The sequence below is a fragment of the Phocoena sinus genome, chromosome 12, assembly GCF_008692025.1.
Source record: "Phocoena sinus isolate mPhoSin1 chromosome 12, mPhoSin1.pri, whole genome shotgun sequence".
NCBI classification, from domain to species: domain Eukaryota; kingdom Metazoa; phylum Chordata; class Mammalia; order Artiodactyla; family Phocoenidae; genus Phocoena; species Phocoena sinus.
In genome coordinates this window covers 35,005,696-35,149,874 of record NC_045774.1, presented here as the reverse complement: position 1 = coordinate 35,149,874, position 144,179 = coordinate 35,005,696, and the positions used below count along the sequence as shown (strand labels likewise).

Genomic DNA, 144,179 nt, shown 5'->3' with positions numbered 1-144,179 from the left:
GAAAGGCAACGTGTCATAGGAAAGTTCCCTAATTCTGGCTTTGATCCACTTGATTTAAAGTGCCACTATTTAAAATCTTGATTTCTCAACAGAAGTTGTTATTCCCATCTTCCCTTTTTGTAGAAGGCTTCTTTGAGGACATTTGATCCCCATCATCATCCGACATCTAAAAGAACAATTATTTCTTTGCTCCACCTTGAATCTATCTCTGTCATAACATTATTACCTATTATCACATATTAACAACCAACAAACAACACTTGTAACAGACGGGGAGCTCCTTGGGAACAATGTTCATTATATCACTATTGCCTCACACAGTGCCTGGCATCTACTAGGGATGTAAAAAACTGTTAATAAAGAAAAGTAGAAGTTAAAATTTTCCTTAAAACTAATATTAGCTGTTTGGATAGAGTTTATTATCTTCCTTTGTAGCATTTTGAACTTTTTCTTCTTATCCCTTAAAACATTTGTCATAAAATAATTACCAATGCAAACAATTTTTAATGACTGCCGTCCCCATATATTAAGATGCATGGGAGCAGCGATGTGATCTGTCACATCCATTGTTGTGAATCTCTAGTTTCTAGGACAACTTAATAGGAGCACAATAAATGTGGGAAATTATGAATAAAGGTATGAATGAAGAGGTGAATTCATATAATTTTTTTAACTACCTGCTGGTTTCTCTTAATTAACTCTGATAGATTTACATATATAAAAATTACATTATGTAGCCTGAGCCAATGAAATAATTTGTAGGGCTCAGCACAAAATGTCAATGTGGAGTCCTTTGTTCATAAAGCAGGAAAAAATTCCCATAAAATTAGTCAAATATAAAACTTTTTCCTTTCTTTTGAAGTTTCTCTCTTAAATTGTCATGGCATTTTTATTTCCTATTTAATGCCATTCTAAGTAAAGAAAAATTTGAAATTAAATTATTATCATGTGTTACTGTTAATTTTATATTGTTCAATGCCAGTATTAAAGGCAAATATAAAAAATCTAACTCTTGCAGAATCATTGAAATTACACAGTTCCTATTTTGTAGCTTGTACATGCATATGTATTTTGATGTTGTTAGCACAAAAGATGCTCTGCTCAAAACTAATTCAACTGTTTCATTTCACTTCTTATACATTCTCTACCCACACTATTTGTGGCTTACCGATGAGTAAGGGAGGACTGAAAGGAAAAGGAACTATGGGTTGCCCTACCTTTCCTTTTCCTTCTATAATACAAGAGCTTCCATAACATGCTTGTCTTGTATTTGCTTTGAATCTTTCTGAACTCCAACACATTGCGAATCCAGTGGAATTCTGCATGGATGGGACATCACGAAGGCTACAGGCAAATGGGATGGCGAGGAACGGTGGACATACATACTGCTTGTATCTTCTCTACTCATGTGCATGCTCTATTTTCCCATCAAACTCCACTTACAAACACAAGTCCTAAGATAAAAGTAGTAGGAATTGAAGGCGCACAAGAGGGCATTAAACCAAACACAGGGCATTTCTGAGGGCAAAGCCTCATGTGACCTGCACAGGTCATAAGCCCATGAGGCCAGCCCTATCTGGGGCCCTTCTTGCCCTTTAGACAACTCAACCATCAGAATTGGCCTATAAATGTCACTAGCATCAGAAGGCAAGTGATTGAAGTTTTGCTGTAAGTTGGAAATTTAAGATTTGGATAGTTGATTAGTTTGCGTCAAAAAATAATGTTATCTTTTAGACTGAGGAAAGCTAATAAGGTGATTGCCAAAAATCTCATGAAATTTAAACTTATATAGATGCTATTTGTGGGAGTACAATCAGACAAAGGCTCTGTTACAGAGATGCTTCATATCTGAAGTAAAAAATGGGATGGCACTCCATCAGTGGATCTTAAGATCAAATTACTAGGTTATAACCACTATTTCTTAAAATAGTGAAATAGACTAGACAGGAGTAGAAAAGAGTAGACGGCTGCACATATGGCAAATATATGTATAATTTTATGAAACTGTTTCATATATACATGTAAGTATAATACATATTATATATATATGAATGAAAGTATAGGTTGCAAAATAAGATTATTTCTTACTGTGGGTCATCATTAAAAAAGCCACTGTCCTAAAAATCTGTGTCCTCAGATAAAGTCTATGGTTTTTAAACTCGCAAACCATCTTTCTATATTATAATTAACTTAATATCAGAAAAGGAAGAGCAAGTTCATATAAGACAACCTGAAAATTACTTCCTACAAAATGTTGCCTTTCCAAGCTTAGATTTTTGTAGATGATTATGTTCTCGAAGATTCATAGACAATGTACCCAGCAATTCTAACATTTGCAGCATCCATCGAAGACTGGGCATTTGGAAGTAAAGAAAGAAAAAACACATTTATTCATTTTAATTATGTGATTTAATCGTCACAGTAATCTCTCAAGGGAATATTACGTCTGTCTTTTATAAGTGGGGAAGGTGAAACTCTGAGCATTTAAGTAATTTTCCCAGTCACATACCTTATTAGTGGCAAAATGAGACTTGGGACTAGGCTGTCTGTGTCAAAGTCCAGCATTTAAGTCTCCTGAGGTGTTATAATCTTATAAAAATGCTGAAAAATTCAAATTAAAAAGGGAAACAATATAACTGATGCACAGTTATAACACAATCAAGGTTTGATTGTGTTACAGTCTAGTGAAATATAATTTAATTTTGGACTCCATTTTCCCACTGAATCATACCATAACTAATAGGTAATATTCTTTTGTGAATCAGAGCCTCAGCATTTGCGTTTTCTTGTGGTTACATTATAAGAAATAATGTGCAGTGCTTTGATTTCTTTGTACCCACAATCTAAGCCATTCAAAAACAACAAAATTCCGCAACGGAGGAGGAAAAAATAAATCTTAGAGAATTTCAGAAAGAACAGTATCAACTTTTTATAGCAATCATAAGAAAATCATCTACATTCATATCAATATCAGGTTTCCAGCACAGGAAAAGAAAACTGCAGTACCTGCCATTTTAAATTACTCCCTGTCATGTTTTTATTCCTCCTCCTCCCCTGGGATGTTAACGTCTTGAAGAAGTATGTGTACACTCTGAAAATATTTCCTGAAGTCAGTGGATTCCATATGTTCCTAGGGAAACAAATTATTCACTCCATGGGTCATTCCTGGTGACATTTAGATCATCTAATCAGTAGATGTAGGCCCTACGTACTTTGTATTTTCAGAGCTCTCTTATGTGGACCTACATAGAACTCAAGAAATATTCTTGACTCAAACCCTCACTTAACCTAAAAGAACACACATGAGCATATACATATGCTCTCTTTCGTACATACTTACACATACAAGCACATATACAAAGCTACACAAATATATATTCTTTATAGTGTAACTATATTCGATATTGGTTTTGGAAAATTAAAACAGCTATTTTGAACTAAGTAAATGACAGTCCCAAATGCAAAGAAAAAGTTAGAAATGTACATGAAAATATACTCAATACCTTTAGTTCATAAATAAAATTGATCATAGAGAAGAAGGCAAAAATAATAAATTATAAGAGACTACTTCTGTTTGATTTGTGGGTTTTTTCATTTTTTGTTTTGTTTTGTTTCTTTACAAAACAAAGAGCAAGAATTGGAGTGTGACTTTTGCTTTCCTTTGAACAGCAAAAACAAAAGGTGTTGTTCTTGAAATACATTCCACATTTGGTTTCAGGACCCTGCTCTCTTGCTGTTCTCAAAAATCTATAACGATTCTTCTCTTTTCTAACTCTGATGTTAGAACTTCCCCAGATTATTTTATTGGTCCTCTTCTTTGCTGTCCTTAGCAATTTCAATACTATCTCAGGATTCAATTGTCATTAATATGCTCTAAACTCCCAAATATATATCTTATTCATTTATGGTACATATATTTGTTGATTGCTTATATATCCCAGAAAGTCGTGTTATTTAGTTGGGACAAAATAGTCATCACCATCTTGCAACTTAAAGTAAAGTACAGGAGCAATTTATTAAATATGTAAATAACCACCAAAATGTGATCAAATAACAATAATACCAGGAAGGAAAAAAACAGGACAAAAAGTAAGAGAATAAGGTAGGAGGAGGGAAAGTCATAAGGAAGTCACAATTAAGTTGAGATCTATAGAATAAGAATATCCAGTCTAGCAAAGATCAAGGAGGAAACTATTCCTGAGTTTCTGGCATGGAACCCCTCATATCCTGATTCTGTCTGAGCTCTGAACATGTTCCAAAAATTACCCAATAGACAAACATTGGAATATATAACTTCTTTGATTTTAAGATGTATGTAAATGAACTCTCTAATTTCCACATAAATCCAGTTGCTTCTCCTCCAGGCTGTTTCTGTCTTGGTTAATGGCACCACCATTCACCCAAGCTAAATACTTCAGAAGAGACTTGCAAGAATCTTCCTTGTACCTCACTTTTTATATAATCACTCATCAAATTCTATGAATTCCACTCCACATAGAAGGTGCCTAACAAATGTTTTTCGTAAATGAATGAGTCAATAAACCAACGAGCGAAAATCTTTGGGCTTCTGCCTACTGATGAGAAGTTTTTAAGTGTTATCACTAAATCTGTCTTAATAACAAAGTACCTGAATCTTCTTCATTTAGAATGTATACTCTGCCTTTCAAAGGAACTTTGAAACTACTTTTTGTTGAACATATCACATTATTGCAAAACGGGGGAGAAAAATTAATTCTTATCTTGCCACTGATCTCACTCAGTCTAAAATCAGTTCTTGATAAAGGGGATTTGGTAGAGGCCACATCTTTATATTTGGAAGTATTGTTCTTGGGGAAGAGCATCAAAAAAGGGGAAAATAATGCTCATCTTTCCTCATCTTTTACTATTTATACAGACAGCTCACCGATTTGTATTTCTGCGCATGACTCTTCTCTGAATTACTCATCTATAGATTTATATATCCAACTGCCTACTTGGAATTTCCACTTAGATGTCCAATTAACTTCCTGAACATATATATCCAAAATGAACCCCTGATATTCTCCCTCAAACCCTGCTCCTCCAACAGCCTTCATTATCTGTGGTAATAACAACTCCATCCATCCAGTTGCTCAAGACAAAATGTTCTTGACCCTCCATTCTTAACACTTCTCTTTTCTTATATCCCACATCCAATCTTTCAGAAAATCTTGTTGGCTCTGCCTTCTAAGTAGATCCAGAATCTGAAGAGTTATCACCACCCTCACCCCTACACCTTGTCCTAAGTCAACATTGTCTTTCTTGGATTATTGTAAAATCTTCCCAAAGCATTTCTGTTTTTACACTTGCTCCCCTACAGTCCTTTCTCAAAAGAGCAATCAGAATAATACTTTTTGCTCAGCACTCTTCAATGGCACCATCATCTCACTTGGAATAAAATACCCTAATGAGCCCCATGTGACCTGCCCAGTTGCTGTTCACCTCTGATATCTTCTCATCTCTGAGGACTGTCCCCCCACTCCCTCTCTTCTTACCACACCAACCTATATATCCTTTCTCCGTTGTGTGTTCTTGGCACGCTTGTCCAAGATTTAGTTGACTGTGTATATGCGTGGATTTATTTCTGATTCTCTGTTCTATTCTGTTGTGCCTATTGTTATGCCAGTACCATGCTCTTGGCTACTATAGCTTTGTAATATAGTTTGAAGTGAGGAACTGGTGCCTCTAGCTTTGTTGTTCTTTCTCAAGATCGTTGTGGATATTTGGAGTCTTTTGTGGTTCCATACGAATTTCAAATACTTTTTGTTTCTGTTTCTGTGAAAAATGCCATTAGAATTTTGATCGGAATTTCATTGAATCTGTAGGCTGATTAGGGTAGTATCAGACCTTTAATTTTCTCATACAGCACATTCTCATAATTCATAGTGTATTTGTAAATTTGCCTACTCACTAACATTTATTTGTAACCCCAAAATCAATATCTACATTGCTTTCCCTGTCATTCACATACATATACAGAACAGCGAAAAATTTGAGTCCCTGTCTGGCATGTTTCCCAGCTACAGTGGAATAAGGAGATGCTCTGCCTTCTTGTTTCAGCTCTCAGAGTGTAAACAAGTGTCTTTTTCACAGTCTATTTGATACCAAATTTGTTGCATTTTTGTTTGGTTGGTGATTCTGCTATTCAAAAGGCCACCAAATATAGTGTTGACGTGCTGTATGGTCTCCCTAAGTGCAAGAGACTGGGATGTGCATTATAAAGAAAATATGTGCACTGGATAGCCTCATCCCAGGCATGAGTTATCATAAGTTAGAGTGCTGTTGGGTGTGAATTCAATGTTATTCATCAATAATATATATTAAATAAGGTGCCTTTAAACAGAAACATGCATAAATCAAGATTATGTATTGATCAATTGTCAGAAATATTGTGACCAGAGGAACTTAACTAGTGTTAGGAGCAATATTTTTAGGAGCATTTCTTTTAGGGGCAATGTTCAGTATTCACTAAATCAGTGTTTGCAGTAACCTTCTAGAACATAACTACCACAAATAATAAGAATCAACTATGTATAGTCAAAGTGTGCAATACAAGCTTTGGAAGAGACTTTCGAATGTAAAGCTTATGCTATTCCACAGAGCTGACTTGCTAGATATAGTCGATCTAAAAGATCACATAAAATAGCTACATGTCTCCATGCTGCTAATCACTGATTCATTTTGGATATATATGTTCAGGAAGTTTCTAAGGAATCAAAGAGAACATGTATATAACTCCTCCTGTGCTTCTGGACACTCCCCTTTATTGGACAGCATGACAGAGGGGATCTTTCTAAGCAAAAGTTGGAGCCCATTTTCACCAAGAACTTTATTGAACAACGTATTCACCGTTTCGTTCCACTACCTTCTGCCATTTTTCAGGCAACTTCATAATTCCATCTCCCCAAAACTTCTTACTTTTTTGAGCAAAGAACTGTTCCAGGTGCCTTTTACACTCTTGCAGGCAATTGAATTTTTCCATTAAGAGAATTTGGGTTTTTTTGTTTCTTTTCACACCTTTATTGGAGTATAAATGCTTTACAATGTGGTGTTAGTTTCTGCTGTACAACAAAGTGAATCAGCTATATGTATACATATATCCCCATATGCCCTCCCTCTTGAGTCTCCCTCCCACCCTCCCTGTCCCATCCCTCTAGGTCGTCACAAAGTACCGAGCTGATCTCCCTGTGCTATGCAGCAGCTTCCCATTAGCCATCCATTTTACATTTGGTAGTATACATACATCAATGCTACTCTCTCACTTCATCCCAGCTTCCCCTTCCCCACTCTGTGCCCTCAAGTCTGTTCTCTATGTCTGCATCTTTATTCCAGCCCTGCCACTAGGTTCATCAGTACCGCTTTTTAAAATTCTATATATATATGAGTTAGCATATGGTATTCGTTTTTCTCTTTCTGACTTACTTCCTTCTGTATGACAGATTCTAGGTCCATCCACCTCACTACAAATAACTCAATTTCGTTCCTTTTTATGGCTGAGTAATATTCCATTGTATATATGTGCCACAACTTCTTTATGCAGTCATCTGTTGATGGACATTTATGTTGCTTCCATGTCCTGGCTATTGTAAATGGTGCTGCAATGAATATTGTGGTACATGTCTCTTTTTGAATTATGGTTTTCTCAGAATATATGCCCAGTAGTGGGATTGCTGCATCATATGGTAGTTCTATGTTTAGTTTTTAAAGGAATCTCCATAGTAGCTGAATCAATTTACATTCCCACCAACAGGGCAGGAGGGTTCCCTTTTCTCCACACCCTCTCCAGTGTTTATTGTTTGTAGATTTTTTGATGATGGCCATTCTGACTGGTGTGAGGCGATACCTCATTGTGGTTTTGATTGGCATTTCTCTAATGATTAGTGATGTTGAGCATATTTTCATGCATTTGTTGCCCATCTATATGTCTTCTTTGGAGAAATGTCTATTTAGGTCTTCCACCCATTTTGGGACTGGGTTGTTTGTTTTTTGTTTGTTTTTGTTTTCTGCTTTAATTTCCACAACTGTTTCTTTATTTTACTTTTTTTTTTTTTTTTTTTTTTTTTTTTTTGCAGTACACGGGCCTCTCACTGTTGTGGCCTCTCCCGTTACGGAACACAGGCTCCAGACACACAGGCTCAGCAGCAGCCCTGGCTCACGGGCCCAGCCGCTCTGTGGCATGTGGGATCCTCCCAGACCAGGGCACGAACCCGTGTCCCCTGCATCGGCAGGTGGACTCTCAACCACTGCGCCACCAGGGAAGCCCCTATTTTACTTTTTTAACATCTTTATTGGAGTATAATTGCTTTACAATTTTTTACAATGCTGTGTTAGTTTCTGGATTGTTTGTTTTTGTGATATTGAGCTGCATGAGCTGTTTGTATATTTTGGAGATTAATCCTTTGTCAGTTGCTTCATTTGCAAATATTTTCTCCTATTCTGAGGGTTGTATTTTCGTCTTGTTTAGGGTTTCCTTTGCTGTGCAAAAGCTTTGAAGTTTCATTAGGCTCCATTTGTTTTTATTTCCCTTACTCTAGGATGTAGGTCAAAAAGGGTCTTGCTGTGATTTATGTCATAGAGTGTTCTGCCTATGTTTTCCTCTAAGAGTTTTATAGTGTCTGGCCTTACATTGAAGTCTTTAATCAATTTTGAGTTTATTTTTGTGTATGGTGTTGGGGTCTGTTCTAGTTTCATTCTTTTGCATGTAGCTGTCCATTTTTCCCAGCACCACTTATTGAAGAGGCTGTCTTTTCTCCATTGTATATTCTTGCCTCCTTTATCAAAGATAAGGTGACCATTATGTACGTGAGTTTATCTCTGGGCTTTCTGTCCTGTTCCATTGATCTACATTTCTGTTTTTGTGCCAGTACCATACTGTCTTGATTACTGTAGCTTTGTAGTATAGTCTGAAGTCAGGGAGTCTGATTCCTCCAGCTCTGTTTTTCTTTCTCAAGATTGCTTTGGCTCTTTGGGGTCTTTTGTGTTTCCATACAAATTGTAAAATTTCTTGTTCTAGTTCTGTGAAAAATGCCACTGGTAGTTTGACAGGGATTGCATTGAATCTGTAGATTGCTTTGGGTAGTATAGTCATTTTCACAATATTGATTCTTCCAATCCAGGAGCATGGTATATCTCTCCATCTGTTTATGTTATCTTTGATGTCTTTCATCAGTGTTTTATAGTTTTCTGAGTACAGGTCTTTTGTCTCCTTAGGTAGGCTGATTCCCAGGTATTTTATTCTTTTTGTTGCAATGGCAAATGGGAGTGTTTCTTTAATTTCTATTTCAGGTTTTTCATCATTAGTGTATAGGAATGCAAGAGATTTCTGTACATTAATTTTGTATCTTGCAACCTTACCAAATTCACTGATTAGTCCTTGCAGTTTTCTGGTGGCATCTTTAGGATTTTCTATATTACCATGTCATTGGCAAACAGTGACAGTTTTACTTCTTCTTTTCCAATTTGTATTCCTTTTATTTCTTTTTTTCTCTGATTGCTGTGGCTAAAACTTCCAATACTGTGTTGAATAATAGTGGTGAGAGTGGACATTCTTGTCTTGTTCCTGATCTTAGAGGAAATGCTTTCAGTTTTTCACCATTGATAATGATGTTTGCTGTGGGTTTGTTGTATATGGCTTTTATTATGTTGAGGTAGGTTCCCTCTCTGCCCACTTTCTGGAGGGTTTTTATCATAAATGGGTGTTGAATTTTGTCAAAAGCTTTTTCTGCATCTATTGAGATGATCATATGGTTTTTATTCTTCAATGTGTTAATATGGTGTATCACATTGATTGTTTTGCATATATTGAAGAATCTTTGCATCCCTGGGATAAATCCCACTTGATCACGGTGTATGATCCTTTTAATGTGTTGTTGGATTCTGTTTACTAGTATTTTGTTGAGGATTTTTGCGTCCATGTTCATCAGTGATAGTGGTATATTATTTTCTTTTTTTGTGATATCTTTGTCTGGTTTTGGTATCAGGGTGATGGTGGCCTCACAGAACGAGTTTGGGAGTGCTCCTCCCTCTGCAATTGTTTGGAAGAGTTTGAGAAGGATGGGTGTTAATTCTTCTCTAAATGTTTGATAGAATTCGCCTGTGAAGCCAATGTGGTCCTGGGTTTTTGTTTGTTGGAAGATTTTTAATTACAGTTTCAATTTCATTACCTGTGATTGATCTGTTTATATCTTCTAATTCTTCCTGGTTCAGTCTTGGAAGGTTGTACTTTTCCAAGAATTTTTCCATTTCTTTCAGGTTGTCCTTTTTATTGGCCTATAGTTGCTTGTAGTAGTCTCTTATGATCTTTTGTATTTCTGCGGTGTCAGTTGTAATCTCTCCTTTTTCATTTCTAATTTTATTGACTTGCGTCCTCTCCCTTTTTTTCTTGATAAGTCTGGCTAAAGGTTTACCAATTTTATCTTCTCAAAGAACCAGCGTTTAGTTTTATTGATCTTTGCTGTTTTCTTTGTTTCTATTTCATTTATTTCTGCTCTGATCTTTATGATTTCTTTCCTTCTACTAATTTTGGATTTACTTTGTTCTTCTTTTTCTAGTTGCTTTAGGTGTAAGGTTAGATTGTTTATTTGAGATTTTTCTTGTTTCTTGAGGTGAGTTTGAATTAAGAGAATTTGTAAAGAGAAAAATATATGGAAACCCGAAGGTGCAATGTCTGGTGAATCAGAACTTCCCAGCCAAGCTGTAACAGTTTTTGCCTTGTCATCAAAGAAACATGCGGTCCTGTGTTATTCTGATGGAAGATCGTGTTTTCTGTTGACTAATTCAGGATGCTTTTCATCTACTGCTGTTTCAGTTGGTCTAATAGGGATCAGTACTTGTTGGAATTAATCGTTTGGTTTTCCAGAAGGAGATCACAATAGAGGACTCCTTTCCAGTCCCACCATATACACAACATCACCTTCTTTGGATGAAGACCCGCCTTTGGTGTGGTCAGTGGTGGTTCATTTCACTTGCCCCATGATCTCTTCCATTCCACATTATTTTACAGTATCCACTTTTCATCGCCCATCACAATTTGTTTTAAAACGGAACGTTTTTGTTACTTTTAAGTAGAGAATCACATGCAGAAATACAGTCAAGAAAGTTTTTTTCACTTAACTTATGAGGAGCCCAAACATCAAAGCAATGAATATAACCAAGCTGGTGCAAATGATTTTCAGTGCTTGATTTGGATATTTTGAGTATGTCAGCTACCTTCCACGTGGTATACCATTGATTGTTCTCAATTAATGTCTCAATTTGATCACTATCAACTTCAACTGGTCTACCTGACCTTGGAGCATTGGCCAGTGAGAAAGTTCCAGCATGAAACTTAACGAACCACTTTTGATATGTTTGATCAGTCACAGCACCTTCTCCATACACTGCACAAATCTTTTTTTGCGTTTCAGTTGCATTTTTACTTTTCTTAAAGTAATAAAGTAATATAATATTACTTAAAATAATAAGTAAAATAAAAAGTATAATAAAAAATGTTGCTTTTTTCTTGCATCTCAATATTAAAATGGCTACACAAAAATTCACCAATTTTGATGTTTTTTTTTAAATGCATGCTGATATGACAGCTGTCACAATACAATCTAGCAAAATCGTTTCGAATGAAGTTAAAGACAACTAAGCATTACTAGAGTCATCTTATGGAAAAAACCCCGACTAAGTTTTTGGCCAACCCAATATTACATGGGATTCTGCAGGCATTAGATCTGCTAGTATAACTGAAATCTTGAAAGATTTTTCTTTATTTGTTTTTATTTTCAGGGATTTTGGAAAGGGAACAGGACTTGAATTCAGAAGACATGTTTGGAAGCCTTGCTCTACCACTTTCTAGCTGTAGTTATTCTATGAATCTGAGTTTCCTCATGCAAGATAGAGAAATATCTTCTTCACAAGCCTGTTATTAACATAAGAGGATATCATATAGAGAGCACTCTGCAGTCTGTAAGGGTTATACAATCCTGCTATATCTGATCTAATCTAGTCTAATGAAACACATCATAGTTAAATGGAAAGGTTTTTCCTTTGTCTTCATTATTCTTGATTTGGCTGAAACATTTTACTCTGTTGATCAACTTCTTCCTGACACAACCTCCTGCGTTTTTTAAAAGAATGCATCATCTCATTTCTACTTCTTTCCTTCATCATGGTACTTTCTTGATCTCCTCTGAAAGGATCATGATTTGAAGGAGGAGAGAGGGGGAGAAGGGGAAGGAAGAGGGAAGAAAAAGTATCTGAATCAGAAAACCCACTTTCAAATAAGACTCCACTGCTTGGTACAAGGCCTTATACCAGTTATCACTTTGTTTTTAATTTTCTTCATCTGTATATTTATACTAAAAATATGTATCTGATAGAATTCTTGTGAGTGTTAAATAGGTAATACAACTGATTATCTACATCCCCTATGACATGACTAGGTTGAAAATCACCATGCCCTACATTCTAGTTTAACTCAATATCACCACTCCGTGTGCATCAACTAGACTTATCTCCCAATTTAGATCTTTATATCCTTTAGTCTAACTCAAGCTTCCACATCTTGTCAACATCTTGCACTGTGCCCCCTGGAACTCACGGTTTGTCATCATCAATAAACCCAATATTCTCAACCTCTTCTCCACCAGATCTCTTCATCATCAGATTCACTGTACCTTGCATATCCCTCAGTTGATGGTTTTTTCTTCCACACCCAGGGATGAGGCAGATATTCTCTCTGCCTTTTATTGCCACTTCCAACTTCCAAAAAAAGTTCTGGTTACTTCCAAGTACATGCTATCAGACTCTGATATGTGATAACCCTTCCTTATTGCTGATGCCTATCATCATCCAGGTTGCTCCCTCTCCTTCACTGAATATTTTATCACCTTTCTCTTTACCACCAGCTCTGTATTATGGGGATTTCAATATCTATCCAACACTTGGTGACTTGGTTCATTGACCTCCCACTCATTCTATGCTGTTCTTATATCATAACCTTGAAACAAGCTAAACTATGTAATGTTTCCCAAATATACACTGTGTTTTCCAGCCTCAGAATATTTTCTTAAGCTCTTCTTTTTGTTATAGAGCACCATCCTTTTTCATTTCTACCTAACAAATTTCTACTCCTCATTCATTGCCTACCCTTAATAACATTTTCTTCATGCAGCTTCTCTTGATCATTTAATTTGGCTCTGAATTCTCCTTTCTTAAAATCTTGTGTCACTTTTATTAAAGTTAGTTTTTAATTATACCCTTTTGCATGCTTGCCTTATCTGTCTAGTCTTACACAGGTGTTTATTTTATGGTAAGCCCTTAGATAGCAGGAACTACTTCTTACCAATGGTGGCATTACTTGATGGATCTAATACAGACATTTTCCTAAATATATACTAAAGAATCCTTGTTTAATTGGAGAATTATTGCTTCTTAATTATAGTTAATAATTAAAAAAATTTTTTTCATCTCAATAGACTGCTGGTTCCCATAAAGAATATGGAGTCAGGCAAAGGGCTAAAGTAGCATCTTTTTCAGATTCTGATTGCCTAAAACAGTGTTTTTATATTCAAATAATTTTTGTTGAATGAATGAATTGTTCTGTTTTTTTAGGTCAGGGTTTCCTATGCCCAATATATCTGAAGCAAGACAGACCCTTGCAAGAGGCAAACAACCTGCAAAAGTCTTGCAAGAAAAAAACAATCCTGAGTAAAAGTGGTGACAATTCTCTAAAACTGTAATTCAAAAACTTGATCAGTCGTAAGAATCATCTGCAGAATATTATAAAAAATGTAAATACCTAAGCCCCATCCCGACATACTAATTAAAATCTCAGCAAGTGAAACCAACCATCCAAATAACTTAACGATCTGGGGATGAGACAATTTTGGAAACACCTCTTGTAGGAAACATGGCTGAGAGCTGGTTCCATTTCCTACCAGTAAATATAACTTCTGTACTCCATCCAAAGTAATTATATATAACATATTTTTTAAAATATGAGTGTTTGTAATCTGTGCATTGAATAGGCATTTAGGAAATATAATTGAGGCAGAATAATTGAATAAATCTGCAGGTCAGTGATAATTACAAGTAAACACTTTAAATGTGGAAAATTTAATGTGGCTCTACTTCATTTAAAATAGATTTATATAATATTCATAACCCATTTTTGGCATATGAAAAAGGAATTTCCAACTTAGTGTTTTTCTGGAGATTTGCTGAATACAAAAAGACTAGGCACTGTTAGCATGTATTTGATATTGTCTGTTCTTGGCTTGTCATGTATAATTGTGTCATATGGACAGGTCCAAGCCAAGTAGACATAATTTAGCAATGTAACAGTAACATGACAGCTAGGAAAGATTATTTATGATTACTTAAGATAGCCAATTGTAATTTCTGTTTGTGATTCATGGGGTTAATCACAGTGGGATAACACTAACTTTTACTTAGCTAATCAACATCTCCTCTATTTTCAGAGAAAACTGAGCACCACACCTTGTTCTCAGAAAAGATTTAATAACTGAGAACTGAAGTGAGATTGAAATGTCAAGTTGTATTTCTCATATTAAAATTAAAAGCATTAGACTAGGAGCAGAAACACTGGACGTTGTTGAGTCAACTAATCTAAGTTCTTCTGCTAATTCTACTTACTGAATTGCTGTGGGGAAAAGGATAGCTGTTTTAAATACTGAAACTATATTTTTATTTAAATAGCAATGAATAGGGACTTCCCTGGAGGTCCAGTGGTTCAGAATCCGCCTTCCAATGCAGGGGACATGGGTTCGATCCCTGGTCAGGGAACTAAGATCTCACATGCCGCGGGGCAACTAAGCCTGTGTACCACAACTACTGAGCCTGCACACTCTAGAGCCCATGCACCACAACTAGACAGCCTGCCTGCCACAACTACTGAGCCCGTGCGCCACAACTAGAGAAGAGCCCACGTGCTGCAATGAAGATCCCGTGTGCTGCAACTAAGACCCGATGCGGCCAAATAAATAGCAATTAATAATAATAATAAAGACAAGAGAAAAACCTTGCTCCATTTGTGCTAAACACAGGAAACTCTGACCTATAAAGATAGAAGTCATAAAAAAAAAAAAGATAGAAGTCATTCATTCAACAAAAATAATTTGAGCATCAAACGATTGTAGTAGACACTCAGAAGCCAAAAAAAAGAAAGAAAGAAAAAGCAGCCACTCCAGCCCTTTGGATTCATGGTCTAACAGAGAAGCCAAAAATATTAAGAGATAAACAATGAACATATTTATTAAGCATCTATTGCATAGTCATCTAATATGGGATGAGTTCTCCATGGGCTTTTCTAACCATAGGAAACTTTAAGGAAGAGAGAAAATTTAGTTGGGCTTGAATAATAAATGAAAAGATAATCAGGCATCAGAAAGCATTATAAGCAGTGTTCTGAAGTAATAAACACCATATTTGCAATCACAAGACTTTGGTTCCATTGAGAGTCATGTAATTTTTGAAAGCCAGTTAACCTTTCCGAAACTCAGGTTTCTCACCTGAGAAATGGGGAAAATAATAATATCTACCTACCTCTTATCATATAGGAAGGATCAAATAAAATAGTACCTGCAGAAGTGCTCTGGAAGATGCGAAGAGCCCTGAATACGCTTCGGATGCTTTGAGCTGGGGAAATGATGTGACTGGAAGATCCAGAGGCCCAGTGAGCCTGGTGTGTAGAAGAAGGAACGTCGACAGTAAGAAAGCCAACTTAGCTGAAGTGGAAGACTTACTGGGAATAATGTAAAGTCAAGTTAAATAGACATAATTAGGGTCAAAAGATTTTGTTTGCAATCTTGAGAAGCTGTTTGGAGTCATTTTAGTAATCAATATAAAAGCACTCTAAGCTCTTGCAGTTGAGGGGAAAGGGGGCAAGTCAAAGCTGACTTATTTTCTGCCAAAGATATGTAGATGGCTCAAAAGAGGGAGAACATATCAAATAGTGAAAAACTGTAGCATTTTAGAAATGACTTCCTAGCAATCTGTGCTAGAATATTGTCTATGATAATGGAAAGGAAGGGCTGTGTAATGACAGAAACAACTTGTCAGAGTAGCTGACTTGTTGCTAATGTGAGATATTCCAAAAGGATACCCAAGATTTATATTGTTGTTGGGCCATGAATAGAAATGGAATACAGGAAAATAAAATCAGTTTAAATGTTTATGGGAGTAGAGAACCAGAGAGGCAGGGAACTGCCAAAATAACAAAGTTTGTTTTAATCACGTTGAGATACTTTGAAAAAAATGAATGGAAAATTTGGGTAAAATACTGAAGTCATGAGTATAGAGTTGATAATGGAAATGTTAAGAAATTTGATTTATACGTATGAGGGAGAGGGGTGTAGGATATGCCCATAAATAAGGGAGTTGGTAAAAATGAGAATGCTTAAGAAATAAATGAAGGATGAGAAACAAGGGACAACAAGTAAAGATTACTACTCTTTTAGTTATTTTAGCAATTAAAATTTTTTAATATTAAAATTATTAAAATATTAATAATTAATTAAAAAGAAGCCCTTGAGTGAATCTTTAAAGGTATTGGGACAACAAATTGTAACGGTGTTGGATGTGTTTGTAGACAAAGGGAAAACAGGAAATTTAAGAAAGAAGTTCCAGAGGGACTGAAAGATGAGATCAATTCTTTTTTCATTTTGTTTATGATATAAATATTTCCTTTTCCTTTCTCTCTTTCTTGCTAAGTAATGCTTATTTTTTCACAATGGCACCTCGAGCTACAGTGTGCTATTCACATTCTTTGAATAGGCTCACAGGAGTTAATTTGCCAAAAGTCAAATATCTAGCAAGTGACAATCACAGGGATTTAAATGTAGATATTTCTGACTACAAAACTTGTGATCTTTCTTTATCCGACTCTTTCCATATCTGTAAAATGAAATTATCAGACTAGATACTCTCTAACTCTTCCAATTCTAACATTCTCTCCCAATTCTAACATTCTCTGCATCTCTATGGTATAACCACTTCACTGGACAACTCACCTTATTCTTTCATTGCTGGCAAAGCAGGGTTTTAAAATGAGCCCTTGGACTGGTACTATGACTGCCTGATCTTCCCCAAGTTGCATTTCTTTCATTTAAAAAATGCATCCTTAATTTAGTAAATATGTCATATTTAATTTTGAAAAAAAGAAAATCCCTGTCTGAATCTTGGCCTATTCTTTGAAAAGTACTAGTAGAAGTTAGACATTAAATGGGAAATGAACCAGATGGTAATGAATATATGTTCAGGTGATATTACTTCCTCTTTTATTTACTCCAGAGGTGTAGAATACTCCAAGTGTGCTTTAATAATTCTGTATTCTGCAACCAAATTTTAAAAATATCTACAAAATGATGGAGTTTGAATAAAATTGATAAGACTCTACCCTAATCCTTTCACTTCGTAGATGAAATAACCCAGGCACAGAAACATGAAGGCAACGGAGTATTCAGTAAACACACGGGCTTTGGAATGAGACTGCCAAGACTAAATCTTGGCTCAAGAGCAATGGTTTCTAGGAATCATTCTTGGTCTGATTCTCAGATAATTATCTGTAAAATGAGGATAATTATAGTATCTACATGATAGAGTAGTTGAGATGATTAAATAATTTAATCTACATAAAGCACTTACCATAGTGCCTGACCCAGAATAACTGCTCAATAAAAAGTTATTGTTAAAAACATACTGTATAGCTCATTTATTTTCATTCAAAAAAAAGCAAAAATAACCCATGGTTGTAAGTCAGGAAAGCTATTTCCTTTGGAGAGGAAAAAGTGAGTAGAAATTAAAAATGGGATGTGACGGAAAAAGGTAGAGATGGAGAGATACCGGAAACATTCTGGTTTTAGACTTGTGCGGTGATTACACGTGTGTCACTCTGATAATTCACTCAGCTGTATACTTAAAGTTATATCGTTTTCTGCATGTATTATTTTGATTAAAATGTTTACAGTAAAAAACAGTTATTGTTATTACTACTATCATTTTCATCATCAACAGCATAGTCAATATCAGCAACATCAGCCTTGTTATTCAGCATCAGTCAGAGGCAAAACTCGAACCCAGGTCTCATGAGTCCTACTCAGTATTCTTTCACTTTAGTTTCAAAGTTCTCCACAGAATTTTAAGTTAATAATACTGCACAAAATTCTTTAAAAAGCACCTTCTTCTTGGGTACCTCTCTCAACACTGGTAACTCTGTTTCAGTAAACATCACTACATATGTAGTTTCCACAACCCGACCCAGACCACAGTCAATTAGGATGAATGTCCCGATAAAAAGCAATACTAACTCTTCATCACAAGTGCAAATAGCAATATTACAGAGCGGAGATAATTCAATACACAATCACTTGAAGACAAATTGAAGTTGACATTTTTCATCAGTCTGGCTGTTTGTGGCGCAACTGTTCTCTAATCCTCCCACATTCTTCAGATAGTAGTAATGATAACTCCCATTTGCATAGAGCTATACAGTTTTTGGAAAAGTTTTCAACTCACATCTTCCTGTTTGATTCTCATTATCTCGTTTTATAGGTGAGGAGAGTGAAGCTAAGGAGTGACTTGCTTAAGGCGACCCAGTTGGCAAGCAGCTGAGTCTGCACTGAAACCCAGAAATTCTGCCCCCAAGTATAAATGTGCCCTTCCAGCTAGAAAGCACTCTCCCCTTAGCTTGACTTCTTACGTATACAGACAATTATTTACAAGACTGTCAAAACGAGATTTTTATTTCCAGACCAGGTTCAAGTACAAAGGAGTTGCCAAGTGAGTTCTTAGAGTAACTGCAAGGCACTAGCATCTTACAAAATAAGTTAGTCTTATTCAGACAGAAATATTAATCTGGTTTTCTGGAGCATTACTAGTTGTACTCCTGCCAGAGAGAATTAGATACCTGTGAAGATAAAACTCAGAATCTTTCTTTAAAGCCTGGAAGCATACACAGTAAACTTTCCAGTGGAAAAAAGAAACCTAACAGAACAAGCAAGCAAGCAACGGTCATCTTTCTAAGTTGTTATCAAGACTTCTGTGCAACATTTGATTCTGTAATCTGTCATTGCCCAAAGCCAAGAAATAAAGAGACAGTGGGAGTCAAGTCCTTTGTAGAAAGCAGTGGAGCTGTTGGGGGCTTTGTTCCCTTCCTTCTGCCAAATGGGACGGGACTCTGGCAGCAAAATTTTGAATAAATCGTGAAAACAGTTTTAAGGGCCAAGAAATTACTTCATATGGGAGAGGGAAGGAGATAGAGAAGGAGGTGCTGGATCCCTGGAGCAATCAATTTATGTGCTGTGATATGAGCACATAAATTATCTTTATCTTTATAAAAATATAAAATATCTTTATCTGATTTTTATAACTTCAAATGCTATTGGTCACCAAATACCCTGCATTTTTAAGATCTCTGACTCATTTTTTAACCTGGTGACCTGTCTCTACATACTGGTTATTAGTTCCATTTTTCCCAAGTAATTCAGTATGCATCACCTCCACATTCCCTGAGGGTATTATCTTGTCTTTTGTTAACTAGCATTGGTTTTCATTTTTCATTCTTCAATTCCAATTCATTTTTCAATATCGAGCTAAAATAATCACAGCAAGTTATAGTGAAAAAAATGTTGAATTTAATATAGGGAGACTTGAATTGAGGTCCTGGCTTCGTCATTGATTGTATGACTGTATCAAGCTTAATTGTATCAAGCCATTTTTACCCCTGAGGAGCTCAGTTTTCTCCTTCATTCAGAAAAAAAAAATGTTTATTTCTAATTTCTAAGGCTTTAATATCTTCTATAGTTCTACAAATTTCTGACTTCCAAACAATCCACAGGAATTCCTATGTTGCCAAACACTGAGGTAGTATTTCTAAGTAAAATACACTCTCCTCGCACTCTGGTAGGAGAGTAAAAGAATCTATAGGCTACAGCACATATAGCTAAGGTCACATTTTATTCCAAAGTATTTCCGTCCAGGTGAATTAAATGAGCAGATACAAAAGCAGTTAAGATGTTATGTATTTGTTCATATCTTGCTTTAATGTGTAATTTTAAATATATATAAAATAATATGGAAAAATTAATATATCAAAAATTAAAATAAGGAAATTGCGAGTCAAATAGAAGACCAAGACCATAAAGGTAGACAGAACAAAGACTTGTTTAGATTGACAAGGTTCTTTACTGTTATTAACGTTGATCTTCATGTCAGTCCTCACATTATGTTTTCCCCATGCTTAAAGATCACAAAATTTTGTATGGGGCAGTGAAGTTATGTTTATTATTTTCAAAGTCAAATATTTTTAAATATTTGTGGTCTTTTCTTACAAAATATCTGCCTTATTCAGGAAAAGCCCTGTCTCACACCAGATTTCCTAAGTCCCAGATCATATCTGAAGCACTCAGAATTGGGCAATTCTACATGTCTTCTGAAAATAATGTATTCTCTATGCTTTTTAATGCATATATATCTGATCCATACTTAAATAGGTTTTAAATCCAAGGTCTGGATCTTTATTGAAATGGTTTTCAAGACATATCTCCCAGTTATATACTACTTTTTGATTCTTTTGACCCCACTGTCAACCCAGAAAACACAAATCGAGTAAAAGCTTGATGGCCGTCTTGTGGGGATCTTACAGAGGGTGTTCATGTTTTGGGCAGAGTCTGGCTTTTTTTTTCATAAAAGCTGGTGAAAACTGGGTGTGGACTTCAACCTTATGGACCAGTTCTCAGGAATGAGACAGAATCCCAGAGGCCTGGTTAGATCAACTTTGTTTTGCAGAGCACTAGACAGCAGATATAAACCAAGGAGCAAGCACTAGTTTTATCACAGGGATTACCAGTCACTATCTGAAGAGTATTATTAAACAGAAGATCCAAGAGAAAAATGTAAAGACGTAGACAGGAAATAAGGCAAAAACTCAGGAGCTACAGAGATCATGAGCAGGTCAGAAATCAGTGTGGATGGTGGCATGTAGTGAAATGTTTATGATATTGCTATCTGGTCCATGAATGAGTGAGGCAACGCTGCCAGGACCTTTTTTTCAGGGGTGGGGAGGGGATGTTGAATGGTACATAGATTAGTGAGCTTAAACGAGCATTAGGTTGGATATATACCACCACAGCTATCCAGTAGAAAAGACAAAAGTGTCAAACCCTCTTTAGATGTTCTGTATCCTCTGAGGCCACCTTAGCCCCATTGCTTTGGCAAAGTAATCACAATAGGCCTCTCAGATCACTCAATAATTTAAGTGTAGAATATCGAGAGGAGAAGCATGTTTTTGTCAAATTTTGTTTTAGGAGACAATTCTCCATGAGCCTCTTCCATTTTTCCACATCTTATGAGCTGAGGCACTTTCTATTATTGTTCCAGACTGTCTTTTCAAGGATATTTGTAAAACAAAGAGGCTTTGGAAGATAAAGACAGGTTACACACCAGAGCAAAGGTCAGGTTTGCCTATTGTCTCCTGTAACAAAAATTGTGTCCATTTTCAGAGTAAAAGGCAGGAATGGTTACTGTCCATTATAAAAGATTTGGGTCTCCTCATTTCAGGACATCTCTCCTTTAATACAGCCCACTGCATGGACAGGTATTACCTAATATTTGCACTGTCTTATGAGAATGGGGTGTGGGGAACCACTGCAAGTAAATGCTCGATACTCTGGCTGTTGCTGTTACTGCCAATAAGGTCCTTTGTCTCTGAAGCAGGAGTCCTGTATCTTCTGCCAGCATCTATGAAACTGTGACAGGTTAACTTAGCTTGCAAGGAGTATAAAATCTCAAACAGAATAAAGATTAATTTAAAATAACTTGCTTGTAAAAGAAGTATCTTAAGAGAGACTCATCTCTGTTAACTGCTTCCATGTGAAAAGTGATACTTTACCATAGGCTCTGAAGAATTTAAAAGCTTGAATTTCATGTGATGCTTATCTATTATATTTTATACCCCAAAAATATTGGCTTTATATAACCTTACTTCAGAAGCACAGGCATACCTACTGAAAAGAAACCCATTCATACCTATAGATACATTGAATACATTATCTCTACCCTAAATGAGATTTCCTCTTAACTGATAAAACTTGGATTTAGAAATCTCATAAACTTTCCCCTTTGGCTTTCAGTTTCACCACAGTTATCCTTGATCTCTACTCCAATTTGCAATGAATTTTTATTTATGTCCTTAAGATATTCAGTACATTTGCAAGTCTCAAATGGTAACCATTTATAATTGAAGCATACCAACCTATTGTTTTTCAGTTATCACATCTACAGCACTTACTTGTCCGAGTCAGTACTGTAAGCCTTTCATTAAAAACTGGAGGAAACATGAGCCACATCTACATGGTACTCTTTACAGAGGTCCCTTGTAATTTGTTAAATTCATTTTTTTAATGTTATTGGCATTATAGCTGGATTGGGGATGTCATCCTGGAATACAGTTTGAGAAAGATGCAGAAGGGGAGGAAGAAGGATCATAAAATACAGACATGAAAGAAGAAACAAAATGTAGGGTCTTACATTTAATTTTAAGCAAAGAGGTCAGTAAATTCAAGAGGAGTCCATGATGGGAGGAAATAGAAGGAGCAGAGGTGACAGGGCAGGTGGTGGCCTGAGGCAGACATGCTAGTACACCCCAAACTTAGGTTATTCTATTTTATCATTTTACTGTCCCAAACAACTCCATCAATACAAATGCACTACCCTATTCACTTCAGCAAATCTTGCCAACACTCAGTAAGTTTTAGTTTAAACACATCACACAGATGTTTCCATTCAGCAGAGAAATTTGAGAATTTTCATCAGGATATACAAAAATTGAGTCTGGAAGTTTGTGGTCTAACAAGCCCTCCCACTCAAAAGCAAAGGCATTATCGCTGAAAAGGCTGTTGACGAGGGGACAGAAGGACTGAGAGGTTTCCTAGATGATGGGAAATATCACACCCACCCAACTAATCTGTGTTATGAATCAAGTCATCTTTCTGGCCACACCAAATTGTCCAAAACCAGATTTTTGTGCTTCCTCGACTTGGTGTCACAAAAAAGAGGAACTGTTTATTTCAATAACAGCACATTGGAATTCATGGTTTTGGTTTTTTCTAGGAATGCATGACAGGGCCCCGAGTAAGCAGGGCTCTTATTTCTATCAATGGAAGTTTTCCCCTGGAATATACATTTTAAACTATGATTTTTCTTTTAGTTTCTAATTTTTCACTTTCTGCTATTTATGCAATAAAAGTCATTGATCACCTACTATATTTAAAGCATTTTACACAGCACAGAGTACCAAATGATGAATAAAACAAAATCTTTGCCTTAAAGGAACTTAAAGGGGGCAGTTATCTTTGGAAACAGACCATCATAGAAACAGACACATATTGCCACGCCAACAAAAATATTTAGGTTGTTAGTTGGTTTAACTTGCCGCATTTATTAAGTGATTTCACCTACCAGAATGAAAGACATTTTATAACTATTACATATATATACATATATAAAAAATTGTTACTATGCTTTTGCAAAGTTGAAAGTGATATAGAATCACAAGTGGCCAGGCTCATTCTTGTCATTCATTTTTATTAAACTAGAAATATAAAGGTACTATAAATACAAAAACTAGCTTGGATTAAACAAATAATAACAATAATAGCTTGTGGTTTTTCTATAACCACTATAAACCCCATTCTCCAGTCATGCATTCAGCACTTGGTCACTCTTTTCTGCCTGTATAAAGGAGCAGCTAAGTCATTCTTATCTTATTGTGAATTCACTGCCATCATGAGGTTTGCATTTTTGAAAAAGTGAATCCAAGGAAAGTAATCCAAGGAAGGCTTCAGACGGCTTGGCCAGGATAGAGATAATATAGGTGCTGAAGACCCATCCTACAGCCATCAAACAGCATTACACAGCCATCTAATAAATGTATCCTTTCGACAGCCACCCTCTGTTGTTGCCCACGGGATAATTATTACAGTGGCATTGCAGGCTGCAGACAAACTGCAATTGAGAAATCTGTATCAGATCTGTTAGGGGACACGGACAAAAATTCAAAGATCATATCCTCGAATGTACCTCTATCCTATCACCCTCTGCTTCAGACAGTAAAGCCACCTCACGTTCATTCATATATGGTCTGCACTTAATATCTGGAGCAGCCCTAGAGGAGAAGAGAATCAGTACATGAAATCTAAATCCAAGCCTCTAATTCTCACCAGTCATTGTGACTCTTACCTCCTCTACACTTATTTTACAAAAGCGAAGATACCTCATCTTCAACCGGTCTTCAACCGGTCTCATCTTCAAATTCGGTCTCTGTTCCCTTTACCCATCTTTTCTCTCCTAGAATATTAACTCCCTCTCCCTACCTCCAGCGTGAGCATTATTTCAGTTGCTTCTGAACACAACCTATGCACCCATGGCCTCACCCTTCTGTTTTCGCCCATTCATGGTCCCTAGTCCTCCTGTGGTTCTTAGCTGGAAAACCTCCAAACTTGTATCAAGGCAACAAATCCCCCTTCTTATTTCTTGGCAACAAATACACCTTCTTATTTCTTAACACCCAGGAAATAAGAAGAAAGTCACTTACTGTGAAAGCTGTGGCCTCTACCTATTTCTGGTTTCTGCCCTCATCTGCGATGTTTCACTTGACCCTGGCCTTTGCCTCTCCCTCCTGGTTGCTCGTGTTAGGCATCCAAATTTTCACATCTTTCCTTAGCCTTTATGCTTCATCCCACTCGCCCCAGCCCCAGCACATGGTTTCTTCCTAACTACCGCCCCACCTTATTCTTAACTGCACATTCATGGTGAGCTTCCTTTCCTTCCTTTTACTTTGTTGCTATTCTGAAGAAATCAGTGATCATTTCTTTCCTGGACTAATGCAACTTTCTAACTGCTCTCCCTGCCCGCAGTCTTGCCTTTCCCTAGCATCTGCCCCCTTATATACAAGATATTTTCACTCGAATCCTATTTCCATATGCTGGTAACTCCCAAACCCATATATCCTGTCCTGAATGATCTTCTAAACTGCAGATCCATAGTCACAACTACCTTCTGAATATCTCCAAGGGGACACTCAGCAGATTTCACATGCTTAACATGTCAAAAACAAACTTTTAAATTCCCACCCTGTAACCTACTCTCCCCTGCACTAAGGTATTGAAACACTAGTGCAAGTTAGAATCTGTTACTCATTGTAGGCCCCTTCCTCTCATTTACTAGTCTCCCCTAGACATCACATATAATCTACTGCTAAGCATTGTTACTAAACCTCTCAATACTTTTTGAATCTATTCTCTTCTCTGTAATCCTCTTACTAATGTTCAAGTTTTGTCATTTTGGGTCAGAATCATGAAAGTATCCAACTAACAACTCTTGCTTCCTCAACCCCACTCCCCATCAATGCACCTGCCATGGTGATGCCAGAGCAATATTTCTAAAACATACATGGGTAATTCAGTATGAAAAGGCTGGAAGTCTCTGACAAATCTTCCCACCCTTCACCACCTAAAAGAAATGAAAAGATGACATACACTGGAACTTAAGACCAACAGCGAACTAACACCAGAATTTAGGAAGCATTTGAGAAGAATCCTCACTAAAAGGAAAGTCAGTGGCACTGCCCACCATAAGGAGGAGGAAAGAATATACATTTGTTGAGTACCTACCATGTGTCAAGTCATCTAGTGGGGGCTTTAGACAGGAATCCAATTCATCGCAACTCACCGGATCCAATGTGTACTATCCAGAGGGAACACCTATATATCCCTGGTGGTAGGTGCACGTTTTCGAAGCAGGCAGGGGGCTTCTTTCCACTTCTACTGCCCAATCAACCATTGGGACTTCCCTTTCTACATCTGGTCTAATCCTGAAAATCTAGGAAACTGGGTAGGAAATAGAGTGTGAGCACGGTGGTGACAGCACATTTATTTCTAGAACGGATACTTCTTACAAGTGAGTCATTATAGACATAGGTAGAGACAAGATTTGTGGAAGCAGAGTATATTGAAGATTGTAGTTTTTAATGTACTTATGTGCTCAAAATGACATGTAGCAGACAGTGGAATGTAAAGGTAGATTAGATCTTAGATAATGACACTAGATAAACAGTTGCATAGTGAAAACTAGGCAAGAACTCTCTGTACCAACCAGACATTATGGCCAGAAGTCTAAGAAGTAGACTTAACCATCACTAAAGTAAACATACTCTGAAGTACAAGGGGAATGCACATACCCAGTGTGTTAGCAAACACCAAGAGTAAATAGACAGAAAACTAAAACAAAAATAAAGAAAGCTGGACTTCAGGAAAAAACAATAAAAAGTAATGGTAACCTGAGAGAAGTTACATCAAATTTAACGCCCAATGAAAGAAAGAGAACTTTGAAAGAATAAATTTAAAATGTGTATATTGGGAATTTTAACTTAAGATACAAGAAATTAGAACATTTATGAAATAGAGGAGAAAGCCATAAGAGTGAGATGAAAACCAGCAGAGTAAGAATCACAAAAACAAAGATATAGGTAAGATAAGAGAGGATTGCTTTCTTAAGCTAAAATGCAAAAAACAGAATTAAAATTTGCATTGGAAGACACAAATTATGATATTAACACTGTGAGAAATAAAACCAGTAATGTAGTGGACATCCTTGAAGCAGTCTTCCAAAATACTATGAAAAAAGAAAAAACCTAAATGGTGGGTATGTAAGCAAGGTAACAAACATCTAAACAACCAACAAAAGTTAACACTTACAGAGCAGCTTTCAAAGCACTTTACATGCATTCCATTCACTCAGTTCTCTCAACAATCCATCCCCATATTTACAGATTTCGAAATTGAGAGGAAATGACTAGCCCATGGTCACAAAGCTAGTAAGGAGAGACTTACAACTAAGGACATCTGGCATCAAAGTCTGCTGTTTATTCATTGCTATGCTATAATATCCAGGGAAAAAAACAGTCACAGAAAAAAGAGAATTTAACTGATAAGGGATTTAAAAAGTTACATTATGGATTTATTATCCATAATGATAAACATAACCTAGACAAGAAATTTACATGATGACTACAAAGAAAAAGAATAGCTGACATAGATCTTTTCTGTAATAATAACTGGCAAAAAGAGTTGAGGGAAAACTTTTTGTCCCAATAATTTAATATTCAGCCAAGTTAGTATTCATCTGTGAAGGTAACTGAAGATAGGCAAAGGTTCAGAAACATACTTTCCTTACAACACTTATTAAAAAAAAATATAAAGATGCTTAAGAAATATTTGCATCATACAGTTAAGTGAGAAAAGTAGATTATAAAACAACAGGTATCATGTGTCTTGTTTTGAAAAAATGTATATCATTACAAACATATTCACAGAAAATATTTTAAAAGTTATATAGCAAAATGTAACATGTATGAAAGGGTTTTTTTTCATGTGAATTTCCTGTTTGTATTATGTAATTGCTTGTGTCATAAAAGAATAATAAAAGGTAAAATTAAAAAAGGTTTCTGGAAACTAAGAGCTGAGTCAAAACTTCATAGGTAATCATATTATTTAAAAAGATGGTTAAGTGCTAAACTCTATTAAGCATAGAATCAAATTGAAATACTCACTTGATAATAAAACATGAGAAACCACATGAAAAAATAATTATTTGCTAATAAAAATCTTATATAAAAGTCAATATTTTTTAAAACATCAGTACCTCAGTAGCAGGAAGAGTTAAAGAGTAAAATATTCGCATAGTTCATAACACATGCGGGTCCAAAAGCTATCATGAGGAAAGAATAAAAGCAAGCACTTTTAGAAGAAGAAATTTTAGTGGCTGGGAAACATGGAAAGCTAATTGTCTTCTTCAATTAAGGAAAAATAAATTAAAACAGCAATGAAATATTTTTTCACACATGGGCTTGGCATAAAATAGATTTATACTATCCAGTGCTGTTGAGCTTAAAATTGTTGAAACTGATCACAGTAAAAATGGGTGCAGAAGGGGCTTCCCTGGTGGCACAGTGGTTGAGAGTCTGCCTGCCAGTGCAGGGGACATGGGTTCGAGTCCTGGTCTGGGAGGATCCCACGTGCCACGGAGGAACTGGGCCCGTGAGCCACAACTGCTGAGCCTGCGCGTCTGGAGCTTGTGCTCTGCAACAAGAGAGTCCGCGGCAGTGAGAGGCCCATGCACCATGATGAAGAGTGGCCCCCGCTCGCCGCAACTGGAGAAAGCCCTCGCACAGAAACGAAGACCCAACACAGCCATAAATTAATTAATTAATTAATTAATTTTTAAAAAATGTGTGCGGATGATGGGAGATGTAGGATTTGGGAGTAACCAGGAAAATTTACAGTGTGCATAACATTCACCTCCAGCAATCTCACTCAGTACTTCTGTATCGCAGAGAAATATTTGAACATGAGCACACAGCACATAGAAGCACCTGCAAAATATTTATTGCAGCATTATTTGTAATAGCAAAAAATTGGAAGCATGTAAATGTAAGTTAAAAGGGAATGGGTTACAGCAATCCCACCCCTGGGCATATACCCTGAGAAAACCATAATTCAAAAAGAGTCATATACCACAGTGTTCATTGCAGCACTATTTACAATAGCCAGGACATGGAAGCAACCTAAGTGTCCATCGACAGATGAATGGATAAAGAAGATGTGGCACATATATACAATGGAATATTACTCAGCCATAAAAAGAAATGAAATTGAGTTATTTGTAGTGAGGTATGGACTTAGAGACTGTCATACAGAGTGAGGTAAGTCAGAAAGAGAAAATCAAATACCATATGCTAACACATATATACGGAATCTTAAAAAATAAAAAGGTTCTGAAGAACCTAGGGGCAAGACAGGAATACAGACGCAGATGTAGAGAATGGACTTGAGGACACAGGGAGGGGGACGGGTAAGCTGGGACGAAGTGAGAGAGTGGCATGGACATATATACACTACCAAATGTAAAATAGATAGCTAGTGGGAAGCAGCCACATAGCACAGGGAGATCAGCTCAGTGCTTTGTGTCCACCTAGAGGGGTGGGATAGGGAGGGTGGGAGGGAGACACAAGAGGGAGGAGAAATGGGGATATATGTATATGTATAGCTGAGTCACTTTGTTATAAAGCAGAAACTAACACACCATTGTAAAGCAATTATACTCCAATAAAAAATTTTTTTAGAAAAAGGGAATGGGTTAGATCTTTATGGTACATCCATACTCTGGAGTACTGTGTTTGAAAGAATGACATAGAACACTGTGTACTGGCATACAACAATGTCCAAAAATCATAGTTTATGAAGAGATCAAAACTCAGAAAAATGTACACAAGCTTAATTCATTTATTACAAAACTCCACAGAGCAAAATATGTGTGTGTGTATATATACATATATGTTCATCTGTCCTAAATGTATGAAAATGTCTATTAAAAATCTGGAAAAAGGAAAAAAAATGTGAATTTTTAAAAATTCCTACATTTTTATAGTTCTATATGGGATTTATTTTAAAATAAATAAATAAATTATATATATATATATATATATATATATGTCAAAACCAAGGTTTCCTATAAAACAGAGGCTATGTTAAAGATTAAATCTTTGGGACTTCCCTGGTGGCACAGTGGTTAAGAATCCTCCTGCCAACGCAGGGGACACGGGTTCGAGCCCTGGTCCAGGAACATCTCACACACAGCGGAGCAACTAAGCTGGTGCACCACAACTACTGAAGCCTGCGCGCCTAGAGCCCATGCTCTGCAGCAGGAGAAGCCACCACAATGAGAAGCCCGTGCACTGCAACAAAGAGTAGCCCGTGCTCACCGCAACTAGAGAAAGCACAGGCACAGCAACGAAGACCCAATGCAGCCAAAAATAAAATTAATTAATTAATTAATAAAAATAATCTTAATGCTTCACTTGGGAAAGACTGCAATCAATGACTGCAAGAGTGAATGAGAGAAACCAGAAAATGAAGCAAGGAAGCAGGGAAAGCAAAGACAACATGGGCCTGTATGGAGCTGGCACAGTTTCACAGGAAAGGATAGCCAGGGACATGTCCTGGCAGGCCACATGGAACATCCATCCCACATCGGAACAGCTGGGGGTGGGACGAGGAATGAACTAGAGAATCAGCTCTCTCTCATCTCCTATTCCTCATTGGTCAACTTTTCCCTCACAAGTTAACTCTGTACTTCTGGGTTGTATTAGTCATGACATCTGACGAGTCTTTGGGAAAGGCAAATCTCATGCCCAATGCTCAGTGCTCAACTGAACACAAAACCAGTGGGGGGGAAAAAAAACCAGTGGGAAGAGATAAAATTGTCATGCATTTAGTTGAGTTGAGCCTGGTTTAGATGCTGCTGTAGTTCTGCCTTCATCAGGTGCAGTAAAATCTGACATCTTGCCAGGGGAACCTGAGACAGTAAGGGATATTTGGGGATGAGGTGACTCCACAGTATAATGGTCAAAGATCTCCACTGAGCAAGTAGCCAAGACCCCAGGAAGTACATGACATCAGATGAATGTGGGAAGATGCATGTATGTTTAATTCTACCACAGATATATTAAATTATGTAAGTATACTAATTACAGAAATAAAAATAAATAACAAAACAAACAAAAAAGTTACTAATACATTTTTACCTTCAATATAAGGGAAACTAAGAAACTAAAGCATATTTGGAAGTGTTTTAATTCTACTAGTTAACCAGGAGTAAAATTTAAAATGGGATGCTTACTTTCCAAATTCCTGGACAAGTAAAAACCAAAATATAGTTCATCACTAATAAAAGGAGACTCCCCGGAAGCACAAAAATCAGAAAATATAAAACAAAATACTAAAAAGGAAAAATCATACATTTAAATTATGCTAAATGGTCAACTTCCCTATTAGAAGACAAGGATACATAATATTAAAGCAAGCAAACAACCAACCAGTATCCAAATATTTATTGGAAAAACCTTCCTCATCAGTTCTGAGACCTCTCAGAGCACAAACTAAGATATTAACTTCATTTCATGCAAAACATCTCCAACTGTCAATAGAAGAAGAGCCCCCAAATGAGTAGATGAATATAGATGAATAGTCTTAGAGTCTGTGCATGAAATCTGACAGCCAAAACTGAGTAATTTGGAAGTTTGAATATAAAAGCTTCATTTAATTATTTTAATGGAATTTATCTTATCTATAGTTATAGAAATATGATTCTATTTCCTTGTTTTCTAGTATGAAAAAATTATTTTATAAATCATGGAAACGACAGTGCATTGAGATTTTTTTGGTGGGGTGAGGAGAGAAAAAGTGAAGGAAGAGTGTGAATCCTTATGCTTATGGAGAAGATTCTTTGAGAGCTTTACTTCTCTATGTGTTTTGCATTTTTTAAAATCTTGGCACAAAATTGAACAGAAGTATAAAGGCAACAAGAGAAATATACCAGTAATATTTCAGATAAGACTTTTGAGAGAGTTCATTATGATTAAGATAAGTTCCTTATTTCTGTGCCTCTGCCCCAACATAGCTTTTTTCCCTACAAACGTTTTATATATTTTTCTGCATTATTGTAAATAAAACTTAATCTTTTTTTTCCTCTCTAGTTCAAAGATCTTTAGTGGGTTTTCCAAAGCCATATCTAAATGTTTGAGATAATTATTGCACTACAGAAATTTACATATGCCATCAAAGTCTTTACCATTTATCCTCAGGAAATATTACAGTTAAAAGAAAAGATACTTTTTTCTGTTCCATTATTTCTATCCTTGATATAAACTGCACCCCAAAACATACAAAATATGAAGAATTAAAACCATATATCCAGCATAAAGGCAACAGAGACTCATGACTATAAGTAGTGTATAGGTTACTATGAAGACTACTCTTCTGGCCCTAATTTTTTCCCAAGGAATGGTCTTGGCACTGGCTTTATAAGTCTTTATAGATAAACACATTCGCTATGATGTGTTCAGTTCTAGATTCTGAACATTTTTATGGTATTAGTGTCTTTATTCCAAGATATTCAAGCACTAGCTTTATCAGCCATTCATTTTAAGAGCTTCCAAAAAGATTTGAGTTCAGTACACATAAACACATCCATTTGTCAGTTAATCCATACTTTTCAGACATTAAAAGAAAAAGAAATGAAGAAAGAAGAGAAGAAAGAAGGAAAGAAGATGAGGACACAATCTAAAATCCTGAAATACTGAAAGTAGATCAATTCTATGACAACATCATAACATTTATGTTCACTTTATCAATATTGGCCATAAATATGTTATACTTTACCACCTATATTATTATCAATAGCGTAAAGTACCAGCCTGAAATCCAAGTCAGCTCTGAAGCCAAGAGAAAAGAATGATACCAACCACATCATGAGGGCAGAGAGCCAGCTGCTCCTTAGTAGGGTCACAATGGCTTTTTAATATTTAAAATATTCCTCTATCATTTAAAGGTACACCTCAAACTGTGAAAGGAATCATCAAAGAAGATACAGAAACTGAGACTCTAAAATCATAAATGATACTAATTATCTCTATTATGAAATTCTGTTCAGAGTTTTAAGGTAAGGGATAAAAATGTTTTTTTGTTTTCTACCATATCAATAGTTTGATTTCATAAATGAAAACATCTTCATTCTACAATGAAGACCTAGCAATTGCACAGGGAGATCAGCTCGGTGCTTAGAGGGCTGGGATAGGGAGGGTGGGAGCGAGATGCAAAGAAGGAGGAGATATGGAGATATATGTATACATAGAGCTGATTCACTTTGTTATACAGCAGCAACTAACACAACATTGTAAAGCAACCATACTCCAATAAAGATGTTAAAAAAAAAAGACTTAGAAATTAACCTGGAAGGTAAGTCATCACAAAGCCTCTGCAGTCTACGTGAGACATTGCACACTCCACACTGCTCAGCCTTACAGAACTCCAAAAAAGAGCAGCTGAACAAAACGTAAATCCAAAGGACAAAACTAAAATACAGAGTGCCGTGAAATCCTACCAGAGCTCATCCTTGCAAATGGCATTTATCCCTCTTTAATACTGTGTTTCAATCTGGCCTTTAACATCAATCTTTTTGACACTACTGACTCTAGTCTACTATATTACCATTAATATAACAATTTTCAGATATATTTTTAAATGGAGATAAAGTTTTCTTACCCTAGTCATCACATCAGTCCAGAGGAGGCAAAAAGAATTGGGGGGGAGGGGGCAATGGAGGGATTGGAATTAAGCAACTTGGATAAGAACTCTGCCTTCCGCCCCGAGCTGAGCTGAGAGGTGAGGAGGCCACCCCTACGTGAAAGAGATTCAATATCGGAGTATAAGGAAGAACACTCTGCCCACGCCCATTGGTAAAGCCATATATGTTCATGGCATGATAATATGAAGGACATGATGATGCACAAGGCCCTCATGTCCAGAAATCTCAACCCCACCACTTAATATTTTATCATCAGGGATTTATGCCTTTGCAATTACCAAGGGAAGGGATCCCACAGCGTAAGCTGACACCCAAGAGGAAAGAAATGGCAGCCACTTGAAGAAAGAAATCCAGAAAAGCTAAAATACAAGATGAAAGGTTTGTGATGAAAAAGGCCACTGAGAGAGCAGGTAATTGTAAGTTACAAAAAAAAAAAGACAAATTCCACATGTGTCACTCTTTTCCCTGGATAAAATTCCATTTCCTAGTAGAGGAGAAGGACCAGTAAGAATCAAAGCAAATAAAATACGTATTGAACACCTAGCATATAAATGTCTTGTTGTAGCTGTGGGCTCTAAGGAAGAAACAAAATGTAGAAATCAAAGTAGGAAGATAAGAAGGAGACATAATAATAGAAATCAAGGTTACAATAATTAAGAAACTGTGAAGCAAAATTCTAATACACATTTTGGGCTAAATGTGAGAATTTCTAATTCCACGTTCAGCTCTATTTAGAGATGTGATCCTGTTGTGATATGGAAATAAATTGGTACCTGATGAGAAAAATGCTGGCAACTCCTCATCTCCAAGAGCTACATCTACAGGAAATTAACTATGTGGAAACGTTATGCAGATCTTAAAAAGCATTCACTCAAAATCTGCTTTGAGTAGATACCAATTTATAGTTGCCAGAGAATAAAATCAAAGCTGTGTGATTTCTTAGAAATAAATATGTAAAGGACAAAGAAATACAAAAAATTTTTCCTCCCTCAATCCCTAAAGAGGAAATTTCCTAAAACTATTTCCTTACAGATACAAGAGCTGTCTCATCATTCAAGCATGAAGCCTGAAGAATTTCAATTAGTGATACTAAAACATGTCTTCTTAAATAAGTTTTTAAAACTAGGTGTTTTTTATTCAATAGCATTCTTTTTTTCATGTTTAAATAAATGTTTGTTGAGCATGTCCCATGAGCAAGCCATGTTGCTTAAAATGAAGAATATAACCAGATCACTTGATCCCTACACTTAGAGAGCTTTAATGTGTGTTGAGGTAAGACATGTCAAAGAAACAACTCTAAGGCAAGGTAGAAGATGATAATGCCGAAAGAAAAATGAAAGCAAAATGCCAGGAAAGTTCAGAGGAAGCAGAAATCATTCCCGTAATGTTGGAAGGTACAAGACGTTTTTCATGGAGCACACACCAGCTGAGTAGGACCTTGAAGAACATGTAGGATTTTTATAGTTGTAGAGAGCACTGGAGGAATTCCAAATGAACGAAATAGTGCAATAAAAGGAGCAAATGTGAAAAAACCCAAGAAGTGTTTAAGGGAAGAATATGTAGTCCAGTTGTGTATGTTTAATGATGGTACAAGTATTGTAAGAACAAAACTCTAGACTTAACAATTCTTCTAGAAGTTCCTGGCTCATACTCAGATTTTCAAGGCATGCTTTTATACAAACAATAAACTATCTTCTATTGAAATAACATCATAAAATTTAGATCTGGGCCTTTCTAACTCAACCCTCTATTTTAGCAGAATTGAAAAACTGACTTTCAAAGAAGATAAGTGGCATTTCCAAGTTCATACAGATAATTAATGGCAGCGCTGAGACTCATAGTGGAGCTTATATTCTGGTCTGGAAGGAAAGATTTTTCCTGGTCCATAAATACTCTCTTACTCCACACCTTCCCTCTCCATTCATGCCAAAATATGCACTGGTTCACAGGCTGACCCATGCAGTCTGTAAGGGAGGGACAGGGTATTTTCTCTGTAAGATGCTAATTGGCTCACACAAGGAGTCATTCCCTACCTTGGCCTCATTAGCTCCAGCTTCTCACCAACTCCTGGACGGGACCCTTATTAACAAAGAGGGTCAAACAACGATGTCAGCAAGAAAAGGAATTTCTAAAATGAACCAATAGCAGTTGAAATGCATGAAATATAACTTTCTTAGATTTGACTCCCTCTAGAGTATGTTGGAGGGAAAGACTTGATCCAGGGAATTCTTTTTCAATACACATTTTAAAACATGGAAAGTTCTTGATACAATACTCCCCCTCCTCCACAAAATCTACAAGTTTTCTTTAAAAAGAAAAGCCAAAACAATTCAGTCATTCTTAATGGAGAGAGCTAAAATGTTTCCGGCTGAGTAAACTCCTGATTTATATCTCTAACTCATCACCTGCTGATACCAGGACCAGAGACCTCTAAAGTCAAGTCATTAAATACTGGCTCTGTGATTTAAAGTATTAAAATTCCAAATTCACAGTAATAGCTTTACTGTGAGGCAGCTAGTGATTTTTTCTAATGGGCTAGCATTTAATAAATGCTATCAAGTAAACTATCATGAAGCCTTTATTTCTACAACTTAAAGTTCACTAACCAAATTCAAATGATATTCAGCTTTTTCACATGTATAACGAACATACATTCATTTGTAAAATGTGTAAATGCTATGTGTTGTTTTATGGCAAGATATATATGTATGGTTTCCATACTGCAAAAAGGAAAATCCGGGACTTGCTTAATTCTCCTAAAATCATAATATCTGAATACATTTAAGAGATTCTTTCACCCGTTTTGCATTCTCAATCTCAGGTAGGCTTATTCAACATAGAAGTTTTCTCAAGGTCACTGAATCATTAAGTATCACACATCAATAACAATGGAGGTATTTATGGAATCCCTCAAGGGAATGATACTTATGCTAGGATAATCAAATTACATCTAATCATTTTTGTTCTTTCTAGCAGGAAACCTACATAAAGTACATATATATATATGTACATATATATGTATACAGATATAGATGTATTGTAGTTATGGATATAGATAGATATTTTAGTGACCTGTTTAATGAGCTTCTGCTATTCTAGGTTGGTAGACCCTATTAAAGTGTTATTTTAGTATCTACCACCCCAAAATTTAAATAGCATATTTTTGGGAGAGGCATATGCTATGCAGCTTGTGGGATCTTAGCTCCTGGACCAGGGATCGAACCTGGGCCCCAGCAGTGAAAGCACCGAGTCCCAACCACTGGACTGCCAGGGAATTCCCTAAAAAGAGTATTTAAAGAAACTTGAAAATAACATGAGAGAAGAAACCATAAAATCTTAATTTGAAAATACCTTAACAGTCACCCGAATTTATGTAGGAATTCTACTCTGCAGGAAAACACATTCCACTTCAGGCTGCTCTCATGGTCCAAAATGGCCCTTATGTCCTTCCCTCTCAAAAATGCTCCTCTCGGTGAAGAAATTTCTCATTAGGCCTTGGGTCCCCAGCTATTAGTTGATTAGTAAAGTACTTTGGCTTGTCTACTAATATTAATAATTAACTTGATTGATTAATATACATTAAAGGTGCAGAGGAAAGTCATGCTGGTAGGAACCTGTAACGAACTGGTTATTTATTTGGACACTCTGGTACATTGAGAGTTCATTTTGACTTCATTGAATACTGCAAAGCAGATAATTTCTCACTTTCTGCAGGAGTGAGAGAGAACTCCTTTTTCCACAAGTTGCAAAATGTAGTGACTAATCTTTATTATATTGTATTACACAGTTATGTGATGACTCCTGACGTCCACAGACCATTTTCCGTTGCACAGACTGGACTCACTTGACTTTCTGTTTATTTAAGTGACACTTTTGTTTGAAATTCTGGGTGCTTCTTATCCCTTTGAGTCACACACTGTGTCTGGGAGCCTCTGCTCTGGCACTTTTAGCACCTCATTAATTACTAACTGTAGCAAAGTCCTGCTGTTTTGCAACTCCTCTGCCTTTGTTGGGAAAATCACAACCCCTTGTTAGAATGAGAAGGCAGGACAATAGTTACCTGCCAAATGTCCAGTTTGGAAGCATATTACAAAGGCTAATTATCTTAAGGTCTTGTAATTTCCCTAGATATTCAAACTTGGTAAGATAACTCATTGTGTCTCTGAAGTACGTTTAAGTTTAGCAACAGGAGAAATCCAGGGAGCTTTTGCATTCAGCTAACTAAGATTAAGAGAAGTTAAATGATTGTTAAAGCTATAAGTGAGAAAAAGTGATGAAATAGAATATAGTCTCCTCGTTCACATAGGCATCTTTTAGCGGGAGAGGCCCAAAGCTCAATACCCACAGGCATAATAGCACTCCCAACTTCTTTAGCACTTATTGTCTGAATCTCCAGTTTGGCTTTCAGTATGTGCTCCGCTTCAATGTTGTTTATTTTCTTGTGCATACAAGTTCTGACCATCCGCCCACCTCCCTCAGAGGCAGGGGCTGTATCCTTTAATATTCTTTTTTTTTTTTAATCTGTAGCACATAGCAGAGCACTCCACACATTTCTCTATGTAGGTATTTAAAATACACGGTATTTTCCTACTACAAAACTATAACAAATAAAAATCTAAATAATTATATAAATCAATGCAAGGTCTTAGAAAGAACAAGGTCTTAAACGACAGCTAACAATTTTATGAAGAATTAATCTGTCAGACCAATTTGGTGTTCTATGTCAAGAGGGCCGATATATTGAACAGATGCAATGAGCATACTCCACACCAGTATTAGAAATGTGTTGTTGCCCTTTGCGTCACATATACCAATAAAAAGACTACATATTCTTGAAATCAGTATTCCTCACTTTGGGGGTTAAATAAAAGAAATCCAAAGGACAGCTTTCCACAGTACTGAAGAACACCTACTCATTCCCTTCACGTTGAACCCTAAGACTCTCAGTCATGTTAACCATTCTGATTTGCTCTCTGTCTTCCCCGAAATACTCTGGTTATCTTCTCTGAAATGTTCCCTTTCAGCACCACCCCTTTCCCAAACAAAGAGATTTAGAGTTGTTGAAAATTATTCACTGATCTAGGTGCAGCAGGGGCTCTTGATAAAGTTAAGGGGACACAGACTGATTTGAGCTCTACCCACCTCCACCTCTGCTTAGACCCTATCAGATATTTTGGAACGTATATCTCATCCCACATTCTCTCCTTTCCATGTTTACCTCCCTGCTTTGTGGGTCTATTCCCTCTCGTCATCTGGTAAAAGGATATAGGGGCACTGACTAGAACCTCCTGGGAAATGTTGAAATCATACAGATGCCCAACAACCAGAGATTCTGCTTTAATTGTGTTGAAATAGAGCTCGTTCATCAGGACTTTGAAAAGCTCCCTCAAATGATTACATTGTGAAGCAGCTTCTCAAACCTTAATATACATGCAAATCACCCAGGAACATGGTTGAAATGATTCAGCAGATTGATCCAGCAGGTCTAGAGTGGGTCCTGAGATTCTGCATTTCTAGCAAGGTAATCTCTGGGGTGCTGCTCTGTGGACCACATGTGAGCAGCAAGGCTTATTAAACTGACATCTTTGGGAACGGAGCCAGAGCTAGAGCTAGCACTTACTCACCCGCCTTCCCTTCCGCTCTCCTTCTCCCCCACATACATTACTTATATATTTTAGATTCCAGTGGTGAGTAAGACTAATAGCATGGAGGGGAAGATTGAGAATAACCTGGCAACCTGCCTCGTTGGAAAAACAATTAGGTGAACAAATGTGACAACACGCCATAGCGCCTGGTGTGGACACTGGAACGTGAGCTCTCAGGAATTGCTGCTGAAAGGGAATCTGAATGTTCTGAAGGGGCAGATGCACAGACTGGGTCATTCAATTGGTCTCAAAGGAGAGAGAGAAAAATTCAAGCGTAAGTCTTTCTTTTGAACAGGAAGAACTTCAACACCTGAACTACCCTTTCCCTACATCTTCAACAGATTTGCTTCAGAATCTGGCTTAACACCCAAGTCTTTAAAGACTGATACCTTGACTGCACTGACCTAGTTCTGCTCATTTCTCTGTAGTCTAAAGAGGAACCTTTGTAACCTTTTTATGTCCTCCTCGTAACTAAATTATGAGCCCCTGGAGACCTGTGTCCATCATTTCTTTGGTATAATTTTCACAAAAGTTAATACATTTATGTTTATTGTCCACATAGCAGACATTCATCATTCTCACTAATCGTTAGTCTGGAAGCAGAATCCAAGTGATTTTCATACATTGAAGTAATTTGAAAATAAGTGACAATTTCAGCAGTACAAGTATAGGGTATTACATGGAATAAACACATTGCCTTATTTAATTGAGGAGGGTATAATTTTTTTTCCCCTTAAGTACAACTGAATAAAAAAAACAGAACAGGGGCACTTGTATAGCAAATCCATATTGGAATTCTCTATTATAAAAACAAATATGGGGGCTTCCCTGGTGGCGCAGTGGTTGGGAGTCCGCCTGCCGATGCAGGGGACACGGGTTCGTGCCCCGGTCTGGGAGGATCCCGCGTGCCGCGGAGCGGCTGGGCCCGTGGGCCATGGCCGCTGGGCCTGCGCGTCCGGAGCCTGTCCTCCGCAACGGGAGAGGCCACAACAGTGAGAGGCCCGCGTAACGCATAAAAAAAAAAAAAAAAAAAAAAAAAAAAAAACAAATATGGGCTTCAGTTAGGAAAGTAAATACAAAAATATTAGCTCTTCCTTCTATTATATTCAGAATTCATCTGACCCTAGACTCTGCAAATGCAAGTAAATGAAAGTCTATGAGGAATTATTAAAAGAACCAGAATTAAAATGTTTAACTCAAGGAAATGGGTAAATTCATAATATTTTAAACTGTATTAAGAGTTCTTCCTTTGAAAATGGTAATGAGAAACAAAGGCAATGCCCACAGAAGGTAGTAAAGGAATGTTGAATAAATGTGAGTGAACAAAAGAATGAACTAGTGAATGAATGAGTTGTTCTCAGACTCCACTGATGTGAAACAAAAGGATACAGATTTCTAAAACAGCACAAGTGATGAAACATTGAATGCTAAATGAAACTGTGTTCAGAATCTTGGTGTGGTCAAAAATATCCTAGTAATGAGAGTGACTGGGCTTTAGTCTCAGCTTTACCAATGTGACCTTGGGCAGGTCATCTCATCTTTCAGGTCTCAGTTTCCTCATCTACAAAACAAAATAATATATATAGGGCTTCCCTGGTGGTGCAGTGGTTGGGAGTCTGCCTGCCGATATAGGGCACACGGGTTCGTGCCCCGGTCCGGGAGGATCCCACGTGCCGCGGAGCGGCTAGGCCCGTGAGCCATGGCCGCTGAGCCTGCGCGTCTGGAGCCTGTGCTCTGCAACAGGAGAGACCACAACAGTGAGAGGCCCGCGTACCACAAAAAAAAAAAAAAAAAAAAAAAAAAATATATATATATATATATATATATATATATATATATATACACTAAGTGATCTCTAAGAGCCCTTCCAGTTCTAGAATTCCATGAATTTGGGGAGTCAAATTAAAGTAAAACTTTCATTAAGAACCAGAAGTTTTACCAGTTTTTAAGCAAAGATTCTAGTTTGGTTTTGAAATTTCAATTCAGTACAGAAAACTTATGTTGGCATAAGCTGCATTAGAGTGAAATAAAATTTGTTCTGTATTTTTTAAAGCTTGCAAAGAAGATTGTAAATTCCTCCCCGCAAGGTCTTTAAAAACAATGCAGACTTTTGCATCTCAAGGATGCCTTTTGTGTTCTCCTGCCTCAAGTTCAAGTGTCAAACAGGTTTCCCTATTGTATTCCAGCTCCCATCCAATGGCGGTCACAGCAGAGAGCCCTGTATGTAAAGCAGCCTGAAGCCCCTTAGGACTTGGTGTTCCAGGGTGCCACAGTCACAGCAATAAGGTACACTTCAGTGGGAGGGAGTTGTAGCACCAGACTGAAATATTGGCCAAGTATGAAAAATTAGATTAACTACCAAACCCTTCAAGTTCTCTAAAACACATATATATTAATTCATCAATAGCAAACATATCTTACTCCAGGGGATTCAGCTGTGCCATCTTTCAGTCAATTTTGCCCATTATCAGTAAGAGCCTATTGAATCTTACCTTGTAAATTATCCATTATTTTTATTATGATGGAAATTGTCTATTTTAATTCTCTTATTTATTCCCCTTCTGCACACTTGTCTTGACTTACATATACTAAGACCTATATTGACTGAAGGAATCAGAATTTGACTTAAGGGAAGTCTCAGTAGCCCAATAACTACAAAGCTGTATTTCTCACTCATGCTGTATGTCCAACATAGCCAACAGCGTGTAGAGAATGAGAGGGCTGTTCACCATAGTCCCCCAGGGACCTAGTCTGAAGAAGGCTTCATTTTGTCCCGTGCTTCCATGAACATCACAGCACTAGAAAGAAAATGTGGTAAACCTGACTCTGGTTCTTAAAGCTTTTATCTTGAAGTGACTTAGTGTCACTTCTACTCTCATTTCTTTCCACGTATACATTCTATGCCTAACTTTAAAGGGAGGGAGGGGGAGGGATATGAAATCTCTGTACATGTCTAGAAAGCATAGCGAACGGAGATAAGACTATTTGCTGAACATTCACGTGGCTACCACATGAAGCCATGCCAGGGCTGGCATTACAATTATTATAGGGAAACTCCTGTGCTCACTTTCAACCCATACTTGAGTGCTGTACAAGATGTCTCCGGCTCCCAAGAAGATCTGTCCTTGAACTATTATGTTAGGTCCACCAGCATAGGGAGGAATTTTAGTTCATCCTCTGATCTTAGATTATAAGTTCCTTATGGACTTTTTACACAAGGCCCTAGATATCCGTAACAATTGTATCCCTCCTATATGAAAAGAGACATGAATGATTGCCTGTCAAGAGGAGACTAGACTTTGACTTCTTTGTCCTACTCTCCTACTGTATTTCTTCCTGTTCCAGAAGAATTCTCCATGTCCTCTTCCTTCTGACAGGGAAGTCTTTAGTGACTACACTGTGACTTTCAGTGGAATTCTGTATTTGTGTCTCCAACTTTGCTTCTATACATAAAGGGAAGTTTTAAAGTATAGAGATATCTTGACTCTCAAAAAATCTAGGGCAAGGTGAATATTACTGGGAATTCAAGAAAGGCAACATTGAGACTCAAAGCAGAACAATGAAATTGTGGTCTAGGTGATATCTGCCCTAACCCACAAATAATAAATAGCCTTGATTCAATAGATACAGTAGCCGTAGGGCAGCATAATTTTCAAGAGAATGAAAAGTTCATGTGCTTAACATTTTCAACATTGGTATCTTCAAATTAAGCAACGTAGAATATTAAACTTCAGGGCTATAAATTAAAATGCTTTTCACTAGCTGGTACAGTCTTTATTTAAAATGTAGCATGGGTCCTAGTATATAATCAGAAATATCTATGTTGTCATTGAGGGTTCCCCCAGTTAAGCATTTGGAAGTTGTTCATATCAGAGAAAATCCTTTCATATAATTCTCACTAAGAGGTACCAACAATAGCAGCAATTTTGATAACAATTAATTTTTCAAAGAAAATGGATAAAACGTAAAAATAGCGTAGTATGTTTTGCCTCACCTTTTTGTGTTCAAGAGTATATACTCATCTATTTTCAATCTTCAGAGCACTTTCTGTACAATTTTTCTTCTTTCCTAAGTCATAGGACATGCCTACTCTCAGGTGAAGCTGTATCAGGGAATTTTAAATTACTTTCAGAACAATCCATTGTTTAATCGTTGCCATAATCTCCTCCTATGGTAAGGGAATTGCAGTAAGGTGTCTAATTTACATTTTTGTTAATGCTTCATTGGGGTCACCCCTAGAAAACTAAGTTCATCCTTGAAACAGTCACACCTCCCCTTCTGCTGCTTTTTCTTTCAGCTTCTGTTTCTGCCCTTACTTTTCAACCTCCCATAGTCACTGAGCATCCTTATTCAACACAAGTCTCCACATACTCACGTTTCATAATGCCCTGCACATGTTGGACCTTCTTCCCTTGCCACATGTCAGAGATCTGTTAAGAAAAAACAATCTAATTAAAATAATTCACTCCTTCTTAACTTTCTTGGGAATACTTGCATTTAAATAAATTTTTAATTATGAGGATTTCAAGTAGTATACATGTGAACAATTTCAACAATGGGACTAGACAGATGAAAAATATGTACAGTCATATGCACACATAGAGAAAAAGTAGCCTTACATCTTCCCTACATCTGGGGCCTACCACCCAGGCCAACATGAAATCAAAATCAAAATATGTTTCTAGAAAGAAAGGTTTACGTGAGGGTAGAGAAGAAAGAAAGAATGGCAGAGCTAAGCTAATCCTTTACAGCGGTCCCCCACCTTTTTGGCACCAGGGACCAGTTTGGTGGAAGACAAGTTTTCCACGGTCGCAGCGGGGGAGAGGCAGATGAAGCTTTGCTCGCCCCTACTCACCTCCTGCTGTGCGGCCGGTACCTAACAGGCCGCAGTTGGGGACCCCTGCCATCACTAACGTGTGAGCTAGGGTTAGGTTTCAGAGTAGGGCGCTTCTAAAGCGGGGAGGGGGCTTCCCTGGTGGTGCAGTGGTTCAGAGTCCGCCTGCCGATGCAGGGAACACGGGTTCGTGCCCCGGTCCGGGAAGATCCCACGTGCCGCGGAGCGGCTGGGCCCGTGAGCCATGGCTGCTGAGCCTGCGCGTCCAGAGCCTGTGCTCCGCAACGGGAGAGGCCAAAACAGTGAGAGGCCCACGTACCGCAAAAAATAAAAATAAAATAAAGCGGGGAGGGCTAGATTGCCCAATGGATGAGACTCAGCAGGGGACGTTTGGGTAAGGTTGGGTGACCAAAATCCTGTCTGGGAGAACATGTTGCAAAGAAATACCAGAATGTGTAGCGGATGGTGGAGCATTGGGGCTAGGGTGGGAGAATGAGAGCAGCCAGACACCTAGAAAGGCTGACCTTCATTTTTTTGTTGGTTACTGTAAATATACTCAAACACTTATAAGAAATTGGAGAAATGAAACGTCATTTTTCTCCCATGAGAGGAATCCACCCACAGTGTAGCTACAGTAAACTGGTCAAATCATTAACCCACAAAGACCCCTGCATAGGTATCAGCCATTAACAACACTCCCACATAGTCAATATTGAGCCACATTGAATTGCCGGAGGAGGAGGCCTGATACCATTCCAGGAGCATGGCTGCCTCCCTAGCAAGCGGGCAGCCAACCTTGACCACCGACCTTCACAAAACAAGATAGAAGGAGAGCTTATCCTTCCACCTCGGAATTAGGGCCAGTCTAAGCAAGGGAAGGAATCCCTCCTTATCCACATTTTAAGACTCACCATTAGTCCTTTAACTGCTGCCCGTCTTAGACACAGAGTTTATCTCCCCCCACCTTTCCCCAAAGCATTGTTCCTTTTTCCTCTTCCCACAACATACCACCAGCCTTATCACATAGCATTTATCTCGTGGAAGCTTTAATGGTTTATGTGGCTGTCTCCCTCACTGAGGGTGTTCTACTGGAGGGCAAGGCCCTAATCCTCATAGTTTTGTATCCCTGGAGCCTAGCGTGGTGCTTGCCACATGTCCAGTGAATGCTGAAATAAGGGTAACCAGCTGACCAAAAGTAGCTACCCAAATGCATTGGTAACAACAAATGTAAACCATAAATGATAGGTAAATATATAGATAGAGAGAGAGTGTTTTTGTTTTGTTTTGTTTTTTAAGAGTTGCTTTGATGAATGTTTCCTTAAAGCTTGTTGTTGAACATGCCCTTATGTGCCTCTACATGCCATTTTATTTCTGTCATAAACCATAACATTGTTTTTAACCAGAGCACCAATACAACCTATAAAGTCATCCCTTGCATATTCTTATCTTAAAGACCTCGCATAAGTCTCTGCTTCTTTGTCCAGCCCAGAGTTCACTCATAGCAAGCACCATCAACATACATTTCTGGAATGAAGGGATGACTGATTTACCTTAGCTGCCACCCTTCACTACCCTTTCCAATAAAGTACCCTCACTCACCTATGGATTGTAAAAGACTGGTTTTAGACGTAGCAGGAAAAAATAGATATAAAAAATGACTTATTCAAAACAGCCTTAAAATCAACATCATCTTTTGCTACTGCTGTATCCTGACTACTTTGCTCCTTCCCTTCCTATGTATCACCTTGTTGCTGACGCCTGGCTACAATTTTGAACAGGAACTTCGCTTTGCTCCTTGCCACTCTTATTCTAGTTTTTCCCTCTGTTTTAGCCCACAGCCATGCTCTGATGTCTGTTGTATGCCTGCTTCTTTACTTGCGAAGCCTTCCTGGCTTGTAACCCTGCAGCCTCCTCTATTTCCCTCCCCTTCACCCAACTCAGTTTTAATCAGAGTGCATTCCTCTGGAAAGGCCAGACAACATGGTAGAAAAAGCACTGGCTTTAAATCAGACAACCTGGTTTCGAGACCCAGCTCTGACACTTATGTGTCACTTCAGGACCCCGCAAGAATTTTTGGAAGATACTTTTAAAAAGGACTATTTATAATAGCACAAAGTGAAAGGAAACAACAGGAGATGTTAAGGCACCCAGGAACTAGTCATTTCCACTCCTAGGTAAAGAGGCAGGGAGAGTCAATGGTGTTATTGAAACCTGGTTAAGAACTAGGGCCACAGAAAAGGGGCTGCTTGACAGAGCTGTGGTCACCCCTAGGGATACAGCCATTTCCAGAATTATGTCGAAGAAGCGAGGGAGCAGAATCACTCTTTCCTCCCATACTCTGATCTCCTGCTGGTGCCCTCACTGACTGAACTCAACCAGGAATCAGAGGAAGAAAGTTCTGGGGATTTGTCCATAGAAATCAACATCCTGGGGGTCAGGGAAGGCAGAGAAAATAGATGTTGGGGTAATATAACCAGAGTAGTTTCTATATAAGTTTAGGCAAGCAACTTTATCTTTCTGGCTTACGTTGTCTCATCTAGGAAACAATGTGTTTTGAGGCTGTTTTGAGATAACACATGCAAGAGCAACTGCAAAATTGTTGCTCATTAAAATTATCCCTCATGTAGCCTTGCCCACGACATCTTATCGGACTTGTATGTCGTGGACAGTAACCCTTCAGCCTAAGTCTGGGACCACAGCCACTCAAGTTTCACTGTTGACTTTCTGAAGCGTTTCCTGGGACAAAGGAGACATGGATATCAGTCCTCATCCAAAAATATAAGTAGGAAAAAGAAAGGACTAACACAGAATAAAAAGGAAAGGCTGCACTCAGTAAAATCCATGTTCCTTCCTCACTTACAATTCCTAAAAACAAAAGGAGATTGAGTAGTATCTCCATGAGGTGCAAAAGTCCTTTACTCTAATCTCTATGGGCGTCTGCCCAGAATCTGAGGTTTAAAATGTGTTCTTCCTTGTCCCAAAGTCTAGAGACATCTAGACAGATTAAACTAGTCCTGGACCTAATTTGCCAGGCCAGCGTCATCTAGGATTCTTGTAAGGGTTTAGGCATTTCCAGAAAATCAACACGTTTACAGGCAGATTTCTAAATCTGGACCTATTCAGTTAAACATAATTCCGTAAGTGAAAGATGTGATGTCACATAACTAGAAATAGCATTGACATTTGCAATTACAAGTCTGTCTTTCTTTTTTGGATATATTGCCATTATTTTCAGAGCTGAAAGGGACTTTGGAGATGATTTACTTGAAATCTCTCATTTTTCAGATAAAGAAAGCTAGAACACAACAATAAATTCAGAACAAGGACTCACCTTGATCCCTAGATTTCTTGCCCTTCTTACCACAACATACAGCCTCTTTCTGTTAAAACTCTGTAGTCAAACAAAATTTTCTGAGGTAGTAAATAATTTATATTAAGTACTACCAGATATTCACTTTTTAAATGAGCCCAGCAAAGAACTGATTTGTGAAAGTTTTTAAAAATAGGCACACCAGACAGTGCTCACCACAATTTTATAAGTGTCCCATAACTTCATCTGGGAGGAAGAACATTCTTTCTTGTTGACAGAAAGTAATTCATCATGGGTCTTGATTTTCTCATGTTCTTAATGCTATATAACCATTTAATCATTTTTAAAATTGCTATAATAATTCTGTCTCCTTTATTTCTCTTTCTAAAAATAGTAGTTTCCTTCATCTACTCATTTCAATGGCTTTTAAATACTGCTGTCTGCTCTCTATTTCAGGGATGACTTCTAGCTGCATCAGTTACACAGACACCACCCGGAGGACCCTGCTTGACTTACTCACTCAGATGCCTCCAGATCTGAGTAACTGGAGAGTTGAGCATTTTCAGGATCTGCATGTTAGCTCTGTGGTATAATGACTGATGTCAGCCCGAACTTTGCCAAACATCTCTCATCACTACCAGTTATGTACCATTCCAAACTATTGGGCTTGCTCTCTCTTTCTGGAGCACACCCCCCTTTCACATATTTGCAGTATGGATTCAACAATATGACAATCATTTTCTTTCCTTAAAGTGGCACTGCTGCAAGTGACAAAAATAACTTGTTACTGTTGTCACTGCCTGGTAGGGGAGGTAGAAAAGGAGAGATGAGAAGTTGCGGTAACTAGTCTGGATGTGTTTAACCCTCTATCTTTATCCAAAACTATTCTATTCTCCTGGCCCGACTCAAACTCCTGGTTATCTAAACTCCCTGGGACTTTGATGTTTTTTGGAGAAAAATAGCAAGCAAATGTTGACTTCTATGCTGAGCCTATGGTTTTTAACTTGCTTTAGGCTTGGGCCCTGGAATTCATTGGCAGCCACAGGCTTCTGTGAGCGCTGTTTTCTTGATTAAAAAAAAAAAAAAGTGCTATGTTGCACAAAATAGGCCATGGCAAGCTTTCCATAAGCTGTAAGGACAGTCGAGGGACGCAAGGCTCAGCCAGGGAAGTAAATACACACTTAATAGAACGGTAACATGGATCAGGAAAAAGTTATTCTAAAGCATAGTGTCAAGAGAGAAAGAATACACTCGCCGTTTATTTAATGTTTTCCTTATGTTTCCTCAGAGCAGCACTTATTCCTTGACAAGCTTTTCCTGCCCACTGCATCTAGTTCTTTTCTGGGATGGCTCAAGAACTGCAGCTTCTCACTGTGTTTGTTTATTTATTTACACGCCCATTCCTGTCTTCATCCAAACTAACATATGTCTGCACAACACACAGTGAAAAAAGTAAATTCTTTCTTCGTGTTTATTTCCCTGAACTTGTTCACCAAATTGCTTTTTTACATCCTCTTTTGCAATCTCATCCCATCCGGCTCAAGTATCCTGGATTAGAAAGGCCGTCTCTGGAGTCCTTTTCAAAGGGAGCCTCCCACAGCCTTTAAATCCCCCACGTTTTATGGTGCAGATATTCAGGATCTGAGGTATTAAGAAGGAAAGCAAAGCTGACTGAGACGGGCATAGAAAAGTAGAGTAGCTTCTTTTTTGGATAATCATTATTGGAATTGTCCTGTTGTCTGTAACTTTTCTGGTTCAAAGTAATAAACTCGGTCATTCTCAACTGGACATTATGCAACAGATAAAGGAAGGGAGTGTGTGTGTGATGTATGGAAAATACAGTTCCACCACAGAAACAGAAATCTTGCAAATGGGAATTTTTAAATAAGCCCCAAATCATAATCTTGATGGGTTGTTGTCTTCCCCATAATAAAGAACCTAAAGAAAACTATTCCTGCCTCCAAAATTCCAATACAGGAACGCAAAGTAATAAATGATATTTAATTAAGGAATTCACATGGGAAGATCCAGTCTCTCAGATTCTAATTTTTAGCACCTTGACAGGAGTGCCTATCTCATGTTCCCTTCCTTTGGCTTCCAGGCCATTTCCCCTCCTCAATCCTCACTTTTGGGATGTATAACAGCTACAGCATAGAAGTCTTCATAGACAAAACAATTTGAAGCACTGCAAGCTTGAAAATGGAATGGCTAGATGCAATCACTTTTTCTCATCTCATTTATCAACACAGAAATTAAGGCAATCTGGTAATAGGGGTTACAAATAGATAAAAGAGAGAGAGAAACACAAATCTTAATTGTTCCTGCAAGGCTTTAGCTATTTTCTAAACCGAAATTATTTGAGCATAAGAATTAGCAAGGTGTCTTTGAATCAGGGACTTTTTCAAAGCCACCTCTCAGAAGTCTGGGGCTGTGTAAAACTGTAATGCTGTAGAGTGCAGTCCTTGAGACAGTCTGTGTAATACAACACATAGGACAGATTTATGTTAAAAATCACTTCGGGGGCTTGTGACTTTCAACTAAATACTTCTTCAGAAACCACTGGAAGCTCTTCGACTTGTGCTACTGGAGAAAAGAGGTGGGAAGCTACCACCGACTAATAAGAGCCAGGGTGTACCCCGCTCTGAAGGGCCGGCCCTCGGCCTTCCCACCCCGGGGTGGACCAACGAACCTTATTTTTCGCTGCCAAGGGCCCCTGGACCCTCTCCTCGCCTCCCCAAGCCGGGAAAAATCTTTCCAAATCTCATTCCCAGTCCCCCAGGTGAGAAACCAAATTGCACAGGAGATCTCGAGAAGATTTGAGAGACGGAGAGTGAGAGAGAGAGAGAGAGCGCGGCGCTGGGCGAGGGCAAGCAAACTGCCGAGGGAACTGCCTGCGGGGAGGAGGAATCTTCCAGAGCCTCAGCAAAGACTCCGTTTGGGAGAAAGTCTCAGCACAGTTGGATTTCCAAAGGTGTGTGAGCGCACTCACATCTGAGTCCTACCCGCTCCGGGCAGGTAACGGGCGGCCGACCTGACCACCAGTGCCCACTGAGCTTCCCCAGGACCACCCGCCCGGCGCCCAGCTGCAGCTACTTCTACTGAAAGAAAGGAAAGGAGAAAAGCAACAGAGGAGGGTCTCAAGAAAGCTGGGAAGGAGTCCGCAGCCAGAAACCCTGCAGCGATCTGCCAAGGGGGCGAGAAGCGAGTTGCCCTGGGGCAGTGGTTGCGCGCCGGCGCCGGGAGTGGAGGCGCGAGGGAGCCGGGACGCGGGCCCCCGGGAGCGGGGTGCGCCCAGCCTGAGGCGGTTGAGACCGGCCGGAGTCGGAGGCGGGGAGGGGGGCGTCCCGCGGCCGCTGGACCGTCCACCTCCACGGTCCCAGCCCGAGCGCGCCTGCCTCTCCCCGCGACCGCGACCGCGACCGCGACCGCGACCGCGACCGCGACCGTTCTGAAGAGGGGCTCTTCTGGGCACGCTGTGCCTCCCCCCACTCCCTCCGGCTCCCGTTCTCCCGCCTTCTTTGCAGTGTCCAGAGATGCTCCGCCGCAGACCCGGGACCCCTTAGGCGCCTCTTCCCGTCCCTCTGCCAAATCGCGACGCCTGTACTTTTCCAGCTCCCTCTTTCCCTCTTGAAATTGAAAGTTATTGAGGTCGCTCAGGGTTGTTGCTCCAGCAGTTTCCTTCCCCGCCCCCGAGCTCCCCCCGCCCCCAGCAGCCATCCCCCTCCCCTCCCCCCTCCCTCGCCCCGTCCCTCCCTCCCTCCCTCCCACCCACCCTCTCGCCCTCCCTCCACCACTGGAGCGGCTCCTGCTCGCGAACAGCAGAAGCAGCTCGGGGTCTCTCCGCCGCCCCTTGGCCATGGCCGCGGTGCTGACGGCGCCCGCTCCCCTCCGCTCCCGGGGCCCCCGCCGCTGCCGCAGCAACCTCTAAGCCCAAGGGGCCGCCACCGTCGCCACCGCCCACCCGGATCCCGCCCGCGGCCGCCGCCGCCGCGCACCATGCTACCTGCGGCCGCCCTGGCGAGGCCGCTCGCTGCTTCTGGAACCCTCACTTGCGGCACTGACAGCCACCGTACAGGAGCCCCCGCAGCTCAGGGCTCGGACAGTTTGAAAGTACAGTAGTTGGTTTCCCTGACCACCCGACCCGCTTCGTTTGCCATCCCAGCTCGCCTATCGGATCTGAGTGGAGGAGTCCGCTGCTTGGATTCTCTCTTGCTCTCCATATACGCCTAACACCTACGTGTATTTCTAAAACATTCAATATTAATTAACAATCAAAAGAAAAAGGAGAAAAGGAAGGGAAATATTACTGGGTTACTATGCACTTGCGACTGATTTCTTGTTTTTTTATCATTTTGAACTTTTTGGAATACATCGGCAGCCAAAACGCCTCCCGGGGAAGGCGCCAGCGAAGAAGTAAGTGCAGGCTTTTTTACGCATTTGCTCCCTCCCGCCGCGTTCACCTGTCGGGTCGCTTTGCCTGTCCTGAGTCGGCTCCCAGAGGCAGCGGTCCTCCCACCCAGCACCCCACGCCTCGAGAGGAGGTAACCGTTTAGGCGCCTCTGTTGGCGTCTTTCACGCCTTCCTCTCCGCGCCCCTCTCTTCCCCCGCATCCTTCTGGGTGCCAGAGTCCGGCGGACCCGGCGCTAAGGTGGCTCCCGCACCCTCATAATTTCAGGTTCGCGGAAAAGTTCGGCCCTTCGTTAGACTAGCTCGAGGGATTTGTGCTTTCCCCCCGAGACGTGGACGGGTGCCTCGAGCCCCCAGGCATCACAGACTCCCGGCCGGCTGGATGCCCCTGACCACTGAGTTGCCGCCGGGGAAGGCGCGGCCGCGGCGCCCGCTCACCTTGCGTCGCCGCCTTGCTTGGGGAGACCTCGCAGGGTCCTCCCGCGGCGCTGGGGTCGCGAGGAACTCTCCCGCCCCTCGGGAAATGGCGAGCGAGCGCCTTCGCGGTCGCTATACCCCCAGCCACGCACGAGTGGAACCGAAGGGCGCGCGGGGCGCTCGGGGTTCGCGTGCCTGCGCGCTTAAGGAGACGCTCTGCGTCCCAGTACAAGGGATGTGAGGGCTGCCGAACCGGCCGCTGGGAGCTGGAGGTGCCAGGTTTCCAGTTACAATCTTGCCTGTCACGCGTGAGCGCTTTTACCGTCTCAGGCCCTTTAAAGTGGGTCCCCTGGGGCAAACATACACTGAGGGTGGGGTTCCCCTAAAGACTCAGGCTCGCCTCCTCGCTGCCCCTTTTCCCGATTCCAGTTACTTGGAAGGTTGGCTTGTGAAGACTTCCTAGGACAGTGCCCTAGCTGGGATGAAACGGGCACCGCCCCCCCACCAGGGCACCCTCAACCCGGGTTGGTCTGTTTCAAGGTGGCGTCTTCCATAGATGAGGAGACAGACCCAAGAAAGGCACCTCTCCCTGCCCCTGGGTAGCCCAGCGAGCTGGCCGCTCCGCTCCGGCGTAGGTGCAGGCGTGTGGAGTTCCTTCGCAGATAGAACAGAGGGCGACCCTGGCTCCAGCCGTGGGGGGCGCTGGCGGGGACTGGGAGGGAGAAAACTTCCCGGGGCGCAGAGAGCGATGCTATTGCTTTGAGCAACTCGGACCTCCGCCGCCCAGGAGCCAATGACGCTTGGCGGCGCCTGGTCCCGTGCGCAGAGCCACCTCGGATCGCTGGCCCGCGAAGCCCCTGGGGGCAAGCTCGGGTACAGCGCAGAGGACACAGCACAGTCTTGTGTGAGATGGAGATTTTAGTAATCGCTTCTCCGCCACTGTTTGTGCCCTACCTCTGGACGTGAGGGACCGCTGAAAGCTCCCTTTGTGCCGCTTGCCTAGGGCAGACAAGGTTTGATTCACCTGAAAATTGCCTCTAAGAAACGCTGTACCAAAGCGCCAGGGGCTCCCGCCCGGCCTCAGCGCCTCTAGGATCGCGTAGCCGGGGGGCAGGAGGGCCTAATCTAAGCATGTCGGGGCATCCGATTTATTATGCTTGGCCTCTGGATGGTTGTATTCTTCGAAACTCCTCCACTCACCCTTTCACTCGAGACTTGCGGCCGCCTCCCAAAAGAAGTGGCTTGGAGCTCGAGTCTTGCCCTCGTTTCTGGCGGTCCCCAAGTCCCCTTCTCGCAGAGTCCGGCCAGGGGAACTGAATCGCAGGTCGGTGGGGAGAGAGAGGGATGCTGGGCACAAGCGCCAGTGCCCTCTTCCAGCCAGTGCCCACCCGGCGCCCATGGCCCACACCCTCCTTCACCCCACTGAGGACCCCAGGGCCAGGAGCCACACAATCGCAGGGGAGGGACGGGGTCCTGAGTGTCAGAGTGGTCTCCGATTGCAGTTTGGGGGCCCCTGTTTCTGATGGAAGACACCGCAAAGAAAGCTGGCCATCCATTTGTTCTCACTTCCCCCCAGAAAGGACAGCGGTGCAGGAAGCTGCCCAGTGGTGCTGCCCCAAGTCTTCTGGGAGCAGAGGGGGGACGGAGCACCCCTAGGCTCCGATTAGAAAGGATTTACAGAGTCCAAAGGCGAGCTGCTTTTTGATCTGCCTTAATCTTCTCAAGGCCAAGTCAAAGGCGCCCTCTTGTTGTGTAGTGGGGATGAGAAAGGGAGTGGGTGGAATTGTGTTGAAATTCCGATTGTTCTGTGGGTGTGGGGCCGGGAGAGAGCTCCCCTAGCAGGGGATGCTCCTTGCTCCTTCACACTTGAGTCTGCCTTTGCTCCTGGGGTTTGCTGATGCAATCCTGTGAGAGGGGCGACCCCTTGCGTTCTCCGAGGAGACAGAGGAGACTCTTGGCAGGTGCAGCATGGGGTTTGTTGTTGTTTGTTTGTTAGTTTATTTTAGAATGGGGAAGGAGTAGAGGGTAAGGTCCAGAAAATCAAGGTCAAATTGCAGGTGTACAAACTCGTTCCTTTGGAAATCTCTGAAAAAAAACGTTTTCTCAAATAGGGACTGGGAAAAAGTTGTTTAAATGAAAAATAAGGTAGTAGTCAAAGGTATTCTAGAAAGAAACCGTCTTTCCTATTTTTGCTTCAAGAGACAATTAAGGTATTTAACCTTTTGGCCTATAGTTAAATAGCTTCACTCTCCTAAACTTTTAAATCTTAACTAATGATAGAAATTTGGGGTGTAAGAACTATTTATCAGAGTTTTTAAAGGGGTCTCTTGAATGTTTTGGTAGAAAAGTTTCTTGCAAAAACACGTTCATTTGCAGTGTTAAATATGATCAATTCTAAGGAACCATGGCTTATCCGCAGATAAAGCAGATAAAGCTATCTATATCAGCAATCTCCTGTTTCCCTAAAGGAACTGCTATATTTATCTCTACTTTGTTGCAAACTAGTGATCCTGTTTCCTCTTATAGAAAAAATAACATTTTAAACAGGAATTTTGTACTTTAAAAAAATCTATTATGTTATGGATAAATAAATACTCAATAACTTTTTTACCAGCTTGGATTCATATACAGCTCCTAGAGTTGACTAAGTTGAATTTACTCAAGATAAAAATGAAATGCAATCCTTATTCCAAAATCCTGAACCAGAAATGTTTTCAGAGGACGTTAAATAAAGAATCCTGAACGGAGTTTTAAACTCGTTTCCAGCTCAGCCTTTGCTGCTTGTACAGCCAGCTTCTGAATTCTAGCTTATCTGCTAATAAAAGTAAAGGTTATATGTGCCATAATAACCGCAGTATCTTACAATTGCACCACACTTTCACTTGAGTTATTCACTTGGATCCCTAAATAGCCACTTGAAGTATAGAGGCAGGTATTAATATCCCCATTTTACAGGGAAAGAACCCAAAAAACAGAGGCTAAGTAACCTATACAAAGCCATACAGCTACTAAATGGAACTTATCTCCTGCTATTTATGCTATATGTTGGCCCATGTCAGAGAGAAGATGTCAGGCGTGTTAAATAATAAATCTGATGGTCTCAAAACCATCATTTATCCTATGTTTGTAGAATAAGCTGTTCTAATTGACTGGAAATTTTTGAACTGATATTTATATGTATTATACATTAATGACCAATGTCAAAGAGTTAAATACCTGATAATGATAATGAAGCTTGCTAAATATAATATTATTTAGTTATTAAGAAAACATTGTAGGATCATATTATGCCAGAAGACTATTGTGAGAAACATCAGATGCCATTGTAGTACCCTTTTAATTTGATGCCATCTATTAATTGGTTTTTAAATGCTTAGATTCCAGATAGATCCAACTTTTGAAAAGCCATGGTAGGCATAATAATTACCAAGCACTCACTACACAATCTATAAAACTTTTAAAAATCTTTCATAAAGATGTTTGAAATAAAGGAGTAAGAACATAAGAGAAATCATTTTAATGGTGATAAAATGAAAATCGATTTATTGGAATACAGTGGCCATTGCTCATGATACCGTTTTGGATGTTAAGCCATTCTTTGAGATTCTGATACACTCTTTTTTTAAAAAAGATTATTTTGTTTATTTATTTTTGGTTGCATTGGGTCTTTGCTGCTGTGAGCGGGCTTTCTCTAGTGTGGCGAGCGTGGGCTACTCTTCGTTGTGGTGCGCGGGCTTCTCGTCACAGTGGCTTCTCTTGTTGCGGAGCACGGGCTCTAGGCGCGCGGGCTCAGTAGTTGTGGCTTGAGGGCTCTAGAGTGCAGGCTCAGTAGTTGTGGTGCATGGGCTTAGTTGCTCCACGGCATGTGGGATCTTCCCGGAGCAGGGATGGAACCTGTGACCCCTGCATTGGCAGGCAGACTCTCAACCACTGCGCCACCAGGGAAGCCCCTGATACACTCTTACACAGCTAACCTGGAAAATAATAGGTTAACTACAAGACAGAAAAATCTTTCATTCTATTATGCATTTTGTCATATTAATTTTAAATGGAAGTGTATAGTTTGGATATTGGCTACAACGCATTTTTTCACCTGTCTACTTTTGTCACCAATCTACCTTGTTTTTGAGTGAAACACTGTTTAATAGATGAAGATACGAGTAAAATTTGCTAGAGAAAGTATATTCTGCAACATATTATGTGATATCTGTATGAATCCAAGCCCCAAATTCAAACTCTTAGGCATTGATGGCAACATCTAAATATAAACAAAAGACACTTATTTTTGTGAATTCTAATTTAATCATCATTACACTATCAAAATTGTTTCTTAAAATATCTCTTTGTTATACTATTTTAATTCTTTATTACTTCAATAAAAGGATTTTATTAAAAACATTAAGAATGATAATTTTTGAATATTGTCTTTTTAGTCCCAAGTTATTCTATGTAAAGTAATTGAGAATATAATAATCATAAAATTGATTTAATGGCATTACTTCAATTTTTTTTTTTTTTTTTTTTTTTTTTGTGGTACGCGGGCCTCTCACTGTTGTGGCCTCTCCCGTTGCGGAGCCCGGGCTCCGGACTCGCAGGCTCAGCGGCCATGGCTCACGGGCCCAGCCGCTCCGCGGCATGTGAGATCTTCCCGGACCGGGGCACGAACCCGTGTCCCCTGCATCGGCAGGCAGACTCTCAACCACTGTGCCACCAGGGAAGCCCTACTTCAATATTTTTAAGCATGAAATATGAACGGTATTTTAACTTGCAAGTAGATAAGTTTTGTTGAATCATTTCTCCATTAAATATTTCCTGGAATTTAATATTCTGCAAATTAGGTCCCCAGAAAGTGATGAATGGGAAATTACAGCATGTAGTTAAATTTGATTTTCAAGTTATTATGGGGAAACTCTTGCCACACTACTACAAAACAACTTTATTAGTCATCTGATCATTTTAGTCTATTTTAATCTGGACAGAGATCTCCAGATTGCTACTGAGTATCTCAAATATTTTCTAGTTAAATGGTTAATCTTTTTAAAAAAATGCAATAGTTCTTTTGAATTTTATATATTATTGATAGAATACTGTGTGTTGTCAGAAACCTTTGTAGAGTTAAGACCACATGATCTCTTTGCAATTATAAGAATGAACTATCAAAAAATAAAACTATTCCACATACAGCAATTTTCTAAATCGTCTTTCCCCCCTTTATCTCTATCCAAATGTTTCATTTTGGACGTTGTCCTAACCTCTCTTCCCACTTCCTCACTATTCACTCTCCCCAGCCCCCAAAACATCCTTTTCCAAGCAGTGAATTCTTGAAATGCCATCAGAGTGGGTATTATGTTTCATGAAATGTAAGAATCAACTTTGGTTACCATTAGGAAAACATCATTCAGTTTTGAGACCATGGTAAGGATCATGTAAGACAGTGTGTTGAAATTATATGTTTTACTTGGTTAAGACTATTTCTTCTCTGAACCGTGCATCATACACTGGCAATCTTTTGAGAATGATCATTTGAAAAAGTGTCGCATCATAAGTTATATAGATATTTCTTGCCTTGCTTTTGATTTTGAGGAAAAACGTGGGTTGCTTTCTTGATTGTGAATTTTTTCTTAAGGTTTAAAATGATTCGATTATCTTAAAATTTACCGTTTGTTGGCCAACCTAGTAAGTTTGAAATGCTTTGCAGTTATACCTTAACAAAACATGTAAAGTATAAAATACACATCTGTAAAAGACGTTGCCCATTTTTTCTGTTTGTTTAATTCTGTCCATCAGATCTTTCCATTCAGGACTATTACTAGCATTACAACTAAAGTACTTAACCCAGCAATGATGAAAAGAATGGAATGTTCCATTCTCAAGGATTGTCGGGGTGCTGAGGATGCCATTGAGTGCTAAGAAATCCCATTTACTGCTCCAAAGATGTTTCAACAACATGCAGCTTTTAGGCAAAATACCTGAATTCTTTTTACATATAAAAAGTTTGAATAATTTCAAAAACTCATTTAAAAAAAACATGGCTGCAGGTGCCTCTTCTCTGATAATATTTCTGCCTTATTTATATTCTTGGCGAGGTAACTAGGTAACTGGGTAACCTAGGTAACTAGGTCTAGTTACCATCTGCTGTCACTAAAACTGTTCTGGAAGTTTTTAGGGAAAATTCAATGGTACTGAAGGAGATGATTGCCCAATTAAATACATATTTAATGGCCTTTAACTGCTTTTATGCTTTATGCCTTATGCAAGTATCTAACCCAGTCTTCAAAATACTACCTTATTAGGTTTCCATCTGACCTTTAAGAATTTGATGGATAGCAGCAAACATCATAAATTCATGGTACAGACTGAGACCTAAGAAGTCATTGAAGGAGGATTCTCAGTGTATGTTGAGAAAAGTAGGCTAAGAAGTAGAAGACCTGGGTTCTACGTCTAGCACTGCTAGTAATATCTGAATAACCCAGACAAGCCCCTTTACCACACTAAGCTGCAGTTCCTCATCTGTGAAATGAGGCAGTTGGTTAAAAGTTTAGATCTGAGCAATTCTTATAGGTTCTTCAACTTTTAATCTTTTGGTATAAGAACATGAACCAGGAGTAGCGAGTTAGTTCTTCTAAACTTAGTTGTTTTATTCAACCAAGTTTAGTGGATGAAGATTAAGACTACAAACAGGGACTTCCCTGGTGGTCCAGTGGTGAAGAATCCACCTTCCAATGCAGGGGATGCCAGTTCAATCCCTGGTCGGGGAACTAAGATCCCACATGCCGCAGGGCAACTAAGCCCTCAGTCCGCAGCTAGAGAAGCCCACGCACCACAGTGAAGAGCCCGCGTGCAGCAATGAAAGATCCCATGTGCAGCAAATAAGACAGGATGCAGCCATTAAATAAATAAATAAAGAAAGAAAGAAAGAAAGAGTCAGAGGAGGAAAGAGGTCATCTTAAAAAAAAAGAATACAAACAAATATAAGTATTCACTTATTATAAGTAAATCCATCATATAAAGATTAATAAGTAACTTATCAACATAGAGACTGAATTATAATATTATGATATTCCTCACCCATCACAATATCTAGTGCCTGAAAACCATAGCCATAGCGTCAATCCACATACTCCATTTTTGGCAAGGCCGTTTTGTCCTTGGGCTTAGAGTCACAGGGAGCTGGTTTGGAATCCCAGCTAGAGAGATGCATCAGAACTCCCCTACCATGACAGGATTTTAGAAGTGGCCCTGTAATGGGATGGAAGCGGCAATTACAAAGGCCCAGGTTTAAGCTTATAAGACCCTGTGCTATGACAGTGACTGACTGAGCACGAGAGGGCGTATGAAGGGAAAAGAGGAAGAGAGCCATATTTGGCACTAAACTTTGGCTTATAAGGACTCATGTCTGGGTGAAAAACAATTATCTCTATCTTTTTGATTAGAGATAATCAAAAAGAACAGGAAAGTAAGACAAGCAGATTTGTTAGGAAACTTATTTTCCTTTCGCGCTGCCTTTGAGGGCCAGCAGGGCATTTAGTAACACTGAATCAAAGTTGCAGAGAGATTCCGGAGCTGAAAATAGCATTTTTGAGTTACTCCCATAGAAGGGATAGTTGAATACATGAGATGAAAATCTGGCAGTGTCTTGTTTATTGTTATTAAAATGTTTGCTGTGCTGACATTGAGACTCACTCTTACTGGTAGTATCAAAATAAGATTAATTACATTAAGGTACTTTGTCTATAGAATCGAATATATCATTTTCAACTGTGGTTTCTCATGTTTATAGCCCTTTTTGTGCTACGTAAGAAAATGGTCACTGGTATCAGGAGCAGTAATTTTACGTTGCCAGGTCTTCCACTTGAAGATCATACTTGGAAGTCTCATCACCTGTGGAACGATATTCCTTTGCCACAGGATCTTAGGAGACCTGAAAAACTTTACAGTAAGGAAAGATTAGTTTCCTTAAGGTGTAAAAATGATTTTTTATATCATTCCACTTAGATCTACCATCTACAAATAGCATTCTACTTTCAAGCAGATTTCTCAACAAAGTGTGCTCTCTTAAAATAAGAAATTCTCGGGCTTCCCTGGTGGCACGGTGGTTGAGAGTCCTCCTGCCGATGCAGAGGACGCGGGTTCGTGCCCCGGTCCGGGGGGATCCCACATGCCGCGGAGCAGCTGGGCCCGTGAGCCATGGCCGCTGAGCCTGCGCGTCCGGAGCCTGTGCTCCGTGGCGGGGGAGGCCACAGGCAGTGAGAGGCCCACATACCAGAAAAAAAAAAAAAAAAAAGAAATTCTCAGGATGGAATGAAACTTGAAGGAATTCAGTCCATCTATATGATACGTGAACTACTTCTGCAACATCCCCACCGAGTAATTGTCTAGCCTCAGTAACAACCAGGTTCCACACCCTCGCCTGCTGCTTCTAGACAAGTTGGGTCTTCCGAATCAGGAAGCAGGTTATATTTTCTAGTGGTCTGTTCTCCTACTTCTCTTCTGAGCGCTTGGCTGGGGCATGGGATTACATTTAGTTACCTTAAAACATCTTTCTAAAATGAATACACAATAATTCAATGCACTATATTCACTCCCAAACATTGTCCTTAGAAAACTAGCTGGTAAGCATATTTATAATTATACCCCAATACAAAGCACATTCCTGAGAGTAAGTGGTAAAGCAGCCCCCATTTTATAACCACATAATACAAACCACCACCACACAATATAAAATAACAGAATTTGTGAAATGCTTATTTTAGAACACTGTTTTCTTAACATATGCTTGATAAGCTGGTAAGAAAAAGTGTCCCTAGTTTCTCATTGTTAGGTACCCTCATACAATGGGACCTCACATATGTGAACACACAGTCATCTCGACAAAAGCTGTCATATAAGAAGAGACAGTATCAGCCACATTTAGATGAAAAGAAAGAGGCACCATAGTTCTCAGAGCCACTGTTACATTCACATACATTCTATCTTAATATGCATTTATATTTATATGTTAAAGTGAGTATTGTGATAATGATCGTTTAAATAGCTGCCGTATTTTAGTCACTTGTGAGTGCCAGACTCTGTCCTTGATGTTTTTGCAAGTATTATCTCAATTAGTCCTCCCACTTACCTTGTAAGGCAGGTGCCAGTAGTCCCATATCAGTCGCCTGAGGTCATTCAACAAAGATATGGTGGACCTGGGATCCCAGCCGAGGACTGACGCCAAAGCGCATATCCTTCCTTGATTTTTTCATGTCACTTCAACTATTGGGATTGGTACTTGAAGCAATCATGGGAGTGTTTTCTCAAACGCGACCCCACTTTTTCTTTCCTTTACTCTCTGCTCATTATCTCTTCCTCCTCATTTAACAAACCACAAGTCTTCAAACATTTACTCTAGAGGTTGCTTCTGGTATTCTAATACTCCTTCCCACATCTCTTTCTTTTCTCTCTCCTTTTTCCTGTTTCCTTAAACCTACCTTATTGATGGTTTTTAAACATAGAAAGTTGCTGATTTTTTTTTCATTAGAAGCAATAGAGTAGCACAGTTTATATGAAATAATCTAAGATTATTCTTCCCATCTATGGTGCATAATTCCAAGAGAAGACTAACTAAGGCATGAGAATGTGGGCAAAGTCTATAATTTTGCAGTTAAATATCAAAATCCTTCTCTGTAATTTATAACCACAATAGATATTTCACTGGCTAGTTTTTGCTGTCCAGAAAAGTTATCTTTATGGTACTTCATAAAATCTCTTATTTATATTACTTTTACTATGAGCATTAACAGTAAACTCCACTCTGAATTCTTGCTTTATGGGCCTTGGTACAGTGATTTTTCAACCCTGATTTCCACTTAGAATCACCTCGGGATCTTAAAAAAACAAAGCCAGACTCTATCTTAGACCAAATGAAGCAATCTCTGGGAATGGGGCCTGGACATCTGCATTTTAAAAGTAGTCCTGGTGATTCTAAGGTACAGCCAAGACTGAGAAGTACCATTGGACCCTTAATTTAAGGATAACTCTTACAGCTAAGCAACTGTTGAAAACAATGCCAGTTTCATGAGAGTTCGACAAAAAAAATAAACTTGTGTGGAGTATGATAAGAGATGAGATATGTGTCATTCGAACAGATAGTAGTTTAAAATATAAAGCAGTCTGATAGCCCCAGATTGTTTACCAGTTGAGTACTGTTTAACTTGTGGCACTGACTGGTGCAGACAAGACCATCTGATTGAGAATTGTCTCAGCCAGAGGGTCTAAGAAGACATAGCAGAGTGCACACAGTAGAACATGATGGTGAGTTTAACAGTTACTGCTGCTGTTTTCACAGATAAGACCCCTGCTGCTAGGAGAGGTGCGATCAGGAATGAGGGTGCTTGCTGCTGAACTATACCAGGGGTTAGGGAGGCAGTGAATAGAAGATGAGGTATCAGCCATACCCCCAATTTTTTTTCAAAGCTACATAACCATAAACAACTGTTTTCATGTCTTACCAGACGACTGTGCCCTAGAGTCCTCTTTGTTTTCAGGAAAAATGAAATGGTTAGAAAATGGCCTCTAATAAGAAATAAACATCCTTTTCTTTTATGGTTTCTACAATTACTAACTAACTTTATATTGACTACTGGTGATCAGTAAAACTACTATAAATAGCATAGTTGTAACTCTATCTTAATGGGTTAAGTTTTGCAGTAGGTTGTTTATTCTTGAACTTACTGTTCTTACTTCTCTCCTAATGTGCTCTTCTTTAAGTGGTTATCTTCATTAAATCTTGTTTATTATTCTTTTCTAGTCCATGAACGATGTTCAAACCTTGCCATAAACCAGGGAAAGCTCCATGTAAAAGTGAGGTGGAAGTCTGGGCTTCCTGTCAGGCTTAATTCTGTTTGTTAAGGGGGCTCCTTGGGAGAATTTGGGTTCCAGTGAGTCACTAGGCCAAATCCCAATAACCACAATTGCCAAAAGTAATTAGACTGAGGAAAGCCAGGCTTCTGGAGAGGAGGGTCATCACAGCACGCTTGAGCCATTGCTCCGTGGTCAGACCTAGTTAGTTGTCCCTAGGGATTGGGAGCAATCGTGAGTTACAGAGAGCAGGAAACCCACCAGAAAACAATGCTTTTCCACCAATTTTTTTTTTCCTCAATAGGTTATTCATCCTAAGCATGCAAGAGATGGGAATGTGCCGCCAGTATATGTGCGCAGTGCAAATCACCGTCATCTTATAAACCACCTTGTCTGCCTGCATGAGGGCAAACGCACACATACAGAACTCCTGCTGTCATCACTGCAAGTTCTCCTCCTCCCTTCCTGAGTAGATAAAAAGAACCCAAGGAATGTAGTCTGAGTCTTTGTACGAGAGGTGTCTGATTAGGATGGGAAGGGAAGGGGGAAAGGATCTTTGTAAACATCCTAAGGTCAATTTAGATATAATATTCCTGACATAACATTTGGAAATAAGAAAATAGTATATTGCATAGGACAGGAGCTCTAAAACCTCCAGATCTAGGAAAAGGCCAAGAGCAAGCTTAGGATTTCTTTCACTGAAGACAATACCATTTTGAAATATGGTGCTGTAAGCAGCTAAATCAAAATTACTAAGAACTAAGCGGTGCTTTGATTTTAAGCTTTCACTATGCTAGAAATTAGAAGATTGTTAAGCCTTTCTATAGGAAAATACTCAAGTAGCACAAATATATCTATGCTTAATAACCTCAGTGAAAGTTCACCTTTGAAACTATTGACACTGCCTCAAATACCCAGTAAGGTTACTCTGTCACCTCCTGTGCTGGATCTTTAATTGAACAAAGTCACAGAGTTCCCACTGTCCTTAATGTGGTAAGTTTCACATTCTCTTATGATTCAGAATGACGTCAGTATATTTTAGTACTCCTGTGACCTTAGACCTTAGACCCCTCTGACCTTAGACTCTCTTTGTTTAAACATGTGGATGGGTGATATTGCTTATTTTAAATCCACAGAAAGGCTCGCAGTCAGATTCTTATTCTGGCCAGCCTTCTGTAGCAACTGGCAATCTCCAGGTAACACTGGGCAAATAAACCCTGACCTCGTGCCCTGTGTACATCAAAGAGTTATAATGATCTGCTATCAATATGATATTACCAGTTTAGTGGAATCATATATTTGATTTCATTTGGTCTTAAATTTGACCACGAGCTGATTTAAGAATTGAAGAATCTTAACGTTTGGAAATTTAGCAGCAAAACGGTGACCTTGCATTTACTTGTATCACTCACTACCTTCTGATGGCATGTAGTTTCTGCCATGCAATACAGAAGATGTAGACAAGTGCTGCTTGGCCACAAACTAAATGAGCACATACTGAGCTGCTGAAGATTTGTTTCGTACAGAATTCAGTCTTGTTTTCCAATTTATGAGCAATTTGTTGTTCTAAGTTTAACAGGACCCTCATTACTGTTTGGTAACAAGAAATAAAGCCCGAAGGCGGTATCCTTAGCGGCCTCAATTCACAGACTCATTTCATGCCACCCTCAAGATGTTAACTCTTAGCCCTCTCCACAAAGACTAGTACAATTTAAAAGGGGGAGTCTCTCCTATAGCATATTTCTAAGACACCCATCCAACATTCCAGTTCTGTCCAGAGCTTGATGTAAATCTAAGCTTTTAACATAGATCAGTGGGATTCCCTCGGAAGCCAATTAGACTTGCAAGATCATGTCGATGCATCCTTGGCCCTAGTACAATCAATAGCATGTGCCATTCTACCTAGCACTGAGCCTCCAGGGCCCAGCCCTGATTCATGTGTGTTTTCAGACTTGTGAGCATTATGTGCCCATACCTCAACGTTTAATTTCTAATAGAATAAGGGAGATTTCCAGCAAGCGTAGGTCCAGACCATTTCAGGCTACTTCTACCATTTTCAGTACCCATGTGGACACCTCATTGACGTTCTAGGAATTCATCGTGAACTGTTTGCCTCTGAACTTAATATCTTGCCCATACTATAAATGGAGAGCTTACAAACCCAGAAATCTTTGTGTAATAATTTTTTAACCAAACTACTTAATTCACAGACTTTGGGGCAGAAGTACCATCGTTCATCAGATAAGAACACATTTCAAATGAAAATTGCCAAGATTTTCCAATGCAGGATATTCTCTCTACCCTTCCTAGCCCAAACTTACTTTCTCATCCACTCCTCAAATTCTAAACCACTACTAAGATGAGTCGAACAGCCTTAATTTTAGGCTCTTCCAAAGAAAAAATAAACACACAGACAGCCGAGTTAATTTATGAAACACTGCTGCATTTATCTTGGCATTTATCTTGGCAGATTTCACTTCTCTCCTGTCTAAGTCTTGCATGCTGACTCTCGCGCTCAGCAATTCATGGAAGGGACAAGTCATTTCTATATATTAAGCACCTTGGGCTTCCCTGGTAGTGCAGTGGTTGAGAGTCCGCCTGCCGATGCAGGGGACACGGGTTCGTGCCCCGGTCTGGGAAGATCCCACGTGCCGCGGAGCGGCTGGGCCTGTGAGCCATGGCCGCTGAGCCTGCACGTCCGGAGCCTGTGCTCCATAACGGGAGAGGCCACAACAGTGAGAGGCCCGCGTGCCGCAAAAAAATAAATAAATAAATAAAATAAAATAAAATTAAGCACCTTGAGGGCCACTGCACAGAATGATTTCGGTGTTCCTTCACACTTCCTATACAAGTTTCTTTCCTCATATACAATTTATTTGCTGGGTCTCTGAAACCGAATCCATCCCTTTACTTTAAACCTGAAGCAAATGGAGAGCCATTTTTATAAGAGCAATAAATGAAAGTGGCTGTTCAGATACTTTACTTGAATTTGTCTACACACTGAAGTACCTTTTGGTTAATACAAACCCTTCATATTCTAGCAAGCAGCTTCCTGAAAATCTAGGGCTGCTTAAAATTATATGACCAGGAACCAGGAATCTCCCCTTCCCCCGACACCAGCCCCTGTTCCTGGGAGTATGCCAGCAGTTTTGCAGGATTCATTCTGACAACTGTTCTGGTGTAAATATTTAGAGAAATCCTTTCCATTAGAGATGAAACAAAGTGCAAGTAACTGTTTCCAAAAGATATATCTTATTAATGTTTGCAACAACAGGCCTTATGCTATCTGATGCACAGATTCCAATATTGTACACTGGAGAAAAGACTAAGGGAAAAAAGAATCCAGATAGGAAGTAGATTGAACTCTATGTAACCTGAACTGAAAAATATAAGTTATCACCAGAGAGATGAAATGTTTTAATGTGCACAGAAAGTAGGGGAAATGAGTTAAATTAAATTGAAAATAGTAAAAATTGGCTACTAGTGTTTTAATGGTTTAATAAAAAGTGAGGGGCAGTTACAGATTTTTCTATCACCCTGCCAGTTCAGTGTAGTTCTTAGCTATTTCTCCATATTCCCCACAAAATGAAGTAATACATCTGAGATCCTATCTGATGTAAGTTCTGGTTTCTGTGTTGTTATTCAAGAACTATTAAAAGGGATAATAGCTAAGCTCTAATACTTGTATCAAATATCACTTGTTAAAACAGGGTGGTAACCTAGCCTCAAGGGGTGGAAGCGCACCAGCGTTCCACTTCTGCACTTTCCTGTCTTCATGGCATTTTCAAGTGTTTTATATACTAGGGGATTACACAGCTAAGTCATTTAAAACATCAGAAGCTTCACTGACTGAATTTCAAATTAATTCTAGTGTATTGATGATTACCGTGATACTTGACTAGAAAAGGTATACATTCTTTACACTACTTATTGTTTCCTCTTTTGCTTGATGATTTAAGGCCTACACTAAAATATAAAAAGCCAAGAATTTTAATTCAGTTTCCTTATTGATAAGTCACAATATAAGATTTCTCATTAGTATATGTAATTTTTTCTTCTTTACAGGAGTAGGATTTTTCTTTTTACTTTACATAGAATCTTTTTTGTGCTGAAAAGCATTTTAGAGAAAAGATGCTATATAAATAATGTTGTTAAAATATCTACAATGGGATTTTATTCCTCCTTGTTTTGCTTCTAACTTATAGTGGCAATCATTCACTGCTGAGTCTCCAGTTGGATCCCACTTGAATCCTATATTTGTTGGTGATTTTGCAAAGAAAATAAAAAGGGGTTTAAGGGAGATGACATGGAAACTTCATAAACTTCATTATAGGAGAATAACAGCTTTCTCATTGCCTTTTTAGAATCTTGATCTTTTTGTGTTTGGACTATAGCTAGAGAAATGCCACATTAGAGGGTAGGTGGGTTGATTTCTAATTAACACTCTGCCGTATAATTTAGACAGATCATTTAGTTTGTGATTCAGTTGCATCCACTATAAAATCTGACTCTTAATCTTTCATTTATTTGAAAGCAAGAGACTGATCTTGGAGTCCCTGCAAGAGTAAGATCAAAGAGCTTTCCCTTTCCTTCTTGAAGCATGCTCTATCCTTAGACAACTATCCGTCAAAACTTCAAGAATGTGGAGTTAGAGCTTGAATTCAAAAGCATGAGATTCTCTTTGTACTTTCATGGAGTTTTTTAGATCATATTTTTAAAAAGCTAACAAATGAAAAAGAAGTTCTGTTGGGGGGGGGAAGTACAGGGAAAATTGAAATTAAACTTAGCCTAAAATAACGTAAATTCATTCATTCATTCAACAGCTATTTATTGAACATTTAGTATGTGCCGAGATTGCAAAAGTGAACAAAACACACGTGATTTGTAGCATGTCACAGTGGTTAAGGAAAAAAAATTAAAAAACCATGAAACTAGAATTAAACAGTATTTGGCCTAAGATAAGTGAGAACTGTTAGGCACTCTTTCTAAGCTGTATAACTTTTCTTTTTAAGTATTGTTTAAATAGAACTGGAAAACAGATTGTTTACAAATAAGCCTAATGAACACCCAGATTTTTCTCTGGAAAACAAGGATACTAGACATCATGTGGGGAAGACACAGGAAGGTAGAGGAAAGATCAGCTGAAAACACTGGAATTTATTGGGCCTCCCAGTATTTTCTTGCTTGAAAATTTATGACCGATGAATAGGAGTCATGGCTTAGCATGACGTTTGTGACAATCATAGGAAGTTTGCTATGCAAACTATAAACGTGGTTGGCATTGTTAGGTAAAGCTTGTAATGGAGCGGCATGGTTTAGCTGAGCGAATTTCCTTTTTTGGCACTGAATAATTCCTATAGTTGAACTTTTACACTAGTTCATTAACTGGAATTACTTTTATCAAACAGACAAACATTAAAATATTGTATGTTTAAACATTAGTGCATTTTTGTCCATCTCTCAGAGGCATTTTTCAAACCTTTTATGGTAACCCTTGACCACTACATGGAACATACAATCCGATCTACTTAAAGCTCCAGTTTGGCAAATGCATGTCAACAAGTTATTTGGATTTCTTATGTGATCTTTCCTAACATCAATTGAAAGCTTTAAATGTCAGTTGCCAGAATTCAGAGCCTTGAAAATAATATGATCCAGTTCTTTTCTGTATGTTATTACTAACTTGTGAAGGATTTTGCGTAAGGAGAGGTGACTATCAAGTGTTTTTATAAGTGTTATCTCATGTAGCCTTCACACCAATCTCATGATATATAGTTAACTATTTTAGAAATGAAGAAACTGAGGCTTAAACTAATTAGGAAATGGATCAAAATGACATAGTCAGAAAGGGTAGAATTAAGTGTATACCCAGATCTTACGGCCTAAAGCACAGCTTTCCCCATTACACTCTGCTTTTCATTAAGCCCATTAACGGAGAAGGCCAGAGGAGGTTTAAATGAGGGAAATTCTCTTTCTGCTACTGAGACAGAACTACTGATGCCTCCTTAGACAAGAGAGTAAACTGGGCTAATTGACAGAAGTGGTTAGTTGGGAAGTATAATGAGAAGCCTTTAAACTGTTGCTAAAGCAGGGGCCTGATAAGATCACAACTACTGTTCTTAAAAGTTCACTGTAGTTGCTCAATGGGAGCAGAAGTGGTGGTAGGAAATGGAAAGATGTGAGCTCCGTTCATAGGAAAGGGTGATTGGAGATGAGGGTGGGGAGGGCACCCGGCTGTCTGGCTTTAGCCAATGAATGGTGCCATTTACTGAAATAGAAAATACTGGAGAAAGAGCCATGTGGATTAGGTGTACATGTTTTATTTCATTTTATTTTTTTCTAAATTTATTTATTTATTTTTGGCTGCGTTGGGTCTTCATTGCTGCTCGTGGGCTTTCTCTAGTTACGGCGAGTGGGGGCTACTCTTCATTGCAGTGTGCAGCCTTCTCATTGCAGTGGCTTCTCTCGTTGCGGAGCATGAGCTCTAGGCACGTGGGCTTCAGTAGTTGTAGCACGTGGGCTCAGCAGTTGTGGCACACGGGCTTAGTTGCTCCGCAGCATGTGGAATCTTCCTGAACCAGGGATCGAACCCATGTCCCCTGCACTGGCAGGCAGATTCTTAACCACAGCGCCACCAGCGAAGTCCTACAGCATGTTTTAATAACTGGGAAGATTGCAGGGAATACTGCATGCAGCATAAGTCCCTCACGTAACTGAAGAGGAAAAAGAGAGGCCAGAGAAGTGAATTACTTGACTGAAGTCACTTTGCAGTGGAGCCAGTAGTAGAAACAAGTCCTGTGGCCATTCTGTTACACCAGACACCACACGGCAGATGGTTCCAAGGACTTGTGTTCCAGAGAAGTGCTCTGTGTATCTTCTGGCAATCTGATTTCTTATTTGTTTAATTAACAGTCGTTTCAAAGAGAATTATTTGTTCACTGGATACTTATTTCACAATCTCTTCATTTTCTTACTCCGTGAGATCTAAACACTAAAAAGTTTCTATAACCTGCTGTCCTAGTGTAGCAAGACTCACAATAGGGCACAATTTTTAAAAAACAAACCAATTATACATACTCTCATCAAATACAGTTGTCAGTTTCCTCATCAAATATATTCTTATTCTATTCCTGGGAATGGTTAAGTTCAGATCTGGCCCTGAGATGGTAAAGTACCATTATGCCCATTATTAACAATAACATATCCATATAATTTTGTACAGCTTATAAACACATGCATATTTGTACGCATATTTGTCTTACAAGTTCATGGCCATTCCTGCATTACCAGAATCCCCATTTATCTCCTGTGACGTTCCTACTATTAGTTTAATTTCTTTGAGTCTGACAATAAAGGCATGTAGATTGGGGGAAATCTTTGTTATGGATGAGATGATTCTTATTGGCTGACAAGGTGAATTGGTGGCTCTTTAAGGTTCTTTCCCATTTAAATACCCATGTGTGAACTCATCCTGGAAGGTGGGGTGGGGGAAATTCCAAGGGAAGAGGGTACCAAATAAGCTATTTTAAAGGCAGAACAGAAATGCTTTTAAATCTAAGAATAAAATTGTAAGCCCGTGGCTCCCCTGATAGTCCTTATAAGCTAAAATAAGTTAAAAATAAAGATTCATAGTGATACATTATTTGATAAAATATTAAGGAAAAAAACATTCCCATTTTGTTATTTCACTGTAATCATTTATTTTTGTTATATATCGGGTAATGAATTAGGATCTTGAAATTTGCTCCCTGATTAATATTCTGGTGATACAGTATCCAAAGGAACATGCCTATAGAGGACATGATGGAAGATGAACCACGTTGGATCTCTTTTTGTTACTAAAGATTTGGCTGTATAGTCTCAATGTAGAGTGATCATTATCATGGACCACAGGAACATTTATTTCATCCAGTGAGGAAGATGGAAAATCAGAGGAATAACAGTCAGGTGTCTCTGCTCCTACTCTATGCAAGATTCATGACTAACTTTCCAGGACCTGTCTCCACAATGACTAATCACGAAGAAATGAACATCAGGGAATGATCTTAAACACTGGAAATGTAATGGGATATCGATGCTGTAAGAAATCACGCTTAGCTTCAGCATTTTAGTTCTCTTTGGTTTTGGAGAACTCTTAGATTCCATACCTAAACTCGTGCGCGCTCAGGTGTAATGATTGAACTGCCAGGTTGCAAGCATTCCCCCCAACTTTGTTTTCTGAAATCCTATTATGCATGAACAGCTTTTCCTAAAGTCCCATCACCTTTCAAAACCATGACTTTTCCTTGTTATCGGCACAACCAACTCCTTGGCCTGCTATTCATGCTCTTTATGTTTAGTCATAACTTTCTCAAGCCTCTAATTCTCTCCATAAATTTCACATTCCAGTCAACCCTCCCCCCCCCAAAAAAAACCCTGAAAAGTGCCACTAATGCTAGGTGATCCTTGTCAAGGCACCAAAACTCCATAAGCCTCAGCTTTTGTTTTTGGGGAGTTTGGGTTTTTTTTAATAAAATGAAGGGGTTTAGGGTTTTCTTCTTTATGATGCATTATGAACCTGTTAATGTGCCTTGTCCTGGGCTATGTGTTTGGGATACAGAAGGGAAATAAGACAAGTCCAAGCCCCAGGAACTCAAAATAAAACAATCATTTTCACCTGCTTTTCTCCCTCCCTCAATCACCTATCCTTCTAGTTTGATATCTGAATTCCCTTATCTCAGTTAACCACATCATTTTATGCCTAGTTTCCCAAGTTAGAAACCCCCAACTCAACATTTATTACTCTTTCATTTTCCCATTGAAAATTGATTGTCAAATCCTGTCAATCCTGTCCAATCTTCTTTGAAAATAACTTTAAAATCCACGCTCTCTTTTTGCATCCCATTATTACTATTCTAATTCAGCTAACAGCAATGCCAGGTACAGAACATAACATCCTATTGACTCTTTCAACTTTTAGTCTCTCCTTCCCAGTGATTCTTTTCTCCACCATCAGAGAGGATTTACTTAGAACCAAATTAGATCATGTCACTGATTTGTCCATAAACAGTTCATCTAAATTACGTGTAAGATTAAATTCAAATCCCCACCCAGTTTCTCCTTCTTTCTCAATATCCAGCTCAAATGTCAGGTCTCCCAAGTAGGTGTTTCCAGGTGGTTAGGTGTTTCCTTTCTCCCTGGCCTTGTACACAGTGTTTACCATGCTGGCTTGACCTTGTTTATAGTCTCTAGCCATACTTGGAACTCCTAGGTCTTATCCATCTTTTCATCCAAAGCACCAAGCATTGTTTGACAAACTGTCTGAAGGAAAACAGAAAGCATAGTGGGTGTGCTCTATGGTAGTAGAACTTTCTGAAAGACAGATTAATGTTCACTGTGGGGAGATGTTTTAAGATGTTCAATACGAGGGGATGCAGTAAAATAATTATGTTGGCTGCCCCCAAATATCATAAGATTTGTTTTACTAAACATGATTAAATAGACTGTTCTGGGGAAGCTGTTTGAACTAAATCCCTCTAAAGTTCCAAAGGTTTATGATTCTATCAGCTGGAAGCTAATTAACTGTGTGGATGTCAGTGTTCTCATCTGAAATCTAAGATCCCATAAAATTCCACAGTTTTATATTCACCATTATCCCAAATGTTCTTTATATATTCCTACAGAAACATTACTGTTCATAACATTCCCTCTCTTTCCATTTGTCTAAGTTCTTCTCTTCCTTCAAGTGCCATAACTATTCCTAATCGTTCTCTACAGTCTTCAGATACCTCAGCCATCAATAATTGCTCCTACCTTTTGATTTCTGTTGTAAATTTCTAAACTATGTATTTACAGCCCTCGGAATATAAACAGACTATTCTACTAACTGTATTGTAGAATTCTTGAGCCAGGGACCGTGTTTTGTCTCTCAGTCCCTGCTAGAGAATTTCCAGTAATCACTGAATAAATATTTAGTTGTGAGGATGGCCATGATGTGACACTGAGCGTGTGGTATTTGTATCACCTGCATCACATTCACCTGGGGTGCTTCTTATAAATGTAGCTACCTAGGCCCACCTCTTCATTCCCAAATCAAAATCTTTTGGAGTAAAACCTATGCGTCTGCATTATTAACAAGTACTCCAGGTCGTTTTCATATACAGTAAAGTTTGAGAACCACAGGCATAGACCTTCACGTTCTCTATACCATTCTAGTACCATTTCCATGGCATGCCTGACCTCCTTCAGTCTGTTTAAGCAGTTTCTTGTCGTCAGTGTGTTGCTAGAGTCCCAGAGGACTTCTTGCTCAGAATGTTGTTTGAGACCACCATTGATACCCATTAAAAGCTGTGTCTGCAAGTCCTTAAAATGTAGCACCTCTCTATGACTGTTCGTGAATCTTTGGTTCCTCGAGGTTCCCCAAATTTGTGTTAGAAAGAAGCTTCAGCATCTGCCCTCTCTCCTGTCTCCTTGCTTGGAGGCTCTTGAGGAGTTATTATTGACTAAAGCTTCCAGCTGCCTTGAATAAGAGTGGAAATAGTACAAGGATGTGTTTGGTACTTCTTGAGTAAAACAAAATGTCTTACACTTACTGATTTGCAACGAGTGCCTGTAAGAGTGCTAGGTGCTTACACATGGTCTCGCTTAATCCCCCCAGTGTCTATCGAGTAGATATTTTCGGGTTGCAGATGAGGAAGCTTAGGCTCAAAGAGGTTATGCAACTATTGTCTAAATAAATAATCAGACTCTTATTTGTGAACTCTTCGACACAGATTATTGGTTTTTTTCATCTTTGGATGTTCACCAACTAGCCCAGTGTCTGGATGTTAGAAAACTTAATTGTTTAAATGAATAGCTAGATGAAGAGGTACCTTCTGGTTTTTCAGTTAGTAAACGTCAGCACTCTGTTTGAGTCCAAAGCCAGTTCTCCACCGCCCAGTTCCTGTTCTCCTCTAGGAAACATGCAAGGCCCATTTCTGAATGAGGGGGTACCACAGTGAATCATGCACATAAATACAAAAATGAATCATACTCACAAAGGTGCATTTCAGCTCCTTCTGTCAGCAATTTTGTGAATATAGGAGAAAAATCCACTTATTTTTTTCTGCTCAGGACTTTAGATGTCACACGTAAAGCTGGATTTATTTAATGGTATACCCACTATTTGTACATCTTGTGCCTGTTAAAATATCACAAGTCCCTTGCCTGCTGTTTGCTTATGCTAAGACTTCAGCCATCAGATATGCTACTTTAGCATGCTATGTGGTGAGAAGATTTAGGTTTATTCAGAATATAACAAAGTGGAGCTTGTTTTTAGCACAAACTGAAGTTTGTTTCATTCAAGAATATGAACTCAGTAGTTATAGAATTATACCCATGCAGATTCATTACCATTAAACTATCACATTTTCTGTTTATGTTGATTTCTAATTAATTCTCTCCTTAAAAAAAAAAAAACAGAATGGCTCTCTCAGCCAGACTGGAGCACATAATGATTCCCACTGTTGGATGAACACTGTTGGATCTGTCTCATGAAAAACGCTGTTATTACCACCCACTAACTCATCAACAGGTCCTGGCTCTCTACAGAATCTGGGTCTCCATTACCCCTGTCCACGGCCTCTTATCCTCTATTCACCTCCACTTGGGAACATGGCCACTTGGAGAAGGGGAAGCTTTCCCCCCAATTAGCAACAGCTGGAGATGCTGATACAGTACCTTACGTTTTACACCCGTAGCAGAGTACTTCATGATAGATTTTCTACTTGTAGTTAGGAAAAATACCCACTATTTTTGGTTCTACAAATGCTTTTTGTTGCAGTTTCAGCAGTAGTGTCAACTAGAGCTATCTGGTAGCTCATAGGAAAACTAATATGGTTTTCACTACTTTTGAAGAATCAACTTTGGAATTAGCCCTTAGGTTATTTAAGTCATTTAATGGAAAAAACCCCATAACAGTGAGATTCTAAAAGGAAGGTTATAAGTGAAAACCATAATGCTGTTGCTCTAACTTATTTAGACTGTCAGTAGGCGTCACTAATGGCAAGAATTCAGAAAAATACAGAAAGGATTATATTCAAGATTGCAAAATGTTTTACTCTTTTTATTTATTCTTATGACGTCTTACATATTTCATAACTTTCCTGTTTCTTCTCACCACCACCAACGCCCCCTCCCCCTCCACACACACACTCCAGTACAAGAGAATGAAAATTTAAAACCCCAAAACAAACTAAAATTACTGCTAGAGGGAGGTGGGAGGAACAAAAGAGAAATAACATGTTCCCAAGAGCAAAGTACAGGTAGATCAATGTACAGTCTCTTCCAAGATTGCAATCTGAATGTAAATTCCCAATTTATGTCTAGTTAGAACATCATCCTCTAATATAAAAATTAATAGGAAAACATGTTTTCGTGGAATACAAGATGCTGGTTCTGTTCCATGACCCATAAAATTAACAAAAATTAAAGTGAATAACTAAATCAGGCAAAAATGTGTTCTTTCCTTTCCCTCTAATATCTGCTTACCAATGCAGAGTCTGAAGGTACTTGGTAGATAATCCCAGCTATTTACTTTGGTCGAAAAGGGTCTGTAGGATCTGGCTTTAACCTCCTTTTCTAACCTCATCTCGTACCAGTCACAGCACTGCAGCCTCATTGGTGTCCCTTGTGCTGTTCCTCCTGCCCTGGTCCCTCCCATAGTCTGTGCACTGGCTGATGCTGCACCTGGGGTGCTCTCCCTCAGGTTTTCATGGCTGAGTCCTTCTCGCCCTCCAGGTCTCAGCTAAAGGGTAAATTTCTTAAAGGGGCCTTTCCTGGCCAGCATATTTACAATAACTTCCCAGAGTTATTCTCTGCTTTACCCACCTGTTTATTTCCCGCATAACACTCATCACAATCTTTAATCATTTAATTTTTTGTTTACTTGCTTATTAGCTGATTAACGGCATGAGATCGGGAACCAGATGTCTTATTCATTCCTACGATTTCTGCACCATGTGTTGTGTTGGGCACATAGTAGTTATCTGAAATTTTTGTTAAAAACCTTAATACTAGTCTCCACTATATATATATATATATATATATGTATATATATATACACACATATATATGTACACACATATATATGTGTATATATGCGTGTATAATATATATAATGTATGTATGTTAAATATATATTACATATAATATATATACTATATATAATATTATGTATATAATATACATATATATATATATATATACACACACAATGCAACCCACTTTCATCTTTCACTTCTAGTTCTGATGCTATAGCCTGTGCATGGAAAAAGCACAGCCATTGTCCACCAACTTGGCATCTAGTTCCAAATATTCATCATATCTTAGATTTCAGGAATTCTATATCTGCCATCATTTGCTAGCCATGTTCTTAATATTTTGAGCTGGCTTGATTTTAGTGGAAAGTCTAGCTAATTGCTACTTAATGTTAGGTCTGCTTTATTGCGTGGTTTTATTTTAAAGTATTTATAGAATATAAATATTAGACTCCCTTCAGGAAATTATTATTCAGTAAGAGAAAAAGAAAGATTTTCCAAGTTTTCAAAGAAATAGTTTCCATTAAAAACAGTGTGTTTCCCACATAATAATGGTGGAGCCCTAACTGGGCTGTATTCAGCAGCTGGTGAATACATTCCTCTCTGAGACTATTAGGAATTTTGTGAACCCATTGGTCTGGGCACAAACTTTCAGAGTATCAGAAGTTGATTCACTGGGACAAAAGATGTGGCAGACTTAATGATTTTAACTGCTTCAGGTCAGTCCATGTCTGTGCTATTGATTTGACAAAAGACCAAATAGAATGTGTGGGTGTCATGTGTCTAATACAGGCGCGCGCGCACACACACACACACACACACGTGTGCATACATTTATATATTTAAATAGCATAGGTGAATTTTAATTCATTTAATGATTAAAACATTGGTATATGAAGACATTAAAATCATCAGATGATACACAGTACTTCAAAAGTAGTAAAATCTATATATGTATATATATAAACATGTTGCTCTTTTAACAAATTATTAGTCAAAAATAATAATAGAGGACTATGATAGACCTCTGTTCATCCAGGTATCATTGTTTAAGAATGTAAAGGAGTATTGTATACCAGTAAGCGATTATATTTATTTAAGCAGCTTTTGATATTTTGCTGTCTATACCTAATACTCCCAAGTTGCCCAGATGGTTCTAGAGATCTTAGCCATTGTCAGTTCTGCCCTAAAAGCTTTAACCTATGAACAAATAAGAAACATTGACTCTCAATATTTTCTGGGGTTGATTCAATAGAATTTGAAAGAGACTGCCAAGTTATTCAAGTTTTTAACATTAGATTTTTCTTAAAGTGAATATTGCCAAGCATTCCAAAGGAAACATGAAACATCTCTTTCCATGACCAAAAGATTACATTAAACTTAAAAATGATTTTATAACAATCAAGTCCCAAGATCTGATAGAAATGTGCTGTCCTCACTTAGGCAAGAAAAAAGTCTCCATTTTCACCAGATGAATGGATAACTGAAGTAAATGGCACCTAGAAAAGCTTTCATTATGTTATTTCGAATGATTTATTTCATAATTAAGCATCCTCAAAATGTATGTGATTTAAACTTGGTTTCTTTACTATGTGTTCATAGATGCAGTTCACTAAAGTCAATTATTATAGGTACTTTCCGTTAAATATTTACTGCTTTAACATCGTTATTTTTTAAAAAAACACAAATAAATGGCTTATATTTTATATTTATTGCTTTCATCCATTCAATAATCAAACACTCTTTAATGAAGGGACTTCCCTGGCAGTCCAGTGGTTGAGACTCCGCGCTTCCCCTGCACGGGGTGCGGGTTCGATCCCTAGCCAGGGAACTAAGAGCTTGCATGCTGTATGGCCAAAGGGGGGAAAAAAAAACACCTCTAATGAGGACCTATTCAGTAAGCAGCTACCCTGTGTAGAAGCTGAGAATTATCCGGAAAATTACGAAGAAATTATCTAGATCGACTATATTTCTGCCTTCGAGAAGCTTCCAGTCAATGCGAACGTCCTTGTAAAAGGACAGGACATGGATGAAAGGATAGATGTAAAAGTAACTTTGATTATAGAATTTCACCTGTCTCTTCTCCCTACCCTGTCTCCTAAGGCCACTACATGGAGAAGAGCAGACAGTGAATGTTGTAAAGATAAGAATGCTTTAGGGAGAATCTGTATGTTTCATTGGTTAAAAATAAATTTATCAAATTGGTTAATTTATTAACTTTTGATTATCTGAATTATAAAATCAATGTTACCTTCATGTGTCTAGCACTTCCTTTGAACTTAGTCGAACCTATTATAAACCTAAAATCTGTTAAATTTTGTACTTCTGGAAATTCTCTAGCCACAGATAAATGACTCTCAGAGGTAATTGGCAGCATGCAATAATGGATTTCTTCTGCATAGCAATTTACAGTAGATGTTAATATTTGCAGTTGGGCTGTAGAAAGGGATTAAAGTAAGGGAAATCCTTGAAGTTTACACTTAAATTGTTACAGAAACAGAACTTAGATTCCAATGCTGCAGTTGGTTTGGTATATCATAAACATTGAAAATAACAAAGATTGTGTATTTTCCAAATGCTCTAGTACCATTTAAAACTCTATGTTCTGCACCTTTTATCAAAAAAGTTGAATTAACTATCATGACAATAGCCTTTAGGAACAGTTGCCTCAGTTACACATCACAAGATCCAAACAGAAATCGTAGGAAGACTTGCCTAACAGCTAGAGAAATTGAAGTCACTTACACAGGGAGTATCGACAATTCAGACACTGAAAATTGGTTTAAGTTATGCATTAAGGTATACTCTTCACATTTAACTTTCGTATACAAATTAAGAAAAGATACTTTCCTCTTTCCCAATTTTAGGAAAAGATATACAAATTTGACCATGTATTTGAAGTATTTGTAATCAGAAGGTCCCAATTTAAAGTTCCCATGAATTCTGCCCATTTATTCACTTTATATATACCCATGTTACACACCTAGAGTTTACTTATATGTAAACAGATTGGTACCAGATATCAAAGATCTAGGTTCTAACCTTTGATCTAAGTTCACTATTTGTCCAGCAGTTTACAGCATTTCTTTGAGTCCTAGTTTGGGGTTCCAAAATAAATAATTGTGACAGCTTCTACCCTTACTGACAGCAGTTTCCACGGTTAATTTAGCTTTCTATGAGATGCATGCAAAAAGTGGTAAAAATTGAAAGCAAAAGTGGTATAGAAACACGGAGTATTACTAAAATTAGCTGATAATATGTATTTTCCTTATTTGGACTACAATTCCTCCTTCTGGCATCTTCGGCACCTCACCCTTTCAAGATCTCTTCTCTAATTAAAAGACTCTCACGTACATCTCTAGCAACCATCACGAAATTAAGCTCCATCTACTAAGCATCACTTTTTGGACAGTTCACAAAATCTGCAAAATCAGTGATCCCAAACCACGTTTATATTTGTAGACCTTCTTATTCTATGTACCTTGCCACAGCCCTTCAACTGCGGCTTTTATTCAGCCGTCCCTTTCCTTTCTCTTCACTGGCCAGACGTAAAACACAAATCCTCTTACTTATTCAGTCCACATTCTGTTGGTCAGTATATTTGATTGAGTCCACCTCCTAAATATCCTTGGAATATGCATCCCTCTCTCACCACATTGCACTGTCTCTGCTATATTTTAAACTCTCATCAGTCTTTTTTTTTTTGCAGTACGCGGGCCTCTCACTGTTGTGGCCTCTCCCGTTGCGGAGCACAGGCTCCGGACGCGCAGGCTCAGCGGCCATGGCTCACGGGCCCAGCCGCTCCGCGGCACGCGGGATCTTCCCGGACCGGGGTACGAACCCGTGTCCCCTGTATCGGCAGGCGGACTCTCAACCACTGCGCCACCAGGGAAGCCCTCATCAGTCTTTTTACCTTGATCTTTACATTAGTCTTCTCCTAGCTTCCATGCCTGCCATGCTGCCAGGGAAATTGCCTTTCTGATACAAGTGGGATCGTATCACTCACCAGATTGAAGTCCTCCAAATCTACAGAATAATTTCTTTGGCAGAGCCCACAAGGGGTTTCATAATCTAGATCTATCCTGTGCTTCCAATTTTCTTGATGTGCCTCATACCTCCATTCACCACTACTTAAGCATAAGTTGCATGGAACGCGTGCCAGTCTCCTTGATGGGGTAATTGTGGTGTTCCTGCTTCCAGCCCCATCATGGCCACTTACATGCTCATAACTTCAACACATTTTCTAAGATTAAGTTCAAACGTTAGATATTCTGTGAAACCTCCCCACCACCAACCCCTGCAATGCTCATATAAAATAGTAGTACAGAACATTGTTTGCAAAAAAAGTGATTCAGAAATAGAAAATGAAGGTATAACTAGAGTGGGGGAAAAAGAAGCAGCATGACAAAGTAGAATTCTATTTTCTCTCTTAGAATTATAAGATTTTAAGACTGAAAGGGCTGTTACAGTCAATCCAGACCAAAGTTTTCTGTGGTTTCCATATAAAAAGTAAAAACTCTTGCCTTAAGATGAAGTTTGGGAAATTTGTATCTAGTTGTGTCATACCAACTGCATAATTTGAGTGATCCTTGTACAGGGTTCAAGAAAGCAAAATGTCATGCTACTCAACTGTAAAAGAATCTAGAATCATAGAATCTGAGCTTCATAGTCTCAATTTTTCTTACTTCCCACAGCATAACACTTAACCCTTCCAGAAGAAGTAAAGTTCGCCATTATTTGTACGTGCCCATATTCAAAATTCCCTGATTAAAAACAAACAGAAATTTTCTTTGCCAGTTAGGACAATTATATCTTCATTAATTTTTCGACACTCTGTTTTGTCAAAACTTTTGTCTAAAAAGGCAAATATGGGGAAAAAAGAGTGATTGTAGTACCATGTGTGAGTTGAATGTGCTACAGTTCATCAGCAAAAGTTTTAAAGAGGGAATTAAGCAAGATACTTTGGCACATCTCATGATTTGGGGCAAAATTGTTACTAATCCTGGGACCCATACAGAGGTCTCTCTGGCAGAAGTTTCCGGACATTCAAAACCCAAATTTTTAAATAAAATTTATTTCAAGATATACCAGTTTTTGAGGCTCAGAATATGTAAGTCATATTTATTTTCATAACTGATCAATTTAAAGTTATAATTGACAAAAGTTTCAAGGGGCTTAAACTTACAATTGTGTTCCTTTGAGCAATTGCGTTTCAGAGGTGAGATAGATTGATGTGGGTCAATCCAGTCCATCTTCATTTAAATTCAGTCACTTACTTTCCTGAGCTTGGAGTGATTTTCTTTCAAACTGAGGTCCCGTTTTCCATCAGTAATTCTTATGAAAAGGTTTTACAGGTTTTGACCTACACCTCTCACTTTTTGAAATGGGTCGATTACATTCCGAACACATGGAACTCTCTTCACCCCTTTCTTTTTTAGGGTCTTTCCCAGATTAAAATATGTACACATTTTCTGTAAGTCTCCAATGCTGGAGTTCCTGGCCTGAAAAATGACCTTGTTCCTTGGAAGGCAGTATTCACTTACAAGTCCCCCAGGTCCTGTAATGTCTAAACCTTCTGTGCCACTTTAGATGTCCGCCCCACCCCGCAGAGGAGCATGTACAGGAAGAGCAGACTTCCCTTCCCCCACACATTTCCTCAGTTTATTTACAAAACGTCTTGGAATGAGAATGAGCTGCTTGTGGTTCCTGTGGCTGATTCAGGGATGGTTTCCTCCAGGCAGAGAATGCTGGTCAACCAAATGACCTTTCTGCAGCTAACCCGTGCGCCCCTGTGGGAAGGCTGATCGGGCTTATGGGTACCCCTTCTAACTAAGCCTGGTAGGATTTGTTTTTGCAGTAAAGAACTTAGCAATAATCAAACATCACTGTGAAGATAGACTTAGTCATTGCAAGGTCCCTCCCCGCACCAACAGTAGTCAGAGAAACACGGGGATGCCTTTGCACTCTTGTGCCTCAACCTTGCTTCTCATAGGGTCAGGATTATTCCCTTCTGAATTCCTGAAGGGACCATAGAGCTATTAATATTGTATATGAATAGAGAATACCTTAGGAGAAGAAATCATCCCAAACACCAGCTACATGAGAGATGTACATCAGTCAGCAATTTTCCATGAGCTCACACATAGGTGTCTATGACCAGTTAATAGTCATAAAAAAAGGGTTAAAGTTGTGAAGATCTCAAGTAAACATGAATCTTCCAAATGTTTGTATTTGTTCAGACTTGCTAATGAATATTCTCACCACACATATGGGTGACTCTTAGAAACCTTGGGATTCTCAGGGATATGTGTAGTAGTAGCCCTTAGAACGGACTGGTCATGTCCTCACCAAATATATATTTCACTTAAGTAAATGAAAGATGAGGGCACAAAAACTATAAGACTTCTGTCCCAAAAGATCAAATATTGAACATAACTTATAGTAAATATTATTATAAATACTTACATATGATCCACGTGGAACTACTGATAAGATAAATCACATTTTCACCATTATATCAATTTGAACTGATAAATATTAAACTCATGTGAGAAGAAGTGTTTCAGGAAAGCATTGGCAGGGAGTGAGGTGCTGAATAGCTACATAGTTGCAGAATCAGTTTGCTTTGAATCAGAGAGTGAAATGGTGTTCTGTAATAGACCAGAGTTGAAAAAGATATCTTAAAAATTAGTGTCATTACTCAGATTAAGCCCCAGTCTATGTTGTCATCCTTATTTGAAGACATTAGAGACATCCACCACATAAATGAAAAGCAAAACTAATACGTATTGATTTCAATGAGTGAGCACAAAATACCCGTCTCTAATCTGCCAGGGTGCTAGTTCAGTGAGAATACTTCCACTAGGTATATACTATCTATAAATATTTTCGGGCAATATATTCTTATTGTTCAAATGCTCAAATTTTTAGAACTTTGAAATTAAAACAATATATGTATGTATTAAAGGGAAATACCAGATCACAGAAAAGAGGGAAAAATTCCCAACTTATTCACCCATTACCACCAAGTTGAAAGCTAATAAAAGAAAACGTGTATCCTGCCCAGAGAATGTCATTGAACTTCTATATCTATGATTTAACTTTCATTTTTGTCTTTCTACATTTGTCCCCCTAGTGCATCCTAACGTCAGTCAAGGCTGCCAAGGAGGCTGTGCAACATGTTCAGATTACAATGGATGTTTGTCATGTAAGCCCAAACTATTTTTTGTTCTGGAAAGAATTGGCATGAAGCAGATTGGAGTGTGTCTCTCTTCATGTCCAAGTGGATATTATGGAACGCGTTATCCAGATATAAATAAGTGTACAAGTAAGTGTCTACACAAAGTTATGTTTTTATCTCATCCTTGGAGAACTTTCCAAATTTGAAATGGCCTCTAGCCATATTTGTAATATTCAATGTTAAGTAACTAATAATATTTACCTGACACTTAGGCTAAACCATACTTGAATTCAGCCCTCAGGGCAGGAAGATTTTCACCACTATAAAAAATACTCCAATTTTGAGGGGTGTTTTTTTCATCATAAAAACAAAAACTGAGAACGTGGTTATCATTCATTGAACCTGTAGAAAGGCACCACAAGCACCAGTGCCACCTGAATTCCCACCACCATCACAAAATCCAAGTATTTAATGACTGAAAGAAGTAATTCAGCTGTTTTCTCTTCAAGAAGGATTCCAGTACAGCAACTGAAACATTTATTTATCAGTTGGAATTAAATGTTGGAAACACTCTCAGATCACATCTCATCTGGACTGAAAGTTTACTCTCCACACTGTAGACCCAGTAACCTTTCGAAATGTAAATTAGGAAATATCGCTCCTCTAGCATACATCACATGCGGCCCTGCCTTCCTCTGCATACTCAGCTCCTATGACTGCCCCTCAACCACTTTGCACTAACCTCACCGGCCTTCTTGCAAGATCTTCCCACTTCAAGGCTTTTGAAATGACTGTTGTACGCTCACCGTCCTGGCAGTTTGGAAAACTCTTTGCCCACACCTTTGCTTGGTGGGCTCTCTCCTTTCATTCAAGATTCTGCTCAGATGTCACCTTCTCACAGAGGCACTCCATGACCGTCTTGTCCAAAATAATCAACCTCTTCCCCTCATCAGTCACTTTTTATATCTTTTTCCTACCTTTTGTTTTTGTCGTTATTTTTTCCAGAGCACTTATCACTCTGGAAGTAGACTGCTTAGTTTCAAAGACCACTCTGCTCTGTGGTCCTGAGCTAATTACCTAACCTTTCTGAATCAGTTTCCTTCTCTGTAAAATGAGAATCATAATAGGGCCTACCTCACTGGGTTATTGTAAGGTTTAAATGACAATATTGTAAAATACTTGTAGCAGTGTATGACATACAGTAATCACCATATAAGGATCAACTATCATTATTGTTTATTGTATCTCCCCTCCTAGAATGTAAACTTTGTGAGGTATGGGCCTTATCTCTCTTTTGTATGCTGCTGTCAATGTACCTAGAATAGGGCTTGGCAGACAGTAGGCAATCAAACACTTGTTAAATTAAAAAATAGACCTCAAGAGCAGCACAAAGGCAATATACTAGTACATTTCATTAAAGTTCTAATGAAACATTTTCAGTATCATTTAATATAAATAGACACTTGGTCTTATAAGCAAAATTTTTTTCATAAGGCAATAAATACAATAATTTTGAAATCAATGACTGGTGTACCTCAACTAAATGACTATGGAGGAACCTTTAATTTGGTTTGGCAAAATAATTTTGAGCCTAAGTGTTTGTTTGACATACAAGTTGCATGTGCCTGTGTTGTAAGCATACAGAACTGGACCAACAATAAATAGTTAACTGACGCTAATGGAAGCATATTTCTCTTTTCTTTTTTTGGTTTCAGAATGCAAAGCTGACTGTGATACCTGTTTCAACAAAAATTTCTGCACAAAGTGTAAAAATGGATTTTACTTACACCTTGGAAAGTGCCTTGACAATTGCCCAGAAGGGTTGGAAGCCAATAACCATACCATGGAGTGCGTCAGTATTGGTGAGGAGGAGCTCTAAGACTTAGGAGGGATGAGAAACACCAGAGATGATAATGTCAGTCTCCATGGAAACGCTGCTCAAAGTGCTGTCTCACAAGAGCCTGAGGGACCACCTCTAAGAGGCTCTCTCCCTCCTTCTTTACAAAGATACCATCCTAATGGGCCTTACTCAGCGTGTATCACAGTAAATTTAACACCCTGTGCGTGCACTGTTATTTCTTAGGGACCATCGATAACTGTTTCAACTATTGTGATCATTACCGATTTATTTTGTATCATTATCTAATGAAGTTTTACTTATAGTAATTTATATGTATACATGTACACACATATATATATATATATATACACACACACACACACACACACACACACACACAAATTTGATCTTGAACTAAATTTCCACCTTAGGTTAAGAGTTTCCACCTAGATCTAATGTCAACCAATGACCAAACTTATTTTCCAAAAGGAGGAAACATATTCTCTGGATACAGCCCTTTAATACTCAGTAGATGGATCAAAGACTTCGAGAACTGGATCTGATATGGTTAAAAAAAATCTCACTTTTTTCTCTCACACTGCTTTGCTGAAACACCCTGCTTGCACAGGTATTCAGACACAAGGAGAGTATTTTGGACTTAGACTGACAGAAGGACACAGTCCCAGGGCCTGATTAATTGCAGGCTGAGTTTCCTGGAGGAGAGGTTCCTCAGACAAGTTGTTTGCCTAATAACGGATCACTGTCAGGCTGTATTTTCCCTGTTTTAAATGGTGTGCAGCTACTACAGCTACGAGCTTGGTGAACAGTTGGGGAGCAGATGCTAAACCAAATGGGGAAACAGCATACTAAATCTCAGAATCCCCTGGGCAAGAGCTGCAAGAACCTCTTGATACTGCAGTGCTGTTGGCAAATGCACACAATTGTCCCCTTGATTCAGTGCAAGATAGTCTCCAGGACACCCCTGGGCTCCCCACAGACAGATCCTTTAGAATCTTAAGTACTGGAGAAATAACTCTAAAGTGGTGGTTTAACCATTTCAGGTCCACATGAGACATTTATTTCTAAACAAAGTTTTTGTGAGAAGGAAACAAATGGATGATATTTTAAAGATAATCTCAGAAGCATCTGGAAAACAACTTTCCTGAAACAGCTCATGGCTCAATTTGGTTCAGTCTTATTTTTTCCTCTAGTCAATAAAAACACAGAAAAATAACTTAGAAATAGGGTAAAAGGTACATGAGAAAGCACTTCAAGTTCATCTCTCTGTAGGTCCTGAGGGCTGATGATTAGAGGTGCTAACTTCCAAACTGTGGAGAAAATAGGAAACAGTTCTGAAAATATTCAAGGACCGAAATTCAGGATAAGTTGCGGAAAGTCTGTGATATTGCTCTACCCAGGAAAGGGGCAATGTTTAGATTTTCTTAGTTGTTGAAGGTGTAGCATCAGTCCTTCAAAGTCCATTTATTTAAATGTGTTAATGCTTTCCTATCAGACAGCATTTAACACCTGGCACTGTTGGATTAGCTATTAAGGCTTCCTGGTAATTTATAATACTGTTTAGACAAAGACTGTTTGGTTAACACAATTACGTTTAAGAAATTTATATATTTTAGAATAGGGGTTAGCAATCTAAAAGCCATTTAGTGAATCAGGCTCATTGAACAGATGACCTAGGACATAGGAATAGGCAAATCAACAACTTTAGTTCCCAGCTGGCTCTTGTTGCTTGCTGCGTAAGGGATGTCTCCCATCACGTGGTATCTGGCCTACAAGCACTTGTGTGGATGCCTGTGGGATTGCCTCAGAATTTCACAAAAAATGATGACTTGCTTGATGATCACAAAGGACCATTAAAGGCTGTTCCTTTAACAAATATGAAACCTAGGACCCAGAGAGCTGAAATGATGATCCCAAGGACACAGCGTGAGTTATTGTCAGTGCTATAATTAGTACCTCTACTCTAGCTCTCTACGGCAGAGGTTGAAGAATGTGTCTCTCCCTTTGCTAAAATCTATACTGCATGACTTGTTTCTTACCCAGATTTTAAATTGAGAGAACATGTCATAAACAGAAAACACCACCTTCATACAGAGCTAGGGTAAAAGATTTATGTCACAACATACCCACTCCTCATGGTTTGCAAGTCAAATTAAGCAAAAATGTCGACTGAATCCAATTTTATAGGAGAATGTATTTCTTCCACTTTGTGCTCCAGAAATTTGCTTCCTTTCTGCACTGTCATTCTGCCATCCTCATTGCTCTTCTTGGAGTGTTGGTGCTGTTCAACTAGTCACAGAGGGAAGATATCTAGCTCCAAAGAGTGAGTAGCAAAGAACATGGCCTTGCTATGTTCTCTCTGGAACCATGCAGTCAGGCAGCAAGAATGAGAACAAATGAATAATGTTGTAAGACCATTACTGGTGAAATATCCAATTCAACTTTCCTTCCAGTTCAAGAATCCCTTTTACAGCATTCCAGGCTGACGATCAGCCACACCATGACCACTTCCAGGGACAAGGAGCTAACAACATTTTTTGAGACACTTGTTTCATTAGTGAACAGTTAAATGTTCCAATGTTAAGATTGTTCTTAATACAGAGGATAGAAGAAATGCAGTTTCTGTTGAGCAGTTCTGTTTTTTTCTTAACTACCTCGTAACCAAATAGTGCCCCAGATCTATATTGTTCATTTAATGACCTGAATACTACTTAAATCAACCTATTTGTTGTCTTTACATGATCAACAAAGTTTCCATTCTTTCCAAAAATATTTTTTGGATACTAACATTAAAGGTTCATTTGAAAGTATTTAGCTAAGAAAATTTCTTCTCCTCTCAAGGCCTTTTAACTATTCCATCTTATTAGAGCTCTTTATATCTGAACTTGCTAGTTGTGAATATTTTTCCTCCTTCTTCAATGGAATAATCTAAGATTGGCACTAAAATTTCATTTTTAGAACCATTCATCATCTGACTAAAGACTCATAGCTACCTATGTTGTAATTTTTTAAATCTGTTTTTCTTAAGTCTAGGTGTACATTTGCCTAGACCACCTTTGCTTTTATGAAAATCACAAAAGTTTGGGTGATTTCCACATCACGTAATTTTTTTCTAATTTAGTCCACGTAGTTCTGGCATTAAACGAATACTGGACAAAGTTACAGCTCACAAACTTGGATTTTTATTTTTCCATTTGCTTTCTTGGAGGTGTTTTTATTTGTATGTGCAAAGCTCCCCTACTTTTTAATGACTAATATTGGGATCAGAGATATGACCTTAACTGGCAAGAGATTATGATATCATTAAGTGATTTGGTCGCTCTGTTCTTTAACCAACTGAACATGAAGACTCCTTTGAAAGTGGTTCAGTAAAGTTCATTTAACTTCATAGAAACTTAAATTCACTTATCTAATCATTTCCATTCAACTCTGTGTTGCATTCAGATACCTGAAAGTGACTGAAAAAGCATGTGAAAAAAAATGTATTGTGAATGGTTTTAAATTTCTGAAACATTTAGGTTATATTTCTTGAGGTTGTATGAAAAATGGTATTCTGCTCTAAAATAAGGATTCGTTAAATCAGAAGGCAGCAAGGTTACTGGGAATTTGTTTTTGTGGAAAGAGAGTCATATCATCTGAAAGAGTTACTGTTGCAAACCGTTTCCTTTGTAAGTCAGGAAATTTTATGAACATAAATATAAGAATATCATCTTGCAGGTGTTTATTTTTATTAGAAGTGCAAAAATCCATTATAATACCTTGTAAAGCCAAAACTGAAAAGATTGATACACACAGAAAAAGGGAAACATCTACAAAAGAAGTTTTAGAAAAAGTATATCAGTTCATCCTAAAAGTCAGCCTGTCAGGTGAATTCTAGAAGCAGTTTATCAGCAGAAATTGACCCAGAATTCACTCAAAACAGATACTGCTATGCCTGATCTACATCCATGAATAAATGACAATATTTAAGTACTCAAGAAAAGGCACATGAAGTAGAAAAAGCACTGAGTTGTAGGCCAAGCACCTGAATTCATTTTTTGCTTAATCATTCTCTAGCACAGAAGTTCTCAAAGTGTGTTCTCAGTACCTGCAAATGTGCATCACGTGTATCATTAGAAATGCAAATTCCCAGGCCCCACCGCGGGCAACTGAATTGGAAACTCTGGGTGGGGAGAGGTCCAGCATTCTTTGTTTTAGCAAGTCCTCCCTGCAGGTGATTCTGTTGCACACTAAACTTTGAGAATCAATTCTCGAGTATGTAATAATGACTAACCTATCAAGTTATGGTCAGGATCCATCAATAATTGTAGCAGTGCTCTAGAAATTGTAAAGCATTGGTCAGTTGTGAATAATTATATTCATGCCTGGGTTAATCAAATCTACAGTGAAAAGTAAACCCAACGCAAGAGTGAGTTTACCTGATAATATGAGGACCAAAAAGTGGAGAACATTCTATTCCTGCTTTCACTTTCTCTTTGTTTTATCTTTAAGTCATCTTGCCCAACTTTGTTCTGCAGGATTGCTGCTCAGAATTTGGGCAAGTATTGATGGAAGCATGCCTTCTTGTTTATTTAACAATTGTGAAACTATGTGTGAGCGAACTGAGGCTGTTTCTGGTGTTCTGTTTCAGTGCACTGTGAGGCCAGTGAATGGAGTCCTTGGAGTCCATGCACGAAAAAAGGAAAAACATGTGGCTTCAAAAGAGGGACTGAAACACGGGTCCGAGAAATAATACAGCATCCATCAGCAAAGGGTAACCTGTGTCCCCCCACCAGTGAGACAAGGAAGTGTACAGTGCAGAGAAAGAAGTGTCAGAAGGGAGAACGAGGTACAATCATACTAACATGTGCTTGTCTGAATCCTCATGATTTGATGCAAATTTCACTTTATTTCTTAGGAAACATTTATTATTATCACTCATGTCTGAAAACCCTAAAATGTGTACCAAACAAAGAATATGTTGGCTGTAAATTACAGAATATCGATGTGGTAATTTTTTAAAATGGAGCTTGATATCAGAACTTTAAACTACACAAAAGTGTGCTAATTGCATCTTAGGGAAGGGGGCTGCATTATAAGCATATAATATATGCCTATATCTTCCTTTTGGGCCATTATCTTTCCTATCATCTACCTTCCTAGTACCTGGAAAATTTAGGGGAAGCCTCAGAAACACAAGGTCTAATAATAACATTTGGTACATGAACATGGTGAATACCAGCCATCAGCTTACTCCTTTCTTCATTGCCTACAAACCAAAGTAGTGCAATTAGGTGTTAAGCTTTTGTAGCTAAACATATTATAAAGGTTACATATTTCATAAGTATAATACAAGCATTCGTGACATTTTATCCCCAGATTTTTTTTCATATTACAGTAATTTCATACATCAGATTATAGAACCTACCAAATCAATATTAAATAACTCTGTGTAAGGGCTGTTCTGAAGTCGTATGAGTGCCAAGGAAAAATATATCATTTAATCTGATGCTTTAAGGTGATTAAACTTCCATATAGAAGATCTGCAGTTGTTGACTTTTAAAATATAATTTTTCCATCTTTCTCACTAATCCTCAGCACCACTGCCTACAAATATGTTATGTAGCTATTGGTGAGTCTATAAATGATCCTCTCAATTAATTGCAGCTTGGCTGACTCTGTAGTTGAAATTCCTTTGTTTATTCCATTCATTCATTCATTCAACATCATTTTATTGAATTTTTATTTTATGGCCACACATAGTGCTAAGCCCTGGGGATTCACAACTGAATAGAGTACCATCCCTATCCTGAAGTTATACTCAGAGTCCAGTGAAAGGTTGAGATGTTTAAGCAGACAATCACAATATCACATAGTAAGGGAGGTTTGGTGTGTGGAAAATTTCGATGGAAACACAGAAGAGGGTGCTGTGAAAACTTGAACTTTGCTCATACAAGAAAGGACTTGGTCCCCCGTACTTTGCAGTGTCTTTCACTGTACCGAAAGACCAAACTGACCATCATCAGGATGGATACAGCATGTCGTTGCCATTAGTAATCAAATAGTTAATGTGATAAACTTTTTGAATACATGGATTATTTTAAGGGAACTTCAAGTTTTTGTAAATTTATAAGAGGTTTTGATTAAAATTAGGTTTAAGGAATGAAAGTTGGCTAGTGAAAAAGGTCTTTCTGGCGTTTGTTACCAATTAATTTAAAACATCTTAGATTTTAAAAGTTGGATTTGGAAATAAAATATTTCATCACTCTACTTGTTGGTAAGCTCCCATAGCCGTACATTTACTTATGTTTACTAAATTTTCTTAAAATTTAATGACTTACAGGTGGTCTTTGTTCATATTATTCTTTCCACAAAGATTCTACATTACTAATCAGTATTTAGTATACTTTGCTTTTAAAATATAAGTGAAGAAAATCTCATCCAATAGAAAAATTAAATTATGATACTAATTACATTTTTTTCTTTTATTTGAGGATGTGGTCTTCTAATATATTTTGCTAGCACTGACTTAAACATTAACATTGAAAATGTTAGTTTTTAAACTAGCAACAACTAAGATAAGTAATGCCATAAGAAGTTTAAAATAGTAACCTGTAACATAAGCTTGACTTAAAAATTTCTTTCTGGTCCTTGTTTCTTCTCCTCTGAGTAGGATACATTGGCATTTTATGTTTACAAAGAAAATGTTATACAACTAGAAAATTTTAGGTGCTTTATTCTTTTTCAAATTTGATAATCCATAGACTACTAAGTAGGAGATGTGGATTACATGTATAATTAAATTCAAGATTTGGTTCCATTTTTATTTAATTTTCATTCATCTTTTTATATGTCTGTCAAAAATAATTTCTCAAGTAGCCTAGAAATTTAAGATAGGAAGGTAACCACTTCTCCCTTCATTGCTTACTTCTCTAACCTATTAGTTTTCTTAACTTCTCTTAATGGTAACTCAAATATCAAAAATATATCTATTTGAATATGAAGAAACCAAATAGAAAAGTAATTATGACCCCTGGATATGCCACTGTATCAAATATCACGTCAAAATAATAACACTACCCAGAGTCTTCTTGTTTATATTGTATATCTCAGAGCTATACAATAGTGATAAATATAAACACAATAAAGTGATGAAGGCATGATTTCTCCTACCACTAGAATAGCTGTTACTTGAACTGCACCTAAATGATTGTAGATTCATAAAATAACATCATTTAGATTCATCGCTGAGCATTTTCAGATGAGAAAGCTAAAAGATAAGGTTTTTAAAAAAAAAAAATTTAGCCTGAAAATCTTGAATTTAAACTTACATCTGTCTTCCCTGCCCAAGAGGTTAACAATAGACAGAAGTAGATAACTCATATTTGGAAAAGGTATGGAGCATGTGTTCAGGAATTTTTCTGCTGTGTTGTAATTGCCAAAGGCAAGGTCTCCAGGGAAGAATGATAAGATCCAGAAATGACTTTCTAAAATGTACACAAAGAAGAAGCTGAATAGGAGGAACTAGTTTTTAGTAACAGAATGGATTATTCTAGTTGTGAGATGCATATTTATATATATGAAATTTTCATATATATATGAAAAATTGGTTGCAAAATCTTACACATACACACATTTTTCTTTACTAATATTCTTCTCATGCTTAGAATACTTATAGGAAGTTAATCTGAGGAGATAAATGTCATTTCTATAGCCCCAAATCTAAACTTTTATCTGATGTACTACTTGTTTGCACATTTAGGATTATTGCCCTTTACCTGGCATGCTGCCTTTTAATATCTTAAATTCTCCATCAATTACTAGCTTTAATAAGAAGTTATTACCAATGCAGTAGTTTCTAGCTTGAGCCTATCTCAATTGAGTTATATATCTTAAATGTCAAAGATATATAACGTTTATTTTAAGAGATTATGAAGGCTAACATATATACTAGTATCACATATGCCTTAAAACAATATATTGTAAATAGAAGTAAACAAGGAGAAAATGCACTTTTAATGGCTGCCAATTCATACTTATTAACTCTTTTGATATATTGCTTGTAACCATTTTAGATAAGGGGAAGTGAAACAGAACAGGGGAGCATATATTTGTCAGCGTTTGATGCAAAAGAGTGATTTTTTTTGTTTGGGTTGGAAGGCAGGGTGCAAAGAAAGGAAGATCACCAAAATGTTTCTCATTCATTTGTATATTCCTTTAATTAACTGAAGAGAATTTCCTGTAGGTAATGGGTTTTGAGGCAATTCACAAAGAATGAAAGAAATTTTGTTCTTTGGTGAATTGCATGAATAAGATCCTAATTAATTACATGTAGTACATGATCTTGGGATAGAAAGGAGAGAGAAGAACAGAGTCATGGAAGAAATGGGGCAGGGTCTACTTTCTTGGTGTAAAGAAGAAATAGCATCCTTCTTAGCAGAGAAGGAGAAAAAGAATCCATTAAAATATAAATAAATAAAATGTCCAGAGACATTTCCAGGGAAGAAACAAGTGTGGGAATTACTGCATTATTTGAACATACTGAAGGTCACCTTATGTGCCTTCCCAAAATTAAAAGTACAGTTGTAAAATTCTACTAGGTTTTACATAGAAGAAAAGTGTTATATGTTAACTTACAAATTGTTATTAATCATGTTTTCAAATACCAGTATTATAAATATGTATTACATTTATCATGAGCACTATATTTAAAGTTACAGTAAAATTTGTTTTTAAAAAAGGAAACAAATAAAAAATGAGTCCACTTTGTTCCCAGGTTTGCACCTCTGTCTTTTAGTTAACTTCTTAAAATCTTTATAACAACTACTCCAGTGATGAAGAGTTGAGTTTTATACAGGAAGGATTCATATTAAAGCTTCAGTCAAATTCAAAACGAGACATTTAGCCAAGATTTTCAGAACAGTTCTCAAAATCCAAATAGAAGGAGTCATTAGCTCAAAATTGTAGGATGCCAACTGGCTGGGAGAATTTTGATGATGGCCTCTCACCACCATCACCTCATGCAGGAGGACCAGCTGGCCTACAGACACTCATCCTGTTTAAGCACTGGAGGATGGGAGCTTTCTGCTCTTTCCCTACACCCAATCAGTACACTAGCCCTTTAACACAGGTCAGAGAAAATTCGACAAAGTACAGAGCTGAGATAAGAGTGGCATTAAAGACTGTGGTTTTCAACCAGGCATGATTTTGCTCCCCAGGGCACACTTCTCATTGTCACACTTGGAGGAGGGGGACGCTACAGGCATCTAGTGGGGAGAGGCTGCTAAATATTTTACAACGCACAGGACAGCCTCGCACATCAAAAATTATCTGCCAGTAGTGCCAAAGATGAGCAACCCTGGTATAAACTCAACAATCTCTCTTTGAGGCCATGTTAGTCCTTACCCAAATGGGTTTTTTGTTTTGATTCTGGGAAGGACCAGTGAAAACCTTTCATTGCCACCAATGGAAGCCTGCACATGGTGCAGACCTTTGGTAACAAGAACAATTTGGTGAAACAGAGGGGAAATTTTTGCCCCCCAATCATTACAAAGGTAATAATCAATTTTATTAAAAATTAATATTGCTTGAATTTCAAATATTCCAGTACCACACGAAAATATTTAGCTATGTTTAAAACCTCCAAGAAAGGTAGTCTATTGCAAATAAATAATGCCTTTCACTCTGAGCAATGTTCCTTAATACAAATGTATGGACTTTCTCTTAAAGGCTAAGCCCAGTTTTTCATTTAATGTCCCCAATGGAGAGGGCTGTCATTTGTTTAATCACTATTTAGCTCTCTCTCCACTGAGACAAATTATGTGGCTACAGTCATCTCTTGTTTTTTAATACACTCCTATCTACTCGGTTAAACCATATGAAACTGCCATTTTTGTTGATTATAAATGGTCAAATATAAGCAGTTTCATAGGGTTCAACCTAATACTCCAAAATTTTATCTCTCTGAATCTTGTAAATACTAGAACTAGACCTAGAGTACCATTGTTACTGATGAAAACATTACAGTTTGTATACGCCACAACTTAATTTAAATATTAGGCTTTTAATATTAATACAGGTATGCTATTGTTTTTGAAGGATGGAGGCACTCCTAACCTCTGAAGATCCTCATGAAAACATGGTTCATCTTTGGGTCCTTTTCAGTTATGCTCACTCATGACCTATGCACTGATTTATTTGATTACATATTTTCTCCTTTGCCATATTACTCAACTCTTACTCTTCTTTGTTTCTTTCCCACCAATTACAGCTTAATCTTTGAAGCATCAAATCAGCTTGCAAATTTCACAGCTATGTGTCCGGATTTATTATCCACATAGTTAAAAGGGTGTTATCACCTCTGTGACAGGCTCCAATTTCTTTCATTGATTCCTCTGACATTGACATTACAGTGGCAGGATCTTTGCAAGCATTCTGTGTTGCCCAGGTTTGTGGGTTGAAGACCACGCTAAGATTGTTTATGTATGCACAGTTTACTTCCCTCTGTAATAATGGAGCTGAAGGATCACATCCAGCACCTAGATAGATTTTGAAAAAAGTAAAATGACAGCTACTAGGTTTCTTGCCTTGAGCACATTTGACAATTACATTGTATGTTCTTAAATTTCTCAGTGTTAATGAAAAAGTTCTGCAGAAAATAAGCCTTTTATGTCATGTTTTGCAATCCCAGGTACTATATACTATTTTTTATAATTCAACCAGCAGTTTTTATCTTTTTATAATCAATACCAAGTTCATACCATTCCATTTTCGTAGGCTCTCTAAGATTTTGGGGACATTCATAGTCGTCAAAATTCACGGTGGGCTTTATTCACAGTGGGAAAATACTTAAGTGTTGTTATTAGCTTTGTAGTCCCTACCTTGCTTTGGTGGTAGAAAAATCATTTTTAGGCTTCTGTGCTGTGTTGGTGTGTATACTGCAGCATCTCTATTCTAAAACAATTTTTATAATAAATTATTCTTGCAAATGCTTATACTTTCTGAGATTTCCTTTTTGTGATTTTTTTTTTTTTTTTTTTTTTTTTTTTTTGCGATACGCGGGCCTCTCACTGTTGTGGCCTCTCCAGTTGCGGAGCACAGGCTCCAGACGCGCAGGCTCAGCGGCCATGGCTCACGGGCCCAGCCGCTCCGCGGCATGTGGGATCTTCCTGGACCGGGGCACAAACCTGTGTCCCCTGCGTCGGCAGGCGGACTGTCAACCACTGCACGACCAGGGAAGCCCCCTTTTTGTGATTTTTATAAATATCTAATGCTTTTCAACCCATTGGTATGTGTAACATAACACACACTGGTCAGTCTGTTGAATAGAGTAGTAGCTGTAGTAAATAAAGCATTCTTCAGCCCCCAACCAAACAACGATCTTGCCATTGTTTAGCTCCTGTGCATCGGGGTGAAGTTGTTTCAAGTTAGCTTTTGCTGCATAAGTAAGAAATAACCCCCAAACATACAGGCTTAAAACAACCACCATTTATTTAACAATAAATGTGGGTGGGTAATATGGGCTGGGATCCACTGTGCAGTTCTGGCTGGCTCCCTGATGTAGTGGACTGGCTGAGGACGGAGGAAACTGCTGTTTCTATCATCCTCAAGGTGGCTAGGGGGTTCTACAAGGTTCTAAGAGGGAGAGAAGAAGCAGTTCCTCTTGAGTTTGGGCTCAGAACTGGCACAATTTTACTCCCACCATGTTCTGTTATTCTATGCAAGTTACAAGGCCAGTTCTGATTCAAAAGTTGAAATAGATTTCACCTTTTGGGGGAGAAGTCCCATAGTTACTTTGCAACTTGGCATGCACATACAGGGATGAGTGGAGAATTGTAACCATTTTCTCCATCTACCAGAGGTCTTTCTCTTGTTTGCAGTTAGATGAGTGTGATTGCCGTTTATTCAACATTCTCTTCCTATCTAATGTAGTGTCTCTTCCTTTGTAAAAACACTCAGTGTTTGATGCAGGAGATGGTATATAGGGAGATTACTTCTATTGTATTTTCCAGTTTGTAAAGGGCAGAATAGGACGAATAAATAAAAGGCCAGGCCAGGATACCTTCATACACTCAACACATGTTTATTAAAGCACCAGCTATGTGCTAGGCACTTTTAGGTACTGAAGATATGGCAATGGACAAGAAAGACAAAAGTCCCTGCCATCATGAATCTAGATATTGGTGTCATGGTTTATGTTGGTCCACAAAGTAAAGACAGTCGATGATCAGCTCACTTGTAGCATATGCTTGTGTGGACAGTTTTCATCTTTGTAATTTTCTTCTGTCGGTAGCTGCAGTTTCATTAGTTTGCTAACACATTTACAAAGACATTTGTTTATGCTGGCAAAAACGAAATATCTCTGCCTACTTTTTGTTTTGGTCTCAAGGCAAATCTATTTTTCTGTGACCACCATGTTGATATGCTAATGTGTTTTTGTGAGATGGCTAAGTAGGGTTAAAGGTACAGCTTGTGGCTGTGGAACAGAGCTGAGTTAACAGGCCCTTTGGAGAAATGACCCTGAGACCCTGGCTTCATGTGCAGCCTGTTCTAGCCAACTGAGATCCCTGCCAATTAGGAGGGTTCCCTAGAGAGAGCCTCAGAGAGCATCAGCATAAATTTAAATTCTGGACCCCCAAGTATAGTTTCCAAAAGGGCCTTCTTGTCCTTTGCTAATTACAAAGTAAACATTTCTCCACCAAAAAAGACACTTCCTCCTTTCATGCTCCTGTCCTCCTTCCCACCTCCCTAACACAGTCACTCCTTGAAACTGCTGGTGTTGCTGAAACCTCTTTGGCAAAGAAGACACCCCACATTTGAAGGCACAAAAGAATTATTCTTTCCATAGATCATTATCTTATTCTCTTTTTATCTACTCCAGTAACTTCTTCATAGAAGTGTTGCAGACTAACTTTGTAGATTGTTACAGCCTGACAGAAAAGACTGGTTACCTCCGCCACAGGCCTCCCAAGAGGTGTGACCAAGCAAATACAGCCAGGTTACAATTAAATTCCCTGACCTCATTGAAACAGAAACATCCTCAAACTTGTTTACATTAAAACCCTATCATTTTTAGCATCAGGAAAGGGAAAGACCACTCTAATGGTTTAATTCTTGTACGTTGCTGTCAAAGCAGACCCCAAATAGAATGTGGTGTATTTTTGTACTAATGGACAAATCCAAGCATAAAGTTTTCGGCACAGTGGCTGGCATCAGTATACATTAACATGTACAAAATGGGTGTAAATGAGAAATTCTTCAAAACTTGTTATTCCACTAAGTTTCTGCTCTCTTCCCCAGGTACTTCACTTTCCATTTAATTTTCTATTCAGTTCCCTTTTCCTTTTGGTTAAAGCACCCCATTCCTCATGTCCTAAATTGGAAATGCTTTTCTATCATTTTTCTTACTGTTTTTCAGTTTTTCTAAAAAATTATTTGCAAATGTATGTAATTATTATTTTAACAGAAAAACAATATCTGAGTGTTTATCTTTCATTGACAGTCCTTTTTCACCAAGGTCACTGTTACCTTCTGTGTATTCATCAGGATATTTGAAAAGACAGATTTCAAATTACCCTAAGCAAAAAGTAAACTATTTGCTGAAGACACAGTTTGCTCTAAGTGCTCGAACAATATCATTGGCTCCATCTTCTTCTCTCCTCTCTCTTTCTTGCCATTTCAAGTCATCCTGCCTCTGTGTCTGTTTATTGGCCTTGTTCTCCCCTGCTACAGTGAGTCTGTCTCTACTCGCAGGGAAAGCTGGCTTTGGGAAGCCCTAAATCTATATCCACGCTGCTCTTGGTCTAAAAGGATAGTGCGCTCTCTCCTTCAGAGTCCATTCATCCAATCTCGTGGAAGGTGAAAATTGACCCAGCTTGGCTCACATGTCTACCCTTGAACCCATCACTGTGGCAGAGGAAGTGGAGTGCTGTGATTGGTCTGCCTCAGTCACATGCTCACTATTGAAGCCAAGGGACACGTGAGCCACTTTGAGTAGCAGTTCTGTGTAGAAATGAGTGCTAGGCTGACAAAACAACAGATGCAAATGATCTTCTTCCAAAAAAAAAAGCTCAAAATCTAGAAGCTTGTACTCTTCTATAGCGTAATCCCTGTCCAATACTATTTATGGCAAAAAACATTTAAGTGAGAAAGTGTAACCAAAGTTTTACTCCATCTGTTTTAGACTAGAGAGGCATGTCTAGCATAATGCTAATAATATTTTAACTAATTTTTTTTCTGATTTCTTTTGTTTGCTAGAAAACTTTTTTTGTGAGTAAACTGGCTCTGAAATGAATAGAAAAAGAATCCAGTACTCCTATGAAGGCTTTCTGGGATTGATTTGTGCAAGCTTAAGTAAAGACATGTCCATTTCCATTTCTAGCTGCTGAGGTTCTGTGTGAAATGTACCAGTGTGGGTAATGACCTTTTGCTTGATTATACATCAGGCCAGTGAAACTTTAAAATTAACTCAAACCTAATTACTGAACTCTTGTGTTTATACTGTGTATACACCACCGGGTCATAACTCTAGCCTCTGTGAGCCCAAGCTGCCATAATTGAAAAATATATCTTGTAAAGGCTTGTTTTGTTTATTTGTTGTTTCTGCTGGAAAAGCCTGCTTTTCTTATTTTTGCAAGAGATCAGATTTAGGAAATAGTTTATGAACAGAGTCCAATTACATTTTATATCTCAATGCAAAACATACATTTTAAAATGAGATATCCCTTTTACTTTTGTGTGATGTGAAATCTAATGTCTGGAAGCACAATGCAACTTATTTTTCACTGAGTTTTGAATAATATCACATTTTAGGCAAGGAAATATCAACATACTGAACTCATACTTGGAAAATATGAATAATTGCTAATTCCAAAAATGAGTCATAGAAAAATGTATGCATACTCAGGATCAGTAGTTAAAATACCTAATTAATTACAATCTGTGAACAAAAATTATTATCCTAATTTATAGAATGCTAATTAGATAGCTAATTACTTTTTTATGGACCATGGATGTATGAAATAGTGAAATATTCCTCAAAATAATAAGTACAAACTGTTAACATCTGATGTCATGCTCCTCTGATTTCCAAGCAACACCAAAATCATAAAGGAATTTTGTTTTTTTTCAAATTGGTTTTTTTCAATAGCTAACATGCAGTTTACTAAAGTATTTCTTGGGCAAACTTTTGGTGGATTCACGCTTGTCCAGTTTTTCTAATTTTGCTTTGAAATGTGTAGGAGAGGCAGTTTTCCTAGTTAATGTCTCTCCCTCGCCCTTCGGCTTCCCACCATGTTGTGTGCCCTTAGTGCGCCTCCTCCTGCTTTGTTTCCTGCCTTAACACCCTTTCCTTCCATTCCTGCAGGTTTCCTCCATTTTCAAAGGATTATATGTTCACAGAATCATTGTTTCTTCTTGTGTTCACAGTCTTCAAAGTAGTTTAATAGTTGCAGTGCCAGCCTAGTTAAGTAAAAGAGCACTAAACTAGTTTGGAAAACCAAAACCATCTCAGTTCAACTCTAGATTTGGTGGGGTTTTTTTCTTTGTTTAATTTTCAAAAAAGCATAATTTTTTTTTTTTTTTTTTGCGGTACGCGGGCCTCACACTGTTGTGGCCTCTCCCGTTGCGGAGCACAGGCTCCGGACGCGCAGGCTCTGCGGCCACGGCTCACGGGCCCAGCCGCTCCACGGCATGTGGGATCTTCCTGGACCGGGGCACGAACCTGTGTCCCCTGCATCGGCAGGCAGACTCTCAACCACTGCGCCACCAGGGAAGCCCCGAAAAAGCATTATTTTTAACGTCAGTGATGGTATATATGATATGGTACAAATGGATACCATAATGGCATACTACCAATATAACATAATGGTACACATGGATAGCAAAATGTTTTCCCCTTTTTGCTCTTAGTACTACAGTAAAAATCTCTATAATGTTAATGAACTGATGCACTCCCCTTTCTATCAGAGGTTTAAAGACGTAGTAATCGATACATCGTAGTATTTAGAACACAGGCTCTGGAACCAGAGTACCTGTTTTCAAATCTTAATTGTGGCTTTTAACTAGCTGTATGACTTTAAGCAAATTACTTAGGCTTTGTATATCCCATTTTCCTCATCTGTAAAGTGGGGATGATAACAGCAACTACCTCACAGAGTTGTAGTGAAGGAGTGATGTAGCAAGGAGTTAATGTGTGTATAAAACTCTTGAGACTTGTGTCTGGCATCTGGTAAGTGCTCAGTAGTTGTGAGATCTAATATAAAATAGAGTCCCAAACACTGGATGGAAAAACCAAAGGATGTGCACATTTTAAAAATTAATGCATTCTACCAGATTACTTTTCAAAAAGGTTTGAACAGTTCACATTTGCAGTGTATCAGAAATGCCTATTTCCTTATAAATAGGAAATGCCTATTTCCTGATGCCCAAACTGGATGTTATCAGTCCTTTGAAGACTTGCCATTCTGATGGATTAACAATAGTATCCTTTTGTTTTTCTGACTACTAGTAAGGCTGATCATGTAAAATGACAGAGCTGCTATGGAAAACATCATGGTGGTTTGGCAAAAAAATTAAAAACAGAATTACCATATGATCCACCGATTCCAAGTATGTAGGTATATACCCAACATAAATGAAAGCAGGGTCTCAAAGAGATATTTGTACATCCATGTTCATAGCAGTATTATTCACAATAGCCAAAAGGTGGAAGCAACCCAGATGTCCATCAATAGATGAATAGATAACAAAAAGTGGTATATAGACGTACAATGGAATATTATTCACCTTAGAAAGGAAGGAAATTCTATCACATGCTACAACATGAATGGACCTTAAGAATATAAAGCTAAGTAAAATAATCCTATCACAAAGACAAATACTGTATGATTCCACCTATATGAAGTACCCAGAATCGTCAAATTCATAGAGATAGAAAGTATTGGGTTGGCAAAACAGTTCCTTCGGCTTTTTCCGTAACAGCTTATAAAAAACCTGAACGAACTTTTTGGCCAACCCAATAGAATGGTGGTTTCATGGAGGGGGGAATGGAAATTGCTATTAAATGGATACAGAGTTTCAGTTTTACAAAAGGAAAAGATTTCTGGAGAGTGACAGTGGTGATGGTTGCACCAAAATGTGAATATACTAAATGCCATTGATCTGTGCACTTAAACATGGTTAAGAAGGTAAGTTTTATGTTATGCACTTTTACCACAAGTTAAAATAATAAAAGAAAATAGCAGTGCTCGTATTGAAGTAAGGGCTAACCAACCAGTAGCCCTCTGCTAGGGTATTTTATTTGAAACCGTTAAACAAGATGGTTTATAAATCTTTTATGTTTTTCAATTAGACTCAGGTAAAACCTGAACTTGACATTTCTATGAACCCTCTGCTACAGTATAGCACAATATTTTTTCTTTGGAAAATTGCTTGAATCTCAGAAAGGAAAAATATGTCAGTGTGCCCTCCAAGGCATTGTGCGGAGGTCATGTCAGATGTCTTAGAGTATATGTTGCTGTAGCTGTAGGATATTTAGGGTGACAAGAAATAAGTAGCTGTGAACGCTAGCTCTCTTGGGAGATACTAATATGCCTGGCTTTGTATTTGTTTGTTTCTTGACTTTCTCCCCAAATTTGTATTCTCTTATACTAATTTATAGAAGTGTGGCTTCCATATTTGTCATCTGAAGCAACAAAACTATGGAAAAGGGGCATGACATTTTTAATGTTCCTAACACATACACTGTACACATAACCTTTAGCTTGTAGTAATAGTTAATGAATGGCACCATATCATTTTGAACATCTTTTCTTGTCATTTGTCCCACCTAATCCCCTAGCACAATGCTTTTTTCAGGATTTTTGTCATTTATCATTTTTGTCAGTTTGTCATTTTTCATTGCTAGATGCAGAATCTAAAACACTAGGTTGCAAACCAGCCTTAAATTGGCTAGGAGCTTAGGAGAAGTACTCTGAACACTTTTTGTATAAACTCTAAGGAGGTCAGATTTAGAAAAATCTCAGCTGCTGTACTTGGATCCCATGAGCCACTGACTATTTATAATTAATATTAATAAATGGCAGATGACAGATGTTTATTGCTTAACTAAAAATGTGTGTGCAATACTAAATTTAAAAAAACAAGTTAGTTTGAGACCCAAAGGACTTGAATATATGTATTTAGAATACTGAAAAGAATAAAACTACCAACATGTGATCCAGAATCTTCTAACTGCAAAAACCCAAAGTTCCATAGGAAACATAAAACTATTTTTAATTAATGGAAATTAAATATTCGATTTGCCATGAAATGCTATTCCTTTAACTAAAAGGCCTGTTTCACAAGCCTACATTTCTCTGGAAAGGAAGCTTATGAATAATTAAAAAAGCCCTTAACTATTGATCTTACTCTCTAAAATCAAGCTGTTTAACATATACAGCTTTTATAGTCAAATTTTAAAAAAAATCCAAATTCTGAGTGGGTTTAAATCCTAATATTCCATGGAGCCCACTAACATGTACAACAACTAGAAGGGAATTTTCTCACCACTGGACCCTAAGGGGTAAAGCTAGAGTAGTTGTTACCTAGTTATATTATTCCTGGGAACTTGATAGACGATTAAAATGGAGATGAGACTTCTAATTATTAAAGAAGAAGTAAAAATGGTTTTCCAGGGTAATTATAGTGGACCCAAAATCACCTAACAAACAGCCAAAGAAAATACTTTGCTTGGGTTGTATATCCTTACTCAAATCCAATAACCATAACCATTGACATAGATTCTTTATGATTGGGCTGTGATTTAACAATATGATTTGTCTAAATCTTGGCAGTTTTGCATAATTATCTTATGTAGTTCTTCAAATATTTTGGGCATGTCTGCATTGTTGTTATCTACTCCATTTTAAAAATGAGGAAATTGAGGCTTTGTGAGTAGTTGACTTTAAATCTCACATAGGAAGCAACAGGCACAGGACTCAAACCCAGACCTGACTCCAAGTCCAGTGAAATTTCAAGTAACTGAGGCTGAAGAAAGTTTATAACAACCTTAAGAGTGTTAGCTAGTAAACAGATGAATCAGGACTAGAATGTGGACCTTTTGTCTATTAATCCAGTCTTCTTTCTACACTGTCTCTTTCAACACTTTTGCCACATATTCAAGATGACCATTTATTTCTATTTTTCCGACCTTTTAAAATTATACACAGCACACATGTGGTTGGCATTAGCCGTTATTTCTTATTATTGTCATTTTGTTGCTGATAAAATTGAGAACCTTCTATTTCTATCACGAAATCTGCTAAATCTTTCTTTCTGTTTTACAATCATTTTGTTGTTCAAAGAACAAACTTGAACTTAATGAGCAAATTGGCCTTTTGCCTCAAATCACACTGCTGTTTTAAAGCCAAATGGTTTTCACAAATTGCTAACATCGTATTCAAATGGAGTAAATGGTTATGTTAGCAGCATCACACTGTCTAAACAAAGACACTGCCAGTCAGGAGAGTCAGTGACCTTCAGGCTCTAAGTGCCATGTGCAATTTTCACAGGGTTATGTTTAAATATGGGACCTAATAAAGATCCTCACTTGGTTTTTTAAAAGGTTATGAAAATTAATACTCCATCCAACTACTATAAATTAACAATGAAGACGTAAAATGAAATTTACTAAAAAATGTATTTCAGAGGTTCAGATTTTCAACTCAATTTACGAAGTATACATGGTCTCCTAAGTGTCCTGTGAATCAGTGGATATGCCAGACGTGGAGCAAAGTTCCCAGCCCAGGAGGTTTCCAAGCCTGAAGCAAGCTGTAAGAGGACAGAGTTCCAAGAGAGAACACAATGTGCATGTACGAATAAAGCAGATGCAGCATGACTTTTGGTTTGTTCTTTGGGAACTCACGACTATATGGAAAAATCACATGCTGCTCTCAGTTGCTGTAGACATCTGCTGAAGGCACATGAGATTGAGGCTAGGGCGCTGGTGCAAAATTCCTCCTAGAATATAGTAGCTTAACTTTGAAAACAAGGGAAACTGACTGTTAGCAGAATAAGAGTTTCACTATAAAGTTATAAATATACAGCATGCTCCTCCAAATAGGCAAAGAGAGGGCAGGAAGCTATTTGTTTGCAAAAAGATGGGAGCATGTATTTCCTCTAGTAGTATTATTAGATAGCTATTTACAGACTTTAGTTTGGGCTGTCAAAGACCAACCCATAAACAGTGTGTGTGTTTATGATACCTTGTTCTTGGCAAAAGCTTAACAATTTAAAGAGGCTTTTAAATATTTTTTAGACATGAAATTGAGCTTACAAAATAAGCTTAATGGCAAGTCAGTCAGAAACACATGGATATGTTTTCTTTAAATTATATACAGATTTTCAGAATTAAGATGTGGTAAAACCTACTAGTGATCTATTAAGCCTTCTAAAGCACTTGAAACATAATTAGAGATTTTCGAATTCAAGGATGGCCTAATGGAAATAAGGACAAATCGGTGGCTGCCATTTTGGCCTTGCCTGTGTGTTTTTACAAACACTTCACTAAATCTCATTTTTGAATAGTGGATATGCTCCCATCAGGAAAAGACCAAGAGGTGTGAAAAGAGCAAAAGAAACATGGGATGTTAAGAAATCGGGGTTACAGATACATTATGAAACTGCTTATATGCTGGATTTTATTTTGTTGCTGCTGTCCTGTGGGAACATGAGGACCATGGCTTTACAAGCTGACCTCACTGACACCATATTCTCTAGAGCCATTAGAATGTAACTAGTCTAACTTCATTCTCCTCAAAATTTAAGTATGTGTGTGCTACATGGTAATTAAAACTAATAACATACGGAGTCAGAGAACTGGGAACATAGTCACCAACACATTTTTCTTTAACAAAGCCCATTTTGTGATCTATTTGTGTTTATTCTCAACCATACAATAGATTTACATTTGAAGTACTCAGTAAAATTTTCCTAGGCCAGTTTGCAAGGATGTCTGATAGAAATAGTGTTTAGATTTATGGAGACGCTTTCTACCTTTGGGCAGCTTTATCTTAACTCTTTAAACTAGCCATGGAATCACATGAGTGAGTAACTCTTTCATTTGTATTCCTGAATTTAGGTACAAATGCATGAAGATTTATTCAATTTTAAAACTTTATAGTCAATAGATTTTGTAGCACATTTCAATACAAAAAGAAGTGACTATCCCAGCTTGTTGAAAACACTCACTCTCACTCTCTTTATGTTCTATAATTCATTTGTCCTCTAACATATATATTTTCCTGGTATGAGTTATTTATTGATTTGTGGTTTTATCCCTATAATTGACACTTAGCGTCTCTTATCTTGGGTATGCACATTTGTTTTGTTTTGTTCATCTGTCTAACTTAGAAAATTGAGTTCCTTTACTGAAGACAAAGTTCCAAAGCATAGTATTTAATTTTTGTTAGGGTTGGAGGGATGCATCTTGTTTAATATTGAAAATTAGAAAATCAAAGGAATAGCTTTGCTAGTGTTTACAGAATATGTTTGAAAAAACATGCAATTGTTACTTTCCCAATTGCATGTGATTAATCTATTGCAGTCAAGCGGAAAATTGGTTAGGTGACTGCTTCAGTTATCAATAATACTTCCTCGTAACACTGATTTTTTTTCATAAATGATATAAAGGGCTGGAAAAGTTTATACTTTTTGATAATTTAAACACCTCTAAAAACAACTGTTTGTTCCAATATTAATTTGCATCACAAATCCTTTTTCTCCCTGAAGGTATGACAAAGGTCAATTTTAGCACATTTATCATAGTCCATTCTAAATCATAGATCCAAATTCATGGACTTGAGCTGATTTTTTTTTATATTACTTTGCCTGATTTCTGTTACCTCCATACTGGTCTTCAATCGAAAACTAGTAGGAACAGACCTAGTATTAACCCTGAATATTCTTAAATACTGTATTAAAACTGGCTCACCAAATTTTCTAATACTGGTGAGTGAAGACACTTCATATTGAATGAGGGTATTGTTAGCTGTATTCTCTCCAAGATTCATCTTAAATTTTTTTGTTATAAGCAGTGTGTATTTATAATCAAGAAACATCACTATTATTTTAAAACACTTATAAAGTGCCCATTTGAAAATGATATGCTGTTGGATGCTTCGTAATGTTAAACAGATGCAGACATAAAGACAAAAGCAAATTCCAGAGTATTTTTGCAGCCATGAAACCACCATAAAAAGAGGTTTGTGACCCCAATGTTACCTTAACATTGTCTTCAGCATTTCATATTTAATTATAGTAGATTACTCACCAATATAATAAATATAGATTTATGAGATACTTTAATGTTCTTAAAACAAATGAAAACCACCCAAGAGGAGCCTCACCAACCCTGAGGTTGTCCAGATTGCATTGGCTAAGATTAAGTGGAAGATCATTCATCTCCAAGGGTCATGCAATTATCTCAGAGTGGGAGTTAAAGCAATGACTAAGCAGAAAAAGAAGCTGAAGTACAAGCCTGTAACAAAAGGATTGAAGCTCCAGTGTCAGGGAACTTGTTATTTCCTTTTTCTTGGTGAATAGACCTAAATGCTCACTCCTTACTATCAGCTTCTTTGGGTCCTAAAATCCCACTTGTTTTAGGTCAGCCATTTTTCATGACTATTCTTAATATGGTCAAGCAGATGGAAAGAATAAGACTTTAAAAGAGCACAATGTGGGGCTTCCCTGGTGGCGCAGTGGTTGAGAGTCCGCCTGCCGACGCAGGGGACATGGGTTCGTGCCTTGGTCCGGGAAGATCCCACATGCCGCGGAGCGGCTGGGCCTGTGAGCCATGGCCGCTGAGCTTGCGCGTCCGGTGCACGGGAGAGGCTGCAACAGTGAGAGGCCCCGCGTACCGCAAAAAAAAAAAAAGAGTAAAAATGTGTTTTAATGTCTAGGAAGGGGGGGAAAAAGCACTTTATCTTAGGAGTCACCAGAAAGAAATTTAGGTTGAGATTACAATAATCCAGGGTTTGGATAATGAAAAACCTCAAGACACATTTTAAAGAAGAAATATTTTACTCTAGGGTTTATATATTTATTTAATTTTAAATAAAAGTCAAAGTTCATCTTCATTTAACTCAGGTGACACCCGTTACAAGGTATGAATTACTTGTAGCTGAATTACTATACTCTTGATAATCCCTGTGATTCTCTGTGGCAGCAAATTTTTATTTCTAATAAACACTACCTGTTTCCACCCTTTCCACTCTACTAAGATTCTCAAACCTTACATTTTAAGCCAAGACTCTTTCTGAACTTGCTCTTTTCCTTCATGGTAGAGTCTTCCTCTAACTGGGGAGAATTCTGACCCACGGTTGGCCTGCATTTGGGGTTTTTAATGTGATGTGCCACGGCTGATGGCTCACAAAAGTGACTGCTAAGTCTGCTGCTTATGTCAGTGTTCCCACTGGCTATTTTGCTCATTCTTTGGGAATTTAGAAGAATAACAAATAACCAACAAATCATCAAAAACTATAACATGTTACCCAATTCTTGGGGAATAAGCCAATGAGACTAAAATCTGCTTAAATGTCACAAATGTGAATTCCCAGCCTTTCAAGCTACCAAATTGTACCAAACACTCGCTGATGACAATTCCTTACCTCAGCTGTACAGAAGAGGCACATTCATCTGGTTAGCTGTCAACCATGAGAGTCCGTCTCCTTCTTAAACCCAGCTGGTGATCCAGCAGACAGGACCTGTGTATTTGCCCAGAGACAGCAGAAGATAGTACCCTGTCAAAAAGAGGACGTGGATACAAACGTAATCTGGGATTCGTTGGGAGGTTGGCACCAAATGTTCCATGCCAGTGATAGTTCTGGTCACAAGAACCTAACTCTATATTCTATTAGAATTTTTGATAAGGTGGTGAACATAGTAAGTCAGGAACTATAAAGATGAATAATCAAAGCTAGGTGAAAAACTAAATTGGTGAAACAGGAACTGAAAAGAAGTTTTTAAAATGTAAATTAAAAAGATTTGCATCTACTTTCTCTTTTTTATAACTTGAGTAAAAGAGATGAAAGACAAAGGGAGAAAGGACTCACAAGAAGCCAAACTTTTTACAAATGTGCTTGTTTTTCCTCAAAAGTCAATTATTTAATGGCTGTCCAGGGAAGGGAGTCAGAGAGAGCCAAGTAGTGGTCTTAAAGTTTTGTTTTTGTTATTGGCGTTTTGCTGGGTTTTTTAATGATAGAATAGAATAATAAATTTTATTTCACTAGTATTAGTCTCAGTCTGTTGGATACAGTCCTTTGACTCATTTCTGAAATAGAAATGAAGTGGAAATGAAACTGGTATTAATAGAATATTAATAGGCATTTACTTAGCTGCTCTTCTAGGGCTTTACATCCTATGAGAGAGTCTATAGTCATCTTTAATCCAAATATTGAAATGTTAACTAATTCTATTTCACTGTATAGATTTTTAAGCAGTAGATTGTATATTATAGTTAAGTAGTAACATTTTATAGAATTTGGGTTGGACAACGACTTTAAATATTACAAACAACTCCTTGAGATCCTCTAACATATACACACATGCTTTTTAGTTACTAAACTCATAACAGAATATATGTTTTAAGGCAGCTTTAATTTGAGTCCTACTTTTTTCACATAATAATAAAAATGAAAGATAAGTAATATGATTAAATTTGGGGCAACTTAAATTTTAGGTACCTCTTCGAGATTTTCCTAAAATGATTGGAAGTCTGATAAATTAAAAATATTCTCCATGCTATAAATATACTCAATTATAAGTCAAAATAAATAGTAGAATATCTGTTTACTATGAACTTTCAAAGAAAGACATTCTGGACTAAGGGTCAACATCACCATGATACAATATTTATTGCCTTGTATTACATATTATGTATAATATAATAATATTATATATATAATCTTAGGCATTTCCAAAAGATATTTATCTTTTGTGAGCTTCTATAAATCAATAAAATACATGGATATACAAAATACATGTTGTTCTAGATTTCAACTAGATTTTTTCATATTGTACTTCAAAAGTATGAAAATATCACTGAGAAAGGAGCATCTGTGTCTTTTCACATATAACTTTTCTTGATTATTCCTAAGAAAGCAGACTAAACATGCAGTTCTGACAAAATGCAGCATCGCATTTTGATTTCTGGTTAGCTCAGAAGCCTTCACTGGCTGAAAAAAGTCTCTGAAAAGGGCAAAACTTTCTGACCTCAGGAGGTTCTGATAGGAAGAACTGAAGCAATGAACACCATGAGTACAGAAAACATTGGAATAAATTCCCCAAAGTTCTGTAACCACATTGGTGTGGGCGCATGGAGGAAGGCATAATTTCATTCTTAAAGAATCTCCCTGTCTTCACATTTTTTTCATTTCTCTTAAAGCTGATCTTGCAGATGATACACTCCAGATGAATTTCTGCTTAATAGGAATCCTTGTTCACAAACTGACACTGAAAATGTATGTACCATATACAAAAAAATAAGATGGGAAGGACCCATCTTGTTTCACAATTTGTCTTATAATTAATCAGATCATTTTTAGGAAAAGCAAATTTTCGGTTCTCACAAGAATTGGATAAGTATTAGAGGTATGACTTTTTAAAAAATTAGTATTTCTGACACAGCTGCTTTTTGCAGGCTTGGTCACCAGTAAATTCTGTTTCTCCAAATTTCGAGGAATAAAGTTGCCAGAAAGAAATCTGTGGTGCTTATGTTCTAACAGTCTGTCTAGACAAGTTAGATGCTATTCAGAGCCAAGATGATCCAGTCAGGTTACCTAGAGCATCTGAATAGTAGGATAGTGGTCTTCAAAACCATTTTTGGCAATATATTATGAACTGAAATATAAGAAAACCATTACAAAGTTTGGGCTCATATTAGTTTTCTACTGCTACCATAAATTACCAAAAATATAGTATCTTAAACAACACAAATTTATCATCTTACCGTTCTATATGTCAGAAGACAAACACATGCCTTAATTAGGTTAAAATCAGTGTGTCCACAGGGCAGTGTTTGTTTCTAGTAGCGCTGGGGAAAATTCACTTCCTTGCCTTTTCCAGCCTGTATAGATGGCCCACATTCCTTGGCTCAGGGCCTCTTCCTTCTCCTTCAAAGCTACAAATGGCAGGGTGAGCCCTTTGCACATAGCATCTCTGGCCCTCTCTTCTGCCTCTTCTTCCTTGTAAGTTCTTTTAAGGACTCATAAAATTAGACTGGGCCTACCTAGATAATCCCAGATATTCTATCCATCTCAAAGTCAGCTGATTAGCAACTTTAATTCCATCTGCAACCTTAATTCCCATCTGCCATGTAAAGTAGCATATTCATAGGTTCCAGCATTAGGACACGGACATCTTTGGGAGGCTATTATTCTGCCTGCCACACGGCTGTTCCAGTAAAGTAGATCATGCTTCTTAGAAATTTGAAGGGCTTCCAATTTACATAATGCTCTCTGAATGGACCCTGGGTAAATAAATGATTACCAAGCCAAGGACCAAACATCAACTAGCATTGCTCCTTTTTATGAAGTGAACATTTACGGTGATGATTTCCTCCATAAGAAATTGTTGACAGATTCGGCTAAGTCTGCCCAGTTCTTTCATTACTCTGCCTGTGTGTCCCCTCTGACTATCTCTCACTGATTTAAAAGGAAAGTTAATCCTTCTCATAAACAGACTGTAGAAAATATGACTAAATCCATCATCCCTAACTCATCATGCATGTGTTGTGCATATTAATCAGTGGACAAACCAAAGCTTAGAAAATTGGAAGCTGGATGTGATGGAACCATGAGTAAGCCTTGTATCCTTACTGCTTCCAGCTGGGGTGACGTAATGATGCCATGCCTCATATAGAACAGTTTTATTTACTGGATCACATCATCACCAAAAGCAAAGATGCCTTTACTAAAAAGAATATAAAGAAACTGACAAAGCAATATAATTGTGGCAAGGGCAAACTAAGTCTGATAAATAACTTGATGTCCTACTAGGAAATGGTTTTTATGAATAGAATTGTCGTTAACTCTTTTACTGTTTAAGCCTTGTGGTATCACCGCTTGTCTAGCTCTGTATGATTCTGGCATTGAACACTCTGCCTATTCATCCTTTCTTGTGACTTTATGTGTTGAGTAACTACTGTATGCCAGGAACCATGCTAGATGCAAGAAGTGAAAATGACAAGGAAGATACACAAATCTGTATGAGACTCATTTAAGAGTTCACAATTTCATGTGAGAGTTAGTTGTAAACAAATAATGGCAAAATAGACAGATGACTATAGTGTTCTGGAAACAGAGGAGGTAAAGTGTTATTGGCTCTTGAAAAGCACGCAGAATTCTTCCAGCTAAAGAAGCTTCCATTAAGGACGAGCATCTAAGGCACAAAAGCAAGAAAGAATGTGATGTGATCAGATATTCATGAGACATGTGGTATAGCTGAAGCAAAGGCAAATTAGGGTAAAAAATAACACTACAAAATAGACGAGTCAGATTCTGAAGGGCCTTCTAAGCTATGTATTCCCAACTTTGGAAATACAGGCACAGGGGAGATTAAAAAAAACAAGAGACCAACAGGAACAGCAGAGCAGCCCTCCGTGCTATAAGGGGGTAACCTGACAGCAAAGTGGAAAACAGCTGGAAGCAAAAAAAATGCAGTGTCCCTAGTTTTGCAGAATTACACTCTGGAGATGGTAAGAGGCTTGAACTAAATGAGAATGAAGAGACAATAACATGTTTGAGCAATACATAAGGAGTAAGATTTTTAAAATTTTAAAGCAGATGGACTTGAGTGGGTTAAGGACTTCCACCAAAAGTCTTAAAAAATTAAGGTTTTATTTTAGTCAAATTAGGGCTCTTCTGTTTTCAAAGGTGGTTTGATTTACTCAACTGTTTTATATCTTCATAGAGACCACCACCACCATCATATCATCATTATTTTAGGGGTTATGATTTTATTATTTTTTCAATTTTCTAAGTAGTTATATATCATTTGTTCCTCACACCTATCCCAAGTAATGAGAAGAATAGGAATTATCTGTTCGTGTGTATAAATGAGTCAACTGAATCACAGAAAGCGCTTCACTTAAGGTCACATTGCTGCTAAGTGATATAGCCAAGTCTAAAATATACATTTTCTGATACCCATTTCAGATGTTTGACATTTAATTGAATGCCACACATATTTTTAAGCACATATTTTTTAAATGAGGTCTTGAGACTTTAAGGCAACATCCCCCAAGGATAGAAAATGACTAAATGGTTTGGCAGAGAATCAGACTCAGATCTTTCTAACTTCAAAGTCCAAGGTCAAGAAGCTATACTTGACTGCATCCCTACTCACCTGCTGGAGAATAACTGGGGAAGGCTTCATGGAGAAAGCCGCCTTTGAAATGTATCTTAAAGGATGTATATAGGCAAGGAGTGATTTTCAAAACATTTAACAACTAGTACAGCAAAATATGTTAATATATTAATCCATGTATGAATCAAAAATGTAAAATATATTAACATACATAAAGAATACAACTGCTTATTATGTGTTGTGAGCAGTAGCAAAAATCATCTATTAGAGCATTCAGTGATCTCCGAAATATTTGCTGAGTTTTCGAAATCATGGGTATTGTTTTCTGTTAGGAAAGATTCATCACCCACACCTAGACCTGTTCATACTCAGGGAAGGCTGCCCAGGAGACGGCCTTCTGTGCTTCACTCCTCAAGGCCTGTGCATCTAAAAAGTACCAATAGAGTTTACAGGGCCCCAAAATGTTCTTGATTAAGGGTGGCCAAGGTGTAATAGAGAAGAAAGGATTCTTCCTCCCATCCCCTCAACCCCCAGCACAGCAGAGAGATAAATCTGCCAATCTTACTCCTGCCATCCTTAAATATTCTTACTCCTCAGCATTTTTAATCACCTCCTGACTACTACCCTTTTTCCTAAAAGTTCCCTGGAGATAAGGGAAGGGTTTATATCGATCATTGGTCATATATTCCCCTTTCTACCTTCATATGGTCTTCAGGGACACAGGAAGATTGTGCACTTCGCTCAGAAGGTAAAAAACCAAAACATGGGATATTAAAAACTATTTATTCCTTTAGAACATTTTTTTTCTATTTCATTTGGCCTTTTTATTTCCAAGAGCATCTTATTTGATTCTTAAATACTCAATTAAACAATAAGGATTCGTTTTTGTGGGGATGGTGTTAAGACAGATTTCATTCCTTCAGAAACTGTTACAGTTTCTTTCATTTTCAGCTCATTTGCTTAAGTCCTTCCTAGACTTTCTCTCGTTAATTGCATTACACGTGCCATTTGCTGCCCTTGCTACACCCTCTTAAATTGACAGTTTCATCATATTACCCAAGGGCCCTTCCTTTTGGTGGAATTCCACCAAACACAAAATTCAATGGATTACAACAAAAGCCACAGTCAGTCAAAACTCAAGGGGAAATCAAGCTTCTGAGACTGTGCAGTACCACTTCAAAAGCCCTAAGATTGGGCCAAGATGAGCCAGGGTCATATTTCATTATTTTAAAAGAAGACAACATTCCCTACTCCACCAAATAAAGCATCATTTGTGCCTGCTATAGAAGATAATTTAAGGAAGAAAAAAGCTATTTTGCCATCTTTCAACTTTTCATAATCATCCAAGTCCCTTCCTCTCCTCCTCCATTTCCCCACTCTCTCCCTGACCACCTCTTATTCTCCAGTCTCAGAAAAATTTTCTTAGGCCACTCTTGCCCAGTTTTGGGCTGAGAGGTTGTCCACATTCCCAGCCTCAGGGAAACCTTAGAGCCTTCAAATCCCTAAAACTGTTCTAGAATTTAAGTTCCGTCTCACAATAGAAGAGAGGATCCTCTGTAACCTCTCTGTCGCAACCTGGACTCCTAAGTTCTCTACTTGATACAGCCTTAGGGATACTCTAGTTATTCGTCATTGGTTTGGTCCCAAAGATGATCTTCTAGAGCATGACAAGTTAAAATTATTTCCCTGCAACCATGATGCAGCTCTCTGGAGTGGATTGTAGTCACTTGAAACCAATATTGTATGGAAGTGGCTAACTGGCAGAGGACTCCATAATAATAAATGTCATTCATTAAGACAAGTTGTTCAAAATACTGGGTAATCACAGCATGCTTGCATATGTGATCATAACACCAAAAGCATCTCTCTCTATGTCTGTCCTTCCCCGTCTCTCCCTCAAATAGAATGACAAGCATTAAATCAAGAAAAGGGAGCATTATTCATCTTTTCATTTAATTTTTTCAACCAATATTTATTGAGTCACTACTGTGTACAGGCTCGTGCCAAAAAGAAAGGCAAAGCTGCCACATTCTTTGGAGCAATGGTAGCAGTGCTTACCTGTGTACCAGGTATGGAGGCCTCCTATGCCTCCAGGTTCTCTGTGCACAAAATTATGCAAATGAATCAGGAACCCACTGCTGGAAGCCCCAACGTTATAGGGCTTTTTTCACCCCACCTGAAATAACCCATCCTGTGAATTGTATTTTCTTTCTGAATAGTTTTATAGGGAAACAAAATTAAGGTTGAGTTTCTACAAAGATAAGTCCATCATATTTACAGTTATTACTACATTGTTCTTCCTATTTTATAAAAAGTAGAAGCATAATTCAATATCATCATGACATATTAAAAAGGGCCTGGAAATATAGATCAAAATTCAGTAGATAATATATGTAGATAATACATAAAATATACACTTAGGGACCCAATCAAAACAATGGAAGGAAATGGACTAATTAGTAGCAAAGAAAGAAGAGTGAAATTGGACTTCTCACAATAATGTCAATGTTAGGAGGGGAAGTCTACATGTAAAAGTTTGAGTATCCAAAGAATGAACATAATTCTTTAAATTCTTCTGCATTAATCAGATGCTTATTAGAGCACCACATTCTATTTTTCCCACAACATTTTGAAAGTTTGCAAAGAAAAAAAGAAAGGGTACAACTCAATTTAAGTTAAATTTAATTTAACATATGGAAAATATGTTTGATAAGAAAAAGGTAAAAGTCACATAACTTAGCAGAGTCTCTTAATTTTAAAGGTTCGGGTTTCTGAAGAACTCTTGTGATTGGCTAAATCTCCTTTCAGACTTAGTGAAAATTAAATTGGAAAACAGGCTTTCTGTCTTTGAATTAATATTTTTAAATCCACCAGAAAAATAGAACTTTTCCATCTGTGGTGGGAAGGGGCCTATAAATAAATATGTGCATATGTATTTATATGTATACACAAACATACACACACATTTGTTGCACATGTGGTCTACTCTCCCAACTCCTCCGCCACACTAACATGCATCAATACAATGAGAAAGGAAGTACAATGAAAAACTGTAAAATGAGATGTGGTAAAATATTACTAATCTCAATTATAGGGTGGATATTTCTAGATTAGTGAACGCTCAACTGCCAAAAACTTTTTAAAGAAATTAAATCATTTGTATTCCATTCAAGTATATGTAACCACTGTTGATGAAATAATTACAAGGAGCTACCTTGTTGCTTATGGAAATGCATGTGAAAAGTATTTCTAATTAAGAACAGATATTCACACGAACAGAGTGAGAGAAAAAGTACTTAAAACAGCTTGTGTTATCTGCTACAAGTGAAATACACCCCTTATTATCTTATTTACATTAATGAAGAAACTTTATTTCTTGCAAATTTTAATATAGTAGAGGCTACATGGGTACTCTTTGTTTTCTAAGCTAGTTAAGAAGTCAATAGTTTGGGATAGAATCTGTAACAAAAAAAGAAAGAAAATACTAAAACTAGTATTACTGAAACTAGTATTAATGGTGAAAACATTTGAGAATGTACTGAAGTTGCATTAAAAAAATTAGCTTTACATAAGTAATCAATAAATTGCTGAAAGTACTAAATTATAACTATAAAAGAGTGTGACATCTTTACTAAAAATATGGAGTAGTACACACTAGATAAAACGCTTGGTAGTTGTTTTCCCCCCTGTGATGTAATTCCAGATTAGAGTTACCTTTTTCCTCCATCAAGCAGTAAAAAGCTGCAAAGGAAAGAAAGAGTGGGATGTGGTAGAATGAGAATTAGACAGCACAGTCAACTAGTGCATAAAATGATAAAAGTGACTAGAATAATATCAACATTTCTTGTATAATCAATCACTGCCAATGTGTCAGCAAGTATGAGGCCATCTCCTCCTGTCAATACAACCGAGTACACAATTTGGGTAAGGGAGGAAGTACAGCACAGTCAAACATGCCTATCAACACTTCTTTTTTTGTCTCAGAAGAACAAAATTCTGAGACAAGTTCTTGGACCAAATGGAAATTTATCCAAATGAAAGTCAAATGATAAATGCCAAGAGAATATTCTTTCTTTGGAATTCTTTCAGTTCTTCAATTTAACCAGCTGGAATGAATTTTCAAGTAGCATTCTGTTCAGACTTTGAAATGAAGGACTTTCCTGTTAATTGGAAAACTATATTTCATGAAAGATGAAGACAGTGCTCTTGGCTTAGTGATTCTCTTTAAAAAAAAAAAAAAGGCGTTTGGTGGATATTTACCATAAACAGATTCCAGAACCTGTATTTCAAGTATGAAAGACTGAACTGTGAACCTACACACCTAACTGAAGAAAAATGGGAAAATTCAAATACCAGTGTTATTCTGACTAAGCTCTACATGAAAACACACTGTCATTGTGTTCTCTCATGAGAGGAATATGTGAGGATGAAAAACAGTTTTAAAATATCAATTGTTAATTTTCAGAATCAAATATTGATATAACTGAGGTTTTTGGTTCTGTAAGGTAAATGAATTGGGTAAGTCAACAAATTTAAGCGTTCTTTATTGTGTTACTTTAGCATGTGTTAGTGGGACTGGGTAGGATGATTGTCAACTCAGCAAGATTTAGAGCAAGAGAATGAAAATTCACCAAGAAAAGTTCACCAAGAAAAACATTTTTAAGACTCAGATTTTCAAAGCAGTCTACACTTCAGGCAGTACTTTCAACTTATTGTTGACTAGTGGTATATTAAATAAAGTTGTTACATTTAAAATTTAAATTGAGGACTTCCCTGGTGGTCCAGTGGTTAAGACTCTGCATTTCCACTGCAGGGAGCCCAGGTTCGATCCCTGGTCGGGGAACTAAGATCCCACATGCCGCACAGCTCAGCCAAAAGAAAAAAAAAAATTTAATGACACAAAAGTAGGAAAAATAATTTATCACAAAAATATGAAATGTTTTTTTAAACATTCATTATAGTGAAGTATTAAAGAAATCATTGCCCATACTTCTTAAAGGAATCACTCAAAAGATGGTCTGACAATTGTGTATTCTGCTTTTAAAATAATTTTGTAGGAAATCCTATCCATAATAAACTATCTTACATACTTTAAGTCTGGCAATATGCATATTATAGGAATTTTCAGAGGCTATTCCTACAAAAAAAACTGGGTGGTATTTTTTATATTTAAATTGCTGCAATAAATTTTTTAAAGGATGATATGAAAAAAATTTTGACGTAAACATTCCATAGACTCATACATATTCTCTACCTTGATGTATAAGATGGTAGCCTACAGCAGCAGTCAACATGAGTTGAGGGTGGGCTGTGAGGAGGGAGACAAGGTAGAGAATGAGTGTTACAACAAAGATAAACACATCAATTAATTTCCAAGATACTCATTGATACTTCGAGAAGACTGGTCTCTACTGAAAATTTTGGGAGGACACTCAACAATGCTACTAGGCAGGTTTCAACGGTTTTTGAAATAGCGGTGCCAGCCGTATCACTGTCTAATTTCTGAAGATAAGCAATATACACATATCCTCGTAAATTCATAAACAGTATGTGAAACAATCAAAATATCATATGCAGAGTCATTTTTTGTAAGGAGAGCAGTAATAGTCATTTCACAAGCTACTCATGAATTTCACGGCAAAAGTAATGAACAAAATTTGACTGATTTAATAGGTGAAATTTACCAACACGTTCTTTGACAGCAAATGAAAATCAGAATAAGTTTACTTGCTTATCCAATAGATGAAATTGTATAAGACCCAAGATCTAGTTCAAAACACACTATGCAAACATGCTTAGATCAGGAAATTTTCGACATGTAAATTGTATGTGATTTAGTTTCCAAGAATTTTGTAATCTAACCTAATATGCTGGGTAGAATTTCAAAGTGAAGTTAAGAAATTTTGCACTGAAAAAAAACAACAACACTGAACTTACTAATTTCAAGTGAACTTTCAAACAAAAGGTAGTTGATTCAAAAGAAATTAGCCCACATAAAAGAATACTAAGCTTAAAATAGTTATGTAATGTAAATCGTAATGCAGTTATATTTTTTAAATATTATAAAATAAAATACAGGATACCCTTTACTTTTATAATGAGTAAATTGTAAATATTGCAAATAGTAAAACATTTTGGGTTTCTTTTTTCTCCTTGCACTTTTAACTGTTCTTTTAATACTGATGACTTACAACAAGAAGGCATCAATAGTATGCAGTATCCAGTATCTCTGACAGTTCCCTTGGCACTCTAGGCAATGTCCCTTTTGAGTGCAAGAAGTCCAGGGTAGCGTTTTAGGCAGCAGAACCATGAAGATGGACTGGAGTTGCGTTTGGGGGAAAGGCACATGGAAAGTTCTGTTAGGACGTGGAGCGAGAATTCAAAATTTCAGATCTTGAATCTTCAGTGAGTAATGAAACTATTTAAGCAACACAGGGGAAAAAATCTGTAAAGGCCTATTGACCACAATCAATTCATAAGGAGAGTATTTGATTTGGCAAAAGCAAGTTGATTATGCTGAAGCATATTATGAAAATATAGATTCTGAAAAGTTGTTATTATTGGTGTTTATGATATCTGCCATAAAATGAAATTATTTATAATGGGACTGCCTTCAAGCTTCAGTGGGATTGTGAAATTTAAATTCATACAGTTTTTCTTTCTCTTTTTCTGATATTAAATGTAACAAAATATAAAAATCTCTGATAATTTTATTAGAATTTCAAAAATGTAATAGTGGTAGTTTTAAAAGTCAAATAAAGTTTCTAAGTTAGATATGAATGATAAGATATATATATGTATGCAATATCCTACCTCTATGTGATTGGGAGACGAGTGGAAATAATGAAAACTAAACAGACTTGTAGCAATAAAACAGAAGAGGGTAGAGCATGAGGTAACTGGATGGTGGAGACACAAAACATCTACTGCAAAGTGCTCTTAGGTTCTGAGGAGCAACTGGCAGCTCAGGAAACTGAAGTTTCAAGAGGTCAAGTAAGCATGTTCTAATATTTACAAAACCTCTATGTTTTCCTATGTTAGTCCACACCCGCACACTGTCTTTTCTTTTTTGTTTTTTTGTATTCAGTAGTTTAAGTGTGAAATAAAACAAGAATACAATGATGTCGTATCACATTGTGCTCTATTGAGACACAGTTGTGGAGGCAGAGGAACACGGTGGTTAAGAAGAGCCCTCGTTTTCCTCATCTTCCCATGGAGGTTATAATAAGGCTTATAGACACAGTGCTCACTCTTAGAAGTATGCCTGGCACATGGAAGTGTTCATTAATTTTTAGTTATCTGTCATTGCTCTTACTATTTTTAAAAACAGACAGCTCAAGTCATCTTCTCCTTGATTATTGCAACAGGATTACTAATTGGAAGTTTAAGGAGCAAAGAGAGGAGAAACATAAATAATCCAGCTTAAGAGAAAGTTAGAAGAGTGAGGAAGATTTCCCTGAAGGGGTGACATGTGAATACTTAAGTCTGAGTTTCAGCAAGGGATGCTAGAGAATGCATTCTAGGGAAATGAATCAAACATACGGGATCTGTAAACACTGTGAGTGTGGCAGGTGAAGTGCAGAGGTGACTAGGAAGAAAAGGATGAGGTCTTCAAGGTTGCTGACTACATAAGCAGGGGCCAGGTCACAGGACAAGCATCCTGGGCGCCATGGCAAGAAGTTTGCGTTTATCTTCTTTCACGTCAGAAAATTTACACTTAGTGCCTTTCAGTCAGGACAGACTTGTTTCAGAATCCCCAAAAGAATGACACAAATAGATTAACATCTCTTACATTAACCATTTTCAATTGGTGGCAAAATGTTATTTCAGTCTTAATATCTTTGCAAAAATGGGCTCAAGGTAACTCCCCAAATTACAGCACTTAGCAGAGCATGTAATGATACATCAAATTATTTTTCTGCAAATAGTTACTCAGAAGCATCTTGGAAGTTAAATGGAAGTACAATTGAACTAATTCATGTATTAAACTATGGTTGACCCTTAAACAACTTCAGAGGGTTAATCCAAGTATAATTTATTGTCGCCTTCCATATCCATGGTTCCTCTGCATCTGGGGATTTAACCAACCAGAAGCTATAGTACTGTAATATTACTGTTGAAAAATATCCATGTATAAGTGGATCTTCACAGTTCAAACCTGTGTTGTTTAAGGATCACCTGTACAGAGTAGATAAATCAGGTAGCTTAAATTTCCATTTGGAGAAATTGTCGCCTATTTTTTTTTTCTATTTTTTTTTTAAACCTATCATTCTTTCATATTTTCCCTTTATTTGGAATAAATTCCTGAGTTAAAATAATAGCAAAGAAATAAGTGTTTCTATTTTATTAAAACAAAAACAAAACAAGACAAAAGGTTTTAATGCATTTCTCAAGTCAGTTCTATTTGGTAATAATATAGCTGAGAAGGAATTTGGCCTTGCTGACTTTCAGCTCTGTTCTTCACCACTGGGTCAAGCTGTCCTGTCCTGTGCCCACAGTTCAAAGACCCTTAAATATGTATTTACACGATAAATCGTATTTGCTGAAGAGGTTATACTGTAGCAATTTCCCCTCCTTTGTGAAATTTCTTCAGTGATGTCTTAACAAAAAGGAAAAAAGTTGGAATTTTCATCCTCTATACATAAATTTCAGGTCCAACTCTAGATCCAAAATTCATCAGGTTAACCCCATTTTCACACCACTTGTGTTCTTTTGAAGGTATAAAGCCTTGCCTTTCCAGTTGAATTTCCTTCTACACCCAATAAAGAGAAACTACCTAGCAATAAATTTTGTACTTTTGATGGGATATTTATTTAATTGGCTTGAATCATAGATTCAGTCATATTTAGTCCTCAGTTTAGAGTGTAGGATACATTCTCAGCTTTTTGAAAGTCTTGGGAGTGGAGCTACTTAAGCTCAATAGCTCCCCTTAGTGGTATCTTGCAAGAAATTCACCAAGAAGCAGCTTTTATAAAGACTTGGACACAGATATTTCTAAACATCTGGAAAACTGTGAACTGATATTCATAATTTGAATAATTCTCAATAAATAAATTACATTTGTGATTCTAAGGAGAACAACTCTTTTATTTATAACCGCATTATATTTAAAAGGGTGATTGAGCATTTTCTGTGGTTTTTATTTTTACTTGGAACTTAAAATATGTTATATGTAATTTAGGAAATATACTTCAGGATCATTTCCTTCTCTCTTTGTTCTTTTTAATATGTTTATTCTTTTCAGTTCATATTTCCTTGATATATTTTAAAAAGACTATCTGCAACTAATTTTTCTTTTGTATCTAGGTGTCTATTCCAAATGTACCTAATCAGAAAACTTGACTTAAAAATTAGTAGCTACAGTAAGTCAAAAAACATATTTGATATCCATGGGAAAAAATATAAGAAAAGAAATGATAAGCCATGTGATATGAAATAAACTTTTTGAGGGTATATGTTTAAGGAAATTGGATCTTCTGTTGATCTACAGCTATGGTTCTTAAATGAAGCTGTACATAAGAATAAACTGGGGGTGAACATGTTTTTAACTGTAGGTTCCTGGGCCCATCATGAAAACTACTGAATCATGATCTCCAGGAGTGGCACTAGGAATCTGTATTTTTCAGAGTCATCTGCGCTTGGAAACCTGGTCTGCAGAAGGCCCTAGGAGGTGTTTACATAAATGGCTATATACTACTGTATTAATAGAAAGTAACTTCAGGATCTCAAAAATGTCAATCATCTACTCAATTATGTGACACTGTCTTGCAACAGAATCTTAAATAATACGCGCCTATATGGTCTTCACATAGACTTTAGCTACTCTTTTAAAAGTTAAGGCTCAAAAATAAATACCAGTCATTACCAGTACTCACTTTATGGGTTCTTATTACTTATAGAAGTGTTTGTGAAATAGAAAATAAGGTCACATGTTAAACTAGTCACAGAAACACCCAAACTCTGCTTTGCTCTCAGATTCTGATACTTGCCCTTCTCCAGTTTTCAGTACCACTGGTCCTCAGGACAAACTCCCCAAATGGCAATCAAGTCCTGTCTATTGTTCCAGCTTCTCTGGGTAATATACCGTATATAAACTCTGATCAAACCAAGGAAGTCTACTTCAGTTCCCCAGATTCACCATGTCCTTGCATGCCTTCATGCCATTGACATATTGTTCTCTGCCTACCATGCCCTTTTCCCCTCTTCAGCCTGGCAAACTCTCACTAATTCTTTAAAGCTCAGCTCAAACATCACCCCATCTGGGGAATCTTTTTCGATCTCCATTGGCAGAGTTCAATGCTTTTCTTGGTCTGCAACCAGTAGATCTTGTACATGCTTCAAATTTTGCATTAGTGTGTGACTATATTTATTGTGTCTGTCTCTATATCTCACTTGTATCCCCAGGTTTTAGCCCACTCTTTGGCATGGGATAGAGGTTTAATTTGTGTTTGTGTAATGAGTTATTAACATTCGCTTTCATTTCTCCCATGGTTAATGTGTGCCATGCACTATGCTAAGTGTTTTACAAGCATCTCACGCAATCCTTAAAAAGTTTAGCAAGTAGTAATGATTATCCGCATTTTAAATATCAGACAGTTAATTCCAAGAGATATCAACAACTTGCCAAAAGTCACACAAATAGCTGGTGGCAGACCTAGAATTTGAACACCATGTTTTTTTGACTCTAAAGACAGTGTTCTTCTTTTTTTATTTTATTTTATTTTTTCTTATGCAGCTGGTTCTTATTAGTTATCTGTTTTATACATATTAGTGTATATATGTCAATCCCAATCTCCCAATTCATCCCACCACCACCACCCCGGCCCCCCGCTTTCCCCCCTTGGTGCCCATACATTTGTTCTCTACATATGTAAGACAGTGTTCTTAAACATTACATTTCTATGCAAAGGCTCAGATTGTACTTGATTGCTAATAGCAATTTCTTTTTGATGGCTTCTATGCAAAGTCCGCCCATGAGGGTGGAACATCGAGGGAAGATGAACATTCTTTTAATCATTGGAACACTCTACAACACAATTCTGGTGTGTGTGTGTGTGTGTGTGTGCACACATAATCAATGAATGACAGAACACAAACATATATATGTAAGATTGTGATAACTGGAATGCTTAGTTTGCATAATTACCCAAAAAAGTATAAAAATAATTATTGACCACATCAATGAAAGTCACCAGAATAGAAAAAGAAATCCTCTTTAATGAAAACCTTACCAAATTTCCCAAATTGCATGTGATTTTTTTTAATGGACTAGAGCCACTCTTCTGCAATTTTTATTTCTTGGACAAGAGGAAAATATATTACTTACGCAAAAGGGTAGTTAGCATTTCCAACCACTAACACATGGCCTGTAAAAAGTAATAATCACATTTTTCTATTGTGCAATAGCCCTCTGTTGGGCAACAACAATGTACAATGTGCTAGTTTCCTGTTACTTTAGTAGAACCTCCTCTTTCACTCACCACCCAGACTAAATAGTTATTCCTTGGATAATAAAACTATGATACTGGGTTTCAAGCTATTTCCAAGAATGTTTCTGCCCATATTAAGAAATAATCATATCAGTTTGCTAATAAAGCAGAAAATGCACGGTAAGTTGAGTACATTGTCACATGTAGCTAGAAAACATATAAATCAATCTCTGACCAAGAAAGAAACAATATATTTTTTACATGTCCAAAACTTTATGGTTGGGATCACAGCTGTAAGATGTTGGACCATCATCAAGAGAACAATGTTAAACACTGAACTTTTGGATAATTTCCATAAAAATAACATTTTGTTTGGGGTCAGTAGTTTTTTCTGGAACTTTGGAGTGATTTTCACTGACAGTATTTTTAGAGTTGAGCTTGAACACCTCCAAAATGCTCTTCAGAATGGAAATATTATGTAATCTAACCTTTGCAGCCATGTCCTTCAGAAAATCAAGCATACACCATAAAAACCAGCATTGCTCTCTTTCAGTTCATGCAGATTTGTGAAAACTAAATTATGGTACATATTCAAGAAAGTAAATTAACTCTTCAGTTTTCTCTATTTAGTTACTAAGTTTATGTCAGCTCTTCAAATGTGTAAAGCCAGCATAAAAAAAAAAAAACACCCTGAATTTCTTCTGTAGAAATCTTATCAATCCAGCAATATTCTTTTAAGTGAAAAGAATAATGGAATTGGTGAATCAATATACAACTAGTCAACCCTAGACATACAGTCAACTCTAATATTGTTTGCTTATCTCTCTACATATCCAAAATAATTTGATATTTATTTTACGTGGTCTGAGTTCTCATTTTTGTTAACTGTCCTTTTAGAGTCCAAAATTTGGAGGTGTGTTATGTTGAGCCCAACAAGGCAAGTTTTCATAAAGTAACTGGAAGGTTTTGTAAATATCGTCTCAGGCAAAGCTAGCTGCGGCATAAAATCCGAGGAGACTGTGTTGGCCGAGTTTACGAATGCAGTATTAATATTGGTTCCTAGAATTCCATAACCAGAGCTCAAGAAAAGGAAAGCCAAACCACTGAATTCAATATTTGCAGCCTATTTCAGGACGTGAAAATATTTTGGTTCTGTCATGCAAATAATTTATCCAAAATACTTTTGTCCAAAGTGACTTTTTGTAGACCAGAACTAATTTCAGATTTTACATGGCTCAGTGTGTAGGGAGATACACCCAATCAGAATTTCTCCCACACCAAGGAGTAATTTGTTCCTAGTTTTCATTTATTATATTGATTTGAATCAGTAATTTTTCACTGGGATATGTGTATGAATGGAGGTTACTAAAACCATGCCCTTGAAATTATTTTACACTGTAGGTTGTATGTGTAAAATGTTAACGTGATAATAAAATATCTAGTTAATTCACTAATTTGAAATTTAAAAAAATGATTCATCTAATTTGGTGCCAGACTCATGCATTTTGATCAAATTACTCTCTTCTAAAACTGTTAACAGTTCCGCAAGTCCAATAGAATAAAATCCATTTCTTCACCCTGCCTCCAGTCTTTCTTGCAATATGCTTTCCTGCATCAAAACCTTTAAAGTCGTGTTGATTCCACTTTTCAAAATGTCTCAGAGTGTGAATCTGAATAAATCTGTGCTTCAAACCCAGTTCAAGGTCAAGGTCCTCCATGGAATCCAGTATATTCCAATCAATATCTACTCATTTGGTTGATAGAGACACAAAGTCCCTGCCCTGGTAGCTAATACCATAGGGTTATCGGTAAGTTATAGACACAGCTACCCCTGCATGTAGAGAATTTGTGATGGAAATTAATTTCAACATATAAATACTTGCATTAAAATATAGTTATCCTGGTATTCCTCATGAACCTTTATTTCCATATCTTTATGCAAATTAATTCTCTTTTAGTAGATGGCATGTAGCTATATCAGCATATTGCAAGTATGTAACTGCTACTTGGGCAATTTTGAAAACAAAATAGTGCCTTATGTAGGAGCCGGATAACGTATAGACATTAATAAATTTCTTAGATGGCAAGAAATCTATTCAATAATTTCTATTAAATATCCATAAATAGCTATCATGTAAAATAATATTCATATCAAACTTATAGCAATAGAACCATCTGGAATTCAGAACTATCATATATTAATTGCTTCATTATATGTTGTATGTGTTTCATGTTTACATTGCTTGAAATATAGCACAGCCTTCATAAAGACTAGTTGAATGAATGATTTAAATAGTAGATATTTGGTATCTGTGGGCATAGTATGCAACCTAAAAGAAATTCAACTAGTTTTTAAAAACTTAGAATAACCAAATAGAAGATGATTGAATGTTTTTTTTAAAGGTGTATCCTTTCATTTCAGGAAAAAAAGGAAGGGAGAGAAAAAGAAAAAAACTTAATAAAGAAGAAAATAAGGATGCAATACCTGATAACAAAGGTCTGGAGCCCAGCAGAGAAACTCCAGAGCAACGAGAAAACAAAGACAAACAGCAGCAGAAGAAGCGAAAGGTCCAAGATAAACAACAGAAATCGGTATCAGTCAGCACTGTACAGTAGAGAGTCCCATGAGATTGTTGTAAACTCGTGATGCTGCTATCTCCACCAGATGCCCAGGACAGGTGCTCTAGCCATTAGGACCACAGATGGACAAAGTGTCAGTTACTGCTCAGTCTAAACAACATTCCAGATAGTTGCTATATTCTTCATACAAGCATAGTTAACAACAAAGAGCCAGAAGTTCAAGAAGGGATGTTTTTGAATGGTTATCTTACGCGCTTCTGTGCATTTTTAAGAGACAAGAAATTTTGTACATAATCATCAATAGGCTATAAGATGTAACAACATAATGACGACATCTGGAGAAGCAACATCTTTTTCCTATAAAAGTATTTTTTTGAGCTGTTTGTTTAAAGAAGCAAATGATAGTTCTGCAAATTCAAAGATGTGGTATCCCTTCAAAAGAAACGGAGATCAGAGGAGAGAAACATCTTTCAAAGGACAGTGTTGTTTTGTGCAGGAAATCTAGAGAGTGCTCAGATATTAGGGCCTGGCATTTGGAATCATAGGAATTATCACCACAGAAACAACTGTTATAAGCTTGGTTCTCTTGCCCTCATTTGTCCTTCTGCAAGAAGTATGAGAGTACACATATTTACAGAAGTAAATATACTGTATGGGATTGGCAAAATGTGGAAGAAACCATAGAGTTGGAGATGACTTTTGTGCTTTCCAAAACTGTGAAGGGTTGTGATTACCTGGAACAGGTCTCCAGTCTAGGTCAGCACTGTGTGGTTCAGCCTCTGCTACCCCTTGGGTTATGTAAGTCTGTAAACATGTACCTGTAAGTTACTTCCAAAAACAAATCATACTTATTAGAAGAAAATTCTGATTTCATAGGAAATGAAAACTAGAGCAAGGAAAATATCACATGTTTGCAAAGTCATGTGTTTTCTTTCTCTCTCAATGGAGTGGGGGTGGGGGTGGGGAGCAATCTTATTACCTGCTTAATGGTCCACCTGGAACTGAAAGGGATATTACTTCCTAACAAAGTGTATCTAATGGGGGGAAAGCCACCACAATAAATATATTTGTTGATAGTTTTTAAAGCTTTGTTCATTCTGTTTTTTTAGAAAATTGTTACTCTTAGAGACTCCTGAATTAGGGAAGAGGATTCTGTATCCTATGTAATTCAGAACATATTACATTTCTCAGTGTTTGCTTTTGGAATCCACTGTTATCTGAGCCATTGGAGATTTACTTGCAAGGTATTAGGAGATATTTATTCAATTTTTTTTCTTATTTTGATCAAAAAATTCTAGTTATAGGTACAGGGGCCTCCCTAAATGATTTCACTACTCCCCCTTCATTGCCTCACAATTAGCATCTTTTCTTGTGTGTCAGCTCCTCCTGCATCTTGAACATTTGGCCTTTTCTTCTCCATATTTTCTAAGTCTGTGGATCTCTTTTAGGGGTTGAAGTCACCCTAGCTGGAGGCCTCACCAGTATTTCAAAGAGGACACAGCCAGCCCAGGGCAGAAGGAGGCATGTGCCACAGAATCTCATAACCCACCATAACCTTCCTGTTGTCATGGAAGGACACACAGCTTGCCTGTCCACCAGGCTTCCTAGCCCTCTAAAGATCAGTGCTTTCTGAAGAGCTGGCAATGAATCTGGTTTCTGGCTGCTTATTTCTGGTCGTTTTTTCCTCCACCAGCTGTACTGTTCATATGGACTATTTGGCTTAATTCTCTTTTCCTCTTCCAAGATATAAAATTTTTGAATGATGTGTTCCTGTTTCTTACTCTGGTGTTTTCTTTTCTTGTCCACATGAGATGTGTTTCAACTAACTAGATATATTCCCAATGTATAAAAATAATTCTATCTTCACCTATAATTTATGTCACTAAGGAGAAACAAATCTTTTCCTACTGGGCTATATTAGATGGAAGTAATTCCCATCTTCTAGAACTTTGGGGTGGTCTCTATCACCATCTTTGTCCTCCATCTTATGTAGTCAAGCATGCGTGGCCAAATTATTTTTGTGTATTTTCTATGTTTACCACTGTCTTCATTCTTTCAACAAGCAATTACTGGGAAGGTCTACACCTGCATATGCAGTACTGGGATAAAGGTTAAATAAACTAGGACACAACAATCGTGGCAAATGACTATCATGTCTTCCCAGGTGTTTTGACTCAAGACTTTTACCCTGTGGTCCCCCAGACAATGGCAGATAATCTAAATCCTTGAAGCAGCATGTAATTACAGGTAGAAATATTACAAAGGAAAAAGAAATGAAAACTAGCATTAATGGTCACACGTTGGGGAAATATAAGTGAAGACAAAGATAACATCAATTTTAACTGCAATTCTCAGTCCACACGTAATAGATCTTTAGGCACGTGGAATCATTATCATCTTCAAACTAGCAGCCTACTCAACTTTGAGCAAAATCTCCTGTTTAACTTCTGGTAAAATTCCTGCACTAGTCACAGAAGGCATTAACTTTCTGCTCTGATTCTGTCTCTAAGATCTGGTAAACTGTTAATGGTAACAGATGGCTGGTAAATTCTTGATACAAAGAAAATCGCGGGAGTGCAGCAATGGAAATCTATGTCTGATCCACACTCCTGTTCCAGTCTCCAGATTCTACTTTATAATAGAGACTATGTCTCTCTTCTATCCAGTCATAGGTGTTAACCACTTACAAGTTACTTAACTGCTCTGGGTCCCCATTTCTTATGTGCAGCATGAAAGAGGTAGACTAGAGATGATCATTGGCAGGGAAGCATGTGACCTTTCTGTTGGTTCAGGGTGCTATCCCTAATGACTCTGCATTAGTGACAGTGTTCTTTGGGTTCCCCAGCCCTGCTTTTCCAAAAGGTGGGAATGTGTAGGCTTTTAGATGAGAATTAAAAGGTTCCCTACTCAATATCATAATTATTCTATATATAAATAAATATCAATAAAAATAATTCCACAAGCCACACACATAAATCAATTTTATCTTGATTAATATATGATAGTATCCATATAGATGCACACATGTGATAATTTCAAGGAATAAGTATATATGTGAGAATCATGGAAACGAAATGAATAATAGGAACCAAAATGTAAATACCAGTTTTGTCTTGGATCTTCTTAAAATTAAAAAATCACCTATTCTTTAAAGTATGCATTTTTTATAAATGGACATAAAGATACTATGTCTTTCTCATAAATATATTTTAATAGAAGAACTGACTAGACTCTATCTCAGTCAGACGAAACTATTTTGGGGCAAAGTAGTCGGGGACAAGGCCTCTTTCTAAGGCTGATTTGTTACTTCTTGTAACACAGAGTTGGTCTGGAAGCCAACATAAATTTACCCTCCACTGAAAGAGTAAGATTACATAAAGCTGGTGGTTGGATCAAATGAGACTGTTCCTGTTGCAAACAATGACATTTCATCTCACTAACTTAGTAGTATTAATATTTTTATATTATATTCCTACTTCTAGATTAATTAGAAAAAGAAACAAAACCTAAAAATTGCACCTCCTTTGTGCTAGCCACTTACCCTTTGACTAAGTTACATCATGTGATTATCCCTAAAGCCCTCTGAGCAGGTTATTGATATCTTTGTTTTTAAACTGAGGAAACTGAGGCCCAGCGAAGCACCCAAGTCACAGAACCAGCAACCAGTAAGCCTGGAAGTCACTCCAGCTCTGCCCCTGCTCCTTCCCCTACCTCATAGCTCTTAAAATCCTATTTATTCTCAGCTCCAAAAATGTCCATGAACACATTATGGGAGTATTTTCTTGTGATCTGAACTAGTATCTCATAAAGAAGAAGCTGAGAAGTCAAATCACAGAGGCCTTAACCCAGGGTAAGACTCAACTCTGAATCTGAACTCAAATGTGACTACATGTGTGAGTGTGAGTGTGAGAGTGTGTGTGTCTGTCAGAGGGCCTGTAGGCTAGCTAGTAGGAGAGTTGATGGGAAAAGGAGAAGTGATAATTATGTTCCATCTGTAAAAGACCAACATTCAGACAAAAAGGGAACAGCAAGTGTGGCTCCTTGGGAAAGTTCTGGATTGCTATAGCTCTTCACGACTGTGGAATGACTCACAATTCAATTCTCTTTCAGTGTAAGCAGAATATTGATCAGCTCTATCGTCTTTTCCCTGAGTTCTTGTTCAGAGTTAAAATAATACAGGAAGAAACATAAACAGGTCTTTTTCACTATTGGAATTGCCAAAACAACTTATTCAGATAATGCCTTACTTTCTCCCAGCTACATCAGACATTCAGTATCAATATTTCAATTGTCACATACCTTTTCTTTCCCATCCTGTCTCTCAAATGTAGCATGTCCATCATATAAACAGGTTTTAAAAAATGAAGGAAAGAAAGAAGAAACGTGTGGAGGCAAGGAAAGGGGGAGGCAAAAAAATAGTAAACACAACTTTATTCATAGTCCTCAAAATATAGTTGTAAGAGAACCTCAACTAATAAGAATATTCCACTAGCTGGAAAATTGGCAACATGATAATTTTAGAAGACAGAATTACATGACCATAAAATAATCTGATATATAAACAGTTTGAGAAAATAGCTTACACTTTTATATCTGCATTGATGCAATGAAAAATACTGTTCAAAATGATGTTGAGACAATCCAAGATATTGAATCATCTACTAAAGATTAAGTTTTACTTATAAAAATAGAAAATTAGTAAATACATATATTAGAAAAGTTTTTAAAGAAAAGTGAATAATAACTTTAATTACAAAAGATTTCTGGCTAACTGAGGTTTAACTGGTATGCTAGCTTTTATACTATTAATACCAGTTACTATTTTAGTTATCCCTATCAAATTTCCATCACGAATAGATTTTAAGCAAGAGAGAGTTTTGTTCAACCAACTCAACAACCTGCTAAAAATGTTACAGAGGCACCTACTTTTATAATAAAATCTGAAATAATACAGTACATTTATAAGTGCTTTGAAATTATAAAGCACGATAAATATATACACCACTATTGTTGCTAGCTAGTCACTAACTAAAGCAACACATTGCCTTTTCTTTCTCCATTCCTCACACTGTTGATCCCACTGGAGAGTTTATTCTTAGAGGAAATTATCCATATCACTCCCAAGAAGGGATTGATAAAAGCACAAATTCCTGAGTTGACCCCATGTTTGAGAATTCAGCATGCAGTTTTTCCTTCTGGCTTATTTTTCTGTAGCTGCTGTCAGTGGAGCTACATCAAAGGTGGGGCAGGAAACACCAATTCACTTTGTAAATTTTGTGGTAGCCAAATACAATAACATAAGCTACCACTAAATATTGATTTTATACCAGACACGTTTTTGAGTCTGTTGATGCTACCATGTGTGCTCTCTGTTCCCGGACTGACCATGCACACTCTTGGTGAGTCCCAACCTCCCAAGAGGTAGAAAGTTCTTTAACAGATCAGTCAACCATCTGGCAATGACAGTCTTAAGGTTTGAAAAAAAGAAAATAAAAGAAAGCTTAAGATCCCAAAAGAATGGGGACCCTTAGCTACTCAGTGACAACCATGTACTGCCTCACCCCTCTCTCCCAGAATGCTATACAAAAAAAAAAAAAGGCCACATTCCTAGCATTGGGGCATGGATACTGGGGTCTCCATGATGGCAATACCAATCATCCTAGCCAGTAGCCTCTTTCCTTGCTTTGGTCCTGTACTTTGCTTGATTATGTTTTTTGGTTGGCTAGTTTGAGAAGGAAAAAATGATTTTTAAATCATTAAGTAGTGTTGCTTTAATGACTTGATTTAAAAAATTAATCTCGGAATAAGTTGGAGGAGAAGTAATTTAGTAAGTTCCTCTACTCAATATAAAACTAAGGAAAGACATTATTTTACACTTCTTAAAGAAGTAGTTTAATAAAATCAAAACAAGGAACCCAGAAAAACAAAAATAAAAACACTAGGTATTTAACACCCAAGGGGTTTTCCTCTTGTGGTAACTATTTAGAAGCAGATCCTATTTATCACTAAGTTTGCCCCTACTGATCTTTTTCCCATAACTATTAAGAAACGGTTATGACTCATTTTAGGAACACACCAAATACTACAGGAAAATAGATTATAGTTTTATCCAAACCAGCAGTGAGAATAATTTATGAATCCAAAAAGTCATAGACAAGCAGAGTCAGTTTAGGAAAGTGGGTCATTTTCATGCAAATGAGTCCTAACTTTCTTGATTGCCATCTTAGTGTCCTTTTAAATGTTGAAGTTTTTAGGGTGGGAGGGGGGAAAATGAATTATTGTGGTAAACCAATATTTCCGCTTGTTGACTGTGGAATATTTAAAGCATAGCTTAATATGCAACATGTGAAAGGAAGGGTCAAGAGAATAGAGCTTAATTTGTATCCATATGATCCAATCAAATGCGAAATGCTACGATTTATAGAAAGGAAGAGATCATTAGAATGTGCTGCTCCAGGTCTCCAGATTTTTCAAATTTATTATGAAAATTGTCCTTTCCACAATCATCAAAATAGATTGTTTGGTCACAGCCATTCCTGCAGGCCAAAGCAATTTGAAATTCAGGGCCAGTATCAATTTCCTTGCCTCTACCCTTTCCACCACCCCGTGCTTAACAACCAGTCAATTAGATAATAAATAAATTAAGACTAAATTAACAAAGAATAATTAAAAATTAATAAGTTTAAAGAAAAATTACTGTAGAAAAGCATCAATTGTTTCAGGTTTAATATAGTCACTATGGGAGAGTAATATAAAACTAGTCAGTAGATGTATTTCCTGCCTGTCTTAGTCCATTTGGACTGCTATAACAAAATAGCAGAGCCTAGTAGCTTATAGATAACAGTTCTGGAGGCTAGAAGTTCAAGATGAAGGCCCTGGCAGATTTTGTGTCTAGTGAGGGCCCGCTTTGTGGTTAATAGAGGGAAACTTCTTGTTGGGTCCTCACATGGTAGAACAAGCTAGGGATCTTTCTGGAGCCTCTTTTACAAGGGCACTAATCCCAATCATGACGGCTACACCCACATGACCTAATAACCCTGTCTCCTAATACCATTACAGCAGGCATTAGGATTTCAAGATATGAATTTGGAGGGGGACACATTCAGACCATAGCACCATCCACTAATTAGGTATCATTTAAATGAATAGTCAAATGATAGATTCCACCATCTTTATTGTATTGCTAATTAGCAACAGTGCTTTGAGGGGCCAATAGAGCTACCCAATTAGATTTAGTATTTCCATGTGTATAGGTTACATATTCTCTTAAAATTTTCTGTCAGATCTCCAGGTAGAGGTTAAAGCCTTATATTATTTTGTAATAATTGCTCTACAATCCCTGGCATCTATAGTAAACATTAATGTCTTCCAGCCTGTAAAAATGATAAGAAAACATATTATTGCTTTTGTAGTTATATAACTTTATAAGTTTTGATACAAAAAAAAAGAAAATTTGAAAATACAGAACTCTAACTTTGCAAAGAAAGTGATTTAATTATGAGTTTGAAGGAAAAGTCTTTATCTATGAAAATAAGACTGAACTACCAAACTAGCTAGCAAAACTAAGCACTGTCCAAGCAGTGCTTCAAAAGATTGAAAAAAATAAAATACACCTTTGAGTAGCATTTCAAATGGAGAAGTAGGTGGGTGTAAGATTATTTTGGACCCTTAGAGAAAAGTAGCATATTGTCCTGCTTTTCCTTGTGTCACTTAAAACACCATACAAAACTCAAATATTAAGTTAAAAGTGAATTGAGAAGACAAATTCATTCCCAAATCACTTCTTAAAGCTTGGAAAGAAAAATAATGCTGAAGTAGAAGAAAATAATTAAAAGTGGAATCCCCTGTACATTCTAATTTGCAAGATGAAACTTCAGTTTTACTACAAAGTGCTGCATTATGATTCTAAGGACACCTCACCAGCCCTAATCCATAACTGTCCTCAGTGCTTCCCCAGCCTTCATTGGATACCACATTCCCAGCTTCTTCTTTGGACGGCGTCCAACCTGTACTCCCAGAAACTCAGAGCTAGATTTCCCAATAGAAATTCTAAAGGATTTGCAAAGCAGAGGTAAAGAAAAGCAATCTTTGAAAAAAAATTTCTGTTTTATATTGCAAAACAATTTTTGAAGGAAAAATGCTGTTCAGTATTAACGAAGTGGCTGTGAAGTAGTCACAATGAGAAAAATGAGAACTTTGTGGAACTTTCTCACCCCTGTTTTACAGTTTAATATTGTTTTACTTTGCAACACATAAAGGAAAGGAATGACAGCATCGTTCAGCACAGGAAGCCTCCACAACCTTGATCCAGCCCAAGTGCACAGTCATAACCACCTACTGCCCACCCTCCTCCACACCTCCCTGGTCCTAAGCCTGGTTTGAGAAGCACCAGTGATGCTATCCAAACACGAGGAACTGTTCTCCATCCTGGGCGCCTTGGGAAAATCTCCAGCTATTCCAGTTTCAACCTGGACAGGAGCCAGATTTGTAAGCAAATGCTCGAAGTCCCAGTCACCCCTTCTGCCTTGTGTTTCTTTCATTTCCTCTGCAGGATAACTGGTCCAGAAGCTCAGCTTTTCCTCCCAGGATGAATCATGTAAAGCCTTACAGGACTGGAAAAGATAAGGAAAAGAAAGAAAAAACGGAAAAGAAAATTCCAGGGTCCCCATAATGAAAGAACATGAGAGGAATGAGAGAGAACATACTAGAGGTTACCAGACGCCCCCATTCTTTCTAGTGTTGAGTAGCTTTAACCCATGCCCGCGTCAATTGTCTTTACTTCAAGAAGCTCTCTCTCTATAAATAAACTGACCAATGTATCTTTAAAACACAAACGGCTTGGACTGTAAAAATAAACTTTGCAAAATAAATACCAAATAACATCTGGAGGCACAGCTTTGGAGGGGATGGGGTGAGAGAGAGTGCTGACTTTTCTTAGTTCTATTACTAAAGTATGGGCTTCATTTTTTAAACTTAGGACATGCTTTCCATTATTAACCAGACACAAACCAAAAATGTACTAATTTTACTTTAAAATCCCAAATAATGTAATACTGTCTGTAATTATGTCTTTGAGCTGATCTTAGTGATATTTTAACTCTCTTGTTTTCTACTATTTGAAACTAAGTGTTCAGTTACTAAGCCACTTCATTTAGATATGAAAATGGTTTGTATTTAGCTCTAATTATTATTGGTGCTGGTAGACAAGAAAAATACCCCCTTTTGCCTTGGGAAACGAAAATCTCCAATGTAATGTACTGGGAAGATGCAACATTTCCATCCTAAAAGAATACAATAGTTATTATTACATTAAATTATTTCTCCTTGCAATGACAAGCAAAAAGACCATGTTCCGTCTGCTTCTCATATGCATCCAACTTGTGGGTAGTGATCCCATTCAGTTAATATTTATAAAGACAGCAACTGGTCAGACGCTCTTCATATGCAAGATAATTAAAAGGAATGCTTGAGTCTCTCCTACTGAATTTAAGGATTATTGTGTGGATACTTGCCCCAGAGTCACTTTGCTTATTTTGTGTAAAGCTCTCATAAAAGTTTTGTAGGTGACATAGGCATTGTATGTCCAATGCCAAAGAAAAAAAATTAGAAACTTCTGTAATTTTTTAAGTAAATTGTAAGACCTCCAAAAAATATATATCTTCATGCCTAATTTATAGTGAATAATAATAATCACCTTAATTATTCCGAACTTATATACCCTCAGTTATTTCTTCTTCCTAGTTCATAAATCTTGATTTTTTTAAAATAATGAAACAAACCTGTTCATTACTAGTGGGATAATAAATATTTCTCATTAGTCAAATAAATATGTGAGGATGTTTAATCTCACATAAGAGTTTTTTAAAAGTGCACTCATTTCTCTTTCCATAGGGACTAGAGCTTGGCAGAGGATGTTGCTGAGATATGGCCTGAGATATCATCTCATCTGCTAACAGTCTGCTCCTGATGACACATATTCTATTTTTCACACATGGCCTAAACTATACCAGCAAAATGGGGAACTCAGTTTTCCTATCTAAAAAAAAAGACCCCATTTGACTGTATCACGAAACACTCCAAATGCACTTCAGAAGAAACAGCCAAGATGAATAGTTAGAGGGACTCGCTGGAGAACACTGGGCGATAAGTCATCAGACATTTCATTACTTTTTTTTTCTTTCTTTTTCTGATTAACCAAAATGCCAGTTTTAGGCAGGCTGCATAAAGGATGTTTTAAATTCCAGTCTCTTCTATCAGGAACTGTAAATGTTGGCAGTAGGTCAAATTTACCCAGGCTACAAGTTGTAATAAATTTAAAAGACTCTTCCTCAGCTTTGATGATTAACCATTTCCTCTCTTTCAACAAACAAAACTTCAGCAAACAAAAATAAAAAGGTATTCATATTGCAAGTTTCAAAAAGACATTTGCTTTTCATTCTACAAGTTTTTAACCGTCACAAAGTAAAACATATTTAAGCAAAAACAAATATCCCATAGCTCCACAGAAGGGAAGAGGAAGTGCAAACATGGGGGGCACAGTGCTGGCCATTTTTCCATCTGTCTACATCCACTGCCCCTTGACTGCCCTCTTCAGTGACTCCTGGCTCCTGTTTCTCTCCCGATCAATAGACGTCCATTTGTCGGCATCAAGAAACAATCCAAATGTGCTTCAGAAGAAAAAGCCAAGAAGAATAGTTAGATGGAATCATTGGCAAACACTAGGAAATAAGTCTGGGGTTACCTTGTTGAGTGAAAGTTAATGGAAAGGGCACAGTCTTTGGAGAGTGGAAGAGTTGCCATTAAATCCCTCCATCACAGACTAACTGTGCAATCCTGGAAAAATAATAATTTAAGTTCTTTCATTCTCATTATCCTCTTGTATAAAATGAATATATTATTCCAGACTATACAGAGTTGTTGTGAGGATTAAAGGAAGCAAAGTATATGGCTTGCAAAATAAATAAATGAATTAAAATAAAGTTTTAAAAAAGTATATGACTTGCCAGACACATAGTGGGTACTCAGTAAGTTGCTGCTGTTATCGTAAGATCTTATATATGCTTTGTTTAAAATATTTAGAATTTCCAAATCACTCGAAACGGAAGTTCTTATATATACAGGCATGTTCTATTGCACTTTGCTTCACTGCAGTTCACAGATATTGCGTTTTTGGGGGGTTTTTTGCGGTGGCCTCTCACCGCTGTGGCCTCTCCCGCTGCGGAGCACAGGCTCCGGACACGCAGGCTCAGCGGCCATGGCTCACGGGCCCAGCCGCTCCGCGGCATGTGGGATCCTCCCGGACCAGGGCATGAACCCGTGTCCCCTGCATCGGCAGGTGGACTCTCAACCACTGCGCCACCAGGGAAGCCCAGATATTGCGTTTTTGACAAACAAGGTTTGTGGCAACCCTACTTTGTCAGATGATGGTTAGCATTTTTTAGTAATAAGATATTTTTGTTTTGTAGATATCAGCAATGTATTTCTAAATATTCTTTTATTTTATTTTATTTTTTATTGAAGTATAGTTGATTTACAATGTGTTAGTTTCAGGGGTACAGCAAAGTGATTCAGTTATATGTATATATATCTATTATTTTTCAGATTTTTTCCTTTATAGGTTATTACAAAATATTGAGTAGAGTTCCCTGTGCTATACAATAGGTCCTTATTGGCTATCTATTTTATGTGTAGTAGTGTGTATACATTAATCCCAAACTCCTAGTTTATCCCTCCCCCCTTTCCTCTTTGGTAATTGGTAACCATAAGTTTGTTTTCTATGTCTGTGGGTCTATTTCTGTTTTGTATATAAGTTCATTTGTATCTTTTTTTTTTTTTTAGATCCCGCATATAAGCAATATCATACGATACCTCTGTCTTGGTATCACAGTGCTTGTGTTCAAGTCACCCTTATTGTACTTAATAACAGCCCCGCAGCACAAGAGTAGTGATGCTGGCAATTCAGATACACCAAAGAGAAGCCGTAAAGTGCTTCCTTTAAGTGAAAAGTTGACAGTTCTCAATAAGGAAAGAAAAAAAATTGTATGCTGAGGTTGCTAACTTCTATGGTAAGAACAAATCTTCTACCTGTGAAATTGTGAAGAAGGAAAAAGAAATTCGTGTTAGTTTTGCTGTCCCACCTCAAACTACAAAAGTTATAGGCACAGTGGGTAATAAGTGCTTAGTTAAGATAAAAAAGGCATTAAGTTTGCACAATAAGACATTCAGAGAGAAAGAGGGAATAATCACATTCATTTAACTTTTATTACAGTATATGTTACAATTATTTGATTTTATTATGTTATTGCTTTTAATCTCTTACTGTGCCTAATTTATAGATTAAACTTTATCATAGGTATGTATGTATAGGAAAAAAACATAGTATAGATAGGGTTTGGTACTATCTGCAGTTTCAGGCATCCCCTGTGAATAAGGGGAGACTAATGTAGTTCTTTGCCAGTGAAACAAGGTAGGAGAGAAGTGATGGAGTCACAGGCCATGAGAAGAGTCTGGCATAAAAGAGCATTCATATGCTGTTTGCGGAAATCCAAGTAGCTTTTGTGTTCCCTGGCAAGAGATTTGGTGGGTGTGTGGGCAGGGAACAGGTGACAAATGGCCTTATAAGCTATGTGAAAGACTTAGGACTTTATCTTGAAAAGAGTGATGAGTCTGGGAAGGGTTGTAAGAAGGGCAATGGAATGATTCTATTTGGTTTACAAAGATGCTTTTGGTGACAAAGAAAGGATGAACTTTTTAAAAGAATGAACAAAAGAAGACTCAGATGAGCAGCAGTTTTAAGTGTGGGGTATAAAATTATATTACTGAACTCAAAAATAAATAGAGCCTGAATTAATGAAGAGAGAAAGGTGAAGGAGAGTAGGGAATAGATATCAAACATCACTTGAAAGTAGGAGCTACAAAATGCGGTGACCAGTAGGGAGAAGCTGGTGAGTGAAGTGAATCCCATGTTTCTCTCGCTGTGTCTGAGGATAGAGGTGTCACTACCCAGAGAATTGACCACAGGTAAAAGTGGATTGCTTCTTTGCTTTGTTGATTTTGAGATGTGTGAGGCATTCAATAGGGATGAACTCAAAGTAGTCTGAAATACAGGTCTGTCTCATTAAAATGTATAAAATGTAGAAATATCGAATTAGGAGTAATTATCAAATAAATAAACAAGAGGGCATGAGTGAGTGGATCTGAGCAGAATACATTAAAAGAAAAGAAAAAAGATTGAACACACTCAGCAATATTTAAAGAGTGAGTAGAGAAAAGGGAAGTTATGAAGGGAACTGTGAAAGTCAGTCTGTGAGGTAAATAAAGAACAAAGAAAGTGACAACACAGAAACATTTAGGGGTGGAAATCAAAAGAAGCTGTGATAATATCAAACGCTGAAACAAAATCAGTTAATCTAAAGGCCCCATGTTGCCAGGGTTTGCAAATCTGGTAATCTTTCAACTTGTTTCCTCAAAGTTGCACGGGCAGAATTCAGATTCCAATGTGTTGAGAACAGAATGGGAAGTAGGGAACTGCAGATGTGGAAGCAAAGCAGTGGGGAAGCTCTCCTCTTGGTGGATGAGAAAGGGAACCCAGAGTAGGGCCCACACAGAATCAAGTTATCTTTTACTTAGGTCTGCTTTCAAAGAAAGAAATTGGACTAGAGCATGTTCACCTGCTAAAGCAAAGGAGAAAAAGGATTTTCCTGGCTTAACAGACAAGGAGTACAATTATGCTAACCTGTAATAAAAGTAAAAGTGCAACAAAAGATATCGTAATAAGCATGGAGGACAAATAGCAATTTAAACAGTACTTCCATTTTAACATCCTTCTCCCAACACATCTTCCAACTCTCTCTCAAATCCCCATATCACTTTGTAATTCTCAGCAAGATCTTTTTTTTTTTTTTTGTCTTCTCCTTTATTTGTCTCTTTTTCCACAAAAATGCATTCGGTAATGCTATTTCACCTTAACTGATTTTTCTATCCAAAATCAATCTATATCACTGCCCTCTTTAACACCCAGGTCAAGTTTCTCAACTTTTAGACAATATTGCCTACTCAACTTTTTGCCCAAAACTTGTATATACTATATTAATTTCTATTTTTTGTATGTTACTTTATAAATGAATTACAAGTAAAATCAAAAAAGGATGAGTCCTTTTAAAAATATAAAAGACTGCAGAACTTGAAGTATAATAATAAAGTATAATATATTATTAGTATCACTTTAAGGATGCCATATCTCCTCCTCCATCAAATTGTAAGTCAGTGTTTGAATCATGAGTACAAGTCATTGACAAGAGGAAAGCTGTCCAAGTCAACTTATCACTACCTAGTTGAAAATTTTTACAAAGAAAAGTTTAAACCTACTAGGCATAATATATAGTCTATGAAGCATAAATTTTTGGCTCTATATTTGCTTTCCTTTTTTCAAATACATGCAGCAGCAGTCCAACGTATGCAATCCTGTTTAATGAAACCAGTTATATTTTGTTGCAGTTTGTAACTCTGTCTTTCACATATTGGCACAGTTTCATCTATTCAATTAAAAATTAGATGTTTTACCCATGTGTTTAGTTGCTGAGAGGAAGCATCTTGTGCTCAGCATATGCAGCAAAAAATCGGGCTAAATTGTCTCCATTGACTTACTTGATGTCTAGAAGCAGAAACCTAATGTAATGCTTACTGTATAGATCCAATGGTAAGTATAGAATTCTAGTTTTCTGCCCAATAGAAACTCAGATAGCCAGTAAAAATCACATATCTTCACAGCTCCTCCTAAATAAAAAAGAGAAAAACTTGCTTTCAAGTCAGATTTTAAGAATTTTCTTAAATCTGTTGTACATTCTTTTGAAAAACAACATCAATTATGTTTTATCACCTCCTCAAAACAGCTCCTTTTTAAAAATTACTTTATTTTCAAAACATATTTTCTTTTGCCTAAATAACAGGGCCTGCCCTGAGGAACAAATGTAGATTCTGAAGACTACACCAAAGTCATGCGTTTATATCTAACAAGATTATAAAACTCATGTTAAGCTATTGACTCAGAAGCAAAAAGACCAGACATTACTTTCAGGGGAGACTGTACAGGCCACCGAGGAATTACCACAGCTCCCAGACATCAGGCTCTGCCTTACAAATCACACTTTTCCTTTCCTGTCATGTTTTATGGTGTAGGAGGTTTTGGGGGGTTTTGTTTTGTTTTGTTTTTAGAGTTTATAAAGTAATAAATTAGGGAAATTTCAAACACTGTCTTGAATTTCAACAGAGTTTCTCTGGATATTTTCATGAATAAATTTACAGAAGTGGCTACAATTAGATGGACCCATTTCTAGCTGAGCAACATTATAGAAGGAATATTGGTAAAATTCTCTGTGTCAACCTGCAGTTTCTATGATGGTGCACCAAATCTTTATCCTTCATCCTTTACTGTTATTTCATCTCAATAAGTTGGATGAAGCTAAAGAAATTTGAAAAAAAATATAAGAGAATGCTGGGAGAAATAACTGATGCTTTGGATGAGAAAATAAGAATTGGAAAACAGCCAAATAAACTGCTATGTCAGCCTGGCACCAAAATGATAAAATCAAGAAGAAAAGAAAGCACAGACCTACATTAAAGTACAACAAACTAAAAAGGAGCAAGGGAATTAATAGCCATTGGCATGGAAAAAATCAACCCATAGAGGTTCTAGTTGACCACAAGCTTCATAGGGCTAAGAGTTTGATATGGTATATAAAGGAGCTAATGAAGGATGGTACTGTGGACCGGCCATCCCTCAGGGCTGCTGCTATTTCCACCTCAAGGGCAGGTCCTTGGAATTAGCTAATCTGAGTGTCTGCACACCTGGACTAGAATGTCTTCAGAGACCCACAATAAAATCCCCTTATCAGTTAGCTTAGAATCTTGAAAAGTGACATTTCACTCATGTCCTCAAGCCACTGCCTGTTCAAGTTCACCCCTGAGCTCTATGGGGAAATGGGAGGTCAGCGAATCCCAGAACATAGGTGGGATTTTCTCAGGAGGGGAGAGGATTCAGGTTTGCCTGATTAAATACCAACTCTCTCTCTCTCTCTCCAGGCCACCCCTGTCTTTGAGAAAATTAGTCAAATTTCAACTAAAGCAAAGAAATGGAGAGCTCAATTTATGAAGAATTTGGTAACATGTTGCATTCTAAGTATGGGGTTGGGAGAGATGAAAGGGAGGAGTGGATAATTAGACTTGAAGCAACATAGATTATACAGAGAAAGGATCCAGTTTGGGGGAGGTGACCAAGGATAAGAGGGATGTGCATGAAGGAGAAGAGCCAGAAAAATGAGATTTCCTGTTACTTTTTTTTTTTTTTTTTTCGGTACGCGGGCCTTTCACTGCTGTGGCCTCTCCCACCGCGGAGCACAGGCTCCAGACTCGCAGACTCAGTGGCCATGGCTCACGGGCCCAGCCACTCCGCGGCACGTGGGATCTTCGCTGACCGGGGCACGAACCCGTGTCCCCTGCATCGGCAGGCGGACTCTCAATCACTGCACCACCAGGGAAGCCCCTCATCCATTTTTTAAAGTCAGAAATGGCATTCAACCTTCACATTTATCCAGTGATTAAGTCCTCTCAATTTTTTTCTTAATGTTCCTTAAAGCCATAATTTTGTTATTATTATTACTCCATGATTACTGTCAAACACTGGCCTTCCATGTGGTTTTCTACAAGATGTTCCTCATCATTTCTGCTGAAACTCACTGGAGCCATATTCAAATAAATATTGCTATTTATCCTTTCTTACTTTTATAAGTAAGTACTTATGGGCCCCTTTGCCCAGAAGCCTCTGGAGAGTCTCATCATGTGACAGACTTCCCTTCTCATGCAACCCTGTCCAAGCACTGCCTAATAAAGCTTGCCCTGTGTTACTGTCTCTCGTGAACATATTTTTTTCCTTGATGAGCGCTAAATTCATTTAACCTGGGCAATGGCCATATTATACTTCTTTCAGGATAAAACCCAACATTTTTAGCAGAGCATATCAGAGAACTCACCATCTGGTCTATTTCTCCAGCCTCACTTCTTGCAGGTACTTTTCTTTGTACCTGCT

General features: G+C 37.7%; 1 protein-coding gene and 1 non-coding gene across 2 annotated transcripts; both read left to right on the top strand.

The window, feature by feature from the left end:
- The first annotated feature begins 50,803 nt into the window (after positions 1 to 50,803).
- Positions 50,804 to 128,175, top strand: RSPO3 (R-spondin 3). Its single transcript, XM_032651322.1, has 5 exons — positions 50,804 to 51,427; positions 82,865 to 83,056; positions 84,625 to 84,771; positions 89,398 to 89,595; positions 126,939 to 128,175. Exons 1-5 carry the CDS (start codon positions 51,331 to 51,333, stop codon positions 127,130 to 127,132), a joined length of 828 nt encoding a protein of 275 aa, XP_032507213.1. The 5' UTR covers positions 50,804 to 51,330; the 3' UTR covers positions 127,133 to 128,175.
- Positions 117,858 to 117,930, top strand: TRNAG-UCC. The gene has a single exon. It is a non-coding gene; the product is annotated as a tRNA-Gly (tRNA).
- Positions 128,176 to 144,179: the final 16,004 nt, after the last annotated feature.

What these genes read in the sequence shown, in the direction of transcription:
- RSPO3 (XM_032651322.1), top strand. Translation starts at nt 51,331, where the DNA reads ATGCACTTGCGACTGATTTCTTGTTTTTTTATCATTTTGAACTTTTTG. An exon ending in GGGAAGGCGCCAGCGAAGAA is followed by an intron (nt 51,428 to 82,864) that starts GTAAGTGCAGGC and finishes TTGTCCCCCTAG; the next exon opens with TGCATCCTAACGTCAGTCAA. An exon ending in GTGTCAGAAGGGAGAACGAG is followed by an intron (nt 89,596 to 126,938) that starts GTACAATCATAC and finishes CTTTCATTTCAG; the next exon opens with GAAAAAAAGGAAGGGAGAGA.